Source organism: Seriola dumerili, unplaced genomic scaffold, assembly GCF_002260705.1.
Source record: "Seriola dumerili isolate Sdu_G_001 unplaced genomic scaffold, Sdu_1.0 BDQW01000147.1, whole genome shotgun sequence".
NCBI lineage: Eukaryota > Metazoa > Chordata > Actinopteri > Carangiformes > Carangidae > Seriola > Seriola dumerili.
Window position 1 is genome coordinate 3,115,869 of NW_019174402.1, and position 135,808 is coordinate 3,251,676.

Consider the following 135,808-nt stretch of genomic DNA (forward strand, 5'->3'; position numbering starts at 1 on the left):
CTTACTATACTATGACATTTTTTGACATTTTTATACCTTACTATACTATGACGTTTTTTGATATTTTTTGCCTTACTATACTGTGACATTTTTTGACATTTTTTTCCTTATTATACTGTGACTTTTTTTACCATAGTATATACTATGACGTTTTTTGAAATTTTTCTGCCTTACTATACTATGACATTTTTTGACATTTTTATACCTTACTATACTATGACGTTTTTTGATATTTTTTGCCTTACTATACTGTGACATTTTTTGACATTTTTTTCCTTATTATACTGTGACTTTTTTTACCATAGTATATACTATGACGTTTTTTGAAATTTTTCTGCCTTACTATACTATGACATTTTTTGACATTTTTATACCTTACTATACTATGACGTTTTTTGATATTTTTTGCCTTACTATACTGTGACATTTTTTGACATTTTTTTCCTTATTATACTGTGACTTTTTTTACCATAGTATATACTATGACGTTTTTTGAAATTTTTCTGCCTTACTATACTATGACATTTTTTGACATTTTTATACCTTACTATACTATGACGTTTTTTGATATTTTTTGCCTTACTATACTGTGACATTTTTTGACATTTTTTTCCTTATTATACTGTGACTTTTTTTACCATAGTATATACTATGACGTTTTTTGAAATTTTTCTGCCTTACTATACTATGACATTTTTTGACATTTTTGCACCTTACTATACTATGACATTTTTTGAAAATTTTTTGCCTCACTATACTATGACATTTTTTGACATTTTTGTACCTTACCATACTATGACATTTTTTTGACATTTTTATACCTTACTATACTATGACGTTTTTTGAATTTTTTTTGCCTTCCTATACTATGACATTTTTTTATTTTTTTCCCTTACTATACTATGACGTTTTTTGAATTTTTTTTGCCTTCCTATACTATGACATTTTTTTATTTTTTTCCCTTACTATACTATGACGTTTTTTGAATTTTTTTTGCCTTCCTATACTATGACATTTTTTTATTTTTTTCCCTTACTATACTATGACGTTTTTTGACTTTTTTATACCTTACTATACTATGACGTTTTTTGAATTTTTTTTGCCTCACTAGACTATGACGTTTTTTGAGATTTTTTGCCTTACTATACTATGACATTTTTTGAATTTTTTTTGCCTTAGTATACTATGACATTTTTTGACATTTTTATACCTCACTATATTATGACATTTTTTGAAATTTTTTTACCTTACTATACTATGACATTTTTTGACATTTTTATACCTTACTATACTATGACATTTTCGAAATTTTTTTGCTTTACTATACTATGACATTTTTTTACCATAGTATATACTATGATGTTTTTTGACATTTTTATACCTTACTATACTATGACATTTTTGAAATTTTTTTGCTTTAGTATACTATGACATTTTTTTACCATAGTATATACTATGACGTTTTTTGACATTTTTTTGCCTTACTCTACTATGACATTTTTCGACATTTTTTTGCCTTACTGTACTATGACGTTTTTTAAAAATTTTTTGCTTCACCATACTATGACATATTTTTGACATTTTTATACCTTGCTATACTATGACGTTTTTTTACATTTTTTGTCTTACTATACTATGACGTTTTTTGAAATTTTTTTGCCTTACTAGACTAAGATGTTTTTTGAAATTTTTTTGCCTTACTATACTATGACATTTTTTGACATTTTTATACCTTACTATACTATGACATCTTTTGACATTTTTTTGTCTTACTATACTATGACGTTTTTTGAAAATTTTTTGCCTTATTATACTATGACATTTTTTGACATTTTTATATCTTACTATACTATGACGTTTTTTTGACATTTTTTGCCTTACTATACTATGACGTCATCAATTTTCTGTGTGTTAAAAATTTTCAGTTGACTTAAGCTTCAGTTTCACCGCTGTTCATATCCATCCTGCATGTACACACTTTCTGTGTCTTTTATCAGCAAGTCGGTTAAATGGCACTTGAATGTCAGCATCACTGAATTTATTTCCTTTCCTAGTAGTACCACACTTTAGATAGAACGCCTATTTTGACCTTATGGTGACTCACCAAGTTAATTTCTGAAGAGGATATGAATGTCTGTGCTAAATTTCATGATAATCCACCAATACCTGTTGAAATATTTCACTCAAAACCACAAATGAGAGACTTGTGGTGTTAGAGGAAAAGTCAGAGGTGAACAAAGCCATTAGGCCATGATCTGGGAATCATGATTGTCTAGAAATGTTTGCGCCAGTCCATGAAGTAGATGTTGTGATAATTTAGAGGTTCAGAGTGAAAACTTTGAGCTGTAGGTCGTGGTAGAGAAAAATCATGGAATCACCAAAGTTGTTATGATTCATCCTATGGAGACCAAGGAAGCTGCTCACATGGCTAACAATCCTTGACGATTGGGGAAAAGACTGTGTCGGTGAAATAGTTTGCACTCATAAAAAATCCTAAATTAAAACAGTTTCCTCTGCTACTGCTTCAACTTCCACATGCACTGACATATAACTTCAAAGTCAGCGGTATATGTAACATCATATATGAAGAAACCCAAATGCCTACTGAGGCTTAAAGCATAAAATTAAAGCACATTGCCTTTGTAGCGTGAGTCAACAGCCCAACAAAGCAGCAAGTCTCCCTATTTCATTATTTGTCGAGCTATGTGAGGTGCACCTGTTTCAAAGAAGATTCAAACTCGACTGGACAGTGCAAGCAGCGTCTGTGCATTCCAGTTCAATAAGGAAAGCTGGGCACCATAGCGAGTTCTGATCATGGGAGCAGACCTCTCATGTAGACATGTGAGAAACATCACAAGGCAGACTGCTTCGTTCTCAGGGAAGGGCCTTTTGCCTGTCAGCGGGGTCTGAATTGTGGGGGTGGTTGGAATCGAAACACACCAGCCACATGTACACACTGTGCTACCCCTTCCATATGGGAGTATTTACGTCGTCTTTGTTGTCCAAAGATCAAAGCAGCGGAGATCCATTTCAGTTGATTTTATGACACGATTTCGCAAATTTACAGGGGGGGACTTTAAATGCCCTGTAAAACCTGTTCCACAGCATGCAAGACCACCCCATTAAGTCTGATGTCCCACATGGATATAAAGGAAATCTGACTTAGACCTGGTATTGCTGCAGTGTGAAGGATCTGTGTGTTTTTGAATGTTGGTGAGAGTGAAAAACCCACAAGAAATCCATCCCATAAATTAATCTGAAATCTGCATTTAAAAAAAAAAAGAAAGGCTGCACAGGAAGCAAAACAAAAGCAGAACACCATAAATTTATTGTGGAAAAAAAAGCAACATTGGGAAAAAAGGTCTATTCTGGCACATTGTTCATTTTTTTTATATTACAAAAAGGAGAAAAAGGCTACAAATCTTGATAATTTATACAAATACAACAACTTTCAAAAATAAATCTTTAATTTAGTAAACGCTCTGTGAACAAGTTTCTGCAATAACCCACCACTTGAGATCCCTGAGCAGAGACACAGAGTGAATCGCTTTTTCTTTTCTTTTTTTAACATCTTCACTCAAGCAATAACAATTATCAGTGTTTGTTCATAAACACTTTATATACACAGGAGAAATAAGCACATAGGGTTTGTGAGACGTGGGGAGTGAATGTGACCTGTGATTATTTTACTCAACATATCACTAGTGACCATCACAGTCAAAAACAGAACAGTGGTGACACTATTACGACTGCAACAAGTGACTTATATACTCAATCTTTTATCCTCCATCGCACCTGTTACTGTGTATTTACCTATAATGGGCCACATATCTGCTAACTTCCTTCATTTTACATGTAATAAAAACACAGTGCCAGCTGGTTCTGTTGCTAAGGTAACACAAAGCAATAACTTACAATGTAATAAACTGAGGACACAGATAATTCAGGAGTTTTGCGGCCAGTAACAAACAAAATGATCACAAATACTGCACATACTTTTACTTCTGGGAAGGTGCCATTTACTGTATGCTGACGACAACAAACAAACAAACAAACAGATGTTAATTACACAGAATATATACAAAATGAGACCTTATGACTGCCAACAGAGGTTTGACAATATGGGAAAATACTTCATGTAATGAAGCCAAACTTGCTCCGTAATCTGAGCTTCCATTTTAAAGTCTGGCTACTTTTTTTGCTGCATGGTTTTCTGTATAATATACACAATGTAGGTATATATTAGGATTCATTTATACAAACACAATGAAATTAGTTTTATTCCGACACAAACATAGGCGTTAAAACATTTCCTTCAGACGTGCTATGTCCCCACATTGCTCTGTGATGAGAAGGTGTGCATCAGCATAGCTCTTGTATTTGGTTAGAAGAACTCCTTCATCTGTTCCAGCTCCACACACAAACGCTCCGTTTGCAAAAGCGGCAGGTGTGTGGGCAGACGACGTACCCAGAACTACCGTACCTGCCACTTTGTCGTCTGTGACTTCCATGGGAAGACAGCTTAATAACAATTCCATTTTTAGCTTCTTAATGTTGTCAACAAACAAGTTACTACGCCGACTTTTAACAGGGAAATACAAGAAGCAGTAGTGGGAGAAATGCCACCTGCATGCTACTGTACACTGCTAAAAGAACACTCACACCTTTTATTATAAGGCATAACAATGTGAAAGTCCCACTTCCTTTTTCCAGCCAAATCATGCTGCATTTGGCGAAATCCAGCCTGTGTGGAGCTTTCAGAGGCTATTGTTGTCCTGTAATGACTGACAAATTCAATTCCCTTTTTCAAGTTTTTACAAAATGTCAGGGCATCTGCTCCAAATGGTTTACAATAATGCTGTTAATTTTCATACCTTCATAACGAAGCGTGTGTAATCTCATGAGCAAAACAAACCCACTGAGGAAAATACACAGACTTGAGATCTTACTGATATAAACTTGATTTACATTAATTTGGAGATTTTGGATGGTGTCCATTTCTTCATATAATCTTATTTTCTTCATTATCAAGATGCAACATCTAATAAAACCAAGGACTTCAGTAAATGGTGATGGAAAATACCCTCAGTGCAGTGCTCTTGAGATCCTTCTCTCTCCATTATATTTTATCTTGCACAGCTCGGGGATAAATTTCACCCTTATGAACTACAATTGCGTATTTGAGAAACTTAATTCATCACAAATGTTGGAGGATGTACCTGGTCTCACCTCAAGTTCAAGTGCTGTAGTTATAAAAGTAAAAAAAAAAAAAAAGAAAAGAAAAAGAAAAAAAAAAAAAAAAGAAAAGAAAAAGAAAAAAAAAAAAAAAAGAAAAGAAAAAGAAAAAAAAAAAAAAAAGAAAAAGAAAAGAAAAAAAAAATGGTTCCTGTGAGAGCACTAATTTTGAGGAAAGTTCTAAAGAGTCCAAATACTGTGCAGCACCAGCCAAACTGTGAGCAATGCTTCTGAGGAAAGCTGCTGGCCTGAGGTGTATGCAGAGCTCAGGAGTCATTAGGAGGGCTGTGCGGCACAGTCATGGCCTCTCAGAGCAAACATCCTCCCTGAGTCTCTTCCATCCCTCCTGGAAGAGAAGAGTGAATAAGCAACGCGTGGGCCGTCCTTTCCTCCAGGTCTGGCGTACAGATGGCAGGTACTGTAGGCGGGCAGGAGGAGCTCAGGGGCTCGTGGTCCTCAGGCCCTGTTTCTCCATGATGTTCCACAGCTTACGCAAGTTGGACTGGGTGATGGTGTCATCAGGTTTCAGTTGAAGTGCTCGGAGGTAATTGGCTTCAGCTTCTTGCAGCTTCCCGTTGAGGTGGAGAATGGCCCCCAGGTTCATCAACGCTGCAGGATACTGAAACCAGAAGAGAGATTTTAGTCATTTTTGGGGTGAGATCAGTTTCATGCTGAATGCGCCTCAGGCGAGCTTCAAGTTTTGTTCCAAAGTTGCACTGTCTGTTCTCTTCAATAATAGCAATGCAGGGTTCTACACTGTTATTGAGAATTAGGTATACAACAGTGGGCATTAACAAAGCTTCCTGAGAAATAGAAAGAGTGACCTGATACACACACAACAACAGTAATTTACTCACCGCAAACGCTCTGTTTAAACTGAAGAAATTATTCATTGAAAAATTCAAATCAGGGGCCATGAATGGATGAGATGAATAATGCAAATCAAGTCTTTCGATTCACACTTAGGGGGGTATGAATAATTCAACAGAAACGGAATTTGACCAGAAATGTTTTATATCAATGAATCACATGCAATAAATTGTTGTCTGGACATTGAACAGATTAAAACACTTTTGAATGCAAATCTTTTCACAAAAACATGGAAAAACGTCAGAGTGGATGAATAAATTAAGTAGATAAATAGAAACAGTTATACTGTCCTTTGAAATATAAAAAAAGTGTAGTAATAGCACATTTGGTGATCATATGAGGCTATACAGCACGCTACTGGTTCCTGTCTGTCAGATCACCCAGGCTGCGGCGAAGTGTTTGGAGCTTGGTAACCACGCTGCTTTGCGTGTCCCTGTGTCTTGTCTGTGGCCACACATGTCGGAGTGAGCAACCACCACTTTTAAGTGGATCTAGCTGAATATACTGTATATTCCTGCTGGTACCAAGGGGTAAAATCATCAGCAGCAGCAGCAGCAGCGGGTGGGTGAGTCATGAGGAGTAAGTGTCTGGTGTGCAATCACGGTAAGGGAGGGTCCACATCTGATCTCTATTTTAGTATGAAGTGTGGAAAAGATGTCTAATCCTGTCAAGAAGCTACTGTTTTACTGCTTCAGACTATTGTAATTTCTGTAATCGTTAATTCCTTGGAAACAAGGAATGCTCAAATAAAACAGTGTTAGTAAAAATGGCCAATCATGTGCTTACGCTGCAGTGGCTGCGACTTTTTCCTATAATTATCGCCTCATACATCATTGTCACATGGAATGGCACACGATTGTGGCATCTACTGATGTGCTCTACCCCGAGGCTCAGTTTCATTCTCACGGCCTATTAAGTAATCAAGAGTAATTCTCAGAGCAACACGCTTTGCATGAGAGAAAAAGTGTTTTTCTATAAATGTTATGAGAAATCTGTGGAATGTCATGTGAAAATGCGTGGAAATGTGAACCATTCACATCAACAGCAATTCTGCAAAAAATGTAAGAGCATACTAAAAACATGAAAATCTTATGAAAAGCTCTTTGTGTAAAAGTTTGATCCAATTCAGTTAATGGATTTATATTTACAATAAGTAAACACCTAACAAACTCTATTTGAACCAAAACACTTGTTTTTATTAAAGTGAGTCCGAAGTTTATACTCAAGGCATAGTCATCCATGCACCTTCTCGTCCAGACTGTAGTTTGCGTGAAACTTTGCTGGACTGTTCGACCCTTGTCTCACTCTCAACTCTCAAAACATCTCTCTGTTTTTCCAGTGTCAAGCTTGGATGAATGATGCTCCATGCATGAGAATTTCAATGGGAACACAGACTCTGGGATAATCCTATTGTCCCTTAGAGAGGAGCCACTTCTTACCTTAACACATATAAAACATGCTGCAGAGGCTTTGGCCAAAGTAAAGGCGACTGGCATGACCAACACTACTCCTGTTGCTCCATGGCTCCAAATGCTTTGCTTTAAATTACTAGATACCACTCGCTTAATATTGTACAATTACATTTATCCCCTAGAAAAACATTTTCCCTCAGTGTTTCAGTTATTAGTCACAGGAGTTCTTGACTTTAATGGTCGGGGTAATTTTGAGGCTGTTTGTGCTATAAATTACCCTCAGTTTGACCTCGCCATTTGAGGGTCAAACCACAAAATAACGCTGGGGGATCAATTTGCAAGTTAGGGATTTTAACTAGTCCAGAAAATACCAGCCAAAATATAACTGTTTATACATATGGACATAGTTGAAAGTGACACATAAATACTGTGTCTGCAATGTGGAAGTGACAAGTGGTGTAGGTGTATATTGGAAAATTAGTCTTTAAGCCATTTTGTGGAGTTGTTGAGGATTCAATGTTAAGTGAAGTGCAATCATCCCTTAGCCTCAGTGTATTTCTAAGAGGTCAGTCAGTTCATTAGGTAACATGGCTCAGAATCAATGCAGACTTTGGAGACATTCAAGTGAGAGAATGACAATGGTCGAATAATTCCCCGCTTGGCTCCTTGAGCTTCCTGGCGTCTGTTGATTTGGTTGCTGGCAAATGTACACAGGAATGTTTCAGCGACAATTTATGCTTCTTGTATCATTTCTCTTTAGCCTGTGGTGATGCAGTGATCTCACAGGGTACGACAATGGTTTTAAAGTTTTCCCTTTAGAAATGACACAGGTCGTAGGAGAAGCCAGAGTCAAAAACAAAGGCCAGTTTGTCCAGTTGCTGGAGAAACAAATCAAACAGGAAAATTGCAGAAGGAGCTGACCTAAACAGGCCGACGCTAACATGCTTCTATTGCAAGCTTTCTGCGATCTTCCAGGATAGATAGTGATGAGTGGCGTAACATATGAAGCGCTGAGCAAAGAGTCCTGGGTAAAAAATCAAGTGACTCCTGGTTTTCCTCTCAGTGCGGCCACAACGGAGGTTCAAAAGACCTCTCTCTCCACCCATGCAGAACTTATCAATTCCCAAGTTTAGTTTCCTTCCTCCCGTCTCCCCTGTAGGCTCCCACCTTTCCTCACCCGAGCCTTTATCCCCCTACTTTATAAAGCTAGGACTTTTGTGATTTATTCCCCTTCTCCTGCATTCTTCCTTGCCCTTGCAACACTTGCAACACTCCGCAAAATGTTCTTTTGTCAAAAGCCTTCATTTTTTCCTCATTTCCTGCTGCTCTGTAACCATTCTGCCTCCCTACCCTTCCCAAAACTGGCATGTATGCTTGCAGAAGCATGGCCAGATGTGGAGCATATTAGCCTGGGCCGTAAAGCAACATATGCTATTAAGACTGCCAGAGTTGAATGTGAAGCTAGGTTGGGGAATGACCTGACCATAATGACTCCAGAATGGCATTTAAGTAAAGAATATCTACATAGAATGGGAAACTCTCAAAAGGACAGATGTCATAGGGTGCAGAGAGCAACCAAAGCAAACCAAGCATCCGATATGATTTAGCTTGTCTAGATAGAGGGGATTGTAGGACTAAAGGACTAAATCCCTTGAATGGAGGGAATTGTCCTCTCTCACTCGGAGCAAGCAGACATGTGTGCTTAATATAAACCACCAGTGCTTTTGGAGAGTGAGGAGTCAAGCCGCAGTAAAGCATGAAATGACAAATGAAGATGGACAGGGTACATGGCTTAAGTCAAGTCGCATCGCAAAGAACAAAGGATAATGGTAAAGAAGATGGATGAAGATGCTAAATTACAATTGTGCCTCAGCTGTAAGCAATACAAACGCCAAAAGGCATCCAGGCAAAAGTAACCAAGTAGGGGTATAAAAAAAAAACTGCCTCTGTGTTTGGATGTGGACATCAAATGCGTGTTTGTACAATTACAGATGCCAAGAAACGGTCATGTGAAAATTACACGGATCTGGCCTTGGAAACAGAGCTGTGGGAAACAAAAACATTTACAGCATGTATTTCATAGAAGTACATATCTATCGGGGGGCAGCACAATATGGTTGAAAATGTCTCTGCACAGTAAGAACCAGACAGCAGAAGAGAGCAGCACCTTGTTAGCTTGTTAGCTTGTTTTTGAGGGCTATTGTAACTTCCTATTTTTCCATTAGCTTAGCTTTGTTTGTTATTTCAAAAAATTCACACTATTCCTTTAAGATTCCCAAATCTTTCTTTATCTCCAAACTTCTATAGATAGAGAAACAAGTGAGTAGCGATCGGATGTTCTCTCAGCATGAAAAAAGAGTGTGTACCACTAATGAAATAGAACTAATGGGAACATTCCCACAGTTCACCTAAAACTCTGTGGTCCTCTTACATTATTTATGTATGGGTTTGAACTGGAGCAATGAGAAAAATGATTTTACTTACCTTCCATCTGGGTTTAATCAGAATTTAAAAATACACAGAGCTCTGGCAAAAGCTGAACACTGCATCAACACTGAGAACAACAAAGGCGATAGGAGCTCAGTTTCATGGTTTCTGTGGAAATTTTAAATTTTATCCTTTTGTTATACTCGAGTTTTGTCTTTTTGTTTGTATATATCATACCAGGGTTTGTGTGCTCGCAGAACCAAACTGTATTGTCTGTATAATGTCGTCCAGATATATTTTGATCATTAATCCTGAACTGATTTCTTCTAATCAAGACACAGGAACAAACAAGGTGACCACATGCCAAACATATTTTGCTCCCTCTGCGGCCCTCACTCCAACAACTCGACCCCCTCCTGTCACAGCTCTCAAAGGCTCGACTCCATTCATTTTCAAGATGTCAAAGTCCTCTGACCGAGTGTTATTATCATTATTCTTTTCAATTTGCTTACCCGGGCCTCTCCTTTGAAGTTGATGATGGATTCTGCACAAACAAACCTCTGAGCTTAGTCGAAAGCTTGCCCTTATTTATCTGAGATCCACTGACAATGAAGGCCGTTGTGAGAAGGCAGAGCAGGCAGTAATAATATTGGAAAAGCCGTCCAGACTGTGATTGCACAGTGCCCATCAGGGTAAACAGTAATGTCGGTGATTAGCTAGCTGCGGTTGTACTCACATTGGGTCTCAGGCTTGCTGCTTGTCCGTAGTACTTCTCGGCTGCCTCATTTAGGCTGGCTTGTCTGCAAAAGGGAAAACAGAGAGAGGCAATCATTATTCATCTTTATTGCTCCTGGCTTAGGATGAGGCCTTGAACCCTGCGTGTTTACTAGCGCTCAGGGGTCACTGAGAAAATAGCGGGAGGGAACAGCATGAGGGATGAGGAAGGCTGATCCAGTCGCCTGTAGGTTTCTCGTTCGATAGCATCTCTCACTCGATAACATCTGTGCTGAGCGGTGCACTGCAAGCACTTTCTGTTCTAATTGAGGCCTGGGGTTGGGACATTTGGCTTATTGGGGACATGAAGAAAACTCATCAACAAACCGAGGCTGACCTGAGATATTCACCCTACACTAGTACAGAGCTGATGGGGTAAACTGTGGGTTGACATACTGGACTGAATACTGCAACTCTGGAGATGTGAAAACAGTATGGAAGGACAAAACCATTTAATCATACTATTATAACAAGCAGGAGAGCAGAAGGGATGGCACAGATGCACCAAAACATGCCGTATATGCCACACTGCGACACATAGGATTTTTTGAGCAGATGGCCTGTCGGCATGACTCCCTGGTACCAGGAATACTTTATTCCTGAGGACATAAAACCTGCAGTCAAGACAGGAATGTCCTATATTACGCTTCTTATCTTACCTCATAATCCACTACTGTTATACACAAAACTGTGGCTCCTATGTCACAAGGCCTCTCCTGCTATTAATATCTCAGAAATCACCTTTATGGTCCACAGCTGCATGCTTGTCACTGATGGTAACGATTGTCTCATTGAAAACAAACTTTGACGAAGTCAAGGTCAGAGTCAGTGACGGCCGGCCGTGGAGCCCCTTAAGTTGTAATGATCAAAGGAAGCGAGGCCTTTGGAACCAGTTTCATTTTGGCTGTCGCAGTTTGTTAAGGGATCATCATCCATATGGTCTCAGATAAAAGGCAGAGCTTTCATTTTAGGATTACCAGGTCAGACGACTAAGTACACACACAATATAAATGTTTGGTTTGAAAGACACTGTCTAATGTGTTCTAAATGCTTGATTCCTCACTGTTCCATGAGTAGAGAATTTATGTTTTTTAGTTAGCTGCAACATAATAAAACCCACCTACATAACTAAGAAACATAATATTGATCCCATCCTACATGTTATCCATCAGCATACGTCAAATATACAGACAAACATGCCACTGCTGTTTATTTCTTTTAGCACAAATGAATTTTTCCAGCTCTGTTAAAAAGAAACATTTCACATTCCAGCAGCGATCCAGAAAATGACTCGAGTTGCCGAATTTGTCCTGAGATTATAAATGTGGGTTTCATGTCCAACCACAACCATATGTTTGTTTGCCAGCATAATATTTAGAAAGTACGATCCTCTGAGAAAAAAATTGCACCAATCTAATTCTATAATATCATTATCACATTTATAAACACATTATCAGAGGAGAACTGGAGAGCTGCCACGCCACGACCAAAGCAGCAGCACAGCCTCCTCGGCTTGTCTGACTGTGGGTTGTGAGAGCGCAGAAGACAATGGAGGCCAAGTATGCAAACCGCTGCCTGGGTTTAAACCCGAGGAAGAGTCAGTGTGAGACTACAAGAGCGCAGGAATGAAGGGAAAGAGAGTGATGGGAAAACGGAAGAGGAATGAATGAAAAAAAAAGAAGAAAATCCCCCGGAGGGAAAAATTCTTGACCATATTTCAAATCAGCAACTCAACCACTGATCTTTTTTACCCTGACATCTTGTTGTCTAGAGATGCTTTATTAACCCCAGATATGCACAAATCACAACAGCTGACAGTGCTGCTTATAAGCGTGACGCCGCTGGATGCTAATGACTGAATGAACAAATTGCATTTTCAACATCAGCCAGATATTTGTGCTTAAACTGCAGCCGTCCCATCTGTCTTGAGGACAGAATCAAATTTTTTTAGAGTAAGATCCTCGGTGTTCGAATGCAACACTGAACACAGACCTCTTCCCTGAGGGCAATACTGTATGCTCAGAAAGCCTAATGTAACTTACTACCATTCATTCTTTTTTATTACCATCATAAGGTTATTGAGTCAAACCAATTTATACACTTTTTGAGAACGGGGAAAGTCAAATATGCACAAATTGGCAAACCTAACATCATGTCATGCTAATGTGCAAAGTAATCTTTCAGATATGGTGTACCATATTATCATATAAGACATGTGGTTTGTGTGGGAAACTATGAGGTCAACTGTGGGTGCATATACTGCCTGTGTGTGTCCTTTTGAGTTTCAGATTGTATGTGACTATATGATGTCACAGTGTAATTTTCACATGAAATGAGGAAAACGAACACATCACCACAGGCCTTACCATGCCTTTCCTGTTCTATATTCCCACTATAAACCAGAGCTAGGTTAAAAAAAAAACATCAAAACTGTTCAAAAAAGGAGGCAGAAGGAAATTCTTAGTTTGGAAGTAAAATGATCAAAAACCAAAGGGCTCAGGAGAGCAATAAAACACATTTGCACATCTGAGAGCTTCTGCCCCTCCTTTTAATCTCTTCCCTTCCCCTGTGTAGTTTCACTTGTGTCCCCACCAACCGAGGGCCTTTCCATGTCTGCGTCCAAGACAAACAACATAAAGGACATGAGCTGTGGAGGAGTGGGGGACCCCATTCCAAGCAAGTGGAGGAAAAGTTCAGCCCTCAACACCGCTTGAAGCCCTCTTTAGCTGCCAGGGGTCTGCACCCTGGAAGAGGCTCTCAATACTGAAAGCTGCTGGAGATGAAGATCCTGCATGATCGGACTGGTGGGGGGAAGAGCTATGCATAAAGCAGCTGGGTAAGAATCTCACATAGAGCTGCGCAGCAAAGCTGTACTTTGGGGAACAGCACGGCCAGCTTTATCAAACCGGTGATTCAAGATAAGTATTTCCCTTCAGAGGGCTGCAGCAATTCTAACCCAAAAGCCCCGAGCTAGCCACGATGAGTTTAAACAAGGAAATCTCTATACTGGCTAATATAATTTTGTAGGTTTATTCAGTCAGCGGTGGAGTGTGCTGTATGTTGGCACATGGCTGTATTTACACATTTCCATTCGTGGCTTGTGTTCAGAAACACAACAGCTTGTGGGCTGCTAAAGCTTCACTGCTCAGGCTCATCAGCTGAACCCTGCGCTGATTTGGAAGCCGTCTTTCAAGTAGGAGCCAGCGACAGCAGAGGAATAGTGAGATGGAGTGGGAGAGAGGTGTGGAGAGAGACACAGAGAGGGAGAGAGAGAGAGAGAGCATATGAAGATACATAGCTGCACAGCACGCTAAGACAAACCAGCAGCTCTCAGGCTGGCACTGCAGCGAGAGAAGAGGATTACAAAGTACAGCCAAGTAAATCACACTGGCTGAGGAGAAGTGTAAGCCCCTGGATAAACCGTGCAGACAGTAGACCTCCCTCTCATACACAACCTCCTCTCTACTCAGCCTTGCAAGACTGTGGCCAACACATCTCATCTACACAGAATAAAGTACATACAGTGCATTTGTGGCTATGGAAATCATCAAACATAAAAAGAAAAAAAAAGAAAAAGAGAATTCCAATCAAATAGTCACCTGAGCATGTGGGCTGCGCTGAAGACCACATCAAACTCCCCGCTGTCGAGGCGTGCAGCTTTCTCTGCCATCTCCGCCGCTTCCAGGAGCCGCGACTCTTCCAACAAAAACTGACCTGGCACGGCAGGAGAGAACAGCAGCACGGTTAAAACGCTGAGGGATCCCCACAGAGGCACTGAGGGATACTCAGCCTCGAAGTGTTGCCTTTGGCCCAGGTGGACGGACAGCCTGGTCTGCCCCTGAAATAATATGCTGAAACACTAGATATGAGTGCAGCATACCATCACTCTTTGGCCTTCACTCAGACCCATTTGTTCCGATTAGTCGACCTTGATTGATCTATTTCTTTGAGATGAAAAAGTTTCCCTGCAGGAGCTTTGTGTTTTATTACGGGTGTTCCTGCTTTTGCCATGAAAGTTCGTGGGCCCACATAATGAGATGGGATTATGGAAGCCTGACAAGGCCATGAACTGGGGGTGGACCCCTTGCAAAGGGCCAGGTTTAGAGAGGAATGAATACCCTGTTGACTTTGGTCAGCCCCACTACTGTACCAGGATGCTAACCCACCGAGTGAACCTAAGCATATTTTCCTTAATAACTGTGGATGAAACTGAAGCTGTTAGACCTGAGGTGAGAGACGGACTGAAAATGAGACTTCAGACCATGATTGAGTGCAAAGTAGCTCCGGGTTACACACACCTCTGCAGCTATGGAGGGTTTATGATATCAAAGCAAATCAAAGCAATAAAGGAAAGACAGTTCCTGCATCAATAAATGCCCGAGCCCAAGAGTGCCCTGCTATATTTAAACGTAAATTTCTCAAAGGTGATGTGTGTGTGTAAGCTCTGTGATATTGTGAGTCCTGTTCATCATGCGGCACTATGAATTTTAGGGGAATATTGGAGGGTCTAGCTTTGAACACAGACCTTAGCCCAGGGTTTCTGCAGGGTCACAAAATCAAATGTAAGAAACTAAATTAAATCTGAGATTTTTTAAGGCCTTTTTAATACCACGCAGAATGCAATTTAATACCTGTTTCACAATCACAGTATGAAAGCATGATAGAAAACCAATAGGTTAACCCGATATAGCCCAGAATTATTTATTATTATATTAATTTTTTTTCTGAACTTTCTCTTCTTCTGTGCAGCAACACTCTGTCTTTGTGCAGATCAGCATGGTTCATCTGATCATTAACTCATTCCTTAACCTTTAAAAAGGTGACAACTTAGACAAAACAGTATAAAACCATTAACCACGGTGTATTGATTGCTTTAAATGCCACATGTGAGCTGGTGCAGGGAGAGCGACACGTCAGTTCATCATAAAATGCAGTTTCAGACTGAGGTTTTAAAAGCATTTAAAGGAAGGAAGTTATTAACTTGTCAGCCTTTTTCAAACTCACTCTTACTAAGACATGTCATTTAATCGAAGAGTTACCACTGCAACTTCAAGTCGTGCGTGAGTCCTAGAAATCTTGTAAGACAAGAATGGATGCTGAAATTGTCACGTTCTGTTTTTCCATCAAATCAAAGAGAACAATCTGAGGAAATCATCCTCTCTTCTTGTGATCCCCCACTAACCACGTACAGACCCACACCACGGCTGATCAGAGGGAGAGACGGCAAAAGGGTCAGCCAACACTGTTGTCCAAACGACCTGGCGAGGTGTGGAAGTTCCTGCCTTTGTGCGCACACGTCTGTGTTGAATTGCCAAATTAAATACTTGCGGCCTTAAGAATGAAGTCAGGATATGTCAAATTGAAAGTTAAACAAGAAAATAAAAATCGACACTTACCGTAATGCATGTAACAGTTGCCTTTTGTGGGATCGAGCTGGATGGCCTTGAGGAAGTACCTCTCCGCTTCTGTTTTCTGCCCCTGAGAGAGACGGATTAAATACGGTGTCATTATTGTTTCAACTGCTTCTTAGAACAACTCATTATAAAAACACCACATTCAGCTCAATGGCCAAAATACCTTTGTGTATACCTAATGTCCGTCTCCAAACCACAGACCTACTTTAACAATAAATCTTAATAAATAGACACGAAACACATGGACCACGAGTGTTTTTCTTTCAAGCTCATGTGTCGTCCTGTCAAAGTACACACTGTCATCCTTGGCACAGTGGAACAGTCAGGGCAAAGGCTTATTCATTACGCACTTTTATCTGTGCAAATAACACTTCCAGAGCATAACCGCAGATTGCCAGTGTGTGTGGCCTGACCGCCGTGAAACAAGGCAGAGAACGGTGGATAGAAATGGAGCGGGAGGGTTGGAAAGGCGAGGAGAGGAAAGAGGCAGACAGGCTCATGTGTCTATAGGGATCTTTAGCTTTGCATAAGCACACAGAGTTACATAGCACGCACACACACACACACACACACACACACACAGGCATACTGAGGTTGTGTGCACGGTGTTGTTCCGATGAAAGAATCCACACTGGGAGGGTGTGCATAGCATGATGAGGAAAAGCATCACTGAACCCCTGTGGACCTCAAAAGCTCCCTCAGGTCCTTGAGACAGTGACACGCAACCAATCACAGCTCAAACACAGCAGAGCAGCTGGCCAGTAGAGGCGCCATCTGGGACTTTGACACATTCCTACTCTCAGTTGGGCACCAGATGCCATCTGATCAACAATTAACAATGTGCACTCATCTATAAAAGCTGATGTTTTAGCATTAACAATGCAGCCCATTAAGTGTGAGTTTCACTCTAAAAGATAATGCCTTTGCATAAATAATGCATATTATTAAACTGCAGTTGCAGCAAGCCTATCAAGGCTACAGCACCAGAAAAGATGAAGGGGGATTAAAGAAAGATTGGACAAGTCAGTTAAAATAATGTACTTGTACTCAGTGTCAAATACAGCAAATTACTTCAGTTTACTCAAATAGAAGAACAGGTTCAAATCCAATCAGTGCAGTCTAGTATTAATGACTGTTTACTTAGTCGAGTGTACACATTTTGAGTGAGCTGCAGATTCAATAAATACATAATTTTCTAATGTAAATACATGAGCGGGGTTTCCCCTTGATGCTGTGGAAAAATCAAACCTGCGCTGAGTATATGTTTAATATAACCAATGGCGTCCAAGTAGCGATCCCAGTTCCAGTCTGAGAAGCATCATCTCTGTGTATTTATATACTCTAATTCACAGATGGAGGAATGCATATGTTTTAGGGCCAGCTGGTTTTATGTTAGCAGAGGCTTACGTCTGTTTGTTAAACCTCAGAGTGAAGCTTTCACACTCTGAAATGAGTTCCAGTTGTGACTGGATAGGAGATTTGGATTATGACAAGTATATTAATGGAGACCATGCTCAGAGTGAGTTATATGGGAAGGAGTTAGAATCCAAAAAAGTAACCAGTTGCTCATTTCTCATAACTCGTCTTAAAAGAAATGTTATTACAGTTCTTATACAGTTCCCTAGACAGGCAATTTGTTACACTACTGGTTATATTACTTTGCTGTTACACCCCCTTAAACTGGCAACTGCATCCTCTTTCATCTTCAAACTTTTTGGATTATAACTCATTTGGCTCACCTGTGTGCCTCTATGAATAATCCTGAAACTCAACCAGCACTCGTGTTCAATTCTCTTGTTATACTGTTTTCTCTGTGATGTCAAACTCATGGCAATGCTTCCAACTCGAAAGGAGTGAACTCCTCATCACTGCTCAGAACAGAGAGAGAGAGAAATGATCATGTTTTCTTTTATTCTACTTTTCTTTTTTTTAAAGCTAAAGTTCTGCTGCCCAAACTCAGTCAGGATCTGAGCTCGTTCTCTCTCTGACTGTACCCACCTTCTGCATACATATGTGTCGCATGTTGCGACAAGATATGTATTGCCCTGTGGGGAGAGGGGGAAAAAGGCCAGAGTATAGCCAATGTGCTGCACATGCCTGGCAAGGGAACAGTCAATATTGGTTCCGTGACACAAGATGGGTCTTAAATTTGGCAGTACCCATCGGGTTCAGTCGGGCTGAGTCTTAAAGACGGGGATAAAGACTGAATTCAGGTCTCAGTTTAGGGCCTGTGCAGAACTCTAGTGTATCTAAACATGACTTTAAAAGAGTTTACAACCACGCCAACAGCTCTGTGAGGCTGCACTGTGAGCTAAAAGCTAAACCCCAGCATGCTCATAGAAGGTAAATGTTTACCGTGTTCACAATCTCAGTTTTAACATTTGCTTATCAGCCCTAAACACAAAGCAGAGCTGAGGCTGATGTGTTGCAAGATATTTCGCTCAAGTATTGGAAAAAAAAACTTGAGGATGGCACTAGATGAAAAGACGGAGGATCAACAACATCTATTACAATAATCTTGAGAACACAATGTATTCCACCTTAAACTATCCTTTTACTCTCTATGAACTATATCCACTTCTCATTCTAGTCAGCTGATTACGTGGACACAATATCCTCCCTTTTGTCACACACACGCTGAGATTTTCGGTGCGTGCCCCACACCTCACATCTCCCGACCACATCAGATAAACTGTAGATTCAGCCCCGGCTCTGTGGGTGCCTATGCGATTATGGATGAAGCCTGCATCCTATTAGCTGAGGAAATGACAACTGGATGACTGAATCCAATATTGCGAGCATCGCAGCGGCCGTGTCCAGCTCTGACCTGCGGTGAGTGCAGAGAGCGCCCGGAACACATTCTGCCCCCCCCCCCCTCAGTGTCAGCGGAGGTGTGGAGGGGTCAGCACAGCAGGGAGGGTGATACTGATCTGTGTGATTAACTCTACCTTCCTCTCCTATTTTGTCCTCCCTTCATCCCACAAATCACAGCAACTCTTTTGCTCCCTTTCTCTCTCTCTCTGCACCTCAGCTCCACCGTCATCCTCTCACCCTTCTCTGACCCTGCTGCCGAGCCTTATCTCGAAGCCCCTCCATCTCTCCCGCAGGGATCTGAACCTTGAAACCCCCCGACAGTATCTGAAGCGTCTTCATCACTTACAGTTGTGCCACAGGGAGTTTGGAGGTAGGGGATGATAGAGGCGGGGGGCTGGTGAGCGGGTCAACTTCCTGCTCTGGTTTTGATCATGCTTAAACGCCGGTGTCATCAGGCACACGGGCCATAGCCACAACAGAGGAGCATGCATTAAATGGTACCCTGACTCTGATTCATGGGTAAAAATTTTCTCAAACATTTTAAAATAAATGTCTGTGCTTCTCAATTGTTGTTTTCAAGGCTAAAGAATCTCTAAGCCTGTCCAAACAACTGCTCTGATGGAATTATTTGCACTCACAGGATCAGAGGGGCTCAAAACACCAATACCATCCATCATGGTCAGAGATCTACAGAGAATTATCCCTGCAGGTTTGAACTCTACTTTCCTCCCGAATCAATAACACTTTCTTAAATAAAATGAGTTTCTCTTCACGGCCAACTGAATTCTTACCCGCGTCCACTTCACCAAGTCTTAACTCTCCTCTAGAGAACTGTGTTGTTCTCCTAAACTGTTCTCACTGACAGCTCCTGGCTTCGCATACTTTCTGATGTCTGATGGCTTTTGTTCAGAGAGGAATTCGTGTCAGTTTAACAAGCGACTTTTGTCTGTAGTGTCAGCTGAACTACAATTTAAAATGACCATCAGTTTGAGTGCAGATTGGAAAATCAATCTAGTGTTGTGCAAGAGGTCAATTTAATTTAGACACACAATGATCCACTTCACTGATATATAGGATTATATTCGTATAATACTGCCAGCGACCAGTTAGTTAGCTTAGCTAGCCACCTCAGTTTTTGGATTAAACGCATCAGACATGATTAGTGAGATGCTGATGCTAAGTGTATTTTTTCATGTGCTAAGCTAAGCTAACGCTTGTGGTAGCTTCATATTTACCATACAAATACCATGTAAATAAGTAGTATCATACTTCTCATCTAATTCTTGGCAAATATTTCCCAAAATGTCAAACTATTTCTTTAAGGGTAAATTCTTTGATTCAAAATGTGTTTCAACATCGTTATAACATGTTGGAAAAATAAGGTTCTTTCCAGTAAATTTAGGTAAATGATGTGCCAGTAAAATTCCTCCACACAACTCAGTTGTGATACACGCAAGTTCATAAATTTGGAAAGAGTATAAATGAAAAGAACTTGAAAAAAACCCTGTTTCCATAAGGGAAATGAAAAGGGACAGAGCCAGGAAGAGCCTTGCCTTCCAGATACCACTGCTCCTGGATTTTGAACACATTTACGTCCTTTCATTAGGGCCCAGACTGTGGGAGAGAGGGGTGTCAGCTGAAGAGGAGGCCTCCACCCTTCTTTTGACCTTCTGTGCTACTCTTCCTCTACTTTGTTTATTTCTTTTCTGACAGTCCTTTTCAGCTCCGCTCCCCTCGGCCAGCTCGATTCCAAACACGCCTATCGAGCTGCGATCTGTAACGGATGACTGTATGACCTGAACACATGACCATCTCCTCGTAAACTTGGGGACTCTGCTTCTGTCCCATCAACACAGATGGCCTTTTCTTTGGTTGCAGGGACACAGGTCAGCTGTGTGACCCTGAACGGATATTATCTCTGCAGACCTAAAATCCAGGGCAGATGCAGATTTATTTCTCTACAGTGTTTAGAGATTTAAATTTTCTATTTTTTAGGGCAATGTTACAATTTACTGGCGCAGCTTTTTGAGCTACTTTTTAAGGCGTAGGAAGAACTTACATGGAGCAAAATAAAAAAGGTTGGCGGACATGACAAGATTTTTAATCAGGAAGTGCTACTCCCTGACAGAGATGATCATCTTGAGAAATACAATGTGACCACCCTCTTCTCTCATGCTCACTCTCTTCCAATCTTTTCCCTCGCTCTCTTTCACCCACGCACTATTGATTAACTGTCGAGACTTCAGGAGAACATTACGACCGTCAGTAAAGAGCTGAGGAGAACTGGGGAAAAGCCCGGGGAGATGAAAGAGAGCGCAATAAAAAGAAAGTGAAAAGAAAGAAGAGAACACAGGTAGAGAATGAGAGGTGGGTCAGGGAAGCAAAAAGGCAGACATGTCCACGTCAGTGGGGCAGGCGTCAGACCTCAGTTTGAATGGAGCGTGATACTGGTCATACCAGACCAATAGAGGCCGTAGCAGCAAAAGCCCTCAGTGTATTGAATTAAGTAAGTGTGTGTTTTCTCTTATCTAACTGTTATTTCTTTTGTCAAAAGTAAAATAGTCTCAAGGGAGGATGACACACACAGACACAAAAAAAAAAAAAAGTTTTACCGTCATGGCCAGGAGTTTGCCATAGGTGAGGTGTGCGGGGATGTGGTCCGGCTTGGCTCGCAGGGACTCTCGGTACCAGTGTTCAGCTTCAGGCAGCTTGCTCAGTCTCATGTAGGCCTCTCCTGTGAGAGGCAAAGCGAGGGTCGAGTCAGGGGTCAAGCTGTCAGAGGTTAAGACATCACACATCTTCCCATTGCTCTGCTGAGGATTTGCATGACAGAGCAGTATTGAGGCCAGACCTCATCCCAGTGGGTTGGAACACAAAGCTCATGTTGTTTATCAACTAGTCCTTTTTTTTTTTTTTTTTACATATAGGGTGATACATGGCACTGAACTAAGAGGAAGCAATTGTTTAGCTTTGTTTAAATATAAAACATTCACACTTGATTTGTAGACTACTTTCAGTGTCTTTCACAAAAGCAAACCTTTGAATATCATTCAATAATGAACATGTTTGATTTCTTAAATTCGAAAATAATTCAACTCAAGTTCTTAGAATAGAAATAAGATCAGTTTAGTGGATGTTTTAAAGAAGTGAGTCTATAACACACACTCCCTCACACTCTCTGGTCTGTCAGACATCATCTGATACCTCCCCCCACTGCAGAACCTGACCCTCTGCCTGCTAACACCTGAAATAACAATGACCTCTCTTTCATAGCCGTCCAACAACACTTGTATTATTGCAAGAATTTGACAACATCGGCTGGTAATTGGACACAACACAGTTAAACTCAACATTATAACATATTTAGGGGCAGAAAGTGAATGTAGCACAGGTGTTGAAAATTTCACTCGAACGTGGTTACATGTTTACATTTCAATCTACACCGAGTCTCACGAGCAGCCGAACGAGTGGACACGTTGTTTAGACTAGAGCGGACTGAAACTTTAATCCCTTGGGGATTGAGACTAATCACTTCCTTGATAAGAAACTGTGATAAGCAACAGGTGACACACACCTCATTACAACTGCTGGACCTTCTTAATCCAGACAAACCTTCTCCAATGAGCGATAACGATAATGAAAGCTCTTGACACATACTGCTGGCATGTAAAAGACATCATATTTAAGATGTAACTTCCTTTCATTGTGAGAAAATACAGCTCGAGGCTTAAGACTCCCAACACCCCAGATGTAATGTAATACATGAGAACATATTTTCAAGATGATGTCCATCAGTGCAGCTTCATGTTTTAGATTCAAGAGCTGGAAATCCATGATACTGCGGTCACACATGCAAAAATGTCCTTGTCAACAGCTAACATCACATAGAGCGTAATAATGGATTAGTGGATTTCACAAATGTCGCAAATCTCAATATTGTCAAGTCGTATATTCCCATGGCTGGCTTGTCACTTTCTTCATTTCAAACTGACATTTTGACAAGTGCAATAACTGAAAGCACTCGATTGTATTTCCAAATTGGGTTTCAGTTTAATGAATCGTCAATGTGATAGATATGGTTATAGGAAATTTACAATGAACCCCAACTATTTCAAAATGCATACACAGGTCTTCATTTGTTGACGGGGTTTGAAATACTTGTCTCGCCTCCATGGCAGCAGACTTCTGTATGAGATTAGCACAAACATCAACGTGCAATTAGAAGTGACATTGAATCCGAGGAGCTGAAAACCAGCTCCTCCGGAGTGGAACATTCCTCGGCCCACCAGAGAGTGCTGGAGCGAGACCAGTAGGGTGCAGATTACCACCCAGGTCTGCCTCTGATGAAAGCCTCTGCTCCTTGGCGTCTGACAAACGGCATGAGAGCAGCACAGTGAGTGAGACTGGAAGGAAACAGATACAAGCAGGTGTGCCAAATGTGCAAATCAGTTGAGCGAGGAAACAACGCTAAGCTGGAGAAATCACAGCTCGCTGGCTCAGTGCCTCCGTTACAGACGCAGCGCTGCTCCTTAACGGTGACTGGAACTTTCATCAACATTTTGACATAATCTCAGCAGCTCTGTCAAATTGCATTTTGCCAACACATGAGCGAACCTGTGGCACTACCAAATCTGGATTACAGACGTCCCAGGTTGGAAGTGTGTGTGTGTTTAAGTAGCTGCATGTGTATGACAGAGAGAAAGCAGGAGGGAGGGGGGGGAAAAAAGTTAAAAAAAAGCAAAGAGAGAGCAGCTATAATGAGCCTGCAGCAGCTGTTCTACAGCTGTAATCCAACAAAGCAAATTAACTCTGTGTAAAATGATATTGTAAAGCTGTTTAGCTGTTAAACACTGTTTAACAGCATGAACTCAAACATGGATTTCACTGATATAAACTGATGCAAATGGCTTCATCTGACACTGATTTTGCACATTTTTTTGACAATCTACTTTCTTCAAGTAGTCCTTAAGAATTCTAACAGCATAATTTAGCCCTGTCTTAACCTAAACTGTAGGCTACACAAAGCCCACAATGATCTTGACCGACATATTTATTAACCGAGATCGTACTGTAAGCCGCAGGTTTAGGATTCACAGCTCACAATCTGAACACAGATTTAACATCTTCTGATTTCTCACAGCACTAGTGGTATGGGTTAGAGTTAGGGATAATGTTTGACCTCCTCATAGAAAACTACAATCACAAGCAACAATCATTCTGATGTTTTTCTTTTTTTTGTTTGTTTTTTTTACAAACTTAACTCGTAAGAGTAATGTAACCTGTGTTTTCAGGGCAAATTCCAAAAATGTCTGAGATATCCTTGTTCCACAGTGGAGGTTAGTGACCCCTGGTTATCTCACATTCAGAGCTGCGTGAGTGCTGCGGCTGTAAACAGTCCTCGTAAGTGAAATTCGTACTTCCTAATGCGTATTGGAAGTTAGGTTGCTGATGCTGCCTGTCCAGAAGAAACAGAGAGGTTCTTTGTTTGAAGGTGCTCAGAACAGCAAACTGAATGATGTATAATAGACAAGTTCTCCAAAAACAGTCCAAAAATAACCCTTTACCCTCAGTTCCATCTGCTGTTACTTCCGCACTAAAAAACAACAGCTTTTATGTTTGTGGTCCTGAAACAAAAGCAGCTCTTACCCATCATGTTGTAGAGGCTCTGTGGTGCAAATTGTCTTGGCATTTTCTGTATTGCTTCTTTAAACACAGAGAGGGCCTCCTGTGAATGAGACAAATAAAAAAAAAGAAAAAAGAAGAAGAAGGTGGGGGATTGTTTGCATTAGAGAGTGGAGTAGACCCCCGCCAGAGAAACTGGCGCTGGGGTAACCAGTCATTCCTCCCCAGCAGCCGGGGCCCTGCCACTGTGAATACACAGCGTGGAATTGGGGGTCGCCGGCAGGCTGGTTCATACAGAGCCCGGCTGACAGGGTCTATCCTCAGTGTCACGGCTGTTAAGACGACCAGAGCGGTGTCACATACAGACTCATACAGAATCTAATATGTATAGTGTGTTAGGTCCAGCGATTCTCCTCAGAGTCCCTCAGAGTTTAAATGGTGGAAGGAGGTGGAACTACTTTATTGCTGAAGCAAATGTTGCGGTTAGAGGTCAGAGGAAGTGGGACTGTTCTCTTTCTCCAGCATGCCAACTATTTATAAAGGCCTTTATTGAATCTGCAGTTCTACTGCTTCATTCCTGATTGAATCAGCAGCATCGGTGCTTGTGTACAGTATAAATGTGCAGCATTGGAAAACCAGTTACTTTAGCCAGCACTGTAGGTCTTTAAGGGCATGAAAGAGAGTGAATTTGTTAGAAACAGCCTGAGGATTATCTGCACACGACACTGCGTCCCCTATGACAGAGGCAATTTTGGAACATGTCCATATAAAAGCGAGCATTTTCTCTGTGTCCCCCAAAGGCTCCTTGGACAAATGCCTGCATTTTATCTCAGTTCACTGTGGTTTTACATTTTCCAGCATGCACTGTATTCGAAGGAGTCTGCTTTGAACTCCTACAGCAGTAATGGTGGTGGTGTTTCTTAGATGTTACACAGATTATGTTTTTGCTGCACATTTGAGCTAAAATAAATTTGTGCAATCAAGCTACTTTATATTTCATATTTCTAAGAGCCAACATATACGTTATGCAGATTCATTTTACATGTAGAATGTGTACATTATATTCTGTGTTATGGATAGCTATGGGTAAGGCAGTTAAATGCTATAGCATCTTGGCTTTCTTATCACGTTTACCAGCTTAATTAAAATAAAAACACCAGTTATTACAACTATTCAACAAGGAGGAAATGAACATTGATCGATACACGTGAGATACACGTTTTCTGATCAACATTACCATGCAACTCTGTGAATCTAAGACTGCTAATGCTAATGCCCAGCATGCTAGCATGTTTTGCAGCATACAGGTGCAGTTTGGGTCTTTACCTCCTGATGTCCCTGCTCATGGAGCAGCTTGCCCAGGTTGTACAAGCAGCTGGTGACTGAGCTCTTGTGGGCGTGGGGGTCCTTCAGGTTCTCATCGGGGATATCGGCACAGGTCAGGAAGGTGCGCTTGGCTTCATCGTGGCGACCCTGATTCATCAGGATGATGCCTGTGTTCAAGTAGGCCGCTGTTTGGGGAAAACAACACAATGCACAGAGAGAAAAGCGTTAGTTTGGGCAGAACACTGACGTTGATTTAACTAAGATTTAATGTTTTTAATGTTCATGTATATGGGTTTTTTTTTAAAAAGCACGATTAGTTCTGTCAGGAGAACGATGTTGCTCCTTGGATTCCTCAAATGTAAGTGTGTGTGCGTGTGTGTGTGTATGTGTGCATGTGTGTGTGTGTGTGTGACTAATTTCCCTAGTTGGTCAGCTCCTTGACATACGTAAGTGTCTCTCCCTGACCTGAAGCCACAGAAATCAACAGCGCTGAAAAGGTGAGTAATGACCATCTCTATATGAAATAGATCTTCAGGCTCGAACAATGACCCGCTGTTAATCCTTTTCACACTTTATTGTTCTGTATGTTTGACCTTTGCATCCACCCTGTGGGACACTTTGGATGCTTGTTAAACTTTTTTTTCTTGAGCAGTCAACGACAACATCTAATGATCGATAAGCAGCTGCAGTGTAATTAGTCTCTGTGGACCTGCGTTTCCAGACAACTCCCTATCAAGCCTGGGCTGTTGGAATAAATTAACTTGATACAGGAGATCACTCTGGAAGGCTCTTCTATGGAGCGCTGACATATAATCAAGTTAAAAGGCGTGGCTGAGAATCAAACAGCCTATTTTTTTTCCTCCTACAAAGAAATTTACCTTCCTCTTCTTCTGTCCTTGCAATTCGTTATCTCAAAAGCTTCCTCACACCTCACAGTCTTATCTGTCTTACATGGTGTTGCTTTCAATGGTCAATATCTAGACTTTTTTTCATTGCACTGAAAGTGGAGCAGATAACAAAAACCACGGGCAGAGAAAAGCTATTTTTTTTTTTTTCCAATTTCATCAGCCTTCTAAAGTGATTTTCTGTGTGCACAAAATGTGACAGGAATCAATAGCACTTTATCAAAGAGCAGGGCTGCTCTACATATTAAATATAAATGCTACAGTTTGCACAAGTTAGCTCCCAACTAGGCAGTGAGTAATGGTGTAACCTTGAAAAAAAAAAAGAAAACCAGCTTCACTGTCACATTCTCATTCTGTCTTCAACTTGTCTGCTGCTTGGGGTAATTAATTAACCTTGTTATCGGCGCCAACAGATTGGATAATTGCATGCTGAATGGAAATTTTTTTGTCTAACCACGATCTTGATTAGGTCTATAATTAATCCAGAGGCAAAAAAAAAAAAAAAAAGGAAGAGACGTTTAAGGCTCTCTGTTTATCTGTCACTGACTAATGCCTGGAACAATAGGGAGCTAATTTGTTCCATGATCAGGTGAAATTGTGAGCGATTCTCTCTAAACAGGGAGTCAACCTGCTGAAGATGACAATGTATGGAAGATTTTATTCCAGGAAAAGCAGAAAAGTTGGGGTGAAGGAGAGGAAAGCAAAGAAGAGGTAAAAGACACAACAAGAAAGTGAGAGACACTAGTAAATGTAAGGAAGCAGGGGTAGCAGGTAGAAGAAGAAGAAATGAGTGTCACGGTCTGAATTCATAGTAAATGACATAATGCAGTTACTTGATCTGTTGACACGTCTTGGCTTTGAAAGCCAGTCTGGCAGCTGTGTTGAATGTTTAATTTAGCCGTATACCCACTGCCCTTTGCCACCTATTCCTCTCCCTTCACATAACCACAGCCTGTGTTCACTGTTGCCTGGACACAGCACAGCCACAACCACAAGAGCTGGAGATTGTCAATAAAAAAGAAGAGCTGTACTTACAAGCCAGAGTTGGCCGGCTCCCAATGGCCAGCTTATAGTAGTGGAGCGCCTCTGAGAACTTGTTGCTCTCCTGCAGCAGCAAACCGCTGGAACAGACGAAATAAAGAAAGAAACGACAGCTTGAAAAACTCAAATGTTTAAAGTTTAGAAGCCTCTGTTAGGCTTAGACAAGTAGACAAGAACACAAGCAGCTGATAAAACTTTGAGGGGGGGGGGGTAGTAGATCTGAGCAAACCACAGACATTTGAGCACACTGTGAGTATTGGCTGTGGATGTTTTGCATTTTCCCCTCCGGCTAAAACAGCATCATTAATAACCCTGTCAGACAGACAGCACTCCGGGGAATACAAGACACTTCCTCTGAGGGAACAGCTCTGATCAATGAACACACGCAAGGAAATGGAGAGCTCGTCCATTTGTTCACACACACACACACACACACACACACACACACACACACACACACACTCTTGTGAAACAGCTGGGAGTGGAGACGCACTCAAAAGAAAGACATGTATACAAGCACAAAAGATCTCTAAGCCTTGCAGGCACATTTTCACATCTACAGGAGAGAACTGGAGCATTCAGCATAAGAAAACAGAAATGACATCATAAGATTCTGATAAAAGGTAAACTCACAGGTTATACAGCATGTCAGCCATGTTGCTGCGGTAGTACAGAGCATTTCTGTACGCCTGTTCAGCCTCTTCCATCTTGCCCTGGCTCTTCAGCACATTTCCAAGGTTGCCCCATGCTGAGGGCGAAGAAAAACAGTTAATCAAACGGAATAAAAAAAAAAGAAAATGTGCGACAGCCTTCTTGAATAGCAACTTTTTTTTCCGAATCTTAAAAGGCTGACAAGAAGAAGGAGAGAAATTTCTGTGGCAAGTAATAATTTTCTTTTGTTATTCACAGCCTCACGCTGACATGGGATCAGAGTTTTTAACCTCTCAAGAGGATGTTGTTCTGCTGCCGCTGGTATACCCAGACATATGAGTAAAGCGAGATGACACACTGGGGGAGCTTTGTGCCAAAACCACCAGCCTGTGAGTGTGTGTATGAAAAGAAGACCACCACAGTGCTATTGCACAGCTAATGGCTTTACTGTTGAATGGCACAATGCAGTATCTGACAGGTATGCCTAAAGAGGCATTTGTGCATTGTTATAGCGTCATGCATTATAACACTAGTGTAAACCCTCAGATACTGCTCCCCCCCCTTGCATCTCCACTAGTCATATAGAAAAGGAAGATAAAAATCCTGGCTCACGCTGCTTTTGTTGACATGTGTTATTGTGAGTGCTACACTCTGCAGTGTGGCTTTAAGCAATGTATTTACTTAATTGTTCAAAAATCCTAACATCTATGAAATCCCAGAAGAATATTCAGTATAAATAAAAGCAGACGGAAAACAAAAAAAACAAAACAAAAAAAAAAACAAACTCAAGCTTCCTTCATTCTACTCATAACACCCAGTGCTGCACAGATGACTTCATGAAGTTGTTTCGTGTATCCCCAAATTTCACAGTTCAAAAGATCCAGTGGGTGTGTCTGCGTCTGTGAGGCCGACTTCCATTCAATTCTCATATTAGCCATAATGAATGTGAGTCGGGGACATTGCTGCTGCTCTGTTCGGCTGATGGCCTGCCAAAACAAACAGCTGTCATGCCTCAGCTCCGCTACAGAATCTGAAAGGGAAATTAGCTAACACAACATGTCCTGCTGTTGCCTTTGCGAGTCCCTGCCCTGCTTCCCTGCTCAGCCTGCTCTGAGAACTTTGCTGTGGATAGGAATCTGTGTCTGATGACCTTGGATGTGAAAGCTATTGAATATTTTATCCGCTGTTGGAAGTGCCAATCAGAGACGGGTGACGGGTGCCCTTCCAAGTGAGACAGGGCATGTGGTGTCATGAAACACATTGCATGCAGAGTATAAGAAGATGTGTGAAAAAGGAGACAAAACTTTGCTGTGGTGTTTTTTTTTTTTAGAAGGAATTCGGCCTTGAGTGGTAAAGGTCACACCGGTGTCACTGCCTCTACGACTTGTGAGCACTCATGTATCCTGTGGTAGGGCTGAGTGATGAAGAGGAGACACTTTGCAGCAGATTTACTTTCAATTATTCAGGGCGGCAGAAGAAGAAAGACAGTACACATATCAAATTCAAAACCTTAAAGCTTGCTCATGCTATTCAGACAACCACGTATGATGGGGGGGGGTTGAATTGGGAATGCGCATAAAAGAGTGTTTGAGCTCATGTTGGAGCAGTTGCACCTTTGCGCATGCTAAGTTGAATGACGGCATGCAATCCGAGTCGGGCCTTACCTTTAGCAGGGTTGACATAAATCCCTGACTTGTAGAGCATCTCCTCATTCTGCCAGTCCCGGTTCCTCAAAACAGTTTTGACGCCAAAGAGAAGAACCATGGCAGCGCTGCAGTACACCAAGATCGTCCTGAAGGACCGGCGTCGCAGTCGGACGTACAGGGACCTCATCCCCACTGCGACCAGCAGGCAGAAGCCCATGCTGGGGATGTACAGTACTCTCTCCGCTATCACAAACCCTACATAGAAAAACAGGTTTGTGGCAGGAAGGAAGGGGATAGCCAACAGGCCTAAAGAGAACACCACAACATTTTCAGTGGTGGGCAGTGGAGTCCTGCTCTCATAGTGCTTTTTGGTACCGTTTTGTGCACTATTAATGTGAGCACCTGTGTGGGAATTGTTCATATGTTCGTGATTGTTATATTGGTAACTGTGTCCGTTACTGTTTCCATTTCTGCCATTGGTGTAATGTTGCGCTTTTCCGTTCGTGTCCTTGCCCTTGGCTGCGTGGTGCGTCCACAGGCCGAACCAAGCCAGCAACAGCAGCCCAAGGTAGAAGAGTACTGTATGAAAGTTCCTCCAATCAGCCAGGCTCCTGATCAAAGGCAGGGCGTCCATTGACCAGTCGAAGCTGAGCGTGTCCGGGCAGAGGAGGAGCCAAAAGTTGACGGCGGGCAGGTAGAAAAAGGTTAGCGTCCTGGTGAGGAGCGAGGGGGAGTCGGCTGCCGGGTTGTCGGAGTTGGAGAAGTTGGGCGGTTTGTTGCCCATCCAGTAGAAACGGCAGGCTAACAGGACGGCTCCCCAGGCTGCCAGCAAAAACACATTGAGCAGCAGGTGGACGTTCTTTCTCTGAAAGACAAAGCAAACACAGAAACAGGACTGAAACCCTCAATCCACTGGAAAGGAAAATACACTGCACTTACGAGAGCATCAAGCCAAACCTCGTTTTCTGGGTGGTTGTAATATTTATGACTCTTATGCCTTTACATTTACTTTGACCCAGACTATGAACTGGAAGTCGAACAAAGGAATGTCTGATCTCACATCACTATGTGGCCATGACAGTACAGCTGCATAATGCCATCTGGAGCAGAAAGAGTGCTCAAGGACAATTTAGAAAGGGTTCACTAAGTAGAGTCGCTTTGATGCGATTCGTCAAAAACTTTTGTTTTAGCTGCTTTGATGTTTTTGGAAACCTGTGAAGTAAGAACAGTCCAGTGCCCTCTATTTCTGTTCTGTTATTGACTCTTTTCAACTTTTCAAGCCAAGTAAGAAGAAAATATGGCAGACTAACATCTTTCATGGCCTCTATAGATGTATCAAAACAAACGCAACTACATGAACCCCATTCATCATATTACTGACTTGATATTAAACACTTTCTCGAATGCTGTGTGGAAATGCCTATGAAATATTTATAGTGTGTTTGGTTGTTTAATACTTTGCTGGCAGAGCACAGAAAAGTGACTGGACATATTTCCCCACAAGCATGTTCCACTTTTAAGACCAACTGACCTTTCATTGTTTTTGTTGTTGGAAAATCCAACTTAGAAAAATTAGCTTTTTTTTTTTTTTTTCTAAAAACAGCAGCTAAAGCATTCACAGCAGTGTCCACTCATATCCTGCAATGTTAACTTGCATTGTGCTGCAAAAATACATCAAAAATGAGAAATAATTCAGTACCACAGAAGGCACAAAAATATAGATTACAAAAATATGAGGTATGCAGCAGTGGTTTGTTTCATTAGTCTCCGTAGTCTGAATCTAAATCCTGAGGGCATCATGGTCCTGGATGTTTTCTCAGATCTAAACCTTTTCATTATTTAAACTTAAACCCAAGGCAACATGGGGGAGAACTTCTCATTACCCTTATACCAGTGGATGTGACATTTCTCCATCTCCACATGCCAAAGGGCACAAACATGTCTCATCTGTGATCATAAACTTCATACCACCACTGCTTTAAGGGTGTACTATTGATTTCCTCGCCCCATCCACTGTCATTTACAGATTGTATCTGTGCAGAGATGCTTCAGTAACCTCTGGGCACATCACACCACAAGGGAAAAGCTCTGTTGTCTGCTAATGATCACTGCTAATGCAATGTTGCAGCCAAACACTTAGGCAACAGGAAATTAGGCTGAAACCACAGGAGACAACATCATGACAACACCATGAAAATGACCTGCAAACAACTAATTCTGATACTAGTGTGGTACAATACACAGAGGGTTTACATGACAACAGACCTGACAATATAATGCAGTTCGATACAACAACTCTGCCACAAACCCAATTCCTGCCAAACTTTGTTTCTGACCGAGTCTGATTGTTTTTGAGTCTATGGTACTCCTCACAAGTCTGAATATTACAGAAGAGTATTATTTGAAGAAGTAGTCACCCTCATTACAAGATGTATACTTCTTACACTTCCTAGGTGCTCAGGGGAGCACCAAGTGCCCTTGCGCTGAAGTACCAGGCTGCGGAGCTGAATATTGGTATACAACATTCATAGCAGTAAAAAATAAATGAGTAAATAAATAAAAACTGGTAAAAGGTCAGCTCTGTCAAAACCTTCAGGGGAGACCTGACAACAACCCGCAGTGCTTCAGTTTCTTCGTAAAGATATACCACAGCTGAAGAAGTTGTTCCGTCGCTTGGCAACAAAAGGTCATCGTTTCAATTCACATCACTGTTTCTCATTAATTTGAGCCACTGCCAAAGCTGTTACTGTCAGCTCCCATGGAAATCCAGAGGAAAACAGACAGGATGGAGTAGATCACAAACAAAGACATTTTTATGTAGAATATAAGACAGATGTTATTAAACAGCACTTAAATAAGAATATGAGGCGTAGGTATTGAGCAGGGACGTCATGGATGAACCACTTTATCCAGTCAGCCATAATGAATCTAATTTGACTGGAAACCCACTGTGACAACAGAGTCCATCATAAAAACAAAAGCCACAGCTAGGCAACTGAACACAAAACAATGGAGTCCGTGTCAAACAATCCCAGTTATCGCAATGTTGTGAAAAGTAAAAACGGAAATAAAAGTACTAACATCTGTCAGTATGTACAGACACAACTGATAACATAGTACAAACATACACAAACAGATTCCAAATATGAGACCAAAGCAGGTTTTTGTCATGTGGAAATTCAATTTAAGTGACTGAAACTTTGCCAGTTTAAGTGAAAGACCAGAACAGAAAGCACTTGGGTCATAAAGCTAAAAATTATGTTTAAATGGTCCTGTAAAAAGAGAGGAAAAAAAGGAATAAACAAACTCCACGTCCTGCGGAACAGAGGTTAATACAGTGCCTATGTATCATTTTAATTAGCCCTCAGTGACACATGGGAATGCAGCATCTGTTATTGCTGATTGTGGGATTACCCACTGATGTGTGGTTGTAACAAAAATAAACACATCCATACGGACTAGATGAGATAGATCCTTTCATACAGGTTAAAAGAATAGTTCAATATTCTAGGATATATGATTGTGTGCATTCTTACCAAGAGATTGACATCACTCCACACCCTCATTTTGACAACCGACCATACCATCAGATCAGCCCGTTCATATGTTAGTACTAAAATAATAATGAAATAATTGAAACCATTCTGACAAACTCTATTCTGGCAAAGTCTCACAATTACAAGTTTCTCACAAACTGCTACAACTGTTTGGGCATGCCTGGAGAAAACGTACATAGAAAAACTTACATAGAAAAAGTAGGCAGTTGCAGTAAAAGCGTGGAATTCAAATTCACCAGGCTCCTACAGCCCAACTTTAAAATCTGTCATCTGAACTGCATATGAACTCTCGGGATAGATAGCTGACTATCATCCTCTTCAAATCTCACACACCAGGTTTCAATGTGCGATTTAATTCCATCCCTAAAAATCACTGGAGGAGAAAACACAGGTCCTGCAGCCACTTTTCAATCTATGCAGGTGAGCAGGAACTCTACAAAGACATGAAGTGGTCTGAAGTGGTCTGTGAGGCCCAGGGGGCTGTTCTTCACACAGACTTTGCCAGAGAGGCTTGCTGAGCGGTGTTAATACATTTCAATCACTGCTTCAGGGAATCCAGCTTGGATTTACGAGGCTCTTCTGCAGGCTCTCAAGACGACTCTCTGGTCCAAGCAAGGGCTTACGAGACACCACCTCAGCGCTAACTCTGAGCGCTCTGCAGGACGGACTGAAAGAAAAACTCTATTTTTAGAAACAAGGGGTTGACTAAAAACTGGGTGTTATGTGTACAGGGCGGGGTGCCAGGTTCCCGACCAGACAACACTCTGATCTCCTTTGAGGTAGTTGTTGTTGTTTACGGCTGATTTTTGCAGCGCCTTTGCTGTAGGGCAACGAGGCACAAGTGTTTAGAAGTGCTGCTGCTGCTGCTGCTGATGACAACCTGGCACCGCTCCCACACACACTCATTCATACCTGGCACTGTGACAGACAGATATGTCATCCTCACTCTTCCCAGACACTGCACCTACTCAGACAACACCACCTTAACTACAACCATATGTCAGTGCTGAGGACTGAGGCCGTGTTTCATTTACATTCCTGTGCTGCATTTGTACATTGAGATTTCCCTTATTTTCTATGCAGAATAAAGTCTTTGGGCAGCGTTGAGAGCATAAATACAATCCACTGCAATGCACTTGAGCACACATTTGTAACCCCACTGCTCCTTGCTCTTGGCCTACTTTGCCAACTGCTCCGACTTTCTAAGGAAAATAAATGTGAAGGCAAAAAAATATATAGGCAGGGAGCAAACAGGAAATGCTCTGAGGAGATGTTCTGGAGGACACATTACCAGGGGACAACATGAACCCCATGTCTATTATGTCTTGGATAAACAAACATGTGCATCCTCCTTAATATGCCTGCGGTTAAAATGTCTACCATTCAAAAGCATAAGTTCAATTACCAGCCAGGCAACGGCTCCCCGGGTGCTACAGCTCCATTATGCAGGAAAACCAAGGCATTCCAGCTTTGTGTCTTTTGTCTATAATCCAGTTTAGTTTGAAATAAGTGGTTTAGCACAACCCCGTAGGAGGGATGAGGGCAGTGTTTTTTTTTTCTTCCCTTTTGTGTTTCAGGCGCAATCAGTTCAGAACTGAAACAATTTAGCCTTTATAAGGCAGGCGTGTGAATAAAATATCCTTGGAGATGAAATGCAAAACAGGCCAATTACGGAATTCCTATTTGTGCCTGTGCCTGCCTTTTTTTTCCCTCTACACTTTGATTAGGTTGAATTGACTGGGAAGATAACTCAATCTAAAAAGTTTTTTTTTTTTTTTTTTTTAACATCCGCTAGAGTGTTGTGAAAGAAGTCTTGTAGCAAAATAAAGTGGAAAGAGCTCAGAGAGAAATTTAATTAATTAGTTTGGAGAATAGTACGCTATTCTCTGGGTACACCCAGGCTTTTTTGCATAATTGGCTGATGCACACCATACCTTTTTTTCGAGAGCATTTTAAGAACAATCAATCACATGACACATCTAACTAGCCCATCAAACCGCAGCGCCGTGACGGGCTCACAGCGAGCACCTCCGAGAAAATCCAGTGAAAGGAGAAGTGGCATGTCTGACCTATACCCTCCTCGTCATCATTACTGAGATCAATTGTCTGCAGAGGGCCTTTCATCATGATCCTGCTTCACATTGATAGACTTGTAATGGAAGTGAAAATGAGCTCGGGGTAGCAATCAGAGAGTGCAACCACCTTCAAAGCCTTCACACACACACACAAAGCTCAAATTTGGGAAGAACACCAGATCCCCTTAAAAAGTCTGCATAAATCTTTCTAAAGGTTTGATGGATGGATATACACTCGACTTGTGTGCTTGCTCCTTGACTGCTGGATCAACTAATCAAGCTTGTGGCTGATGAGCCGCAAATTCACCATCTATCTTTTCTCCGTCTTATCTGCAGCAGCTGTTGTGATCCCCTCCTCTGAACCTTTGAATGTAGAAACCTGATTGTTAGCAGGAAGGACAAGATAAGAACCCAAATACTCACTTCCTAACAACGTGTTATGGATTACCGACAGCTGGCTCATGTTTTTGAACTGCATGTCCGACAATTTGCTCACACACGAAAAGTGTATACGCTGCTGCATTTTGTTTTGGCTGATTTCATTGTCATTTATTCAATAATAACCAAAATTAATTTGGGATTGTTTTTACTGACTGGTAAATCTATTTATTTGCTTTTTTTGCAGAGAGTTCGATGAATACGAAACTATAGCCAGCTGCCAGTTAGCTTAGCTTAGCACAAAGATTGGAAACAGCTAAAATGGCTCTGTCTGAAAGTAACAAAATTAGCTTTCCAGCACCTCTAACACTCAAAAATGAACATGTCATATTTTGTTTGTTTAATGTGAAGCATTAAGTATGAAAATCAAAGTGTAAACAGGACATGCATCATATTTAAGTTTCATTTGTTGTACAGATTAAATAAACCAGACATAAATGAGCTTATATGTTGATAGGTGGATTTTGTTTCCCTGGACAAAGCCAAGCTAGCTGTTTCCAGTCCCAAGAAGATCCAAAGCGCCGCTTCACAATGTTTGACACTTCCTGGCAAATCAACTCATGAATCATGTGACATCCTCAATTTTTTATTGTAGCTAAGATGAACTACATGGATTCTGTCACCACTTCAGGATAGATAACCCTCTGTAAATGGCAGTGTGTAGCTTCAGTTTACCTAAAGTCAAGTGGACCACTGCTGGACTGCAGGCCACATGGTGCCAAAGGTCATGGAGTCAAACCCCACAGCGGACCTCCCTCGCACTGCTCATAATCAAAGCTTTTAACCCGTGTGAACCCCCGTCACAAAACCCACACAGTCAGCTGGTCTGGCTGGTGGATGCATAGAGCGGCAAAGACGGAAGAGCAAGTGAGGGGATCTGCCTCAGAAAGTTCAAAGGCCGAGAAATGGGCCATTGATCAGAAGGAATTTGTTTGAGATAAAAAAAAAGACTATTGACTGTTAAAGATTAAAGAGAATTAAGTTTCCAGCAATGAGGGCGGGTGAGCTCATGAAGGATGTAGGAGAAAATGGGAAAGAGACGGAGAAGGCCAACACACAACATTAAGTGGAACCTACGTGGATGAAAGGTACTGACAAGTTAAATTTCTGTGCTGAACGTGAAAAGAACAACATTTTCTCTTTTAAGTATCACTGCCTATCTCCAAAGACCTAATGTGAAAAAAAAAGAGAGCTGGAATTAAAATGTACGTGGTGAGAGCAAATAAATCTCAGCAAGAAAATTTCCGACCAAGACGTCTTAAAACACGCCAGCTCATGCTCTCTTGGTCAGCCTTTATTAACCATAATCATTGAACCAACATGGGATCCATTTCTCTTGAAACCGTCTCTCAACATTCCAGCTCGTCTCACTCCGTCTCACTTCAACTCAACCTCCTTAAACACACTTATTTTAAATGTCCCAATCATGCTGCAAAATGTCTTCTCAGCATGCTGAAGCCAGGTGACCCCGGGTTAGGGGTCAGCAAGGATCTACCTCTCTGAAAGTGCCAAAATTAGGGTGGATTTATTTTCTCATCAGTAGCAATCAGACATCTATAGATAAATAATGGCATAGCCGAGACACATCTCATTCTGTCTACCGGAGGGCACCTCTGGAGGGGATGAAATCCGATCTTCTGGATGGGTGAAAATGGAGAAGTGTGTTATAGGTAAACGGGAGGAGGGTGAAGGAGGGCCTGATGAAAGGAACATAAACAGCTAATCAATGGAAAATCTCCACGTTGCCAAGTTTTCAGTAGTTACCGAAACCTGAGTTGATAAAATGTATGGAAAAGCAACAGCCGTTCTCACTATATTTTCCAAAAGTGATGACAGTTTATGCACCAGCTCAACCTGCTGACTCAAAGTGGTGAGAACACACAAAAAAAAAGCTTATTCCATTTTTGCTTTTCTGCTGTTTTTCCAAAAAATGTTTTTGCTTGGTCGCGCAGCCACAACGAGGTCACACATCACAGTTCATTAACTGAAAGTCCTCGAAAAAATGAAACGACTCTAAATTCATCTTCATTAGTATTCAGTGCAAACTGAAGTCATATTCTGAAAAGGCAAAAAGGGTCAGGCAGACCAAACAATAAGAACATAATGACAATGGAAAACCAAAGTCGACTCAAACCCTTAACATTTCAGAAGAGATATTTATTGAGTGAAACCACAGTCATGGTTTGAAAAATAAACGGACTGTTCCTGATTTCTGGTCTTTAGTTTCCCATATTTATTTGTACTGTGAGGGCCAACTAGACTGGGTGACCACTACTGCAAATTTGCTGTGACAAGATGCTGATTCAAGCTCTAAGAAAGGGGGGTGGGGGGTAAAATTTGGGTTGGAGGTAAGTGCTCACGCTCCATCCTGCTCATGGTCTCTGAAGGATTTCAAAGATAAATGGAAAATAATACACAGAGAGAGAAGAAATAAAATTTTACTGTTTCTGAGGCAAGTTGCCAGTTGTATCCAAACTAGATTAGTCCTGTCCATGCATGGATTCCCAGTCATTACAATGCATTTGGGAGATCAGAGTCTTTGTATTGCAGGGTTTAGAGTGGCAGTAAGCTCCTACAGAACATCGCATGAATGAGACGCACAAAGCCAGAGCTGGGGTCCAAAGTTAAGCAGATCTGCTGTCAGACCGATGTCAGTTTCTGGATGTAGAAAATTGCTCCGATTGCATTTTTTCCCTCCCTGAACCACTTTTTGAAATAGCTCTCCGGTGTGTGTCACGTTACGGTTGACCACCACATCTCAGTGACAGCATGCCATTTGTTGCTGTTTATACTGGCTAGTAACAAGCACGAGAGACGCTAAGCAAATGCACAGTAAAAAGATGACTTGCGGTGTGGGATGATGACGAACAGCAGAAGCGAGAGTCAACCATAAACCAGTCTAGGTCAAAATTCAGTCCGAGCTGAATCATCAAATGGTAATGTTCCACTTTTTTCATTTACCAATGGATTTGAGGGCGGTTGAGTGTGTGTGTGTGTGTGTGTGTGTGCGCCAAATGAAAAACAAAAACAATAAAAGCTTGTTTCTTCACAGAGAAATAAATCTCAAGTGTGAGAGTGTGTATTTGTGAGAAACATGATTACAGCCACAAGGTGGTACTTAAAGCGGATATAATTGTATGAAATAGTTATGTGACAATATGATGGTACTGATGAACCTACAGAAAAATAAAAACCAAATCTGAAGCTCCTCTCAGCTTTTACAGAGTGGGCTTTTACTGATTCTTTCACTGCCTGGTCTGAAACATTATTGTTCTCAAAGAATCGCTTTTTGGATATAGCAGTTGAAAAAATTTCTCTTTTTTTCTTTTTTTTTTGTGAAAAGCTTTGCGACATACAACAGAGAGAAATTCTGCAACCAGCTTTGTGAACATAGTGGAGTGAGCCGGATATTTCCCTCAGGACTTGGTAGAGACCAAAAACAGAGCTAAAAAGAGTGAATATTATGAAGTTGCTTCTGCTGCCCCCAAGTGGTCAAAAACACAAGTTATTGCAGGTTCATGCACAGCAGCGTGTTAAGCGAAATGACATTAACAATACTGACATCACATCAGCTGTAATATTTGCCATGATGCTTGCTTAGTGCGGTCAGAATAAATTAAGACACTTTATATAAGAGATTACACGCATACAGACAGCGCTGCTCGTTTTCCACAGACCAGTTAAAAATGTGGGGCATTCGAAGAATCTCCACCTGACAGAATTAACTCAGAACACCAAAAGGGCACTGCTTCATTTGTAAAGAAATCGAGCCATAGATCAGACTCATAAAATCATTACAGAATCATAAAAGTCACTTAAAGACCATGGAATTACTTTAATTTGTAGCTTTCAGTATAGACAGTAAATTAAAGATGGCAACAGAGGGAGAAAGAGGAAGGAGTAGAGAAAAGAAATTACAGAAAAAAAAAAAAAGAAAAGACAGAAAAAGAGAGAAAGAAACACCCTGAAAGATCAAGCAGAAAGCTGAGAAACCTTTAATGCTGTGGGAGTACGCAGAGCTTGCCAGACATATTTCTGTAGGTCTCTGAGCGTCCACTTGTCTCTGAACTCGCACAAGGGCATGATAACTCAATTCTACAGCGGTATGCTCCGAGATTACCAATGAATCCGGGGATTGTGAGAAGAATTCCCAGATGTGCTGGCACAGAAACCAGGCACCTGTATGTCTCCTGCTGTTCTAACACCCAGTCCTTCTTTGGCAGGATGTTGAGATGCAACACATGAACATTTTTACATGTAATCAATTAGATTCACTGAGTAGTTGAATTTGTATGAATGCGAAACCAACGGGTTGGTGCTGACAAAACCAAGCTTTGATCATGCAAAATGAAGGGATCCATGTGAGTCTCAATATTACTGGCATCTACTTCTACAGATCCTATTGTGGAAAAGGATTCTTTCCACAATTTGCATGTTTACAACCGGTGGATTGTCCCGTGTGGCTTCGCTTTACTGCAGCTATAATCATTCCAATGTGTCACAGTGGAGAAATTAGAATTGGGTGTGGGCCCGAGTCCATTTAATCCACACGGTCGGCTGAATGTTTAAGGACAAAAACTGCAACTCAGCAGCTAAACAAGAAAGAATGGAAAACAATTAGAGAGTACTGTAAGAGCAGAGATGACGGGAATACAGCAGCACTCAAGTCTTTCATGGCTGCATTAGCATGCCCAACAATCTGCATTCAGAACTGTCTGGCTGCATATGAATCCCTTTGTTTCACTGCTCACTGAGATTAGAATAATCTGAGAGGGTAACAGCAGACCTAAAGTGACACTTTGGGTAATACTGAGAAATTATAGAAGAAGAAGAGATGTGAATTAAGTGAGTCTAGTTCAGATTCCAACCATGGACGGATCTCTTCATGGATTTATTCTTCAAAATTCACAATGTCCTCTTTGTGTTTTTCTCAGAGCAGAGACACATTCTTGATCATACATTTATTTCCCAATTTAGTTGATAAAGTAGCTGTTCAAAAAGCACACACAGTAACACGAGCCTCGTTTCCCAAATGTACTTCTGCTCTATCGTCTCAGGATAACATTTATCTTCTGTATCCATACACATCTGCAGGGTCTGCACTGAGATCAAGTCAAAATCCTCATGTCACAACTGTTTCTCTTATCAGTAGAACACGTCACTTGAAACATAATGGGCCGACAAGGTCAGCCATGTGCATCACACCTGCAGTAAATACTGTGGCAACTGCAGTGGATCACTCCTGGAACTAAAAATCCATATTGAACACATCCTGGCTACAGTTTGTCTGAGTTCAGACTCAGAATTTAAAAAGAAAAGCAACTAAATTTAATTATTATCTCATATAACGCGGCCCAGTTTGAATTCTAATCTTATTCTAATACTTGTAGTTCATGTAGAGAGAGTGGAACATGAAAATTGTTGTTGCTAATAATAGTACAGTTATTAAATCACCACAGTGTATAAGAATTATAACATTAGACAACTAGAAGGGCACTCAGGGAACTTCCACCAAGGCAAACAAACATACACCAGACTTCAGAGAAAAAATTCTAATTTATATAGTAAATGATCTGGATCAGTCCCAAAGTTTTATGGCTTCTTCCAGGGCTCATACTCATACCTCCAACAAATTGGTTCAGTACTTTTTGCATAATCCTGCTGAAAAACAGACACAGGTGAAAAACCAGGGTGGCACAGTAGGGGAGAGAGTGCATTTAAAGAAAGAACGCTGATAGATAGATAGATAGATAGATAGATAGATAGATAGATAGATAGATAGATAGATAGATAACGTATCTATCTATCTATCTATCTATCTATCTATCTTTTATTAATACAGAAATAAAAGAGTCATGTGTTACATTGACATGTGTTCAGAGAGGAACCCCCCACATGCTTGAAAGGCTTTAACACCATCTTGGCATTTTTGTCTATCTGTAGTCCTTGTATCCTGAAATAGAGCACCCAGTGGCTGATGGTTCATGGGCAGCGACAGGCCGTCTGACAGAAGCACTTCATACAGACTCACCTCCTGAAAATATCTACAGCAGACTCTCATTTTCTTTGTCTCTATGTCCCTTGGCTGCCCCATCCATTAATGTCTCCCCCTTCCTCTGCAACACATTTTTGCTCCATCTCTTTCTACACGTCCTGTTTCTCTTCGGTTCTCTCCCTCTGCGCTGGGAGCACCCACGGTGATCATCGGGCCTCTGCTGGGAAAATGCAGTGGTCCTTTGTAGGAACATGCACAGGGGGAATTTCAACTGGGACTCAGAGCAGCACTCCAGCAAATCACCAACCTATTCAGGTAATAGACAGGACCATTTTGCCTTCAGGATGCATTTTGTGAACACAGTCATTTTACATATTGCATATTACGCAACATGACGAGATGGTGCAGCAGAGAGACTCTGCAGATAGCACTTAATTTGTTTCCCTTTCCTGTGTTTGTGTAAAGTGGCGGTCTGCCCATTCTGCATCTGAATGATTTCATTTCTCTTATCCAACTTAACAGTTTTGGCAGCAGTTTATACAGTTTACATGGGTATCTGGTTGCTTGTTTTGATTAGGATTCCTAAAAGCCGTATTTACTGTAGTAAGTACACAAACAACTAACTAAAAAAAATCCCCAAGAGCACTCTAGAGCATTCAAAGCCCTATGACAGGCTTTGAACCGTTCCAGTTTTAATATTACAAATTTTGTTGAGCTGTACACAACAATAACTCAAAAAACTTCTACAAGAAAGTGATTTATTCAGAATTACACAATATGTCCATACAAGACCTGACAACAGGCTTTTTTTTATACTGATATATAGTCGCTGGAAGTCTCCGGTAATGCAGTTCTGGTTGGCTGATTTTACATGCCAGTTTATTTGCTGAGACCATAAAAAGGAACCATAAATAGGAGCTATGGTCAGCAACTGAAACAAAGGCCCAAACTATATTTCACTTGTGTTGAAGTTGTAAATTAGAGTTAGCAAAACTTTAAATTTGAAATATCAATTGACCTCAGAATGAGTTAGAAGAAAGAGGCCAATTTGGTCCAGAACTGTCTGAAGAAAGAAGAGGTTGTGAAAAAATACACTGAATGCACGTCTCAGTTAATTAAAATGAAGGGGATTTCATTACTGTGTCTGTTATTTGTTGTAATACTTGTGGGTGAATCAATCATCCCTTGTGAAAGCTTAATGACTTTGGGAAAAACAGACAAACCAGCAAATCTACACGCGTCTCTATTAAGACAACTCGATGCATGTGTAAGAGCGATACAACAGGACACTGGTGCTATGGGACATTCCTTTGCAGAACCGAGGTCTTACATAACATGCCACTATCGATTCTCAGACACGCTGGCTATAAAAAGAAGGGGCGTGCAGTCGTTCTCGGCAAGAAACAAAGCGAGGAACAATCTGAAAAATTTCAAGCCTCGTGCTGTATTTGGCATCTGTTTTTTATGCCAACATGAGGCTGTGTTTTAGGGATTTTTTTTTTTTCATTCTTTCTCTGCGTTTCCATCTTCTCACAGTGGACAAAGTCAGGGTCACAGTGCGGGCTGTCGCTGGCACTGTGCCTGTCAGGTTCGCTTAAGCCTGATGAACGGTATAGGCTGAAGCAAACCCAGCTCAAGTCACTTTCCATCACTGTGGCTGCACTTGCCTCATTTTACCCCAAAGCTACGACATTCAGGGGTCGAGAGACCTGTTCAATCATCTGTGTGTGGAATGTCTTCTCTATTACACTGCTGCCTTTGTTTGTTCAGAATAAAAATAGGACTGATAGATGAAGAAACAGCGCCCTTTGTATCCAGTTTCAAACCATATTGTTAAGACTTTTGGGAAATATATTTGTTTTCTTGCTAAGAAATAGATGAGAAGCCAGCAAATGGTTAGCTTAGCTTAGTAGCTAACTGGAAACAGCCTGGCTCTGTTCAGTGGTAGAAAAGATCTGGCTCCCAACACCTTTAAAGTAGCTTCGTATGTCAAGTTTGTTCATCTGTAAAGTAGCCAAAGAATACACGTTCTAATTTTATGAAGGGTTATGTGTTTTCTTGGAGTCTAATTGAGACAAGACTCCAAGCTAACTGTTTCCTGTTTATCCATTTATATCCCAAAATGTTGAACTCTTGCTTTAAGTTGTACAACCTAAGAATTGATCTACGTTTGTCTATAACTGTTTCCATCATGCACGCCTCTGACTGCCCATCTCCCTATCCAGACCAGAAGTGGTGGTGTGTATCCCCATGTGAGAGGCAGGTGTGTGAGGGCAGGGGGCACTAGCTGAGCCCACCAGGCCCAATCCATCACACAGTGACAGGAGCCATTAGAGCATGGAGGAGCATCTGTGGAGCCCCAGGTAAGAATGTATGTGGCTGGCTGTGTTTCCTTTTTACCTCATCTAATGCACAGCAAGGCTATGTATGGATGTCATGTTTTGTACGCAGGGTCTATAGCTCATATACACACCTCAGCATGTAAACATGCACTGCACACGTACATATGTTTGGAGAGACCTCCCATTTCACACCTGCCCTCCCCGCTCTGCTCCATCTCTGACATCCGTGAGGTCAGACCTCGCCGGCCTCTCCAGCCTCTCCAGCTCCATGACACCTTAGCTCCCAGCCCAGGTAAACTCTGACGAATTACACACACCTTAAGCAGTGACCTTGCACTAATAGCCAAAGTGTGAACAGAAAATGGTAGGTGTGAAAAGATGAAGTGTGTAAGCTTGACATTCACTAAGGGCCAGCTGGGTCTTGTCCCAGATTTGGAAATCATTTTCCAGTGGTTGAGTCGTTGGAACAAAAGCAATCGCAGAGAAATATCTCAAGTTTCTCCGAACATGTATGTGATCCCTGGTATGTTCAGGAGGTACTGATGGATGCACAGCATTGACATGACATCACCAAGATAATTTCTTTTTATCCAGTTTACACTTTCAACAGCATCATATTTCTGTATTGTGTTTTCAAAGGGTTGTTCTCTTAAGGGTCATGTCAGGAGTGTCAGCCCCTCAGGGACTTTGGCTTGTACTGTATGTCCATATCAATAATCAGTATTGTTTCCCCAGTGTGAAAAGAACTCACTCACACTTTCTCTTTCTGGTTAAAAATGTGGACAAGGAGTGTAACATTATGAGGGCAGTCCTATCTACATTCAAACAATGGACCCTAATGGTGAAACAAAGCCGCACATTGAAAGAAAATATGTAAAATCGTAGTGAAGATGTTTACAGAGAATTATACGGCCAACCAGTTCTTGTTTTTCCCAGAGCTGGAGCTGGCTTATAGGCCAATTTCACTGTCTACAATTCTCCAAGCATTTATTTTATTGGTCAACTAACAAAGAAGGAACTCCTCAGGATAGACATTTTATTGCATTATGCTATGGAACAAACACTGTGAGATCACTTTAAAAAGCATTCTTTCCTCAACTTCATTAAGCTTTCTAATTGTGTTTCAGTATCTCTTATTGAAAATGAGCCTATTAACTAATGCTGTGCAGGAAAAAGCATGTAAAAAAAAAAAAAAAAAAGCACGATTTTTCCACATAAACTGTGGTTACACCACACACACTCTCTGCTGCCAACTATGTTACATTTGAATGCAATAAACTCATTGCCTGGGAGTTGCTCAATACATAAGAACACATGACCATAAATGCTTTAATCAGGCTCAAAGGCAACTGCTGAATATCAGCACTGTAAAGGTCGGCTTGAGTAAACAAGTTAATGACGGGTTTTTTTTCTCACTTTTCAAGACAGTACATGTCTTGGAAAGAACTAATTAAAAACACATTGTAAACTGTAAACTTACACTGGCACCGGTTATCAACTGTGTAAGAAACCCACCAGGGGTTCAACACTTAACATACAGACTAAAGACTGGAGGGAGGAAAAGGAACGGGTGTGATGCTTGTTGAAAGGTGTATACGAGGACATGGGTCATAAAAATTAAATTGCAACTCACTGTAGGTTTATTCTGTAAGGAAGAGGTGTTTTTTTTCTATGAATTTATTCATAAAAATATCTTATAAAAGTCCTGACTCAGGTTTATTTAAAGAGCACTGTTTTCCTTAGAAAGGTCACTCAAGCATCCAAAGGTTGCACCAGATCTCTTAATAAAAGCTTTCAGCAGAGTTTGGATGCCAGAGGATGCCAAGAGCTTTGACTCCAGCGTCACCGTTAACCCAGTATGTGCTTATTCAATTACTGTCTGGGCACTATTGTTTCCCTCTCTCCACCTTCAGCCAGCACTGCTCGCATGAACACAAAGAGAGACAGTACCATACTTAGATCAGTGTTTATGCTGAATGTGCTGCATAATGTGGCAAATGTTTAATATTCAAAAGAGAATATGAAGTTGGCGTGTGTTTGTCTAATCCCTTTTAAAGATTCAGTGTTGCCCAGGGATGATTAAATGTGATGAATGGAAGAAGTGGGTCCATGTAAGCTCTGACACTACACAGACAAAAGCCTGCAAGAAGAGACACATGTGCAGTACACAAACGAATTATAGTCTATTCAATCTGACAGTATGTCCTGACCTAATTTAAATATGGCGTGCTTTAATGTAAAATGTCTCTTTTTTTCCACAATTGTTTTTTTTTTTTTTTTGCTAAAACCCTTAAAGAAATGATGCTGTTAGAGCTTTTTTATTCTACTGTTCCCAGATCTGTTATGCAAATGTAAAGTCATGCAACATATAAGCAATAAATCAAGATAATATCCATGCATTACCTCTTCCCTCTGATTTGTATGCAGAGAGTCTGCAGTTAAAGTCTTGATGAAATGAATTATGAACCTACATGGAATTACAGTGAAGCTCTCAGTCTGTAACCTTCAAACCGCACACAGAAGCCGTAACAACACAATGGGAGATTTGCAGCTGATATAAAACTCTAATGTAATTGACTGTGGGCCACAATCAGATAAGCAGGCCCATTTCACCATTTCCAACGTTAAATGTCAAATGACTTCAGCTGAGAGGAGAGCTCGGTGATAAAACGTAGCGCAGGCCCATTGTGGCCTGTCAGTCATGCAACAAGCCGGCCTCTTTAGTCCAAATGAAGCATGGGTTTTATGTTCTCAAACGAGGAACGAGCTGAGACACGGTGACAGTTCCTTTTTCATGCTTTTATGCCTGGATTCCCTCTTATCACAGAAAATGAATGTAACAATGCCGCTTTCCCATTCGTACACTTCGGTTAGGGGGAGTTAGCAGCCAACTTTTCAGCACCTGATAGATCTCAAGCCTGAACCTGAGGGTGAGGGTTGGGGTGTATTTATTTTCACTGTGATCATTTTCAGCTCTGTACAGAATTTAATGTTCACACAGGCGGTTGAAAGCTCAACTTGCCCTGAGGAATAACTCCCGTTGCTTATCATCAGTCAAAGTGACTGCCTCCCTCCACAGAGACAGAGAGAGATGAATGTACACACTGCATTAGTGGACTGTTTGCCATGACGGGAACAAATCGGGTCACAATACTCATACACACGAATCTGAGATCGCAGAGAACCATTACATTGCGAGCAGACAGGAAGGAAACCTCCAAAGTTAACGTGATTGAGGTGATGATGACAGCTCTCTGTCTGTGCTTCCTTTTATGTTGTCAGTGTGGCAGACAATTGTCAGCTGAAAGCTGCATGTTAGGCAAATCAAGCCATGTATCGCAGCTTCAGAGAGAATTTTAAGTGCAAAACAGGTTCAATCAGTTACAAAAAGTTTGGGTGTTGCCAGAGCCTCAACCAAAACAAGTAAAAGAGAATATGCTTCTTTCTTCTTTTTTTTAAAAGAAGAACTGTAAAGTTTTATTAGTTTATAGAACCCTGAACCCTGAATGGTTAAGCATCACCAAACCTAGTCGGCTGTCTTTCCCTCTGTCCTGCTAGCTGCTGCTTTAGATCATCAAACACTACAGTGTGAAATGTACCAATGGTTCAGACATAGACATATGGAGAGGCAGTGTATTGACCAAATTCAACTAACATTCAACTTCTGGAAATTCCTTAAAGAAACATCTTAAGACTTATCTGCTTTCATGTAGTTTCTTGTTGCTTCATTTGCCTCTACTGTTTCATTGGGGTTTAAATTGTTTGCAAATTTCAAGTGTTTACAATCTTTTAAAGATGTTTTATGTCATTTTAATCTGCATCTTCTGCATGAAAGGTGCCATTCAACTAAAGTTAAGACTAAAACTTAAAACTGCATCGTAACCATCATCAACATCAGAGAGACAGTGTGGAAACCAGCTACTCTGGAAGTGCTGTGAGGAGACACTTGCCAAGTTCATTAACCACAATGGCAAGACATGAAAGAAATCCATAGGGCCTGCTCCATGCCAGAATTATTAATTATCTGCCAGTCCATGTTTTTTTCTTTTCTTCCAAAGACAATTGGATCAGCAGGGTTTGTGGATTTTCAATCAAAAAAGTTGAAAATCTGTCAGATCTGACGCATCATCTCCTTCAGCTCTTTTGGCCCTGTTTCCTCTCCAGTCCAGCCGTGCCTGACAAGCCATTAGAGGGCCTGTCTGCCTGCAGCGGTGGATGGGCCGCACTCCAGAGGACACAGGGAGGCTGATAAGGCTTAAATCATGAGAGGACAGTGTGGAGGAGACAGCAGCAGAGGCCCTTTGTCTTTATTACCACCCGAGGATGAGCACTTAAAGGGAGGGATTAGATCTGCACATCAGTTTCTCTTTGTTTCTGTCTCTCTTAGTATTTGCTGACACCTACCCTTCCTTACCACATAACATTTTCTCATAGTGTTGTTTTCGTGCTGGGGGAGTGCCGGATAGCCAGGCTGCTGATTGGCTGCTCTGGAGCTCTTTTGTCACGTTTGTGCACACGTCCTGTTGCATTTGTTATGATGTGTAGGGAGTCACGCATGTCACATTGCCTGGACAGCAAACAGTAAATACTTCTGACAGGAGCTGTTGGGGAAAAGGGCTACTTAATGGCTGGACGCTTCAAAAGCGACAAGATAATATAAAATGGCCATCACTTTTTGTTATCTCAGCTATTTCTTTTGAAAGATGTTTTTCATTTTCTTCTCCTTGTGTCCCCGTGTGAAATGTGAATATACAAGTAAACATGGCGCACACAGACACACACACACACACACACACATCACACACATACAAACATGTATACAGTGCACAAAAAGAGGAGGAGGAAAACACATGCTCATGATGATTTGTTCCAATGCTAATGTGTGACATGTGGCTAACAGCACACTTTTCATGACTATGCTCTATAAAGATGCTGATAAACACCAATGGCTCCATGAGCAATTAGCTACATTCTCATTTGGTTTCACTGAGTAAACCCATCTTTAGTTTGGATGTTTGTTACAAACTCCTGTCAGAGAGAAGAAAATAATGTATAGTATGTCGATTTTGAAGGCACAGATTTGGAATTGAATTGCATGATACGAAATGATGTAACAGAGCAGACTGTAACCTTGTTACCACTTTAGTCCTGAGGCTGAAAAGGTTAAGCTCATAAGGATTATAAATAAAAGCCTTACTGATGTTTTATTGCCATAATGATACTCATCATCCTCGTGGAGGATTATTTCAGAATACCCATCAATTGGTGAATTACATGGGTAAGGCTATAATACATCATTACTGAATGTGCCTCATGCACAGACTCAGAGAGAAATATTCTGTTTGATTTCCTTTCCCACATGTGCGCTTCCTTGCGTTTAATGGAAAACACAACAATCTGACCTGAATGACACAGCTGTTCATACACTTCCAAATGTTTTTCAAATCATATTGTGATGAAAAGCAAACAAAACACACAAACTGTAGACATACATGCGCACAGATATATATATATATACACTGTATATATCAACTTTCCTATGTTGTTTGCCAGATTCGCGGATCGGCTGCAGGAAACCAGATACATGTGAAAAAGCAGCTCCACGGGCCGAGAACAAACTTGCTTACCTTGTAGAGCAGCGTGATGACCTGTCGCAATTTGAGCTTGTGGAAAACGCAGACGTCATACAGCGCGGATATAGCCAGGACGGTCACTCCGAGCTCCTTCCACAGCATGCTGCAGGCGGCGCAGCCCAGGCTGCCCAGGAACCAGGCCACGAGCCGCCAGGGCCCGGCGTGGCCCCGCAGCGTACAGTGACGTATGTAACACAGCAGGGACAGCAAGAAGAACAGGGCGGCGCCTTCATCGGCCCGGCCCACGATGCCCGCCACCGCCTCGGTGTGGATGGGGTGAGAGGCAAAGAGGAGGCCGGCCAACAGGCTCCACAGGCCTCCTCCCAGCAGCAGGCGAGCCAGCGAGGTAAACAGGCCTGTCACAGCTCCGTGGAAGGCCACATTAACCATGTGGTAACCCCAGGGGTCCAGCCCACCCACAGCGTGGTTGAGGCGGAAGGAGAGGGTGCAGAGGGGCCGGTAAGACTTATGACTGCCACTGTGCGTGAGTAAGGTGCCCCAGAAGTCATCGTAGAAGATATTTGTCCAGGGGGTCTCTGGAAGCAGGTCCTGATTGGTCTTGATTGCACGGCTGTAAAGAGAAAGGAAAAGGTTAGCGTACTGTAGCTGGATGGACCAGATTAATAATTGATGCAGCACTGAACGCTGTCTGTCAATTCAATTAATGTCACTGCTTCACTGTCTGACCACTTCACCGCTCTGCCACATTCAATAAAACAGCTACGTCTGAAAACAGTGTTTATTCTACTGGCAACACGCTGCAGCTTCTCTGATGAGGATGAACAGCTATTCTCTACCCAAGCAGACTAAGCAGAAAATATAGGCTGCTGTGAAATGTAACTTTACATTTGCTTACAGTTTTTTCCCCCCAGAGAGTCTGGTCACGTGGCATTCACAAACAGAAAAACAGAGTGCCAGCTTCAAGGTCTGGGCAGCTTTGCCACCGCAGCCACAGCTCTTACAGCTGTGGACTAGCAGATTAAGCAAGAGCACCACACCCTCAACCACAAACAAATACAGGCACGCAGCAGGGGAACGCCATGTTGGCAAAATGCAGCTTCGAGAGAAGGCGACCTGGGGTGACAATCGACATGCCAGCTCTGAGTTTGTCTGCCGCATGCAGAGGACTGGGGAGCAGCAGCAGCAGCATTGATGCAAAACTGAGAGATGTGTCCGTGTTTAAGGACGTTTCTAAACACCATATGTGTAGTTTCTGCCCCTCTTAGCAGACATGGCTACTGAGTATGAGGCCAGTTTGACTTCCCTTCTGTTAGGGACGAACCTGCGTGACCTAACCTAATGCTGCTACATCAGCCACAAGCTGTGTGCGTCAGTGGGTGGCGGGGATGGCCAGCAGGGGTCAAGGAAGAGGAAAAGAAAAAGGCACGTTTCTCCCTACAGGAGTCCTTCAGTGTTAGATGTTTTTCCCCCCCCCTATCTTTTCTGCCGTGCGATGAGGTGTCTGACACAGTGACAGGACTCCGCTGCTTTCACCGGGAGACGGTGGTGCTGATGATGATTTGAAGGCGACAGAATGAGACCCCCGCAGAGAGAAGGTGGTTGGCATTAGCAGAGCAGAGGTGTTGTAATTAAACGCGTGATCGATGGGACACGACACGTGATAACAAGCCAAGAGCACCGGGTTGTAATGTGTCCTCAACGGCAGTCGCAATCAACACACTCAATTAGTTCAAAGAGAGCTGGGTGGAGAAAATATGTGGAGTCTTTTTTTTTTCTTTTCTTTTTATCTATGAATTAAAGTAAACATTAAAGTGAGAAAAACGAATGAAGTGAAAAAGCTGTTGACTCACGAGTAATGAACTGCTTCCTCAGCCGTTCTGAGGCTCTTAAGCATAACACTTTACTTTGGCAAAAGCCTGCTGAACAACTGCCACCTCTCAATACCAGAAAGCTCATGGGGGAGCACGGTGTGGTGCAGCAGGGATGGCGGCATTCATCAAATCTTAAAAAAATAAAAAAAATCAACTGGCTCTCGAATAGAAATAGCCGCTCATATGATGGATCTAAGGGAAATAAATAGCACCTGGCCTCAGGATGTTGGAAGGGGCATAGAAATAATCAGCTGGGATATAATAGAAATGCCTTGGATGTCAGCGAACAGATGATTGGGTTTTCTCTACCTTCTCTAGTCAGACTGACGGAGGCTCCAGCCCTCCGACCGGCAGGCTTAAGAGCTGGTAGCCCAAGTCTCCACTTCATGACTCAGATATGCCAGTTTATTTTCTCTGGCCCATTTGTCAAGTGAGATCTTCATTCCACCGCAAGATGCTCACATAAGAGGCATTATGGTTCAATTACATCTCAAAGCCGCTTTGGAGACAAGTGCGCTCTTTTTCCATTGCACACTGCGGAGGAGCCAGCGAGGCCAGATATGTTATATATTGCTGCAAAACCACACCACATTTTTTTTTCTGGTAGAAAAAGCACAGACGAAAGCCAGTGCCAGTCAGTCAAAAAGCCCCACTGCGTTTATGGCCCTGGCTTCCTGAGTCGCCGCGCATGAGGTTCACCTCTCAGATTGTCTCCTTCTTATATGTCACGGAGGCCGAACAGAGCGCCGAACGCGCTGCGGTTGGGAGGCGGAGAACCGAGGACCGCGGAGAAAGAAGGCGGTGTAACCTCTGAACCCACTCACAGCAGATGAAAGGGATACACCCACAGCTGATTTAACACGTTTGCATTATACTCCAACTAGTCATGGTGAGTCTTCCCAATCTATGGCACGTCATTAATCCGCTGAACTTCTCCTTCATCATCATCATCATCATCATCACCACCATCCTCTACCAGCTCAGGGGCCAGCTGGAGAGAAAGATTGAGTTTCTGCGGCCGGCCGGGCCCATTTCTCAGTGGAGCTGGCGGCCGGGAGGACCTCTCCGTGCACTGCAAACCTTTTCCAGCCGGGAGCACATTCCTGCCCCCACCCGATCGCCAGCCTTTACGCAGACTCCCAGAGGAACAAGGGGATCATGTGGCCGCTAACAAGAGAAGGCCCTGAAAACTTTTCTACCTCCCATAACTGCTCCTCAATCATCTACTTCTTGCTGCCACCCTGAATTCCTCCACAGCTTCTCTGGATCTCAGTCATGCGCCTCGATCCGTCACAATCTGTTTGCCTGTCACAATATGGACTGAAACAGGGAGTGAAGTCAGAAACATAATTTTCTTGTGTGTGTGTGTGTGTGTGCGTGTGTGTGTGTGTGTGTGTGTGTGTGTGTGTGTGTGTGGGAGCAAAGTTCTTTGATTATTCAAATAAAGGCTGGTGTATTTGTGTAGATACATTATGTAGGGTTTTTGTGCATTCTGTACACATTATACTGTACACAGTGCCACTAATTTGAATGACTATGGTGAACCCAGAGACCCCAGAAAAGTTAACATTTCCTCAACTCTGAAATGAATTCACCAAAACAAAGATGTGTGATCCTGCTGAGGAGAGAAAACAAAGGCAGCATAGTGTCTGTTGTTGATGTCAAAGGCCTGACTGACTCTTCTCGCAGCTTCTTTTATTCTAGCACCACATCAGAGAGCAAACACAGGACCCTGATAATGGCCCACTTCTTCTACCATGCAGCGACTGTTCCCAGCTTGTCACAAAGCTGTCACATGTGTAAGATATTCTTTATTTGTGATCAAATTTTTACTTTTTCTTTTGGACCAAAATGGAAACGAGTCTTGTTTATATTCTTCTTCTTATTTGAATAAATGAACCACTGAGGAAGGACAATGGCTTTACACAGAGCTGTAGACCATGTAATTATAAAGAGTAAAATCAATTTCCAACATGGGCGTAGCTTGAACTCATCTTTTTTTCTTTTTTTTTGCTGAGTTCAAAAGCATTACCATGAAAAATGCTCCTGCTATCTCCTTATCTCCTTAGCTGAGAAATAATCATGTGAGAGCTAACCTCTTTACCCCTGGAACAGTTTCACTTATAATGTGAATGCACGAGCAGGATGATGGAAAAATAGCCAAGTCCAATGGCTGGAGGAGCCCATGTAAAAAGGCTCTCTTAAAATTGAAGATTGATTGGCTTTTTCGGTGGAGAGTCTGGGGAGGCTGGATATTAGGGATGAGATTGAAAACCAAGGACATGTCATCACGATTCGTCCTTTACAAGTGCTCAATGAATTTCAGATGGAGCTGTGAGTGAAATGGAGCTGTATGACCAAACACAAAAACCTTTTCTAAAATCCTCCAAAGTCTGAAGGAAAATGACATAAAACCATCCTCACCAAAGAATGCTGGGCATCTGTCCGCAAATAAATCACACAAGAGAAAAGCACAAGGCTCATTTTAAAGTAAGAGGCACTTTACATTGCTGAGAATATGGGAGCAAACTGACGGGCGTTCAAGAAGCAAACAGGAAGTATGTCAACAGCCACTTTGACAAAATGATGAAGGTTGGGGAAAAGGTTTAGTTATGATTATAATAAAAAAAAAAAGGTCAACTAAAATTTTAAATTTCACAAGTATCAACTTTGTGTGCCCTTTTGTCCTGGTAGGTGAAGCTGTAGAAATGAACCACAACAACACTGTATACGACTAGACCAATTAACAATATTCACACTGATTCCACAGTGGGTGAGAAAAGTGCAGACTAACCAGCACACGGTCTGGATCCTGAAACACTGAGGAGAAAGTCAGGCCTTTAAAATACAAAGCATATAAAGATTTCCATTTGTGACAGCATGTGAAAAGAAAATCAAATCTGGTGGGAGTCTGGGGAAAGTGATCGAAGGTCTGCCAACTATATGTCATCACCCGGCTTCAATATCTGAAAGAAGCACAGTGGTATTTTTAGACTGCCCACAGAGACACCGGGGTAGCCCGCTCAGTGTTTCCGGCATGCTCTTTTGTCTAATGTTTCTTCCCATGGGCATGCTAGCAGGTCATTAATGGCATACCTCCACTGCACTTATGGCACCTAATATAGAAAAAAAATGGTCTTTTCCTTCTGCTTAAAATATATTTTCAACTTTTTAAAAAGTTTTCTTTACTAGAATGCCAGATAGTAACAAAAATAAGTCTAAATATGTCTTAACGGCATAATTTTAATAGGCTATTTAAGAAAATATTATTCTTTCTGCTCTTACTTCTTTTCATGACATGAAAAATAAACAATGTCCTATTTTGTGTCTTTAGGGTACTGTGATTAATGTATTCAGCCAACTCTGAAAAAACTCATTTGTATACAACAATTATAGATGCGAAAGGTGATGGGGAATGAAAAACACGAAGGTGAAGGAGCATACTATGTAAAAATAAATAAATAAATAAATGTATAATTTGCTGTACTGTTACAAATAGCTCCTTAAAGCGTGGAGATATGGATCAGAGCTGCCAGCCATTGGCAATGCATGCCAAACAAGATAAAACATAATCAAGCATTAACATTTTTTGACTCGGTCAGCCAGGGAAGAAAAAAAAACCCCACCTGGGTCCCATTCAACATGGAGAAAGAAAGGTTCCAGATTTATTTTGGCTTACATTCAGAGCTCTCTATCTCTGTATCTTCAGGCTAAAATGTAATTAATAACACCACTATCAAAGTGTCACTAAATATTTTTGATATTTTAGCTGTAACTACGGGGCAGTGTACAGTACATGAAAGAGGAGGACAAAAAGAAAAAGTGGTTGTGGGTTATAGCTCACTGTAGCAAACACACCACTGAGTCCGCCGTAAAATCCCTATTGTCAAGAATGAATGGCTGCTTTCTTTCTTTTGACATATGCGATTTGTAAGCCCGTAGTAAAAGCTCTTAATAAAAGAAAACAGCCTCAGGGAGCACTGAAGAGAACGCCGAATGCTTTCACCGCAAGGCAGAATTTTTACCATGGCACTTTTTTTTTGTTATTTTGGCAGTTATTTTGATCTGGCCCATGTTCTACAAATATGAATAACAACTATAATACTCATGTTCATCATATTTCCCATCAAAATAAGCAATTCTACATAAAGTTGCAGCATTAAAAAAAAAAAGCTGAATTTCAATTTTAATCTATTTAAGGTATTTTTTTTTTTTTTAACCTTTTTTAACCTTTTATAAATTTACCATTCGATCTATCTATTATCACTGGCTGTGGACACCTGATGCCTCTCTCTATCAGGGTAATCAATGAAAGGCAGGAGAGTCAGGATGGATGAGATAGTGGCAGGAGTTAATGGCGATAAAGGTCAGAGATACGGTAATTAGGGCTGAATCTAGCCTGAATGTCCCCTGTACTCTTAAAGAAGAATTCTTCCCTTCTTTATTCTTCCACTCGATATTACATTGTGTCATTAAGTGTTGTGTTTACCTCTTTGGTGTGCCTCTGCTGCCTGCTTCATCTAAATTTGCCTGCCTTCCCTCAGGTCATTTCTTTCTGTATGTGATATTGATGGGCGGTGAGTCTAACCAGACACATTTTCCCTTTGAATCTGAGCCACTGGCACCAACACCTGACATTTAATGTTGATATTTTGGATGGATTTTTTTTTCCTCTGCTATGGAAATATCTTGTTGCGACATCACATTTCTTCAAGATGCAATTTATCCATTTGATCAAGAAAAAATACACATGGATGTACAAATACTGGATCTAATACCTCAAGCTTTGATCAAAGTGCGTATGTTTCAGTAAAATACATATATTGGGGATGTGCAAGCATTTAAAAAAAGCACAAAGGGAGCTCTCACTAAAGGCTTGTTAAAAGGGATCAAAGCGTTTTACAGAGTGCAACATGCAACACTGTGTCTAATTCACCCGGCAGCACTCCCTAACTAAGTGGAATAGGTCTTCCCCTCAGGGAGGGTATTTGCATTGCTCAACTGGCACAATCATACACACTCACTCCATTTCATGGCACAGTAGACAAGCAAACACTGGGACACTGAGACGCTGAGTCTGAAGCAGGGCAAGCTCGTCCAGCTCTGCAGAGTGTTTTAGCTCGGTGAATACCCGCGCCTGCTGCCTAGCATACCTGATCAGCCCTTTGTCCTAAACGGGACGGGCACAGTATGTGCATGGCCTGAATACTGATCACCAGAGCTAACCAGCCAGTCAGGATGCCACACAAACCAACCAACCAACCAACCAACCAAGCAACCAACCAACCAGTGAGCCATACTTCTATCCAGCCAACCAGGCTGACAGAGAAGGAATCCTGGCAGCTCAGCATTGAATCCCATAGTGTGAAGTTGCCAGGGGGCATTTATGAGACTTGCTCAATCTTCTAATGTCCAGCAGAGGCCTTAGGGCCACCGCCCGCCCTGTTTAATAAAGCTGTCTGGAAGTCTATCTCTATTACTTTACTCATGATGATGTCAGTTTTGCAACACTTAAATACTATTTTTTTAGCTAAATATCCAGAGCTTAAATTATTTTAACAACTTCAGTTCATACAGTCAGAGACATCATAATTCATTAATGTAAAATACTGTCCAATTGCATTTAACAGTGGCTGAGAATGTTGTTGCTGCTCTTCAGTGTTAAACCAGAAACTGAAAGAGACAAAAGCATCCTCGACCACTGCACATCACAGCTTTCTAAACAAATCACGTTAATGTCAAAGTCACATTTTCAGTCCAAGTGTAAAGTTGTGTGATGTTTATAGTGAGTTCCAGGTGTAAAAGCCAATTACAGAAGCTGCTCGTGCAGAGAGCAGAGAGGGTGATATAGTACACTCTGATTATTGTATCCAATAAATCTGTCAGCATGTGCAGGGCTGTGGCCAGACAGCATAGAGCTGCTGGGTCACCCCTGTATGCCTCTCTCTCTCTCTCTCTCTCTCTCTCTCACACATCCCTCTCTTTTTCAGGCACTAACTCCTGTTTTCTTCTGGCTAAATAGAAACTGTTGCTTTGTATCTGTCACTACCACTGTCTTCAACTGGCTGCCTCGCTGGTGAAGCATACTGGGCAGTCAGAAGTAAGAACTTTCCACAGCTGGAGTTCAGATGGTTTTCATAAGAGTTGGTTTACTGCTTGAGGGTGAAATTCAAACGGAACCCCTACACTTCCACATAGTGACGCACAAGCACCTGTCTGTTAAAAAAAAAAAAAAAAGTGAAAGGAGAGAAGGGGGGAAACAAGCTATGCTAAAAGCCATGCTAGCAGTTCTGTGAGGCTGTATTGGGTAAAATGGTACTTTGAGCTAAAGGCTGATATTAGCATGCTAACATGCTCGCAGTAACCATTCTAACATGCTAAAGTTTAACAATGTTCACCACATTAATTCAGCACATTAGCATGCTAATATTTGCCTATTAGCTTTAAACACAAAACACAGCTGAGACCGGTGGAAATTTTGGCACTAGATGAAGAGTCAGAGATCTCCAAAGTTATTACAAGCCATCCTGAGGGTGCATGAATGTCAGTACCAAATTTCATGGCAATCCATCCGATTAATTTCATTCATTTCACTGAAAAACACAAATGTGCACCTCATGGTAGCACTACAGAAAAAGTTACAGGATAACCAAATTTCTTAAGGTTCATCCTCTGGAAACACTTGAATGTCTGTGCTAAATGTCATGCCAAAAGTTGTTGAGATATTTTGACATGGACCAGTAGACTAGTAGACATGCAACCGACAGACCAATATTGCTAAACCCACAGCCTCACTGCTAGCTAATAAAAAAAGTTACATAGCTGAGGGAAAATGCTTTTCAAGAATTTAAAAGGGAAGAAGCTAAAAATGAACACAAGAAAACATCAGCACAGGTCTTTAACACTGACTGTAAACATGACCATTTTTAGCAGTTATAAATGCATTCTTGCTATTGAACTTAGGATCTGCAAATTAGATTTCATGGGCAAATAACCAATTGATAAGGCTATATTACTACCACGTGACACAATATTTGCTTTTCTAATGAACTTGACATATGTTGAATACATTTTGTTGAATTTTCATAAAATAGTCACATAACGGTCACCAAATTGAAAAATTCAATTTCTCAGTGTCTTCTTAGGCTTCTGGAAGATTAAAACCAAACAGGTTTTATTAAATAAACGTCACAGCCTAACGAGAGTCAAGAAAAAGGCCTTTGTTCTCAAACTAGTTCTTCCTCCATGTTTCCCCCCAGCCTGACCCATGTCTAATGCTGCGGTAGTCACCCAGACTCAGCTTGGATGGGGCCACTCCACAGCACTCCTCCTCACAACAGGAGGGCTTTTGTCACGCTCTGACCTTTTTGGCCATGTGGTAATAAATTAGTTAGTTTTGTTCCTCCTCTCGTGTTTAGAGTGCTTCTCTTTCACATGGAGAGGGAGACCAATGCAGGGGAGGCTGCTCTTCCACGGCTTGCGTGCAAGACCCATCCGGCCTGGCCCACCACTGGGCCGTTTAATCGCTCTGGTTTGGGCTTGGAGGACGATGACCCATGGAGGGGTTCAGTGGGACCTGCACCAGACAGATGGGACCAGCAGTGTAGGATGGAAAAATCCTGTACGAGCCAGAGCTCAGAATAGAGCTCCTGTCCAGCATTTTGCCATCCTTCTTCTCAAACCTTTTTGCATGGAGGGGGCTTTACAGAGCACATCAGCCCTGAAGGATGAGCCTGAATCATGGCACATCACCGCAGAGGCCCTCCGCTCACTGATGTTTATTGCATGGGGGCTTAAGTGCAGGAAGAGCTTTTGAGAATGCCAGTGGAGCAGAAAGGAGAAGACATCTTTAGTGCCCTGACCATCTTATATGTTCAGCATTTGAAACAGCTGTGTCATGTCCCAGTTCTCCTCACTGCTACAAGGCTCTTGTGCTTAAATGTGAAGTAGCTGTCTGAGCGCAAGAGGATTCGGGGAGCTCACCCTCCTGCAGGCATCGTGATTAGTGGCTATTTTCTAGAAGCTCTGAGCAATCAATCACACACAAACAAATATGAGAGAGACTCAACCAGCTGAAGGCCCCAACAGTGTAAGAGAAGGCATGCAAGCTGGAGATTAAAGAAAGAGAAAGAGAGCAACTGATTACTTTTCTCTTCGCTCAGATCATAGCGTTATTAGCTCTATATAAACCTCTTAAGCTGACGTTTTGTAGTTTCCCCCTGCTCACCACAAGACAGCAACCAGAAGAAAGCATGAAAGCTTATTTGGTAAATTGGGACACACACACACACACACACATACAAACACACTCACATACACACACAAAGAATCATTACATTAATGAATGGCAACGTTCAAGGATGCAGCTCTGAGTCATCTCATTAGATACTATCACAACAGGCCAGTGTTCTCACACTGCTCTGAGCCCAGCCTTTTTTTAAACTCTCCCATTTGGGCTCCAGTTCCAGGCCCTAATTGAAGGCACATGTAGCAGACTCACACAGAGATGGAGAGCCCCCTTCGACAGCCACGTGTATGTGTGGAGGCTGTCAGTGTTAACGTGGAGGGACGGGGGTTCGGTGTTCCTTCACTACCGAGCACAGGTCTTAAAATAACAGACCGGACTGCTGCAGCTCTGATAGCGCTGATATCACCGCCTCATTGACTTTTGCTTGTTCTCAGACAGCCAAGGCCAGTGTGAGCTGCTACACAGGGAGGAAATCAGGTTAAGGCGCGATGGTAATCTGTTATTTATTTCAATGTAAATCGTAAACGGGAAAAATAGGCTTAAGGGGGTTGATGCTTATTTGCTATACTCCGAACGGAGAGAAACAGATGAATAGAAAAGAGGAGAACCAGTGAGGAGAGCAGAGCCGTGCATCAGGTCCATCTCCATGGCCTGAAGCCTCGCATCAATGCAAAGGGAAACCTAAATCTCTTCAGCGTCGCCTGCCTTTGCGTGAGACTGCACCTAGTAAACCTAAAAACATGTCAGAGAGGAACCCACATAGCCTCTTACGTGTTTTTAAACGCTTTGTCTTCCACATGGTGTCAATTTGCATTTTTGCAAAGGAGCTCATTTACGCATTTAAAAGTTTACAGCAACCAAATCACACAAACCCCAACCGCCTCCGTAACCAGCGCCCGTGCCTTTTTTTCTCTTTTTTTTTTTTTTTTTTTTTTTTTTACAGACTTTGGATTTCCTCATTTAGTTTTTCCACTTAGAAAGTGTAGAATCTCTCAAATACATAAATCAAAAGTAGTTGCATTGCATTTCAGCGAGACGAGTGTAATCAGATATCACTTATTGATTTTCCTTTTCCTGATATTACAAGACCAACCTGACACGTGTAATTCAGTGTATATACTGTATATCTAACAACAAAGCCTTGGTGCCTTGAAATGGCCAAAAATTGAAAAAAAAAAATCCTCTCCATTAACAGTGATGTTTCCTCCTGTGTCTTCATGTCTCCTCTGTATTGTGTTGTCACTCCTGTCTGTGCACCACAAAAGACATTCCCCCAGCTAATCTCCTTTCTCCGAGTCAATAACATTCACAGGCAATTTTCTTCAGTTCCCATTGTCGGGCTAAATTGAATTCTAAACTAAGATACGGCATATACAGCAACAGTCAGCACTATTGGATTTCCTAAAACCATTCATTCAACACAGGCAGTGGTCGGCTTTCATACTTTGCCACATTCTGCAACTATATATATATATATATACACACACACAACACAAGAAATGAAACTAAATGAATAAGAAAAAAAAAAAGCCAGATGAGTCAGATGTTGATGCGGCTGTGAATTACCGTGGAATGAAGTGAACAGGATCAATTGGACAAAGTGAGTAGTAATCAATGTGTTTTTGCTAAGTCTCCCCCTCTGAGAGCAGGTATAACACAACAACAATCTATAGTGTCTCAGTCTTGAGGGCAGGTCTGATGGTTAAACAGACAACTGCTTGTTTTCTTGTTCATACCTTGCTCCACGGGGAGAGATGCTCCATTTCAATAATAATGCCCTGAGAGGCTTTTGTTGAAATTGGAAAAACAGCCCTTGGTGTTGATGAAATACTGAGCCTACGTGAAGTCTGTGTTGCACGAAGCAAAATATATATTTTCTAAATCCTACCACAAATGTGGAAGTAAGGGCAGTGCACTGGCCTCGGAGGTTTTGGAGCTCGTATTTTTTTGATGAGGGGATATAAAAGTTTGGCATGACTGAGATTGGATGTTACAGAGAGTTAGTGGCAATAAATTGATGCTGAGTAAAGCGGGTTGGAAATTTTACACGGATCAGATTGATATTATGAAAAAAAAAAAAAAAAAACTCTAGCCCAGTTCTGTAGATGGAAGTTTTTCAACCCAACGGAAGTTACTTGAACTTAGTGGAAAAACTGTGCCAAATACTACAGGCAGCATGGTGACCTGAATGACTGAAACAAGAAACAAAAAAACAAAAAAAAAAAACAGGGTTTGGTTTTTTTTTTTCTTCCCCATGCTTTTGCTAAGGCTACCCAAGAGGTAGCTGTTTCCCTTTGATGTTTCCACATACTGTATTCCTGGTTAGCGGCACAACAACAAAGGGCCATGTGGTGCAGAGGACCACAGCACCAGCAACTGCATGTAATGCTTCACTCTCGCAGGTCTGTGCGGTGCAGCACCAACAAATCAATGCCATTCGTATGGTGAACCGGAGAAAACTGGTGAATGATTTTATGGGGTACATAAAATGACATCCTTTCTAGAGTTTAAAACGGATACGGTGAAATTCAAGCCAAAGACGGATGGAGATTTCATTAAATTGACATCATTACCATCCTATATGCCTCATGTTAATAAAGTGTCAGGGTGGTACCATCGCTACAGGCCGTGACAGAAGTTTTCTAAATTAGCGAGGCCTCCGATATAATGAAAGAAAGAAGAAAGAAACCTCCCTGATGTGTGTCAAACATCAAAAAGCTCCACTCTACAGATAAAAAGAAAAAAAAAGGAAACTTAATAAGCCTCAGAATATAAAGATTTATGGTTGCAAAGTCAGACATGTTAGTGGACATGGAGACAGAGGGACATATATTAAGTTTTTAATGTAGTATCCAGACTTGTGACGCCTGTTTTTTTGGCTCTTTAATTCAGTCAAGTATGATAAATATGTCCACAGGTCTGCTAGAAACAAAGGCCTTTCTAGGATTCATGTGGTCTATGATGGGGGTTATTCAGCCGCTCGGGACTGCTGGGAATGAGGTGTGCTCTCTACCGTTGAGTTGTCTGCAATGCAAGCATGCATGAGGTTTTAATTCGCCAGCGATGCTTGCATTTAATTTAGAGCGAAAATGTTTGAAACTGCACCACGTAACAACAACAATCCCTCACTCAGGAAAAATGTTAATGAAACTCCTTGAGGCAAGAATCTCGTTTAAAGTATGAAAAGATTTATTTTTATTACTGGTATCCCAATGAATTTGTCCACATCATCAGCTGAGCTCAATAAACGCAGCAAAACCTCCAGAGCAACATAAAATCAAAAACCCCTTTTCTCCCTTCTTTACTTAGGCACATTCACACTGATAGAAAGACTTGCATTCATTGCATTTCTGGAATACTTGTTGGTGGCATATTGTAGGTGGAGTGAACAAAGACGAGGGAGTGGACGCTGAGGCACCGGGCCCCCAGATAGGAGGGACAAAGGGGCCCGGTGGAGCCCGGGCTAAGTGAAAGGGCCCTGACAAAAGGCTGAGAAGAAGAGTGGTTTCTGGGTCGGGTTGGAGGGATAGAGGAGGCAGAGCCGGGGCCTGTGCCCACGCACCGAGGCCCCGGGTCTTGGTGAGCCGCTGGAGCACGACCATGTGTGGTCCATTATCACACCCAGCGAGCAGCGAGCACCACGCCTCCCTCAATGGGAAGACGGATGCCCCCTTGCTGATTGCCCCAAAACCTGGTAAGAAAGGCTCAAAGAACAAAGGCACCCGCCCCGTTGGGAGAGGGCCATTGGAAAGGTCGCAGGAGCATGCCTGTATGGGTTTGCTCCTCTTCTGAGGAGGACAATAGAGCTGACAGGTGCTGGGGGAAGACAGACAAGAGGGCCGAGGCAGAGAGAGGAGACGGATGGGTTTGAGTGTGGAGGTGGATGACGAGCGTAAAGAAAGGGGTGACACTCCTCAGAAGCCAACGGCTTCCTGAGGGGAGCACAACAAGTATTTATGTCCTACATTTTGAGTTGGCCTGTTTATTGTTGGAGCAAACAATAGAACCCTGCAGAGTAAACATGGCGATGTCGAATTGCTAAACAGTTAAAAGACAGAAATGTTTGTCGTTTGTGTTTTCTAACGATGACTGCTTCACAACCACCCTCGAAGTCATTTAACAAACATGTCAATATTTCCAGTGTCATGCGCTCGAGCAGAAGCACTTGTCAAAACATGAGCATAAAGCAATGACTCATCCTTCCGTTTATTCATTTATCTTCATCCGATCTGACTGCGACTACCGCAGCCTTCGGGAGCAGGAAACAGATGGAGCTGTGTCCTTCATCAGATCAAAAAAACCAGAGAGGCAGTTCAGGCCCTTCAGTGCCTCGTCTGCAGCCTCTGTCTGCGTCAGCTGCTCCCTGCGCTGTTTCCAGGTCAGCCGCCAAAAGGGGGCAGGGAACAGGCAGTGACTCTTCTAAGGAAACCTTTCCTTAAGAAATTGGGGTCACCAGAGCTGAGCAGCTGACCTTCCAAGCGCTCAGGATCACAGATCAGGGCAGAACGGAAAGAGGAACGGGAGGACACTTACGTCATTCCCTGTCCCCTTCCGTCCAGTCATCAGTGAGCAGGTCTCTTACACAAGAGGCTTTAGAGCTGCATTATCCGCCGCTAACAGCGGATAAGAAGGGGGTTCAGAGAGCAGCGGGCTGGTGTTGCTGCTCATCAGACACTACAATCCCTGTCCTGGATGTCCAGCGGGTCATATCACACAACTGTCACTGCATATCCATCAGCGCTGAACATGTATAGCACATGAACACGCACCCTTCAAACAGCGCTCAGCAGCTTGTTACGGTCTGTGACGGATGCCTGGGAGTGGCCTGGATGTGCTCGAGAAGCTTAACAGTACCCCTGTTACCATGCAACAGGCTGTGTTTGAAATCAGCTCGGATAAGGTTAAATAAACGGGAACACTGAGAACGCTTTTGGCTCTCAGACAGAGTGTTGTGTCCTGGTGTTGTAAAATATGACAGTTAATGTTATGCAGCGATAAAAGCTGCATTTTTTTTTTTTTTTTTTTTTTTTTAAATCCAGGCTTCTCTCTTGGTAGCATTTAAGTGATAACATGAACGAGTCAGTCTCACCGTGTGTTCACACTGCGAGAAACAAAATCAACAAGTCACCAGAGGGCCATTCATTTCTTATAGAGAGCAGCGAGAACAGAGGAACTCAAGCTTGTGAAAGAGACCTGCAGGCTGACACCACGTCTGAGCCTTTCATGGACATCAGCCATTCACCACCAACAGCCTGCAGGTTCTCCTGGGTCCAGTGTAATATTCAGAACAAATAACTTTACCTGGCAAGTGGGAAATGAATAAAGATTACTTTCACTTTTATTTGAAAAACCTTTTTGGTTTATTTTCAGCTATTTTCTATTACTGCTACATAATTAGTGTTTTAAAGTAAATTCGTATTAATGCTGAACTGATAAAAAAAATCTTTTTGCCAAGATCTGTATCAGTGTATATGCCCGTTGTGACAAGTGACAAGAAATTGCAGTACGTAAATGACAAAATTAGATTTGAGCTAATTTGGAAATAGTGTTTTATCCATCAAAGAGTAAAACCTTTTGGTATGTGTGACAATTCTCTAAAAACCAAATCTAAGGGATACATAGCAAAATTATTGTTTCAGATTTTTCTAAACTCAAACATTGGGATCAGCCTCAAAAATAGCGTATTTATGAAACCATACTAAAATAATAAAAAAATATCATAAAAATAACGTATTAAAAAAAAAATCTTTCTGGAAATTGAGTTTGAAAAGGTTTACGTACTTTGCAATTGCAGAGGCTCTTTTGGTCTGTAGCCTCAGTGTTGCTAGGCTAGTGAGTTTCTTGAAGTCTGTTGTGTCTTGCAGACAGAGCCAGCCCTAACCCTCAACAGTCAGTTCAGTTTGTGAAAGTGATTAGCTGGAAAAAATTACTTCCTGACAAATGAACACAAGTCACCGTATTTACTGCAGAAATGGACTGCGGTCCAGATCTGTTAAGCAGCCAGGAATTACTGGTTTTACAAAATGTCATGATGAGCGATCAAAAAGAGAAAAAAAAGTCTGCTGGAGAAAAACATTCTGACCATTTCCCAGAGCTGGAGAGTGTGTATGTGAGAGATAAACAGAATGAAGAGCTTCACAGAGGATCCTCCACATGGGGATTTAGGTTCTGTTTTAATGGAAGGATATTTCATGTTTCACTTTCACAAAGGGTTTTTACTGTCAAAAAAAAAAAATCAGGAATGTCTTATAATCAGACCTGTCTTATAACGGGGGCCAGTATAATAACATAGTATGTCCCTGCATCCATGCTGCTGGGCCCTCCCGCTCCACCCTCAGAAAGAGAACAACCCATCTGGCTCCCACTGTGAACACATTGTGAAAAACAGAGGTGGTGAGAGCTGATGAGAACATCATTAGAACATCTGGAAAGGAAACAGCACTATGACAGTTTAGTGGCTTTTTCTGTAAAATCATGTGGTCGATTAGTTAAACGCCCCTGCTGCGTAAGGTTGATTTTTTCTCGAACCAGCCACACACAGAAACAATATTTGGTTAACAAACGCGAGGCCGTAAACAGGCATTGTGCAACATCGCTATGGGTGTGACCACCCAGGTCCAGCATCTGGGATCTAGTCTGAAAATAAGTCAAAGACTATCCAGCTCAAAAACGACCCTAATTTTCTTCCTGTTGTGCACAATCACAGCTCTTCCCTTTTAGATAAATATCACCCAACAATAAAATATCACACAATCTCTCATCATCAGGTCAAATGTGCAGGAAAAACAGTCATTTTACAACACATGAAAACAACATGTAGACTAATTTTCAAACGTCTGGGGATATCTGAGGAGGAACAATAAGTCGAGCACTGCCAAGAAGCTTTTTACTGTATCTGTTTTCAGCCGCTCCAGCGTGCAAGCCTTCACTGCAGAAAATCCCTCAGCTTATTTCTCTCTGGACTGTTTGAATTAGCCTGGGATACGCCGTATCGCACCATCAAGACAGGAACATTTAAACAAGCGAGGCAGAGCCAGCTATGGCGAAACGCTCTATACCCGATCTGTCTGGCCAAAGACAAGGTGATAAGTTCATCCCTGCTCAGTCCCCTCCACTCACCATCACTCCACTCCCACCTCAGCGGCAGATAAAGCCACGACATCCACATATAAACTGAAAGAAGGGATCAAAGATGTTTGAGATGAGCGAGCCAGAAATACCACTCTGAGGTGAAAGTTGTGCACCGTGCATTTATCCAAGTAACAAACTGTCATTTCTGGTATGTGCTACTGAATATAACTGGCTGGGAAGCCCTCCACAAAAGGTATATTTTTCATATTGCAACACCTCCAGCTATATTTCATACACAACCCTCAAGGCATATGCAGAATATTAATAAATCAAGACAAAGCCCATCCAGAGTGCTGCTTTTGGATGTTTCCTTACACACAGGGGAGTAATTTGTTATTGCAGGTGGCCCCTTACAAGCCCAGTGTTCCTTCTCAAGTATCCCAAATAAAGAAAACAAAGGCTCTCAGATTGGAACTGCAGCGTTTTCTTTCTTCGCTCTGCACGTAAAGTACAAAATACAGAAAGTGCAGCTTTGGATGATGAAATGAACAAATAAAAACAATACCTGAAACGCTTTTTGCTCTCGCAGATTAACACTGATGCCAGGGCTTGTGTGGCAAACAATTTGCATAAGTAAATTCACAGAAGTAGATTAGTCTACTTCTCCCATAATCCCTTTGTTGCCTAGAGGAAAGGATTTGTGGGTCAAGCCTGAGGGGGGTGGGGGGGTGGGGGGATTGAGTGTTCACTCTGTGTCCACCTACAGCAGCAGGGAGAGAGAAGCTACGATGCTTTCGACCAGACGGGCAGAGGACGCCCCCGTGCCTTCCTCCCGCGCCCCCTCCCCCACCAACGCACATCCAGACACACACACACACATACACATACACACGCATATATCCTCCCTCAGACAGACCAGGAACAAACCATAATGGCACAATGACCTACAAACCACAACCCCACGGGAATTATTCACAAGCATTCAAATCAGATTCCATTAAAAGTCAGCTGCAGAAATGCAGGAGAGTGAGAGGGTGTGGGTGGGTGGCTGGGGGTGGGGGGAGCACATACCCCACCCCACCCCATCCCGAGGCCTTGCATTCTAACACACCATCATTTAATGAGCTCACTCCAAAACAAAAGACATGTGGTGGTCATGCTGAACACTCCTGCTTTGTTTCCAACATACTGTATGTTGGTCAACCAGCAGAGGGATTAAATGCAGCTGTGAAAAGAAATAAATAAAAAGGAGAGGAAGAGACTGTGAGGTTGTAGGCAGCACAAATTAGCATTAGCAGAAGAAGAAAAACTGAAATTAGCAAACATGGCAGAAGGCATTTTATTCTAGTCTAGAAACAGAGCGAGCAAACAAACCACACTTGTTGTCGGCCTTACAATAACATTCGTCCTGTTTAATTTCCAAAGCTCATATCATCCTTTTTCTCTGCCCGAGTTATTAGCATAAACTGAGATATTATCATGATAAAGATATGAGAAGGATTTAAGTAATTAACCTGACTAAACCCGATTAAAACTTAGTGTAATTAAATGTAATTTGAGATAAGGACCTTGCTGTAAAAAGAAAATGCAGTTCCATATAACGCGGTAGACTGAAGATGAGAGTTATTCATCATTAACCAGAGCGGCAGCTACATGTGGGAGTATAAGCCAAAAACCTCTTTTCATGTTTCTCGTCTCTTTTCAAGATTTCTAACTTTGAATGGAAAATAGCTGTTGCCCCTGTGTTACAACACAAAAACCCTTTCCTCATTTTATGTGTGTGTCTTGTTGGATCTTTTTTTACTTTGTGGAGCTCATTGTTCATTCTGGCCAGGAAACTCTGGAAAAGTGGTTTTGATCTCTACAGATCATCCCGGTCAGATAGTTGGGTGCAGTGTGAAGTTGGGTAAAGTTCAGGCACGACATAATGAACAAGATTAAGACTCTACAGTCATGCTAGCAGCTCCATTTGGGCTGTGCTTAGGCGCAGGAATGTGCATTGACATCCGCATGCTAACATGTGCGCAACCTATGCTAACATGCTAATGCTTAGCAGGTAGCCTACAATGTTTACCATGTTAAACATCTTAGTAACCTTGGGTGGTAATGCATTTTACAAAAATAGTTTTTACTATTACAACAGTACAGCGAGGCAACAGCAAGGGTCTAGACAGAGCACATTATGTGGCGACACAGTAAACATGTTTTTTCTGGAAGTGTGTAATTTGGTATTTGAAGTAACAAAAAATGTGCATAGAAATAGTAAAAATGAAACTACATTGACTTAGACGTTGAAGTTAAAGCACACACGTCTTAATGTCATAGAACACAAAATATGTAATGACCCAGTGTTGTGTACGATCACGTAATCTGGAAGCAATCAACACTTTTACAGCTCTTTTCCTCCCAGCTGTGTAAACTGTGCCCCTGGTTTATAAGTTCTTCATGAAACAACGTGGCCTGTTCACAGAAGAATTCAGAAATCTCAACAAGCTCAAATCAGTCCGTAAACTGAGACTACCTTCCAGGTTTTGGGAAACTGTTTGATCATTTACAGTACAAACCACAGAGCCTCTTAGGCTGCCAATCACTGATCCAAGAAATATTGTGTTTATGATTCAATTTCCTCACTGCATGGGGAAAAAAGTAGTGCTACTGGTATTTAAAAAAAAAAAAATAATAAAAAAAGTCTCCCACAGCAAACGGCAAATGAGCAACTTACACACAAACACCTTAATTCCTCTTGTTCTCAGCGCCCTGATGGACCACCTGTTAGACACGATGCTCATTAGGCTGGAGGCTGGGAGGCCGCCAGGGGGCTGTTCTATCAAATAGTCAGACTCATCCTGGAGGAATCCGGCTGTAAAACACACTCTCGCTGGGAAATCACTCAGACGAGCTCATAAAAAGCACACACACAAACGTTTATTCACACAAGCTCACACACACATACACACACACACACACACACACACACACGCACACACGCACACACGCACACACGCACACACACACACACACACAGGACCAGCGTGTCCCAAACAAACACACACATTTGTCACGTTTTTCAAACATCAAACTGCTTTCCGTTGTACGCGGAGGCAATCACTATCGCCGCTCCTGAAGGATTCAAAGGCCCATTATCCAGCGGGCTGGGATTTGATTTTCTGTTCGGGTGGCTCCAGCGTGACAAGTTGCTGGTGGAAATACATTATCTCACCAGGGAGTAAGAAATAACTTCCTTCAGCGCACAATAGATGATGTCTTGTAAACATTTTGCAATCCCATGCTTCCCATTGATGGAGTTCATGTTGTCAGCGTTTACTGGTTTCTAGCACTGTAGTAATTGTAAGACTGTGTGTCTTCCCTGAGCTTGTATCTATCCAACATGCCTGTGCGTGATTACAAGAGACAGGCAGTTTCCTAAAATATAAAATTCTTCACTGAAGGTAAAGCAGTGCTTATTTTCACTTTCCCATACAATCTAACCTCATGTACTGAAGCCACAGTTTGGCATAGCAGCATAAAAAAAAATCAGTCCCTTTGTCTCCTTTGATTACCCATAATTCCTCTCACTAGAGCGAGCAGATGATGTTAATCTCACCTCAGATATTTATAAGTATTAAACGTGCACATGCTGTTTCTTTGCTTTGGCTTTTTCTCTGCTGGGCCCTTTGCTATTCATGTGACTCTTCTCGGGAAGCAGCATCTCCTCCACCAAACTGTGGAGGATGTTGAGTCTCCCACAAACTATTTCGAGTCCCCTGGATCAGGTTACACTGTTTTACATGAACATGGGAAGTTTTTCCAGGGGTAATGAGACTGTGCCAGCCCAGAAAAGTGCAAAGCGCACTCAGAGGGCCCCAGGGGCAGACAAAACAGCATTAAGTATTAAGGCTGCTTAAATGGAAAGAAATTCACTGTGTCAACCCAATTTCCTCCTGAAGGAACGAGGTAGCCATAATCTCAAAAAATAACAGGTTGACACAAGGTGTGCGTTCATCTTGCTACCAGTGGCGTGGTAATGACCCAAACAGTGAGGTGCAGAGAAATCATGTCGGACCTGGTTTGTGATCCTCTGCCTCACAGGGGCAGATTAGTAATCATGAAATATTTAAGACCGCTGTGGGAATGAATAAACTTCCATCCCTATTCACATGATGTAGTGGCTTATGATATGATATAATGTACAAGACAAGCAGTTTACAGCTGAAATCATAAGCGATCATCAACGGTTTTGATGATCGATTAATTTTCATTTATGAGGCAAAAATGACATAAATTAAATTCTTTTTCCAGATTCTCAGATGCTGTAAATGGAATAACGTTTGTTATATATGAAATTTTCTGTCGAGGCGATTAATCGTTTTTTTTTTTTTAAATAAAAAAGAATAAAGTGATTGATTAAGAAAAGAATGATTTATTGCAGCCATAAGCACTAAGGCGCATTGGTAATTTGAAGTAAAAAAAAATTGAAATTTAGATCAGACGATGGCCTTAGATGAAAAGTCAGAGAATCACTGTTCATCCTGAGGGGAAAAATGAAGTAATGTCTGTACCAAATTTCATGGCAAATCATTCAGTATTTGTAGACGTTTCACTTAAAAACACAAATGTGATCCTCATGATGGTGCCAGAGGAAAAATCAGGGGATCATCAAAGTCAGTAGGATTCATCCTCTAGGGACCAGGAATGGCTGTAAGAGATTTCACGGCAATCCATCCAATAGTTGTTGAGAAATTTCAGTGATGTAAGCCCACATTAAAACTTAAAATGTGTGATCATATAAAATGAAAATGAAAATCCAGCTGGTAAACACAGCAGTCACAATGCGTTGGTAATGTGAGATGAATTCATCGGGACCAACACCTGCTTGTGTCTCTACACATTATTTGTTGCACAGTTACACCAAACTCAGGTGCTCTGCAAATCCACGATCGGGCCAGTCGACCTCACGAAGCTGAGAAGCCGAAAAAGATACATAGACAGTCTGTCATCTCTAGAGTATCGTCAGAGCAAATCAGCCCCGGTGAGCTCTTAATCCACTGATGTACTTAATTACGAGCAAACTGCAAGCTTGATGACAAAGGAGGGACGCAGCGGAGGGCAGAACGTGTTCGAGCTAAAGAGACAGAGAGGGATCATGTACAACTCAGCTGCATGCAGATGTGAACAAAGCAGTGGGGTTTTAATTACATGAACCTGCTAGCATGTCAGATCCATGATAAGAGAGTTCAGCAGAGGACGAGGGAAGAGGAAAGATTTAATGGTGTGTTTGACCCATAATAAGTCAGTGAATTAAGAGAGGGAGGAACGATTCATTTCAGCCTACTACCTAGTGAGCCATTTACAATCCAGAATTATGGTTTGGCTGAACATTTTGGCAACAAAGCCTATTACATACCCTAGACCATCTCTCTCTTAGATCTTGACTTACGGCCCAGGTGCAGAGCAATACATTTGGCCACTTTTTTTTTTTTTAACCACGCTAGTGACATTGCTTTGTGGATGGCAATGCTGGCTGGTTAGTCCAGACTGAAATATCTATATATCTATGTAATGGACTTTTCTTCTAGTGGCACCAAATGTCAACATTTGTGTTTGAGAGTGAAATATCTCGAGAAGTCTTGCATGTATCGCTGTGAAATTTGCTACAGATATTCAAGGTCCCAAGAGGATACATTGTAATGACTTGGGCTATCCTCTGACTTTTCCATTAGCGCCATCATCAGGTCACATCTTCAGTGTGTCCAATATTTTGGTTCGTAAGCACCTGCAAACAATCATGACTTTCCCATCCGCTGCAGCTGTACTTTGCGTTTTGTGCTAGTTAGCAAATGTTAGCATGCTAATACACTAAACACTGTCAACATGGTAAACATATAAACATTTATTCCTGCTTAACATCAGCATGTTAGCATTGTCATTGTGAGCACGGCAGCATGCTAGCATTAGCATTTGGCTCAAAATACTGTTTCACATGGCTGCTAGCACGGCTACAGGCTCTTACTCTTGTTGCTTGATAAATTACTTTACGTTTATTTGGTTCTCAAAATTGCTTTGATGACAAATCATCTTGCAACAATGAGAAAAGCCCCTGCCACAGAGGTCATACAACTGAGCTTATTTTGGTCTCTTATGATCAATGTTCTCTTATGGTCTCTGAAGTTTAGTTCTAGCTCCGCCTGCTATCGTTGCCCAAAAGTAGCAGTGAGTGTCAGTTAACCTCTGCAGAATAATGAAATCACTTGCAGCGATGGAGATCCTGCTCTCTGCCCATGCCTGTTATTCCGGTGCAACAGAGTGAATTCTTCGAGCTGGGGCAGATTTTAAAAATTCAAGTCACGCAAACTGGGTTAAAACACTACACAGTGCGCACATCTAGTTCAGCTCAGTAGCCGGGGGTTCAGGCCAGACTCTTGCATTTGTGGCAAATAAATACACACTTTAGCACTTTGGAGTGTCAACTGGCAGCTGGGGCGGTGCGGGCAGAGGAGCCAGCGGGAAAAGACCGGTCAGCTGTCACTGAGGACATGAATGGTATTGGTATCGGTAATGGTATTCATGATGCGATGTCCTGTCATTCTTGTATTATGACAGTTAAACTGTGTTTTACGGTGAAAGATGGCATGAAGAGGACTAAACACACACATCAGGGGTGTGAAAGCAGGTATCATCTGCTATGCTGCCCTCCTCAGCTCTTCTATCATCCTCAGAGAGATCTTTGAGTGCTGTGAGTGAGGGACCTTCAATGAGAGGCCTTCCCCAACACCTGATGTGTGCTCGCAGCTTTTTTATGAGGTGAAAAAAGAGCTTTATTCCCTTCGACCCCTTCCGCTGCCTTTCCTGAAGCCAAGGAATTTTCTCTAAACCCTGAAGAAAAACACTTGTATATGGATTTTTATGACTTGAAAAGTGTACCTGCAATTGACCTCTCCCCTCTATTGGCTGAGAAAAGCTGAGTTGGAAGGCGGTGTTGCCTAATACTGCGCTGCATGCAGGATTGTATACTGTGCATGTGAACAGATGAATGAAACACTTCAGCTAGTTTCATGGTCTGAGCCACAACCCAGGACAAAAAACACCGGGCTCACGCCATCTCTGACCTTAGTGTCCTTCTTGTATTATTCATGTTATGCCAACAAATTATTCAGGCCTTGCCCCGAGCAAATGTCAGTATTTGGTGGAATTAATGGATATAACTTTCCCCGCACATCAGGTATTGTACGCTGCAGTTAAGCCTACATCTCAAAGATATGAGATCATCTGTTTCCAATAGAGCAGAAATGTGGTTATTAATGACTTCTAATGTGGTATTTCACAACACAGCACAAGTGTGTGATGTCTCCACTCCTTTGTAGCGGGACTCCGTGTCATGGTGTATTAACAGCCTTTGTTTGGGATTCACATTGCATTTTATGCCCTTGATATCACTTACAACGATGGGCAGTTAAAAAGAAATATTCTCTGCCTGTTGTATGGAAAACCACATGGTCAAACATATGGCCAGTAAAAACAAATGGCCTGTGTCACTGAGATGTTTTTTCTAATAACATCACAAGTGTAGTATATGGCAAAATGCTTGGTTGATGGCAAAGGCCTGAATGAAAACAAAGAGCTGCAGCACCATTTCCACACCCTCATCATGTAGTATTGATCTTCCTGCAGGTCACAGAACCCCCCCCCCCCCCCCATCCCTCCCTCTGCTCGACTACGCCTCAGGACTGTACTTGTCATCTCATTTCACCAAGCCAGTGGGGGGTGGAGGGTGGGGGCTTTAACAAATCAATTACCTGCCTCTTGCTGGTTAGCGGTATTAGAAGCCACCACTGGCCCTTGATTTTGAGGCACCACACTATGTTGCAGTCGGCCAATGCAGCTCTGCTCGAACTCGTTCCAACCCAAGAAGATCCAAAACCAAAGCTGAGTATTTTTCACCGACTGACACTAAAACCTGTCGAACTATCCCACGGAGCAACATCAATTCTACGAATAAAGCTGGCAGCGTTATACTTTGCCGTTCGTATTGTCAAAAAAACCTCATGAAAATATCAAATCCATCAGTAAACTGATCCAGTTAACAAGTGTCACTGTGGCCAAAGCCTGACAGCTTATTCCACCGTGCCACAGAACGCAGTTGTTTTCCAAAAACTATTAAGAAGACATTGATGAGCCACACAGTTGGACTCTGTGACATGTTCCATCATTGCCATGAGTGTGGGGAACTGTAGTTTATTTTATTTTCCCACATACATAGTCCTGCTGCCATAAATATTCACCAGGACAGTGAACGTATATCAATCCTCGACTGAAAGTAGTCCTCAGTGAGTGTAACATCCACTCCTGTTTGCTAAAAACTACAGTTCCCAGCTGTTGCTGAGCCTTTTAGAAAAAACACAACTACATATTTGTGATCCGTTTTTCAAGATTGATGTGTTCAGTAATGGCATGTGACAGTTTAGGATTAAAAAACATCATAAAGATCATGTTTGTGACCACGGAAGATCATAAAAAAATAAGTAAGATGAATTTGGAGGCTGAGTATGCAATATGAAGAAATAAGTGGACAATTTAACTTCCAGATTTTACATGACATTGTAGATATTTTGGATGTGTTTATAGCTAAAGCTGGACGGAAAAGAAACTGGATAATTACCATGCACTAGTCAATGTCAGTTATACTTGCAGCTCATCGTAATCAAGAGAGCATTCAGGGAAAATTACCAGGCACCTTCCGTTTATTCTGAGCCAGGCGCAATTACTCCACAGTTATCCACAAGAAAGCAGATGATTTAGCTATACCAAAAAAAAACAAACAAAAAAAACAAAGGTAAACACTGCTGAACACTGGGTTTCTTATTCAACTCGTAAATCTTACAATTATCTGACTGGGCCTACTGTATACAGGAGAAGCTGGTTCCGAATAAACAACCTTAAATCCTGCTCAAATAAACACAGCCCCAGCAGCCATAAACACATCACCAACTCAGCTAATAACCCAAACCAGCTCTGCTGAAAATAAGGCAAACACAGTGCGTGCTGTCCAGCCTTGTATTCGCATGTGAGGAGATAATGTTCTGATGAACTAATGCTGGACTTACTTACTTACGTACTTACTATACTTAGAAGGAATTCAGCTATTTTGTCTGAAAAAAAAAAATAGACAGTAGATTCTTTGTGTATTAACTTCATTAACCTGCTTCCTTTTCATATTTTTCTGCTTTAAAATCATGCAACTCACACACTGTGTTCCAGCGGTGACCTCCAAAATATTTGCTAATGAGAACATTACAAAACACTTGCATTTGCATCCCATGAAAAAATAAAAAGTGGAAAAAGAGGAGAGCAGGGAGCTCAACTTATCAAATGTTTATGAAGTCTCGTCGCAATAAGCTAAGGCGAGTTTTCCAGTAAAACTAATCCTGGCTACTGCACAAAGCTGGCAGGGAAATAGGCCCATAGATCAGCCAAAGGTTTCACCACACACAGCTAAACTTGCATCATAGCTGCATTATTGGATTGACAAGGTGAAAGCTCTCAGCTGCTCCACATTTTACATTACAGGCTCTTGTCATATTGCACTCAGTGTTGTGATGGATGGTGTTTACTTGGTGTGCCGAGACTGACGGCTCCAGATTCACAATGATACACTGTGCATCGTGATGTATTTATGCAGAGAGCAGTTGTCCCTTAATTCGCATAGCGACATCGTTTGTGATGAACAACTCAACAACCGCACTACATTATCCGCAAGACGTGAAAATGGTCGGAGCTGAACATCCGCGGGTTTATGAATATGCAAGTGACCTTCGTTTCAGGGTTCAGAGCTGTCAGAGAGTATAACTGCACTGAGGTGAAAACACTGTGCATGCACGTTCAGGAGAGCTGGGTTTTGTCTTTGTGTCCAGCTGTAGCCAGAATTACATGTTAATTCTTTGATCACTTTTTCCAATAAGATCAAGATGTTGGACCAATTTTCAATCAAGATCAAATGCACCTTGTTCTTCCTTTTAACCTTTAAGAAATTAGTTTAGAAATCACGATCTATATATGGCAAATACTAAAAAAAAAAAAAAAAATCCCACGCAAGAAACGTATGAATCTAAATTAAGAGAAGTTCAACAGCCTCTCGACTGGGGACTAAAAGGTTTAAACTCCTAATCTGGTTTAGACTGTGGGCGTCCATGCTGCAGCAGCTGACTCACCCTTGGGAGTCCACTGACAGTTACACTGAAAGCCTCCTAAGTCGAACAAATCTGCAAATAATTAAAGCTTTGGGGAGAATCGTCTGTTTCATTAAAATGAATACAACCCAAAATCTATTTCGAGGATGCAACTGTTTAGATGAGAAAAACATGCAGTGAATGGTCCATCTGCTTTCTAGTTTTAAAAAAGAAAAAACCGAACGTAAGAGGAGGCACCTCTGCCAATATTATTGTTACAGTATTATCTGAAGGGTTCAGATGAAAGAACCTGCAAAAAACCACACGTAAAAATCTGTTTTTGATTATTGCGAACAACACTGGGACTATGAGGCGCACGTACAACAAATGCAGAGCAGAGCAGTCAGTGGATCTGTGGCACTTCTTCAGCTCTGCTCAGGTTTTTGCTCCCCACAGTGTCCCATTCACCTTCTTTCATTCCCAGGCCAAGGATTCCCCTGATCCCCACAATGATTAAATAGATTTGAATGGAGATGAACTGGTTATGTTGAAACTGGGAAAAAAAAAAAGATCACTGATGGCTTCCAAGAATAAATAAGTAATATTTCAAAGGCCTATTTTCTCTATCAATCACATAGTGGACATGATGGGAGACAGCCGAGGTGGTTTCCTGAAGAAAACCAGACGTCTTCTTAATAAATACCATGAGATCATTCATAATGATGATTGTGTGATTATGGCACAGCTTCGGATGTGTCCTTTCCAACAGCATACTCACTCAGACGGTGTACTGTAAAACTATTAGGCCTTGGCAACACGCAGTATGACTGTCCGAATGACTAAAACTTGAGCCGTGCATAGAGGAAGTACTCTACAACACATTCATTCAAATTTGTACTTCAAATATTGATTTTTGAAAAACTGCTGTTAAGAAGGTTGTGGAAACCGAGAACAGCTTCATCACAGCTCTCAGATGGGGGAATTGTAACTGCGCACGGTGAAAGCCAAGTTTGCAATTTAGTGTAAAACACTAAGTGCCCATGAAAACAACAGCCAATTACACTGGGAAAAACAAATGTGCGACCATAGCCAAACTAAGAATGAGGGATAATTGTGTGTGTTAAATAAATAAATACAATAAAGATGAGTAAACTAACATTGGAGGCAACTGTAAATTCTCCTCAAAGAAGCTCTACAGAGAAAACAGGATCGTTTTACTTTACTGAGAAATGCCTCATGTCAAACAGTTCACAGTTTTCTTTTATACTTGTAGGAAACAAATGGATAGTATTTTTATTAAGTTTTTTTTTTATTAAATAATGGTAAATTCCTAACATTCAAACAGTGCCCTAAAGATGTTTCTAATACTGTAACTTTTAGATCCCGATTGATTTATTGGCCTATCATTGATATATCGGTATTGGCGCATTTATTCGCTGACATGCGCTGATATGAATACTTTTATTAAGAAGCAATAATGCAGTGGAAATGCTCGGGTAAAGTCAAGTTATATAGGCAGCATTTTATGTATATTTAATCCTTTGTTTTCATTCAAGTAGTAAATATATATATATACACATATATTTATAATATGTATACATATTTGTTCTTATGTTTTTTATTTATACTTATATATTTTTGTAGTTATTTTATTTAATTCCCAGTGAAATTTAGCATTCCACTGCACTGATGTCATTTTGATCAATAAAGTTTATTGTTAAACTGTAAAATTTCCTGCTTTCATTACATATCTTTTTCATAAGTGTTTAAACATATATGGAATTTTTTGAACTCCCCAATATCGGTATCGGCCCCAAAAATCCAACTTCGGTCGGGCTCTAGTTACTTCTAACAGGTCTTTCTATGAAAGTCCAGTGAACACTGTTTCCGCCCTTTAAAATGTTTAGTTTATGACTTTCTGTCTGTGAGAGAAGTCATTTGTCTGCAGTCCAGAGCACCTTGAAAACAGGTAGGCTCTATAAACCACTTCTTTCAGTCCTCCACAGAAGTCTAATTTTGTGATTCCCAAAGACCCCTAATTTGCTGATGTCAAGTCGTTACCGCAAATTAAAAGCTCATTGAGCAGACAAACATGCCAGCGTGGGTCCTGCCAACTCATCTGTTCACTGTGACAGCCGGTATCCATCATTCACCCACATGATTTACAGCCAGACGTCTCCTGCAGTAGAGTGTGAGATACACCATAATCTCCTACATAAATCTGATCTTTACTTGTTGGCCACATGCAATAGATCACATACAAAACAAAAAAAAAAAAGAAAAGAAAAGTTGGTGTGGTTTTACTTCCTTATGCTAGTATATCTTGATGCTAAATCCAGCCATAAAATATAAAACTTTTAAGCCATTTTGGAACAGTAAACACACCCACAGAGAATACACTTTACATACAAATGTATGCTGCTGTGGCCCTGCAGGCAGTAGACATCTAAGCCATTCATTTTCCAATATGGATTTGCACTTCATTGAATGAATGAATGGGCTCTGCAACAGTTGCAGGAAGAAATAAATGAAATCCTTATTCACCTAATAAGGGCCAGCCATCTGTGTGCTCACTGGGAAACTATGGGGGATTATTCCTCCACTAAAAAAAATCAATAACCTCTCAATGAGCTGCCGGTGGTAGAAGTTAGCCGCTGAGAATGAGAGCTGCAGGATGTGCAGTTTAGGAGGTGACATAATCTTAGCGCCAATCGAGGACTGTTCTCTGCGGGGCCGCGTCTCGAGGGAGCGGACGAGACCACGTGGCAGGTTCCCCCGAGGCCTGCCTGCTTTACTTCAGCTGTCATGGCAGAGAATCATCAGCTCCATCAATCAAGTGGAGTGATGGACGCACTGCATTAGCAAATGTTTCAGAGGAGTACTAAATGAGCAGCGGAGGCAGGGAGAGAGCCGCACCAGTCATTTAATCTAGTGTTTAGTGCTGATAATGTATTTTTCTTTACACAAGTGAAGGAAATCTGCCAGCGGGTTTAAGATAATTTCACTTCTTCCCGAGACAGAATCCGACTCCCCTCAAGAAGTTCCATGATATAAATGTCCTTCTCCTCATAGTCTCATTCGTCTTCTTCCAAGATAACAGAGCTGGTTTCCAGAAAATAAAACATTAAGCCTGACCATGAGGCTAAAAGACTCACTCTGGTCAACATGTTTTTGGCAGGAAAAGGGAAAAGGTTTGAGGTTTCTGAGTGGCAGTTTGTTTGAACAGTCATGTGTCTGAAGGTTAGGGTCTTCACCGGGGACCCCAGCAGTCACTCACGCAAAATGAAAACAAAGCTCTCAAGCCAGCGAGCGCCGGGGATGGATTTCCCTTCAACTGCTCCCTAATTAAAACAGCCGCTGATGTTTCTACCATGTGGTGGTGGGAAATGTGTCTACTGTACAGGCTGGACACATTTTGAGGAACTACTTGGGGGATCCGGTGTGGTTTTGGGCCCTCTTAACATCTCATCAGGTAAATGTTGTAAGGCCCTTAACAGCTGGAGTTCACAGTCGGGACAACACATGCTGTACTGAAACAGATAGCCTCGAGGCCTTCACAGATCTGCCCTTCATCTAATGCCATAACGCTCTACCAGTCATTCTTTCTTCTGTTCTCGTTTGCATACCCTCAATCGCTCTCAGATTAGAAATTTATTTTCTTGAGAGCGCATTTAAGAAACCTCATTATTCTGTCAGAGCAGCCGACAGCGTCTCTCCCCAGATCCTTGAAAACCTCAGGCGCTGGTAAAGGAGAAACAGTTGCGCACACTTTCTCCCAACCTAAACTTCCTTCTCGGATCAAAAATAAACTCGGGCCAATTGTGTGTATCCATCTTCGGGCCGAAGAGGAAGACCTCACTTGGCAGAGGAGCCGGAGGGGAAAGTCACACATGCGAAAGGTCAGAGATGAGGAGGAACACCGTGGCCACAGATACTGAGGGTCAGCGCCCAGCCAAAATAAACTGCTGAAATCAAGCCTGTAAACCATCATGATTCCATCAATCTGTCACCGGTGTGATTTTATTCATGATGACACAGAGAAAGAGGGAGAGAGAGAGACAGAGAGCGAATGAGAGAGTTGGCTCTGTCTGTGAAATACAATACAACACAAGCTGTTCTCCATCTGGAGAGATGTCAGACTCGTCTGCCTCACCGAGCTATGACAAGTTACATTAGAAGCAGTCAATTTACACTACATTTGACTGGATCTGGTAATGCCTCCTACACGTATCCAAACATGAAAAAAATACATGGCTCAAAACATTCATTAATTAAAAACAAAATCATTTATTTTAAACCCACTAAAAATCCTGCAGGTGTAGCGGTAGAGCGCTATGGTTTTTTTTTTTTATAGGAACGGCAAAAAAAAAAAAAAAAACTGCAGGAAAAAGCCAGTACCAACAGTAGGAACCTAACATACCTATATATCAGGTTTCATTCTTTCATAACCCACACAACCATTTAGTGAAAAGCCCCCTAAGGCTGAGATTACAGCTCTGGATTGGATTCAACTCCTGCCCTCTCTCAGTGTTGCTATTTGATGAAAGACTTGGCAACGGTCACATCCAAGTGCGGTGGGTATTTTTTTTTCTAAACTTACTTAAATGAAACTATATGAGGACCTGAGCCAGACCGGTCGTCTGGTTGTAAATAACCTGTGGTGTCCCAGAGGGTGGCATACTGCAGGCTGTTGTGCTTTGCACGCATTTTGCAGAGTACTAAAACCACGCGCTGGGTTCCCAGGGCTCGACAGTATCAATTAGGGCAGCTTGTGAAAAGATGTTCTTCCTCCGTCGCTGTGGTCTGGTCAGAGGTAGGAAGTGAGGGAAGAGAGAGGGAGGAGGCGACTCCTACAGCTGGGACTGTCCAGGGTCCACAAGAATTCAGGCTTCAACTTGCTCGGTCAGCCTGTTTGCAGGTCCACAAATATATATATATATATAAATACACACACAAATAATACGATGATGTTCCCTCTCTGCAGCGACTTCAGAGGACACACAGCATCAGAGTAATGGCCACAAGGGGCACATGACCGGTTGTGTCCCTAGTGTCACAGGCCTAAGGGGAGCAATAGGTTCCCCACGGCGGCTAAACTGGCCAAACCACAAGCCCTTCTGTGCTGCATCTGACTCACCTCCCACATGAAGGAAACACCACATACTCTAATCACATCTGAAAACCGCTTCAACCACAATAATAACACAAGTCAGAGTAATTCCAACACTTAAAGGCATGAACCTGAATCTGACAAGAGAGGGGGAAAGAGTCCTCAACAATAATCTGGTAAAATCATTTAAACATTTTTTGCTTGATAACCTGTTTTCTCCAGTGACCTGCTGTGTTTTTTCATTCACCCCAAGCATCAAGAGTTAAAGCAGATTTAGATTTATCTGGGCTGGATGCTTTGCCCTGTGCTAAATAAAGTGACTGTATTCCTCGGTGGAGAAGCTGAATGCTGCCGTTGAACAGATTTAAATCAATTTCTTCGAGTAAAAAACAATAACGTGTCAGCAGCAATAACACGCACGACAGCACTACAGTGAAAATGAAAGACAAACAGACACCTCCTCACACTTTGAAAGGCAATGCATGAATGATAAACACACTACAGCAGCACACCACCACGCTTCACAATATGAATTTTATTCTGGAAAACTCCTCAACGCGCTTTGTCCGTTCTCAAAAACAACAAACCCTCCAGAGTAAGAGCACCGACAAGTAGACTTGGGTTATGAAAAAATATATTAAACCATTCTTGATTTCGCCTTTTCATTAGTGCAATATGGCTTATAATCAACAAGACCATAATTGCTCCAATTACAAATGACTAAAATATGGCAACCAAACGCAGGTGGCTGGCTTCCAACCTGGCAACCGGCTCTAAAATACGCCAGGCCGCATTTCCCCCCAAGCGTCACTGACTGACGCATCATCTTTCCAGCTATATACATCCATGCCACCCAAAACTAACAAGTTGAACTGGCTTATTCACGACACAATGATGCTTCTGTTTGCTCACTAACCGTGAATCCTCTGCCCTCCTTCCTCTGCCTTCACCACCACCACAACCAGAATGAGTTCACCCAATTGGTTCTGACAGGTTTGGTCGGCAAAACTGCAGCAATTTTCTGCTCCGTTCAAAAACACTGAGGTCTTGCTTCTTTGTCCTTCATAAACAACAGGCCAGCACAACCGGGGCTTAATTCTCCCTGTGTTCGACGACAAATGGCCTCCTTCATTGGGCCCAGGGAGAACAGAGGGACCACACAGCCCCTTCCTTCTTACAATGGACAAAGGCACTGCCCCCGAACCAGCCAACTTGTGTCATAACCTTATCGAGACGAGCCAGTGCTCCTCGTCAGAGAATAAGGCCACCGAGATGGGGAGGCCCAGTGAAGAGGGGTAAAGCCTTCTCCTCTTCCTTACTGAAAAGGGCAAACTATAGCATCCCTGTTGGATATGGGGGACAGGGGAGTTTTTGTTTCTAAGGGCTTGGGGTTCTCTGCTTACACGTCGTGCCCCCTCTCATCCACAGTCCTGTTAATCCCATTAATATGAAGAGGGCCAAGAGCCTGAGAGTGGCCACGGCTTAAGAGCCATCAGCCAGCATTAGCCCTCGAAATCCAAACCCTTGTCTAGACCCATTAACAACTTAGCCCCGTAGAGTCAAATCATTTGAGACCCATGTCTAATGATGGGAGCGTAACCTATAGCGAGCCTTTACCGATCATTACACCCGCTCAGGACATTGTTTTCCAGAGAACACAGAGCTGACCCGCCACATGCATCATGTTAATTGATTATAAATCCAGCTAATATTATTTTGTTGGTAAATCAGCACATTTGATGCATCATTTTGACAAATGGCCTTTCTCACTTTATTGAGTAGATGTGTTGAACATGCCACACAACACTGACCATGTGAAGGATTTACTTGTTTGATGATTCAGTCTGGTGTTAGACATTATTCCCATTTAAGGCGATTATTATCCTTGTGTTTGTGTTTGTGTGTGTGTGTGTGTGTGTGTGTGTGTGTGTGTGTGTGTGTGTGTGTGTGTGTGTGTGTGTGTCAGCAGCATACTGTATGTGTGTGTGCTGCCATTACCACATGATGTATTAGGAGAGATAATCTGTTGGCTTTTAATTAAATAGCCCGGCAAGGAGCACTGAGAATACCCAAAGTGGACTAAGGTTAACGTCTTGTGCAGTGCAGCGAAGACAATCTCTAATGCCTCAATCCACCGCCAGGAAGCCAAACCCGACATCTACATATGGCCCATTTCTCATCCCACTGCATACCAGTCGGGTGATTACAAAGCATCAGAGCCTGATTAATGCAGCTTTGAAGCAGCTTGCTCTGGCCTGGCTCGAGCACAGCGAGGGCTTTCAAGAAACAGTGGGCATGGTGACTGCTCATGAGCAGCTTTCAATCCCACAGCAAGAACACCGGTCTGCCGCTGCAGCATATCACAAATGACAATCAGCTGAAGCGGGGCAATCAAGCGGAGTGACTCAGCTCCCTACACCCTGCCACGCAGATTCAGTTTCAGCCAATGGCAGGTTGCGGTATGCTCCAGCAATCAAAGGTAGACTGGGAGGCTGACGTCTCCTCAACCACTGTGTGATCAACCCCTCATCAAGATATCACAGGTATTTAAGACTCATGCACGGATCGTGTTTCTCAAGAGTCCAGACGCCGAGTGGACCTGGAGGTTATGGGTGTCCGGTGGCGTCACAAGAGCATGTTTCTTATGGAAAATGTCATTCATGATTACTGTGACTAAGTGATAAATTTAGCACCACAACATGCTACTGTACACGCACAAATCAGCTTTGGGCACAGTGCATACAGTGTACAGTATACTGCAACCTTTCTATAATGAATGATAGAGTTGTGAATAGTGAACTTAGTAGTTGGCTTAAAAGCTTGGGAAATGAAACGTCAATTTGTTATTATAGCCCGATTGACACATAATTTAGCATTTACCAGTTAAAAAGAAAGACAAAGAGTCTACAGGTAGTGGCTCTGTACAACACTGCCATGCTATAAAGCTTATAAACTTAAGCGTAGAGTTGTTCCAATACCAATACCAATAGTATCAGAAATGCCTCCCATAATGCCTAAAATACTGGATCTGGTAACAGCAAGTACAGGAGTTTATCCACTGATTCAGGACCAAGTAATTTATCAATAAACTTTATAATTTCACACCTGAATAAAACAAGTTTTCCCAGAAATCACCACTCTAGAACAGCAGCCTACACAGGCGTGCCGTGAGCAAAAACTTGGCAATACTGTTGCACTGGAAAGTCCCACCAGTAAAAAGGCAACGTCCACAGTATGCTAGGCTTTAATTTGTTTTTTTTTTGTTTAATATGACTGACAGTCAAATGAGATAATAAAAGAAAGATTCTGTGGCAGTCATGTATTTGTTCATGCACATATCACATCCATGCAGGGATAGTGGGACACTGCTGTGAAATGTATTTTTTAGCGCAGCGGTATCGGATCAGTACTTGATATCAGTTCAAGTTCAGGGATTGGAATCAGTATCAGGAAGGAAAAAAAATCGTTCTCTATTCTCATCTCTACGACTGTGAAGCAGTGTGCCTTGATTTTTGGAGGGAATTCATATCCTTTCGTGTGAACAGAGTGAGATGCATCAAGAGCTCCTGCTTTGTATTTCAGTACCGTCATATCCTAGCGGAGAGTCTTCCCTCGTCTTTTTGTTGTATTTTTAAACATATCTTTAGCATCTCTGCACCCTTCTTATTACTTATCCACCGACATATACTGATACTCATATCTGTGAAAATATTGACACGGCTGATTTACAGAAAGTCATAGTAAGTATTGCAAGTAGACAAGAAATAAGTAACATTTCCACAGTTTCTCATGGAAAAGAAGAAAGAAAAAAAAAACGTCTTTGAATTGCAGAAGTAGGTTTGACAGTCACTGAGAAATCTGGTGACCCAGAATGGGAGGGAAGGGAAAAGGAAGTTAAGCAACAGGAATGCAGTGTTCTGCTGCGACGTGTGTGTTTCCACGCTTTTTACATGTTAAGCTAAAACACACCAATAAAACACTTTCTCAAGTTTAATCTCTATTGCACATTTTCCAAATATGCAGGTATTTCAGATCTTTCCTTTCTGCCCTCACCACAGGGAATGCAGTCCAAAGGCCAATGTTTTCAAATGGAGTTTAGGAGGTGAAACTCAATAACCAAGATACAGGAGAATGAAGTCTTATTCTGGGTCTGATGACAGAGAGGGAGAAAAAGGAGCATCATATCTAGTCAGCTGTTTCCTATTGACCTAAATATGAACTCCCACCATCCAAGACTCCAATGCTCCAAGTAATTCTGTAGGGTTTTGTGGGTAAATGAAGCAACTCACAAACATATCAGAACCCCTCATTAATGGTATTTTTAGAAACAAATGCATTTCTGCCAGACTAGCTTATCTGCAATTGTGGCAAGAGTGAAAATAACTATTTTTTCCCTCATCATCTATCTGTTGGAAAATGAGAGCTTAGGAAAATGGAGATCCAATCTATCTGTGGTTAAAACTGAGCTGATCTTTCCGGGCTGGTGTAGCTCAAAAAAGATGGTCGCAGTGGCAGCATATTCTAACAGGGGGAATCATCCAGTTCTGTGAAATGACTACATGGCGGGAGATTGTTTCTGTGATACTTAGGCATCTTGAGAGACAAACGAGAACAGAAATTGGAATGAAACTTGCTAAGAACTTTTTTTTTTTTTTTTAATAGTTTTTTGACACACAACCAGCTACTGTGTCTGCAGTGTGAAATGTCTCAAGTTGTGTAGAATCTGCAATTGTTACCCACAATGCACAAACACTGTCTTTTCCTCATCTGAGATTATTTATCAAGTGTGGAACCAACAATATCGGGCAAGATGCCTCCTCATATCTCCCTCCTCTCCTGCCAACAGTCTGTACTCCCTGGTGGGTCGAGGGAATGAATGCAAAGCTTCCTAGTTCCCCCTCTAGACAACAGAGTCCATGCACATTGAAAACAGCCACTACCACACTGCTCAACAGTACAATTTCAGTATCATTTCTTTGTATTTTTAATTTGACATAGGATTTGAAGCTGCAATAACAGATTCCATTGGCCGCTCAGGGGCAGCAGAAATTAGCTGAGAAAACAATCCTTACGACCTTTCAGGCTGTTATAGCTAACATGTTAGCAAACAGTTGCCTACTTACACATCCAGCATATATGGAGCTTTTATTTGCAGTTGTGCATTTTGATCAACTGACAAATGTAAATCAAATATTCACTCCACCTTTAGCTATGTTTTGCTTTCCACCAAATCTTGGAGAAAAAAATAGTCAATTCCTGCAATATGCTCCACCATCTTTACTACAGCGAGTTGCTAACTTTGTTTTGTTATCTTTGTTTTCACTGAAAACAATTTGAGACACACTATGAGACTGGTGAGAGTCAATCAAAACAGAAACCTGTGGGCCCGGCAACCAAAACAAAGAACTGAAAGATGCCATAAAGCTCTGTGGCTGTATATGCTTTAGTCTTGAGGCCATCTTCACTGACACTATTACGCACTGACTGTGTCATCAGAAACTTTGATGTCTCCATCCTGGCAATTACGAGCAAACATCAACATCCTCCATTTGAATCCACTTCAAACCTTCCCCCCTTCAAACTGCAGAAGGGAGAAAAACCCAAAACTGCTTACCAAACGGGACCATCTGGAGGCAGTCATTGGCTGATGGGAGCTGGAGGCCTAAACGGCTTTGGGGGGTAGTAGAAGGGAAAGCAGACAGTGAAACAGAGAGAGACAGAGAGACAGAGGAGCAGCTACGTCTACGAAACCATGTCGTGAGTCCCCTCACTGCAGGCAGGATGGTAATTACAGGGCGCAGACAGAGAAACCCTGACTTGGGAAAAAAAAAGCGGAGATGCTCAGACTGCTGGGTTGCCGCCCTTGGGCCCTCAACATAACCGCAACGTTAACCAGCCCATCTTATAGTATAGGCCATGAGAGTAGGGTTCCAGATCAGTGCACTGACACACAGAGCCAAGGAAGAGGCAGTTTGCGGGTCCACGTCGGTCCATCACAGACTGGTTTCCACCTGACAGGGACCACACAGAGCCTTCAAATTGGTAACAAAAGCTCTGTGAAGCCTACAATTAAACTTGCCGAGGTTTCTTTTTTTTTTTTGTTTGTTTTTTTTTTTTTTGGGGGGGGGGGGGTGCACGGTGCAGATGACTTTAAGTGTCACCTAGGGATTTTTATGGTATAACAGTCTACTTTTCGTCTGGTTGTCTGTGAAGTTACATGCTCACAACACACAATCAGAGGCAAAGAAACTTCTATGTTGCATGATGACAAACGAATAAAACAAAGCAAAAGTGAGAAAAATTAAAAAAAAAATACACCAAACACCAAAAGAATATATAAATAAATAAAAACTCACCACCTCTTTTTTTTTTTTTTCTTTTTACATAACCCGGTTGGTATGATCATTAAACGACATGAGTCACCCGCCCTGTGTGGCTTCTTTGCCGTCATCGAGCCAGAGCTCACATCAAACCGCATCAGAGTGAAGAGTTTTTGAGTTCTGCCCCCGATCCCGACTTCTTCCCTAATAAAGCTTTGAGGGCAAGGAGCAGTGCAGGGACTCGCCTTTTACCAAGTGTCTGAGCGTTATAAATCATCACCCATGCCCAGCGAGGCCGCGTCCTTCACACATCCTCATACAGTCAAGCTCTATACAGCATCACACTGAGGGCAGAGAAATGAGGTGGGTTGCAGTTCATCACATCCATCAGCACCACTGACAGGGAGATGATAATCCATAGAACCAGTGTGCACGGGTTGAGATGAAATATACCTTCAGAGGAGACTAATGTTTTCAACTGATGAATGGGGTGGGGGGGGTGGGGTGCTGCTGCTAGGTTCACCTTAGATGACCTGTTGCACAAAGGCTTCCTTAATTCAGGAAAACTTGACGCAGTGTGAGATAACTTTTTTGCCACCAGCGGTCGAGCTAACAATGCAGTGAGGCGTTCACCAGGTTTTGGCGGTTTTTCTCTGCGAGGTTGCTAACGTTGCAGGCTTTCAGCAAGTCGCAGAATATTGCACCAGTATTTCTCCAGTGACATTTATCTGGGCTCTCCCATTCCTTCACTCAGCTCGAACTGTAGATTATAGCAGCAGAGATATGAACTACATGACGTATGATTCCCATTTTCCAGCGCAGGTGTCAAAGCTGTGTATGTGCTAATGATGAGTGTGTCCAGGGGGAGGGAGAGGAAACACTCCCTGGGGTGATTTGGCACCGCGGAGCAGGCCACTCTTCCAGGCTGTCGTTTTTATCGAGGGAGGGGCTGTGACTGACTGCAGGGTCAGAAAATTGCCTTGCAGGGGGTTATTATTATTATTATTACTTTTTTATGTCTTGAGGATAAGATTTCTTGTAAAGATGTGTTAACTGTTTTTTCCTTGAACCACGACCTCCCAATGGCCTTGGTTTCTATCTATAGAACACGTAAAGTTTGCTCAAATTAATATGTAACCACTGAACACACCTTTGACAAGAATGTGACCAAGAACAGAAAGTACCCTCCACAGTTATGTTTTTTTTTTTTTTCCTTGTACACTCCCTTTCCCAATGACAAGAATACATATAAGAAGAAAGCAACAAAACCATTAAATATTCCAGTGCTGTACCGAGTCGAACAGCCGATCGATTGCAAATCCTCAGGTGTCTTTTATGCCGGCTCTGTAGCCCTGAGGCACTCACCCAAGCACACACCACAGACTTGGATCTGAACTTTTAATCACTAGATGAGCAAAGTCGATGCACTGGTTTCACAGCCAGAAGCAAAAGGGGGGAAGCACAATCTGTCTTCTCAGAGAGAGAGGAATCAATGCTGCACTGTGACAAAATATCCATTTTTAATTCTTCTGCAGCCATTCGTCATAAACATTCGATGAAAGACATGGTTTCTCTTAACTTTTTAAAAGCACGCTAAATGAAACATCAACTGTGCGTGTTTATTTTTTCGAGCATGTGGTCCAACATTCTGTAATACATTATCTGAATGATCCATAAATTAGCATCAGATTCTCAGTTAAAATAAATCCAGTCCACAGGCCGCAGGGTGTCGGGCGAGGCAGTTTGATTTGTCACTCACACATTCAGTGTTTTCCATTATGACAGCTTCTTTCCAAGTCACACTGGCTCTTTTTCTACACAGGAACAGCATAAGCCAGTTAGATAGGTCTGTGTGTCCAGGGCTGTTTTACTTAGCAGAATGATATATCTCTGTCGCACCACCCAGCCCACACCCCACACCCTTCCTCTATCTCCCTCCCTCCACCGGTGGAGCCCGAGGGGACAGGAGACGGCTGCTAATTGCAAGTCTGAACCAAACACATGGTGTTAAAAACAGATAACGCCGGCTGACAGAAAGCCTGTGATGAAAAACATGTCGGAGACAGAACACGTCAGAGAAAATCTTTTTTTTTTTTTTTTTTAAATCCCTGGCTGTCATTCATCCATTTCGTAAGAAGCCTGCAATAACTTGGACTCAAAAGTCATGTGGTAATAAATAACATTATGTTAACATCTCTTCACAGAATCATCAAGAGCTTGGCTCTCTGTCTTACATTAAAACTTGGAGACTCCAGGCTCTCCAGCAGCCACACAGCAGCTGACTGTGCAACAATCTCAGCAACAGCAGCAGCAGCAGCAGCAGCAGCAGCAACAGCCTCTCACCTCTCCACAGCCCTGCCACTCCCTGACAGGTTTATGGACACAGAACACCATCTTTCCTGCACAGGGCTGCCTGAATCGCCTGACCTGAGTGCAAGGTGTAAATGCATAGCGGCTCTACCACAAGAAAAGTATCAAGACTTTGAGGAAAAAGGCCTGAGGGAATGTGCTAAGCAGGGAGTGCTCTATACACAGAGCAGTAAGCGCAGTTGTAAAGGAAATACAGCACTAATTGATTCGGCGCGTGCTAATGTACTGTTTGCTCACTAAGCGGTATCCTCTGGGTGTGTTTTAATAGTCGCACCACACCTGTCATAAATACACAAACTGCTAGAACTACATTGAAGATTATAAACTTACATCTTTAGCTCACAGTCAAATAAACTGTATTAGCTGTAAAAAAAGAATAAAAAAAATATAGGAAGATGATGGAAGGAAAATGATGATGCCTCTGACCTACATGGAGGCATGGATGGTGCATAAATGAGCCTGAGGCACTGACAACCATTCAGCCATTCAAATATCAAAAGGCCAACTATGAGTAATGCATTACCCTGCATTACAGCGGCTGAACCCTTGCACAGATAGGTTCCAGTGGAGGACGGCGACTTGCAGCCTATTTTAAAGTAAATTAATAATATGGAATACTTTGCTGAAACTTTCAGCAGGCTACACAGTTGGATGTGTTTGGCAAAGGGACGCTGGGGGCTGTGGAGTGAGGAGACATGCTATATGTCTTCTTCTCCAGAGATCAATTATTTCCTCAGAACAAGTCAGGACTCAGAGAAAGTCCAGCCTCTGGAGACTGCAACACTTTGCACTGAGGCATCCGAGCACACTACTACTGAATCACTCTTCCTCCTATGGAAAACTACAGTGATATAACAAGAGGAAGGCTGCAGGGATTTATTCTTAGAACCACTGGAAATGTGAAAACACTGTATGATGAACACTAGTAAAAGCACACAAGTGTCTGCAGGAGAAAGTAATATTAATATCACTGGATAGCTTTTCAAAGCATCATACTCTATTGATTTATCGATACTTGCCTTAAGGCAGGCTGCTTGTTGTGTTAATGAAAAAAATTCAGCTCACATGAGTTAAATGCCAGTGTTGCTGGTGCAATGAAATAGTGAAATACAATGAATGAAGCCTGTCATTAGTCCTACGCTGTCGTCCAGATCTGATACATTACAGGTGAGTAGATACAGCAGAGGCAGTGACGTTAGTAACACGGGGCTGGATGTCATTCATTCACCCAAGTACCTGTCATCGTAGCAGAAATCGGCGCCCAGAGTGTTGACATACAGGACCAGAGCCACGGCGCCGCACAGCAATTCTGCAAACATTTCTCTGTCTCGCACACACGCGGGGAAAATGATAACAGTACTAATAATGATAAACTAAACTGAAAAAAAAAATAAAATAAAAAGAGAGAGAGAGAGAGATGCAAAGCGAGGCTGCGAATCCCGATCTCTACTCCCTCTCAGTCCCCGTCTTTGTCAGGATGTCTCTGTGAAAACAAGTCCGCTTCCCCCTCCATCATCCTCGCTGAAGTGCACAAAGTGGATAATCCATCGGTCGCTTTCTTCCTAACCCATGTTTGGGTGTGAGGCTGGAGAGCTGTGTAGCCTGCTGGGAGTTGGGCTCTGAAAATGAAACACGAGCAGCGTTTAGTGAATCTGTGACAGCATCGCCCACCGCACGCCTTCCCGACACTAGAGGAGGATCAGTGCTCCGATGCTCAGCGGACGCTCGCTGCTGGAGAAACGTCGTGATTGAGACCGCGGTCAAGGCGGCAATAATGCATACGCAACGTCCGGTTAGACTTTCAAAATAAAGCTTGCTGTGAAACGTCATAGAAATTAGGCCCATAAAAAAAATAATAAGGAATGGTTTCTTCTCATTTCATATTAAACATTAAAAGTCTAATTTTTAAGGTTAAAAGTTTTGCATCATTTTGTAATTTCTTGACTGAACATAAATTTACAATTTACGCCTAAATAAATCACGTTACAGCCCGTTTTAAAATAGCAAACCATAAACATCTGCATGTTGATATTAGACATTTTTGTTATTCTGTAAACAGCTACTCTCCCTTAAAATAGACAATGTAAGTTTAATTTTTAAAATGAATATATCCAGCCAATATTAAGACAAACTTTATTCATTTTCCTAGAAATCGACTCTTACTTTTTTAAGAGTTGTTGGGCCTTATTATGAAAAAAACCTGCTACACTTCCGCTCCTACTCTTGGTGTCTTTGGGTACTTGATGAAGTTGTGATCCAAACGCATGTGGTTAGAATATCTTGAGCGCATGCGCACTATCCCTCCTGTGGAGAGGGGGGGGGGGGGGGGGGGGGGGGGGGGGGGGGGTAAATCACACTACATAAGGTTCACCTACTACCACTAACTGTAGTCCATAATATGGAGGTGGTCCTCAGACTGACGTTCAGGTAGGCTCCATGAATTCCCCGAGCATGAATATTTTATTTCATTTCACTATTGCTTCATTGCCTAAGGACTTAGCACCACAATGAATGGGATATTATTGTAATCAGTGGTGTCGTATCCCTCATCCAACACCTACAGTATAGAATAAATTATGGTTTAGGCTAATGTGTATCTCCTGTTCCTTAATTAGGAATGCAAATAATTAAAGAACCTCAAGGCTACATCAAATATTGTAGCGTTGCTATAAAATTATTCATTGTGTTCTGAAATATTTTGGTAAAACTTTTATTGATATACTTGTCTGGGTTCAATACACTAAACATAAATGATCACAGCTGCAGAAAACAGCTGCCAAATAAGAAACTTCATGTGTCTGTGCTTTGACTTCTGCTCATTGTAAAAAAATAAAAAATAATTAAAAAAAAAAGGCAAAAAATTCACAGTTGTTTATTCAAAATTATTTTATAGTCTGCTTTTAGTAGAAATCATAGATTTGTGAGTTGACTTCTGTCAGTGCAGTGAATGTTCTGTCAGAGTATAGACCGCTTTGATGCAAGAGACTAGCTGTCTGATTAAATCATAAAAGGAAAATATTTTCCTTTGGTTGACATGAAGAAAAGGTGACATGTTCATCACACTGGCCCCTGAGAGGCTCACAGTGTCATTCCAGTAATTGCTTTCTATTGATTTAAAATGCAGTGCACAGCGAGCTGCACAGTCACCAGTAGAGGGCTCACAGTGCATGATGTCTGTGGGGAGATCACACCAGTCCCTATTTCAGTCTCTATTGTGCAATTAATTGCATTGTCCATAAATGCAATATTTTTCCAGTAATTATCCAGTGATTATCTCATTGTTCCAAAATGACTACTTTAAAACAGTGATAGAGTAAAAAAACAAAAAAAAGAAAGTGTTCTTTTTCATGATGAATAACATCAGTGTCTGATTATTATTAGACTTTCCTAGATTGGATCTTGTATCATCAATTTCAGGATGAACAACATGTTTTAATTTCCAAAAATAATATACAGCATTTTATAATCAAACTCTTCCACCAGTTAAAATGTTCTTGGACTCTCTTCCAATAGAGGATATTGCACAATATCAAGACGTAAGAGACCGACAGCAAAGAGAGGGGGAGAAAAAAAGAATAATTGTAAAAGTGGTCGACAGACAAAGCAAGTAGCCTGGCCCACTGCATATTGATTCAGGGTTGTTTCAATAGACAGACCCCATCTGTCGGGCCAGACTTCAATGTAGCCTTTCACAGGACAGCAGCAGGACACTATGATGTAACACATCTCAGGAATTAATTAGACTGATCAGAGCAACTGGCACAAGGTTTTTGCTTCTAGTCTACAGTTCACAAGCACTGATGAAATATCAAAACATGAAGGAGCCAGTGCTGTTTTCCCTCTGGGTTAAATGCATGTGCTACAAGTGATAATGTGATAATTAGACAAACATTTGATCAAATGATTCTCTTCTTGTTGGTTATCATACAGCTTTTCCAACATTTTATTCAGCAAAGGACTGATCAATGAAAAAAAAAAAAAATTATATATACTATGTATATATATATATATATATATATACCTGTATATATATATACACTGTATACATGAATTTTAATCAAAAATTAACATAATCAGTAATGGAAATAATTGGTGGATGCCAAACAATACTTTACAGATTAAAAAACATGTGGTGAGTAAAAGTAATGGATGAAGTATTCAGATCCTTTACTCCATACCACAATGTAAAAGTGATAAAGTAGAAGTAGTCCATTGGAAATGTCACTGTCACTTAAGTAAAAGTACATATTAGAAACATGCATTTAAAACATCTAAAGTAAAAGTACTCAATGCATGAAATGGCCCCTGTAATATCATTATATATTACATAATTGAATTATTCTTACAATGCATTTATGCAGCAGCATTTTACTGCTGTAGTTAGTTGGGGTGGAGCTAATTTTTAACTATTTTATAAAGAGTTGTAACTAAAGATTATTTAGATCATTGATGCATCTGCTTATTGCTTGTCCAATTTAGTTTACTGTAATTTAAGACAAGTAAAATCAACACATCCTTACATTTTAAGAAAAGTATTATTCACTAATCAAAATAGTGCAGTATAAGTATATTTCAGCTAATTTTTATAGGGTCCAGTTGTTTAATACATAATAATGCATCATATTCTATAAGTTTATCACATGTTCTGTATGTTAAGTAACAAGTAACTGTATTGGTCAGACAAATGTACTGGAGTTAATGTACAACATTTCTCTTTAAGCTGTACAGGAGTTGAGTGTCATGAAACTGAAAATACAAGTACCTCACATCTGTACTTAAGTACAGTAATTGAGTAAATGTACTTAGTTACATTCCATGTCAGTAAAATATGATGCACAGCTGGAGATGAAGCCAGTCAACAGTATATAAACTTTACTGACATTAACTCCAGCTCGACCGACTAAAGCACTGAAATTCTGCTTACTGTGCACGTTGATGCATTTGCAATAATAATCCAATAATGCAATAAATGTAATAATACAACATTAACAGAGACCAGTCTGCGGCAGTCTGGATCCTTGCACGAACTTAGCATAAAGTCACAGTTCAATACAACTTGACTTCTGTTGTGTGTTATAGAAACAACCAATCTGATGGAGTCATAGATTAAGGGAATCAAATTCAGTCAGATTTACAGAGTAATATCTAATTGAATTGTTAACTGTACATTATGATGATAAGTTCTCAGTTTCACATATGTAAAGTGTCCAACCAAAGTGAAAACATGTGGGGGCTTCTGCCTGATGTGTGCGACAGAGGAAGACCTCCCTGAATGTCTTTGGATCCTGGATGGTTTGAAGGAATTACAGGGACACTGCTCTGGCTGTTGGATAATTACAGGTTCAGACCCACGTCTGAGGGCCAAATCACTTCTGCATGGAAAAAAACCCAAGGAGAAACGTGAGTGTGGTAAAACAGAAAGTGATGCTTAACGCAGGCTCTCTTAAGTATGTCTTTGCACGAAGCCAAGAGGCTTAATCTGATCTGTGGGTGTTTGGGAGGGACTGACGTTAAGTATCAAACACGAAAACTTATATCAGGCAGCATGTAATGAATGATAACTTGAATGACACAGAGAAAATGCATGCAGGTGGTGTACTGTGATGAGCCAAAGTAAAAACAGAAGTTCCCACTTTTTATCCTGTAATATTATTCTTAACTCTTCCCTCTACTGTCCTCCTCATGCTCGTGCAGTCTGAGCTCTGCTACTCAACCTGTGCTCCAATAGCGACTCCAGCAAGCAGGAAAAAACATGAGATGAATCGGTGTGAGATATCAAATCTGAATATTCATCTTGAAGCTGCTTACTCAGCGGTAAACTACCGTCAGTAAATTACTTTTCACTTCAGAGTTGACGGTGCAGTCGGAGTGAATGAGAATGCTGACGGGCAGAGCGAGAGGAGGCGGGAGAAGTTATGTGTCCGTCAAACAAGGCGCAGTGGCATTTCCATTAATATAATTTGTCCTTCTCTTTTTCATGAGGGACTTAGCTGTGTGGCAGATCCATTAACTGTGACGGAGACGGAGGAGCGGGAAGTTTGATGGACGAGATTGTATGGAGCAGTGAGACAATCTAAGAAAAAGGTCTTGGGAGAGTCTGGCTGCCAAGGCTGTGTGATGTTAGGAAGATTACACTGAACCTGGGCCTCCTAAATATATATAAGGAGATAACTACTTGCCTGCACTCACACATACATCCTCCCTCCACCACATCTCAGTGTGCGATGGTGCGTGGAGGACAACATTTCCAATTTAAAAAGCAATTAAATTCTGAGCAGAAGAGAGAAGTGAGAGGAGAATCCAGTGTATTGTAAAAGCTTTGCTATTATCTTTAGCATAAGCTTGCCCAAATCAGTGGTACATAACCCAAGGTTCTTTGGCTCTTAAAAAAAAAAAAAGAGTTGTGATACTTTTTTTCTCAAGTAACCACCATCTTAGGAGTCCATCAGCACACTCTGCGTCTTGCTTTGAACCCTAGTGCCCCCTGCAGCGTCTGCCACGCTGCTGTCTTCCTCTCTCAAGTCTAAGCAGAGCGGGAAAGTCTTGATCTTCGGCGAGGAAGGGAATGCAGTTTCTTCTTCTCTTTTAAGTCCTAAGTTCTGAGGCAGATTCTTGTTATTTGCCAGGTGAAATTAAAGCAAGCTGGGGTTGGGTAAGCCATGGATGATGATACCTTTGATTTGCACCTTAGTAAGGATGAGTTCAGCATGTATTTGCACTGTTAACCATTCACGTTCACTGCGAAGCTCAAAAAAAAAAAAAAAAGCAGAAGAAATGGTTAAGGTTTAATAAGACAGCAAGAAGGAGGAAGGTGATTATTTATGGCTCACACACAGAGAGAGAGAACAATAAAAACTGTCTACAAGGACAGAAAGCCAGCAAATTATCCACAAAAATGAACTGTTTCCATGGTGCATTTCAACACTTTGTGTGAAACCTGTTATATTAAATGTCCACTTTAATATTTGTTATCATTAGCAATGGAGTGTTCAGTAACTTCCAATTCTTTTTGATGGTGCACCAAATTCTCCACAGGATGAAAATGCCAGCACAGCAGCAGCTTGCTATAAATAAAAACAATAGATCCTACAGTAAAGTTAAGCTGGGGCTCAGCGTAGCCAAGAGCTCCCATCTGTTTATGCTGTACAGACATAGGCATTGTCAGAGGAATGCTGTGGCTTTCTCTGAATGCCATTTTTTCCCTGTTAACTCAGCCCAAGGAAAGGGGATAACTGCAAGTGATCAGATCTCTGTGGTGGCGGTGGTGGCGGTGGCACATGCACCCTCTGCCAGCGCCGTACGTGTCCTGCCAGCCACACGCCGCCTGTGTCCTTTTTCGGCACGGTCACGGGGACAGGGGCGCTCACACTCATCTGCATAATGAAAATACCCGCAGCGGGGTCTCTTCCGCGCACGAATCAACGTCTCCACCCCAGAGACAATAGCTGAAACTTCTGTTGTACCTGACCTTCAGTAACCCTCCCGACTGGCGACTGGCAGGTTCCCACTGTACACCAGAGCTGTGTGGATTCATGCTGGATCCTTGTTTAGCCTTTAAAAGCTGCAGAAATGACATTTTATGGACCAAGGACATTTCGCTGACTGCCTTTCCACACAGCAAAAAAAAAATGACCTTCTCCTGCAGTTGGCTTTGTTTTTGCTTGAGAATATCCCTCAGATATTCAGCAGCCAGACATGATGATATTCTTGGAAGTGGATTTGGAGACTAACTCCACTCTAACAAAGAGTCAATAAAACTGTGCCCTGCTCTATAAATAAGTTAAATAAAACAGAGTGATTTTCAAAACATAAGTGAGAAAGAAATATTTAAAGTCATACACATAAATTCAAGTATCATTATCTGTAAATGTACAAACTGCAATCTGTATTACATGTAGCAACAACCTGTACAATAAACCCCCTGTAAATGATCATTTTAATGAGACCCAACAGGCTGCTTAAACTTACTGTAGCCAGCGCATCTCTCACCTAAACCCCACAAATACATTCAGTGAGAGGATGTTTACAACCATTTTAATGAACACACAGCTCCCTCAGCCCGTCCTCGCAACCTGAGCTGTAGGTGAGTATGTCTGTGTGTGTGTGTGTGTGTGTGTGTATGTTAGAGAGTGTTAAGGTTAAAATACTGTACAGCATGTGTGCCAGAAAGACCGTTTGTGTGTGTGTATGTGTGTGTGTGTGTGTGTCTGGACGCTTCGCAGACGCACGAGAAGCCAGTATGTCTGTTTACAAGGGGCGTGTGTTTATACATCAATCCCAGTCGCTTTTTTTGATGTGTAACATCTGAGTGCCTCTGATGAGAAGCGCAGCTGATCTGGGTTAATGTGTTCAGCAGAAGACTGAAGAGGAGAGCCCAGTTGAGGGATCCTTAAAACGTCAGCTCAGGTCTCCTCTGCCCCCAGCCCTCGACTCCTCTGGTATAAGTGCACACCAGAGGAGGGCTAAGTATGTATAAAAGTCTTGTTGATGTTAAGGAGTTGTGTATTTTTTGATGTCATGTCTTGAGACAGAGTCAGACAGAATTATACGGTCACTGGTCTACTGGCTGTGCTGCAGTTTGGCAGATGTTTGAAAGAGCAGCAGACTCTGCAGAGGACATAGACAACTAGAGGAAGGAAATAAGGAAACATGTTCATGAATACACCTCCCTGACCTGTCACTTAGAAAAAAAAAAAATACCACCAAGACACAATGCATACAGCTTTCCAGTTTTTCCAACAGGCATTTTTGACTTGTAGGAAAGTAGGAAAAGCACAGGCGTTAGTAAGGCATGACAGTGTGACAGTGAGCCAGGCTATACCAGGAATTACATGAAGTCAATAATAATGTACCAATAACAATTATAAAGGTTTAAGTTGTCCTGCCTGAAGAGGTGCAACAGGAGAGTGAGGCAGCTGTCAATCAAGCGCAGTCCCTACACGCCCACAAAGTCCTGAGACGAGGCCCAAGAAACAAAATAAGTGAAAACACCTGTGCTGGAGTACCACAGGTAATGTGTGTAATGTTAAAGGGGTTGCTCATAAACAGAAAGAACCGCAGAGAATTATCACCTGACTCTGCAGTTCCTCTCAGCTCTACAGAGTTTTATAGCATCTCTGAGCTCATTGTTTTGGTTTTCTGGCATTCAGCTTCACTGTTTTTATGCACTCTTGCTGTTCTCGGCTCATCGTTTTTGGGCCACAGCTGGCAGCTATTTGCATCGAAGAGTCTCCAAAAACCCACTGTGCACTACTTGCTCGGCACCGATCGGCAGACAGAAACATTTAGCGACTAGTTGGTGAACATAGTGGAGCTCTTAGCAGCTAAAGAGACAGATATTTTCATTAGTGGAGACCAAAACAAGAGCTAAAATGAGAATGAATGCTAGAACTGATCACCCAGATGCCCAGAAACATGACTCCATAGGAATGCTAAAGTTGCTCAAGTTTGGTGTGTAGCATATGAAAATAAACACACATAACTGTCTGTTAATGAATTTGCCATAGCAACTGAAAACTCAGGCCATCCAACTGTGCGACAAAGAGGTTTTGGGAGGCTGTGGCTTCCCAAAACGTGCATGAAAATATTAAACTGAAGTTTTTTGAAAAAGATTTGTTTGTTTACTCCACTGCCACGTTATCAACAAGAGCAAACTAAATACTTGGCAGGGGCAGATGCACAGACATAATGGAGTAATATCAATAAAGTAAGCAAAGATTTTAAAGGAGCTATTTGTAAGTATTGCTATTGGTACATAGCCAGCGTTAGCATTAACAGCTGTTTACCAGTCTAGAAGAAATGTGAGTTCAGCGGCAAACTTCATTCCTTTGCTCACCAAGAGCTGTCTCCAGTGTCAATGTTAACTATTGTCTCTTTCACATCTTTTCTTCTACTAAAATTAGCATGCTAACCAGCTAGCCCCGGCGCGTCTCGTCACTTTCCAATACATGGCGCTGCTCAGAGGGCATATAATATCCTCTTGTCTTTAAAACACAATGATGACCAAAGCTCTTGTCAAACAATCATCATAATCATCATCATCATCACCCGCTTCAAGCAAGAAACCACGTTCGGTGGCAAAGAAAATTTATAATAGCCCCTTTAATCAAACACTGCTTTATACTGTATGAATAGTTATTCTATCAGTTCATTTCTCTAACATTTCACATACATTGATAAATCTGCACCCTCTGGTTGGAGAAGTGCTGCAGTGCCATCATGCACAACCATCCACTGTGTTCACCTCCACCTCCATGAAATCACACGTAATTGACACCAGGCTGCTACAGAATAACCACACTCACACCTCTGCATACATCAAGAAAAGGCAGCTATAATTTGGTATTGTGTCTCTTCATGTGCAAATCATCGGATTGCTAGATCTTATTATTCCTCCGCCTCATCCTCTTTTCCAACTTTCTTAGCAATTTCTTTTTTTTTTCTTTTTTTTTCTAGCATTTCATGTTTTATTCTTGAAATGAGTTGTGGTGCAAATGCTGCCTGAATGATGATGGGGCATTTTACAACATGAGATAGAATAGACTGAAAAGGCGTTGGATTGATGCCGGCATAAACAAACTACTTTAACAAACTATTTTTTCAACATTTATTTCTGTTGTCATTCTACTATCTAACTGTTGAACAGTGTGATCACATCGTGCTGCTCTGTGCCTTCCAAACATTATTTCTTGAACAGGTACCTCTTGGTTTGTTGAGCTGTTTCACACTGATGAAACCAGTGATGTGACTGGCACAGTGTATATTTTTCCACTTCAATCTGCATTGGCTTGGAGGGACTGTGGGACAGACTGGGACCAATACATAGACCCTTGCCTAATCTTTGCGTAAAGAACAGTAAGATCCTGTTAAATTTTTAAACTAGCTGAAGAGTAGCCATAGATGCAATCGGAGAGACCGTATCATGAAAGAGTTTGTTCGCAGAAACTCTGAGAGGGAAAATCAGTTAACTGAACTGAATGAATTACGGGAGGACATTCCTGGCAAAAGAGCTTTTATTGTCTGTTGGATGCCAATTATCAGTCAGATCAATTTTATCAAGATGTTCTTCTAAATGCCATTAGCAGAGAGAACCAGCTTAGACTGCAGGCTTTGCACATAAAATCAAAATCAAATGTGAAGCGCTCAAGAGTGGTCTCATGGTGTGCCTTGCATCAGCAATAACCCCTGCACTCCTACGCTGTAAACACGCTGTTTGATTTATAGTGGAGTGAACACAGTGGAGAGTGACTACTCACTGAATGCTAATGTGCCAAAGCTAAACCTTGCATACAAATGTCTTCCCCCCCTCTCTCCCCTTTGCCAACACACTTCTCGCACTATTTCTCCTTCCATCCTCCTCTGTCTCAATTTCTCTTTTGCGCCCACTCTCCTGTTCCTCCTGTCGCTCCAACTTAACTCGCCCGCTCTCCCTTGGGAGACAACGCACAGTTGACAAATTGTTGGGCCACGCTCACGCTTTCTACGCAGTGGAATAGTTTCGGTGGTGAAGAGAGACAACACGCATGCTAGGAAAGGCAAGTGGCTCCAACGTTTTCCTTTGTTCTTCCTGCTTCTTTCTTTCCCTCTCAAACTCCAGCAGTGATCAGAGCCAGATATTCACATGGTGCTTTAGTTTTTAAAGTGGAGCCACACACCAGGATTGATACGGAGGGGACATGCAGTAACCTCTGTTTAGGGCTAGCAGAGCTGCACTTAAACTGTAATTTGTCCATATAATGTGGTTTAGGGGATTATGTGCTATTATACATCAGAGAAAACCAACATTGTTTACACTAGTAATAATATCATTACATGTATTAAAGAACAGAGATGAGTGTCACTGGAGACAAATAAGTGGGATTAAGCACATCTATAAAATAAAATCAAAAGTTTTCCAACTAAATTCTTAATAAGTTTCATGTGTCATGTCTAATTCTGGGATCTACTGCAATGGTTCTGTCCCTTCTGTGCTGGCATGAATGTAGATTATCTGCTGTAACGCACACACTACTAAAGGGTGTGTTCAAACATAACAGACTTTAATATAATTTCTATTTCTTGCACAGAGATCAAAGGACAGGCAGTGACAGTTTCAAATAAATGGAAGTGACATAAAAATATACACGTGCTCCTCTAGAGCTAGCTGCTCTTATTATGGAGCAGATCTCAGCCTCAGCAGAGCTGTGCTGGGCTGCTACTCTACACCACACTGTATGTGAACAACAGGAGAATGAGGTAAGATGGGACCTCTGCAACTTGAGAGAGTTAAACTCAAAGATCAGGTTCTAAGGATCAGTCTTGACATAACCTGATGCATATAACCAGGCCCCTTTGCGTTCATTTAAGAAGACGTCTTTGGTGTAAAACAATCAGATCAAGTCTGAGTCCCCGGTGTATTTTCTTAAACAAGCTGAGAATAACAGCACATGGGCTCTCGCTGCAGTTGTGTTTGCCAGCTCACGCAATCCGAGGCGAAGAGATGACAGATACTAAACAAAGGCTGAGCACTCAAAATACCACAATGCCACAAGCAGCCTTCTACATATTTTCCGTCAAATGTAATGAAATTGGATTTAAATGTTGCATATACACAAGAGCGTCTGCCAGGCCCAATGTACATAGGCCCATGACTGTGAAACGATTTAATGTGATAGGCATGTTTAAAAAAATGAATGAATGTATTTTGTTTTGTTGTTTGTTTTTTTTCCTCCCCCAGAGAAGAATGTTTTTTAACTGCTATTTTGGCATTCTAACTGAATGTTACAGCAGACTATTTTCCACCATCATAATTTCTAGTTTTCAGTGAAAAAGAACGGGGTGTAGCTGACATTGTTTGCCACTGATTGGCCTGATTATTTTCAACTGCCCAAAGCTCGCAAGCGATCCATCTTAAACCCGCTGTTTAAAAATGAAAATCTGATTCATAAGTGCCCCTACGGCAGATATTAAACTACTGTGGTGTACGTCCAGCATACTGATGTGATAAGCACAGTAATCCATTATTGTTAATCAGGGCTGAATCAGTGACGTGCACTAAAAGAGAGAACATAGTTAAAAGTCTACAGCAAATACACAGACTACTTCATTGTCAAAGCCTGGGAGATCATAAGAGGAGAAAAATGGTTCCAACTCTCATATGAAATTACAGAGAGCGCTCTGACACTGCAGCTCAGCAGCCTCATATCACAAATAACGACCGTTAGTGAAATTCCTCCACACGCATAATGATCTCTTTTGTCCTTTTGCTGCTCTTCGGGCACCGTGACTTTTCAAACTGTTTATATCGTCAACTAGGATTACTGCAATTTTCACCACGCTCCCCTGTGATATAGGATCCAGTGTCACTGAGCCTCTAATGGGCCCTTTAATCTGCACATCTTTTCACCGGCGCAGCCAGGCGCAGCAGACATAGGTGGGGACAGATGTGGAGGATGTTGAGGAAAATATTTTGACTGGCGATAAACAGTGGCTTGATAATGTTTGCACGTTTTTCCGCAACAGTTCAATTTTGAAGGCGATTGTGTTGTGCAGGTCTCTGTGTTTGTTTGAGCTTATTTCTGTCGTCGACATCTGGAAGTGATTCAATGAGACATTTCTGCTTTCTTGTGTACTGAGGTCACCTGGTTAGGCATCTTTAGTTCCTTTTTTTTTCCAATTTGACGTTTTAATTTTTGTGTGCAATTTATACATACACACACCACCCTACAACTTTGTTGTAAATGTTGTATTCTGTTACGTTAATGTGTACCCAGATGACATTTACAATCATGTGACATTTACGTGAATCAACCGCTGAGGTTACCATGGGGACTTTCCCACAGGGAATTTCCCTGCTACTCAGAAGGGCCCACTTCACCCTTTCAAATTGTACAGTACATCCAGTAAGTTCAGGTCTTTCTGCTTGTACATCTACAACCTTAGTGACACAAGGCTACTGTGTTCATAGGAGTCAGAAAAGAAGAGATCCCACACGCAGTCTGTATCCCTCAGCAAGAACAACTTACAACAGATCCTCATCAGGTAGAAATGACGTTAGTTGATCAATAAAGCATTACTCTAGTTCCAAGCTCCAGGCAGTGTGCAGCACATCCCCCGTCTCATCTGTCCTCCGCTGCTTTATCAAAGCACTTGCTCCTCAACACATTCACTTCAGAGAGAAGAAGAGCATCGTTTACAACTGGATTCCCACGTTGCTCTTTAGATCTGGCAGCAACACACACAGCTGTAACAATATAGTAAACGAATAGATTTAAAGATCAGAGGAAAAAGGGGACAGTTGACTTTAACACAGAATTTAAGTTATAGGGATCCATTTTTATTGCCTGTCCTGTGATGATGATTGTGTCTCACTAAACACTCACAGATGCACAGTAAATGACTCACGGAGCATTAACGACCTGTTGCTGTAAACACACTGCATCATTTTTCAGCACATCCATCCCAATATATTTGCCGCTATTTTAAAGGCACGCTCCGATTTTATACACAAAGTGCAGTTTGTCCAAGTACTACCAAGCCTGCCTGTAAAAATAGTTGTATCATGTCTTCTGTGGGCCTAATGGGAGCTTTCAAAAGTTTGAGAAATTAATTTTAAAATTCTCCGCCTCGCTGCTCTGATTTTGAACACTTTAAAAAAATCTGTCTCTTGTGAGTCCCCAGCTTTTTAGAAGTGCATTATTAGATCACTGGGGTATCGCATTAAAGTAAATGTGTTGTCTGAACCAAAAGATTTGGCAACCAGCCACATTCCAGCAGTAGAGAGCCAGAGGCTGTGATGATTTGGGTCAAAAGCAAAGGTCATAATTTTCATAAATGCAAACTAAACCAATTAACCAGTGTCCATGAAGCAGACATGCCTGATTACACTGAACAATACCCAGACACAATTATTTGTTCTCATTTAGTATGAGCTGTCCTTCATAAAGAGAACAAATGTCTCTCCATTCGAAACTGGCAAGATCCAGTTTGCTCTAAAGGTCTGAGTGTCACTAATTCATCCCGATGAACACTAATGGCAGGCTTTCCAGACTTTTCCAGACTAGGTTAATGATGATGATGATGATGATGATGATGATGATGATAAGTGGGTGGATCAGCCTTGAATTTTTCATTGATAGTTATGCAACAACTCATCTAAGCAATTTTCTGTCCTTGCTGCAATCATTTCTTGCAGGTTACACAAGGTTCAAGTTAACAAATTGTTTTCATTAGGGTAAGAAGAGTAAAACATATATTGCAAAACAATGAATACTTTGTTTAACCTATACCCAAATATATAAGGTTTAACAGTTTGGGCCTTTCACTACAAAAAAAAAAAAAAGGAAAAAATGAAGAATTGGAGAGATAACATACATGATATACAGTACATTACCATTCCTTTGATTATATAAGTGAATTGTGCAGATGTTTGTGTGAAAGAAAGTATCCAAAGCACCAAATCATAACATACATTATCTCAAGGCATTTTTACAAGGTCAAGACCTGACAATATGATAGAGAAACCCAACAGTTCCCGCTGTGACCAAGCACAGGAAAAGAAAAACCTGTAAGAGGATGAAACCTCCGACCGAACCGGACTGAGGGCGGACGGCCGCCTGCCTCGAGCGGTTGAGTTGAGATGAGAGAAACGGGGGAGAAAGGAGAAGGTGGTGTAAGCAATACAATGCATATTAACAGCGTGATATGTTGCAATTATACTATGACTCATATTGATATTTAATTGAGGAGAAGGTGAAGATGTGCTGTTGCAAAGTTCTCACTTGGTGGACTAGAAGTATTGTTGTCCAGTTGCAATAAACACTGAAGAGTCCAGAGCTCTGGAAGTTGGAGACGCAGGAAACACAACTTCAATTGTCCATATACTTTTGGACTTTTGGCCATGTAGTGTAACCGTCCATTGGGAGGGCTACATGTACAGCAGGTGTGTTTTTACCACAGCCCCCGCTCACTGTTAGAAGCGGTTGTTTTCCTGGCCTTGCCACTCACAGTCTCGTGAGTGTGTGAGCCTCATGCCGTAAACACGGGTCATCTTCCTTCGCTTCATGCAATAACACCAAGAGACTCAAGCACTAAGAAATCATGCTAGCTGTTTTCTCCATTTTTACTGGCAAGAAGAGCGGGAATGAACTTTTGTATGGTGAAATGCTATTTTAGAAATCATTGGTAGCTCAGAAATAAGTACACTAGGCCCTGCCTTAGGCTGTGTCAGTGCTTTGCATGCCTAAAATTAACTAACCCAACCGCATTTATTTTGGACTATAACTTGCTGCTTTGAAATCATGAATGAAGGTGAAAGCCCTGCCATGTAATAATGTGACACGGAAACTTTTTATGCCTTTGGAGCAGGTAACTAATGTGTTTAAGATGTTGAAGAAGACCTCTGGCAGCCAACGGGACTCATTTTCCACTCTATTTGTGCAACACGTTCTCCACTTTCCACTTCCAATAAAGAGTTTTTTTTTTTTTTGGTTCCAGCAAAAGTTGTCAAGGTCATATCTTCCCATACTCCAATACATTTTCTTTTACTCCTGTATCTGAAGGTGCTGATGGGGTTTGTTTACTGCCGCCAGACACACAAGGACAGTGTTGCCATTGTATATGTGCATGTGTTGCAGATCAGAGAGGGAGGGAGAGCGCACACCATTACAAACAACAGGATGTGACAATGCAATGCCTCGAGTGGCCCTCTCTCTCTCTCTCTGTCTCTCTCTCTCTCTCTCGGCTTTAAACCAACATGCAAACATCTTGAAGTGCTTAATCTCATCAAGGCTTCTTTTTTTTTTTCTCTCTCTCTCTCTTCATGCAGCTGCTCTTCTTTAGAAGTGGCAGGCAGGCTGAACACACTCCACCCATATGCAGCATCCCAGAAAGTGTGGACTCAGGCCTGTGAGAAACCAATTAGCCCCTGGCTAAATCCTTTGACGATAAGGAGCACTGGTTTATCCACAGGCCAGGAGCAGAGATATTCTGGAAGCTAGAAAAATAGCATCTCCTGCAGGACAGCATGGGTAGGGAGAAGGAAAATGAGACTAAATACAGGTGTACTATTTGGCGGGGGGGGGGGGGGGACTGCAGAGAAGAAGTTCTCCACAGTGACACAGTAAAATTCACGCCCAAAAACTACAGTGCTGCTATAGAATATGAAGGATTTATTTCTCAACGGAATCATAATCAATGCCAGAAGTGTTTCTTTTCCAGCTGCCGGTGTCCCAGAGAAGAGCAAATCAAAAGGAGTCCCAGGCAAAGCAAACCTGTTATATGGAGACAGACTCGTCGCAGTGTGGAAGCTGCAGCACTGAGGTCACAGCTCTCTCTCCCATCCCACACGTTCACATTACAAAGCCACTGTTCATCTATAAATCTCCACCATCCAACCATCTGGAGCCCATCTTCACACTCCCACTTCACACACTCAAATCCCTCTTACAGGCATTGACCTCACTCACTCGCACATGTCCCGTGTACAAAAGCATGATATCACTCCGGCTCGTCTCATTGTACAAACACAGGCTCATCTGTTTCGCTCACATTGAATTTCTGCATTTGCAAAACACAATGCACAGGCACTACAGAGAGGAGGCGTCATTCGGTAAACAGTGAGATGACTTAGGAGTGGAAAGCTCAGCATCGCGTTTCTCTGTTTTAAAGAGGAGTTTCGACTCAGTAAGCTCAGCTCAGCGTTGGCTATTAGGTTTAAGTAACTCATAGCTTTGTGTGTGTGTCAGGCAGGTATTAGTTTACCTCGGTTTCAAAGTCTCCCGCTAGCGAGCTACATTTCACTTTGACAATTCGCAGTTCAATGTTTCATATTTTCAAAAACGCAAACAGGTGCAGGTCCTGGCGGCGCACCAAAACACAACACATGCAGGAATGTTAGACGGTTGCTCAAAATAAAGCCTCTGAACTGTCACATAAATAAAACAACCATCCAAGGCATCGGGGCTTTAGCGAAAGCAGAGCTGTGTTCTCAGATGAACATCAGAAGGTGCCCAGACTGAAACAAATGAACATGGAGATGCCGGAGCTGGCACTGAAAAAGCTGATTCATGATGTTTCTTTTTTTTTTTGTTGTTGTTGCAGAGCTCACTGATGGACATAACATTCAGTATTCACTTTCTCCTGGCCTTTTTCACATATCTAAGATTGGAGTCCAAAGTTAAGTCAAGCTAATTTATTTGTTATTAAAAACAACACACGCTAACCAAACTGTTTTCATAGAGATTAAATAAATGGAGTGAAAATTATAAAGGAAACAAAAACAGGGGTTTTTGGTTTCACTGAAAGCAGTTTTCACGGTTTCCATAGTTTCAAGTTATGCAATGACAGCATGTTGATGTTTTGCATTTAAAAAAAAAAAAAAAAAAAGCACACGATGGCTCATTTGACAGATGTGACAGGTGCACCTTTTCTCTCTTACGTATGTACAGCAGCTATTGATTAATGAGGCCCTGACTAAACAGTGATGCAAATTGATGTAAATGAAATGCTAATAACATACACTGACAGCTCAATGATACCTCCTGAAGTGAGCTGTCCTATCTGATGTGCCTGTGAAAGGGAACCACAAGGATTCAGCAGTTCAGGTACGAGGTTGTACCTCACAGACTGAACATGCTCAGTGACATTTAAAGGACACACACAGATGAATGTCCTCTCAGCAGTAATGAAGCCTTTACCGTGGGTTCTGTAATTACTGTAAATGTTACACCGACAGATGTATCACCTCTCTATTGTGTCGGCGTTTGCGTTTGTGTGTGTGTTTATGTGTTTGGGTGGATGTGCAATCCCAGCTGGCGCCAGGCAGTTTTGGCAAAATCAAAGGCCCAGACCTCCAAACCAGTTTAGAAATCAGCTGAGTTTAACTAAATTTTCCAAACTGTCTCAATCTAGTCTGCATCAGCTGTGCAGAGTGTCAATCAAGCAACAAGCTAAGTGATGGAAAGATATATGGATTAATTTAATGTATTTGTATTTACAGAAGTAAAATACACCGAGTATAGGCAGTCAGCTGTCACCACTGACACCATTTCAAGCCTTACTACAATACCACTGTTTCATGTCAGTACATTTTCTTGTTGTATGCAGGCTATGTCTCTTGATATTATAGCTCTACAATTCATGATTTATGTAGTTTGTGATGTTTCTCTTGTCCTGTCCATCCATTCTTTATCTGTGCACTTGAATATAGTGAACATTTACAGATTAAATTTAACTGTTGAGGATTTAAACCATTTATTGTCTACTGAAGTGCTATAGCTTGAGCTGGATTTTTAGTATTGCAAGAAGCTACACAGCCTTCTTTGTAAATTCTTACACTTCTTCCAGAACGTGTAAGTGTACAGAGCATTTTCAATTGCTGTCTCTCATCAGAACCATTCAGACAGGGTGGCATTTGCGGTCTCTTGTATCTGACACAACTGCATGGAAAAAAAACAGTGAGGGGGGAAATGTACTGCTCAAATTAGACAACTGCTGGAGGCAGGATATGTGTATGTACCATTATTGTGCTCACAGGACACAACAAGTTTGCTGAACTGTGCAAAGAAGTTCCCCTCTGCCAGGCTTTATATTGCTGCTACAGACAGATACATCTACAGTAGTGATCCCTTGCATTGTAGCATCTGTCCAGAGGGAACCTGTGAAAATCAATAACTGCTCTGTTGCTGTTATTTGTGATGAACCCATTCACACAAGATTCAAACCTCAAAGGGATGAAGGCAACATATCTCTATATTTTCAATCAAAGCAAGCTATGGTTCATAGCTTTGTTAAGACCACAACGCTGAGTAAGGGGATTATTTCACATGCAAACAACACAGCAGACTGAGGAGGGATCCTGAACCAGAGGCTAGATGGGGGCCATCACCTCTCTATGGCATTGAATCAAGTCTGTAACTCACCACTCATACTCCCACACAGCAATAGTACTGTCTTTCTTAGAGAACATGAGATAATGCATGATCCTCATGGATACGCAAGAGGAGCTTCAGCTTTTCTCTCAGCAGGTTTGGACTCACTAAAGCCCCAGGTGTGAGACTTTATGAAGCAGTTATGTGACAAAACGAAATTTCTTCTGTGTAAGAAGCACTGTCTCATCTAGTGGCTTCCAAAGCAGCAAGCTTTGAACTATAATAGGTTGCGAGTGATGTCTGCTGTTCTCCTGTGATTTGGGCTGTAGTCAAGAAAAGCAATCGACTGTATTATTCATGCAGATAGTTGCACTGTATAGCTGAGGTGTCATAGCCAAGAACAATCAATATATCTCTCCAACATAAATATTTAGTCTTATTGGGTTATAAGAGGTCGAAACATCAATTGATGGATCATGATTTAACCTAAATATCACTTGTTACACACACACAAAAAAAAAAAAATACCAATGAACGTTTCAGCTGTGGAGATGGTTTGTTGCAGCCAAGCCATCTTTACTACATTACAGGAAATTCCACACAATGAAATCCATGAGACCATCAGCTGTAAAAGTGAAGGATGGTCGGATACATACTGAGAAACATTTGACCTGATGATCTCAGGTCTTGCAAAAATGCAGTCTGGTCTGAATGTACTGTACATTAATGAGAAACTATAAATGCTATATGACATGTTCACGTCGTATTGTTTAAACTGTAATTACGAGCAGCTGAGTGGGGAAAAAAAACTGTTCATGTCAGCCTCAAACTTGAAATTTGGAGTCGGAGATATTGAGAATTTCTGACACAAATGATATCTCCCACTCAGCGGAATGAATGACGGACAGAAAGGATGCAAATGCACCGCCGCTATGTTAACACTAATACAATTAATTCAGCTAATATTTTGTAGGAGCTATAGTAGCTACAGTTTATACCTGCTTTCACTTGGAATGGCTACACTCACAATGTCAATGCTAACATGCTGATCTAGCTAGCGTGTTCACATGCTAACATTTGCTAATTAGCACTAAACACAAAGTACGCCTCGGGCTGATGGAAATGTCAAGTCATCAATCATCGATCATTTCATAAATTGAAATTGAAAGACTGTACCAAAATTTCATTATAATCCATCCAGCAGAATTTGAGATATTTCACTGGATAAGTGAAAACCAGTGGTAACTGAAAGGTGAAACAAGTATAAAATCCTAACAACTTCTCATTGAGTTTTTTCACCAGTGACAAAGTTTATAAGCGACTTTGGGAATAAAGAATCGAAATGCACATGGGCAAAGATAAAGAATTAATCCTGGTGATGAATTTGTCCCATCTGCTCAACTGAAATTAATCTGATTCAAACAGGTTTGATGTTAATTAGCTAAATTAAATAACTCTAAAATGCATAAATGAAAATCAAGTAGCTGTTTCTGTCCTTGGGCTACAATACCGCAGAACTGTTGGTGCAGATAATGGAGTACTCTCTGTGGGAAACATAAACCTCATGACATAAATAATAACACATCCCAGATCCCCAGTTTCATTAGACACATTTTTGACAGCATCTACCAAACCCTGGTGGAAAAGTATGTTTTAATAATCACTTCAAGGAATCAAAGAATAACATCTGGTAGAGTACTGCTGGAGCCGCACAAGCTCCAGAACAAAACAAGCTAAATTACACAAAATCATCTGCAATATGGAGCTCGCGTGTTCCTGATTTGATTTTCTTGGATGCACAGACAATTTGTCCCCAGCTCTAATTAGAACTTATCCTCCACAACAGAGAGAAGGATTCCTTCTTTAACAACTGCGTCTGTTTATGTCATGTAAAAGACCAATATGTCAGTTTAATTAACAATTTGTAGTGTGATAGCCTCCCACAACGACTGTTTCAATAGCGTACTACTCCCACCATATTCTCTCCCTGCAAAAAAGTTTCAAGGACCTCCTATATTTCGTCCACCATTCATCCTTCTCTCGTTTGACAACTGGATTATAGTACACCCCCCCCCACACACACACACACACAGCTCTCCATATACTCCTCAACCAGGATACACCGGGTGTGGGGTTACAGGAACAACCAGAGGCCACGGTGGCTTTTCCAACACAAGCACCCCTGTCAGCAGGATCAGTGAGGACTCGCACAGCAACAGGGTGCCGTGAATCCATGGATAGTGGATCTTGGATCCCGCCTGCTGACGCTTCCTGCCTCAGACTTTCAATGACACCATGACCAACCTGTGGAACAGATTGGCTTAAAGCGACATATCACTGTTCGACAAGACGTAAATTGTCATCTGATTGAAGTGAAATGTCCTCTCAGGGACTGTGTCATCTTAAAGGAAAGCATTTTCTCAGATGAGTTGGGCAGACAACAACATTTGAGTATGAGAATGACAGTCGCACTCACTTCTGTCTCTGTTTTGTACTTTTCCTCACCTCTGACTTGAAAAAGGGCTCATTTCAGAGTGCATACGGAGGAGGTTATGCCAACGTATAAAATTGCTGTAAATTGCCATAACTTAGGCTGTGGTAAACTCATCTTCAAAGTATTTGCAGTGGAGAAGATACAAACAGGAGGATAAAGATTACCAAAAGTACCCGTTTATATGATTTATAAACAGTTATTTTTTATCCAGAGCCAAAAGATTTTTCACGTAAACCCGACATTATGTTTAAGTGCTGCTTTAGTAAACATTGTCTGTATACAGTAGATTATTTCCACATAAACGCGAACTAGTCTGCTGCACTGTTGTACTCATTCATACTTGATGATGATTGGTAAGGTTTTGAATGGCCACAAAACCTGTGCAATATCTCACAGACACTGTAGATACTGGGATGACTCTCATAATCTGCGCAGATTTCAGTGAGGAAACTTTACCTGCATAGCCTTCATCAGGACGATTCAAGGGCACAAAAAGTACATCTATGGAAAAGAATGTTTAGATTTTAAAAAAATAAAGGATCATTAGCTTTAGGGTCACTCGCAATGGATGCAGCTCATAAGACAGCTTGAATGAAGCTTTGCTAAAATGAGTTTAGCCTGTGTTTTGTTTTGAAGATGAAACCCAAAATAAGTCCGGCATACCAAATTAATACTGGGGTTGTCAGCAAGATACATTTTTGCCTCAGGTTTGTGTACATCGCAAAATGTGTGTGGAATTATACAAACAGCACAGATTACTCAAATGCATGACACACATAAACACACATGGCGAACACACACACACACACACACACACAAAGAAGGCTCTTTCTCACAGGCTTTCCATTGATCTAATTTCAGCAGGCTTTCAGGATGCAGTTGCTGGAAACTGAGCCTGCAGACACGCTGTGTTTGTGATTTCTACATGTGCTCTGCATGTGTTAGGGCATTAAACTAGTAAAACTGGTAAACATGAACATGAGATAAGAAGATGTCAAAAGATAATAATGGTGTCCATGAGAATGTCATAAAATCCCTGACACTTTTACTATTTGATCTGCTGTCTGGTTAAAATTACATACTGTGTCAAGAAGATCCATAATGCTCAAGGTGCCCTTGCAACCAGCTCCCTGCAGCAGCTCTCTGTAAATTAAAGTCTGGGCCACTTAAAACAATGTGGAGCTTTACACGCGCCAAGATTAAAACAGATTGAGTTAATTTTGTTAACAAAAACTGTGTGACAAAGACAAAATGTTGACGTAACAAAAGTGAAGTCATTAGACAATAACTGTGACTAAATCACCATACAACATGGCTGGCAAAAAAGAGGCGACTAAATGGAGTAGGCCATAGGAATAACTGTAGAAGAAATTACATTGGGTGTTTTTTCAAACAATAAGATAATCCAAATGTACTGCTTCTTAGAATGGCTGGAGTAATGGTGTCATGAGAAGAGAGGTCACACTGCCTCTGTATTTGTTGTTACCATAGTGACCTGAGTTTCTTTGTTGTTCATTTGGGTTGCAGGTCTGATAGCGCGTGCGTGTTAGTGCATGTACTCATGCATGCTCATGCATGAGTCCCTCTTGGTCTTCCCCACATTTATTAACATGCAGGGACCGCCCACAGGTGAGATGGCACAGTGCAGTACACAGCCTTCAGGTGAGAGTACCTCACAGGATTTCCTCCACTGAAGAAACCACGTTTTCTTTTGAAAGGGATTCCAACAAAGAAAGAGAAAAGAACAGAGCACAGGCGGACTGGCCATGGGAACTACCACCTCAAATTCTGGTCAGCTGGCGGACCCTTCAAAACACCCATAAAGTTTGTACCGCCTCCCTTAGTGCGGTTGGTTGCGGCAGATAAATCCAAGGCTGAATATCTTTTCCAGTCCAACTGTGGAGCCATCAGGCTCTTACCGAGATGGAGAGCTCTACTAGCTGCTTAAACGCTCCAGCTTGACTCAGAACTGGCTTTTCTTCTCAATGCGTAGGTAACTTTAAGGCTACATGGCTATGATGCTACATGTCATTTGTGACCAGTTGCAGTAGGCATAATAACGTTTGCTAACTATTGCTAGCTGGCTTTGCTGCAAAGCATATCACGGAAATGCTAACGTTGGCTGACTGGTTGTGGTTGGATTGTATTTTGTTGGCTCTCGTGTACGCAGGGTAACTTTATTCAGTTGTGTTTCTTGTTGTGTGTTTTGTGTTCAGTGAGCTTTCTAACACATTGCTGAGTGAGAAGGTGGAGGCAGGGGAGGGGTGACTGACTGAACGGGGGCCGCAGTTGTGGAAGATGAAGTGTTTGTTTTGGTCTGTGATGCTGCAGTGCTACATCTAGTGGCGGTGACGATCAGTTACAGAATCTGTAAGACACGTTAATTTTGCAGGGTTAAACGTACAATCCAGGCAAATGCACGGATAACTTAACTGTCGTACACATTTGATTGTCAGGTCTGGTTGAATTTGAATGAGCCCAGCTAAATTGAATGTATTTGCAATATCTGCAGGTTGCACAGCAAAATATGTAGAAGATTTGTTTTAACAAAAAAAAAAGTTAGAGAAGGTTGTGGTAGAAAGCCCATAGAACAAGATAGCAAAAGACATCAGTAAACACCTCACTATAGTATCAGCTTTTTGTGTTTTGAAGCATTATGGCATTTTTGACAGCTTTGTCTCAAAATATTTGATACTGCTTTTTGATACTGATACAAAAGTGAACAAAGCGCAACAACGCCACTGAGATTGAAACCAAAATCTAGGAACCTGCGTTCACTTTCAGATTGGTCGATATCTAAGTAACACCAAACTAAATCATGTAAATTGATTTCTGGGGTCTTGCTAAATTATCTGGATATCTTTGCTAAACTTGTTTTAACATCAGTCCTCCAGATAAGGAGTAGTAACACAATATACACTATCTAAAATTGCAAACTTTACACTAATGACAAATCAGTTAGGTAACAGTATTTGTTAAGTATTTCACTCTTACTGTCATTGCATGAATGCTACAAAATCTGAAAAACAAACATTACATATCCACCACATGCCCACTGTAGCTAATACTTTGTGCAGTCAGCCATATAGAAATTTCTTTAATAATAAAAATATGTTGGGAGGAGGGATGCTCAGTGTCTGACAGACAGATCAGAGCTCAGACGGTTACATCCGCAGAAAAAAAAAAAGCAATGACTCATAATCAGTAGCCCCCTCACTCATTAGCTGTATGAGCAATACATCACAAGTAGAACTGTGTATATATTTAATTGAGCTCAAATGGTGCAATTTCCTGTGTTTAAGAGAGTGTAATTTCACACTAAACATTTGCAAAGTAATAGCCTCGGGGGTTTATATTGTTTCTATGTGTTTTTCCTCTTTTACATTTTCCTATACAGCTCCTCTGTGAGAGTGGATGTGTAAACAATGGTTAGCTTTTTGCTTTAAAGCTTGGCTGAAGGCACAGAAGAACTTACACACACACACACACACACACACACACACACACACACACACACACACACACACACGTTGGACGATTCTGTGTGGAGTGTCCAGGAAAGTATCCATATGTTTTTGTGAAGAGCAGACTAAAAAAGCGAAAAGAAAAATGCTACAACACAGTATTCATTAAGAATTATTTGAAAAGCAAATACCCAGACCTCGTTTACCTCCTCACCCTGTGCGTTTGTCCGAGAGTTCAGCAGATGAGCTTCTCATGAGCCAAGTTTTACAACACACCCAGATGTTACGGCATATCAGCCACTCTCATCATTTATCTTAGTGTTTACACGTAACGGTCCTCTTATCATAAACTTTGGGCATAAGACATAAAGAAACTGTTCACATGTGATCTATTATTCTGTGTGTTTGGTTTTGAGTGTTGAGCACATGACAGATAACAGAAACTTTAAGATAACCCATACCCCCCCCCCCCCCCCCCCCCTTTCTTTTGATAATGATTCACTCCCTCCTTGTTGTTTATCAGAAAATTTAAAAGATGCATCTTCAGACTTTGTGGTCAGAGCATAATAAATCCACCATAAAAACATGAAACAAAGATGTAACTGTATTTTATGCTTTAAATAATAAGATGTGCTTTTCGTTTCTTTGATCTGACTTCACTGGTTGCATGAACCGACCAAGTATTCAGTTCATGTGAGGAGACATACATCCTCATGGATGTTGGTTTATCAGACAGTGTATTGAAAACACCTGTCAAAATGTCTAAAGTGATGGCCATATTATGTCAGAGTGACAATGACAAATCATCTGGATGTACTAAGCAAAGTTAATTTTTCTTATTCCTACATTCTGAAGAACAAAAAACACAGATTACAATTCAAACATATTAAAATTAAATTGATATGTGCTAGCAGATATTGTCACTGTTCTGTTTATTCCTTCCCTGCTAATGGATTTGTGTATATGAATTTCTAATGAACAAGCTCTGGGATTACGGGTCATTAGACGTCTGACACGTTTACAATCTGTCATAACAGAGTACATTCAGACTTAAAATGATCTCCTCAGATGGTAACGACAGCTTCGAGTGAGACAACAACTGCTTGTCATGTGTGTAGTGAGCCCGCATAAGCTTCATGGCCAAAACATTCCCGTCTCTGGGGACTCCATGAAAAGCCACATCGTCTTAGTCTTACCATCTGAAACTCATTGACTTCAAACTGACAGAGGTTTTGTTTTCAGTGACTGACATCTTAAAGGCCCCAAGACTTTTCTTTTAATGATCAACTCATGCATGATAGCTGCAACACAATATCCCAGTTTGGTTTGAAATGATTTACAATGCATTTTTAAAAATATGAGTTAATACGTCTATTTGAGCAGTTTTTAGAACTTTTCCTTTTATTCATAGCTCATACAAACCAAAGTTAAGGCCTGTAAAGATGGCTGGCATGGAAAGAAAAAAATCAATGTCACTTCTGTAATTTTGAGCTAGTGTTGCTGTAAGCATCTCTGCTAACAGAACACGAGTGTTCTTCCTGTATGATTGATGTCTGGCTTTCATATATACGTTACATCTTCAGCATGCAAACCAAAAAATATGATCATTCTTAAGCCATTTAAAGTCTGTCAAACACTGTACATGCTTTCCCATGTACCATGATATCCATGATGATGGATGTTTTCAGTCTGGCACCATCTCGGGACTTGCCTGTGAGATGAACAGACTATAATGGCAGATATTCGTACTTTTATTTATTGTGATGTCAAATCAAATTGAAAACTGGCGGTCTTAACAAGGCAGCATCCTCAGGGGGATATTGTTGTTATTGTTCTTTGAGGACAGTGCGCTACTCATCACGTCTTAGAAAAAGCTATCCAGAGGACATCCCTGTAAAACAACAGGGAGGCTGGAACAAATCACCAAACCCTAATTTGTGTACAGCAGAATCAAAGGAGAATTTCAGCAATTACGCAAGCATTCAAGAATGTCTTTCTTGTTGTTTGTGCTGTATGATATTAGTGTTACTCATCGACCTGACCCCGCTCCATCCAAACAGAAAAACAGGGATTGCATGCAGAATACAGCTGAGTCTTTTTCTTCCAGGTACAGTCCAGGAGAATTTATCGACCATGTGGTGTGCAGATTCGTTCAATAGTTCATCATACGTTGGAAAAGAAAAGATTTGATTCATGGTTTCTTGCTCAGCTTGATGGCTCTTATCTTTTTTCTGACAGCGGTCTTTGCTTTTCAAAACCAAAACAATAAAAACGGGAAACATATGGCGGGATGGAAGAAAATCAAAATGACCTGCTGTGCTCTCCGCCGTCGGCAACAAAAGAGCATTTGTTTTCGAATGCCTCCTTAATTCATTTATTTTACCAGTGTTCAGTGTATGATTGAGGTGAGTAGAATGAGGTAATCATCTGTTAAAGACAGATGGCATTAAGTCCAGTGGCCAAGTACTGATGCTGAAGTAGTAGTCATGAAGTAATTAATAGAAGAATTTGTTAAAAAGGGTAATAATTACATTTAATTACTGATTTATTTTGACCCATTGAGGAATTAGGAATAGTAGAAAAAACAACTTTTAATTTGCAAGTGCCCGAGGCCCCTGGGTCATTGGCAGTAGGCATCTGTGTACAGTACACTTGCTGTAGAAATGCCCCCACTTTCTCTAAATTCTCAATAACATATTTTAATGTATATCAGCTTTCAAAAGTCAGTGAGAGAGCACATACTGTGTTTATCTGCCAAAGCAGGAAACAAAAATCTATTTTCCAGTTCATTTAGCGTCACAATTGGTGTTGAAACATTGAATCAAAATGATGAAATGGTAGTTAAAGGTGTAGTAATAATCAAACTCACATGTTTCTTTATTTGTAATGTTTTGGGAGGTGAGCGTCATGACAAAAAAGGGCAGATGACGAAGAAATCTGCCTTTTTAAAGGAAGATATACTTGAAAACAGTGGAATTATCATATCCCATAAGGACAATAAATACAATAAACTATTAGTATTTCTTGGATCGGCTTCGCAAAGATGTACCTCAAGGGAAGGATGATTGATCGTAATCAGTGCTACGTTGTGGAAAATGTGCGTCTCAGCATGAATAAAGGTTTCAGGAAGCAGGAATAAGAAAATATCTGTTTTATATCTCAACATCCAGCCATGCTAGGTTTATTTTCCAATTGTCTGTAGGTGTTTATGGGCCCTTATGCTAACTGAAACAAAAAAGGCCATGTCAGTTAGACAATAATAATCACTTTATAAAATAATATGAAATAGACCAGAGTAGATCGTAGATGTGGACTAATGGCAACGTATAACAAGTTCACCAACTTCCCATTAAGTCAAGAGACATCTGCATATCTGGATTGACTGGGAAGGAATCATTTTGGATTCCTTGATTTTTCTTTGGCACTGCCAGATTCCAATGAAACACAAGATTCCTGCTGACCGAAGCCAAAACACACTCCTCCACCACCATCAGATTATCATTCCTAGCAGTTTATTTCCTCACAGAGTTTGCACTTCCTCTGCCAGAACCAGAGCTTGTTTAAAGCTGGTTCCAAAGTGTTCCCTGTACTAGCAACACTCAGAAATGATTAATACGCTGAGAGGGGCCAGCACAGCTCTGCCATTAACAAAACTTAAGGAGCAGAAACTGAAGTCAAGAACAAGTCATCCATCATGGATTAAAAAATGACTTCATTTTAGGTGATTACTTGGAAGGGTGTTGTGTTTATGTACTCTGTATAGCTGGACATATTTCTCCCCCGCAGACATCCATTACATCCATTTCAATTGTTTTATTTCAAGGTCAGATGCACAGTATGCTTAGAATATGTCATTTGATATTGTGGACCTGTGTGAAAGCATGAGGAAAGGAATGTAGCAGGTTTCAGAGAGTGAAACCTTAGCATGGAAAATCATGATGGACAAATTAGCAACAGGTGATTTCTGTTATACAGTTATATATCAGCTTAATTCATTTAATGTAGTCTTACATTTTCTGAACACTCTCGCCAGAGTAACAAGGACTGGCACACAGATATAAAGATCATTCATCCTGCAAACTGAAGCGATGTCAAATGAATAGGCTAAGGTTTTAAACTGGTTTGTTGGTAATAACTGATGGTGGGCAGCCACTGTTCAGAGATTACAAAATTAAGAAGCTACACTGAAGCATACGCACATTGTCTGCACATCCTTTACACTACATCCTAGAATAAACAATATAATACCTATCTATGTTTTTTTTTCTATTGGCAGCTTCATAACATCAGATTATCTTCCCATTACACTCTCTAAAGTGAGGACAAAGCAACCTCTATACTTATCCGTTGAAAAAGTCTCTGAGAGGCTCATAAATTGTAAAGTAGGTGCATTTGTTTTGGTATTACATCATGGTCTTTGGTGCTTTGTTATTGTTTTGAGAATAACTCAGTAATTGTGCACAGAACACCTCTTTGTCTAGTGCTTCCCTGTAGAACAAATGAATTCACATTCATGACTCACACCGTAACCAATTGACACTCCCGTGAGCGTCACTCTAAGAAGCGAGCAGAAATGCATGTAGAACTTGCAGCTCAGTAAATTCATGCGGACATCTACATGGCAATTTATTCAAATAATCCATAACAAGTACCAGGGTACTTCACACGCAATCTATTCATAGGAACATCTGCAACAGGATGTGGGCTCGAGAAAGGCACTATACTTAGATTTATTTCAGGGCAGACTGGAATTGCAGCTAAGTGGCTTGGGTTTCAGATACAGAGTTGTGACAGCTCCCATTTGACTTCACACTCTGACAGGCGTAAAACACATCAAACATTCAGCTTTTGTGGGGCTCAGACTTTATTGTAGAATGTTGACCAAGAACTATATCGTTCACAATGTATTCCTTTTTGTTTTGGATATAATAGACTCAGGCAGCACAGACCCCAGAGGCTGAAAGGTCAAACCATGTAAGTGGTATGTTTTGAAAACTGCTTTTACTGAAGTAAACAAGCCACTCATGGAATCACCAAATCCCTTGCTGCAGCAGTGCTTGGATAAGACTCTTTCATGGCATGAATGTAGACATTTTTATTCCCAGAATACTTTGTCCTTCCAACCACAGGCATCTGAAGCCAACATCAACTATTCAACACCTCCACAAAAAATTCCTGATGTTGTGTGTCTCTAGCTAGATGGCCAGCTGTAAAAGATAATGATTTAAAGGATATTATACTTTACTTATACTTCTAATGCATTACATTTATCTATTTTCTATCTTTTTTTTTTTTTTTTAGTAATGAGAGGTATAAGGGATTACAATTTAAAAAGTGTAGTAATTGCATCACAGTTACCCACTAACAATATGGATGTCAGCTTGTTTGCTATCTTACCAGTAGTTGGATGGATGGTTAGTTAGGTTTCTCTTCATTCAGTGGACAGACTTTATGCAGGAAGTGTTAGCATGGTGTAGTGGCTGGAGGAGTGGGGCGTAGGTTAGCCTCCACGAAAAGATAAGAAATGCCACTCCAGTAACTCCAAAATTGCCCTAATTACACGTTGAGTGCTACCGTCAGCCACTGGTAAGCTATGCTAAATTTTATAATTGTGTGAACCCATAGGTTCACCGTGTGAACAGGACTGCTGGAGAGCTGAGTGCAGTCACCAAAGCCAACGTCCAGCTAGCTGTTGATGGTTGGCATGCTGCTTGTTTTGCCAATGTCTCGAAAAAATGTCTTGTTTTCTGTTTCTACACAACTTAGATACAGAATATGTGATGTGGAGATGACTAACAAAACCAAAGAAATTAGTAATGTTGTCAGTAAGGGGTAGTAAGAATTATTCCCATGATTGTAAAGGATGATTGTAATGCTAAGAACCACCCTTACTTAATACTTATCACTTTAGAATTAGTAATATGAGTAACTGATTACATGACTAACTTGCCCAACAGTGGAGATGACAAGTAAGAAGTTCTGGATTCCCATAACTTTAATGTAGTTTTTTGAATAATGATTCTGATCCCAATCCAAATCAGTGACCCACTTTAATCTGATTAGTAGGCTCAAAGTATACACCACCATCTGCCAACCCTAAAGCTTCGTGGTAACATTCTGAGGAGACTGGCTCAGTAAAGATTCAATGGGGACAGGAACAAGACCTCAGGCTTGCAATAGCAACAAAAAAAGCAACCAGGATTAATAGCAATGCTTTCTCATCTATAAAATACTGTACATACCAATACTGCTGCAATCATCCAGAGAACCTCTTTGACTTATGGGGTAGACTTTTACCGTTATCATCTTATGCCAAAAGTTAATAAATTCAATTGTTTTAAATGATCTTTTAGGTTCTCAGTTGGACCAAAGGAGGCTGTCCTAAATCAGGATTTGCACAAATAACAGAATGGTTCTGGTGTAAAAGAGCTCCCTGGAAAATAGACTGACTTCATAGAATGGCTTGCTGTGATGTACAGGAATGTGGAGGAATGGGACTTAAGTGATAATGTCAACAAAATTCAGCTCTAGTTATATCCATGAATTAAAATTTGGAAGAGCTTGTTTCATCAACTTTCAACCAACATTTACTATATTATAGTGTTACGTTTGTGTTAAATCACGTCTGACACACCAATTAAAGTCATCAAGCATCCAGAAAAAAGTATTCACTTCTTCCACAGAATGGTTATAATAACAACCTGCTCTACATCAGCTGCTGTGCTCGGCCTTGGGTGAGGTTATGAAACCTTTTCTTCTCTGGCCTGCCCTTCAGTGTGACCCAGCACGTGGCTGGTGCTGCTGTGGTATTTGCCTTCTGGTCTGAGCAGGCATTTACAAGATGTGCCACCCAGTGAGAAGGCAGTGCCCATTCAGCACAGTGATTATCAGTGGGAGGTCCAGTCTCTCCCTCTCTGTCTCTACCATTACACACCTAATCTGACACCATGTCTGGAGATAAATTCCTGACTACATGATAAACTGTTCAAGATTTAATAATGACATTGAGTCTGGTAGTCTTCAGATCAGGTGTGACCATAATACAAAACCTATGCACCTAATAACTCACCTGAAAACCAATCATCTACCTTTAGAAGCTGTTCTAACCCCCCTGCGGACAGCTGGAGGTCTCTGAGGCTGCTGAGCTATGTGTGCTGTGCTCTCTGGTTTACAGATTCTCACTATGTGAAAAAGATTGCATTTTGGCAGAAGTGCTGACGGAGAGCCAGGATGGAAAGTATCAGTAGGAGTCTGGCTGTGGAAAAGGAGCTGTAGCTCTAAACTGAAGCCCCCTGATCCCTTGAGGAAGATATAGTTCTCACCACACTCATATTCTACAGAGCTGCAGGGTGATATTAAACTTATTGAGCGCGCTTTGAAGCCAGTTACATTCTGGCATTTCTCACAGGAGAAAATAAATGTGGTATTTTTGTGCTACTATGACATATGAAAAAACAGTCAAGAGTGAATAAATAGAACAGAATTAAGTGAAATTCACCTTCAGAAATGTATATGATATAATATTATATTTGTAAGTGAGCAATCCAACCTAAAAATATAGGTTTCTAGTATTATCAAAAGTAGGAAAACATGCACTTCCATGTATGTGTAAGTAGCTCTGTAGTATGTGAAATGTGGGAATCAATTTAGTGAATGATCAATGAATGATCTCCCTACTCCCCACTTCATCTTCATTTAATGTTTGAAAAAACTTCTAGTAAGGAATATAAAACAGTGGAAAACATGTATAAGGTGAGCAAACTAATTTTAATGTTTGGAAACTACAGTTGGCTTCAGCCACAAGAGAAACGTACGGTTCCAGAAAGAAACAAGATCTATAATGCTATGTACACAATAGTGTTATATCCCTATAACAAACTGGAACCAGAGAGGGTAAACCATAAAATTCAAAACTTTGCACTGTTTTTCTTGTGATTTCACAGCTGAACTCAAAAACAAAATGTATACTTTAGTTTAGTATCTACTGTACAAAACATTGACTTTCAGAGTACCCTAAAGGCAAAAGAATAGTTACTCTCATTTTACAGTAAGTTAAACCTTTTCTTGTCCTCTTGAAGGCAGCAGAAACAAGCTGTGTACACAATACCGACATATTATCATCATCGTAAGAATGTGAAGCAATTTACATGTAGACCTATTAATCGCTTTTTTAGTGCCAATGTGTCAACAGATTGCAACTTAAAAAATGAGACCTTCCCTGACTTCCTCGGTTCCCTATTACAGCCAGTTGATTGATTTCTACATAAAGGACAACACACATTTTCCGGGAAAATCCAAAGAATTTGGCCTTTATGCTTTCTTTTGTATATTATTTCCCTGATAAATGACAGGTTTTTAACATTGTACCACACCACACCCTATTTTACAAAGAGGGCTGTTTGTTGACCAAATGACGTGTGCTTTTGCGCACAGATACTTCTGACATACTGCTGACTATAGTGGAACTTCACAACCATTTCAAGATGTGCAGTGCAGTCTACATGCTATATTGGCATGTGCTTTACTTCATCTTATTCACCTCTTAAAGTGTTTCTTGTAACATATTGTTTATCTTGCAATGTGATTTTGATCCTGTCACACTCAAGACCTGATCAAATTCTAGAGAGATATGCCCTTCCAAGCTGGTTTGAAAAGTATATTTACTACAGTAAAGTCAGACAATAGCGGAATGAGACTTAGGCATTACAACCTGCATGAACTAAGAAACAGAACTAGATTATTTCATCTGGCTGCCTATCAGCTTCATAAATCAGTCATGTATTTATGGTCAGGCCTATAAAGAATTTGGTGGACCTGGAATATCATTTTTACATATGCTTCACCTTGCATATTGCTCTGTATAATACTGATACACGCTGGTTTGAAAAGTTTAGGAGACCCTGGGGAGGCCGGCTATTCAAAGAGGTCAAAGGTCACACTTAGGTTGATAAAATGTAAGTGGGTGTTAAAATTGTGCAAGACACACAATTCAGTTTTATTACCAGATATACATAAATTCAGTGTAAGTGTTGTAAGAAGGTGTTTAATTGCTTTACGACTACATTGTATTCAGATTAGGTTATAAATTGTGGTGCATTGCCAGCCAATTCTGCCAAAGCATGTCTCGTTTCATTTCATCCACCTTCTGTCTGTTTTATTTTATCAGTCACCAGAATTAATGGACTACTGTAGGGGGACCTGTCAGATTTCCATTTTACAAAGGAAAACCTCTGATGTCATCTTCCTCTCTGGCTCAAAACCATCACCTTTCCATACGTAACTGGGCAATGGACCAAAGATGGGGGGAAAATAGTGGGAAACATGTTGGACATCATAGAATGAAGGTTTCACAAAAGTGAAAGTGGGCTTTACACAGTGTTAAGGCTTTACATAAATTGTCTAACACACTTTCACAACAGTAAGAGGTGCAAAACACTGAGAAGTTTGCCTTAGTTCTTTCAACGTTCACACCTACCAAAATGTTGCATAAGGTGGAAGGTGTGCATTTCACAAAAGGAAGTTACATTTTCTGCATTTAATTGTGTCAGCTAAAAGATAGGTCAGCCCTTAACTACTGCACACTTAAACAGGTTTCTACATAACAGTGTCTCCAAGAAAAAATGAAACAAGAAACAAGGTGATGCATTACAACCAGGTGCATTACCGCCACCTTCTGCTCTGTGGATCAGAGATTAAATTCTATTCCATAACCCCTTGTTTCTGTATTCCACTTCCCTTGCCATTCCTCTATTGCTTTATTTCAAATTATTGCTTTGACTTCTGCTTTACTTAATGCGATTTGCAAATCTGTGGTGTCTTTATGTAATGCTTGTTTCTCTAGCCTGTCCACCTCCTCATTTCCCCTCAGACCTACATGTCCTGGAACCCACATGAATTTAATTGACATACCTTGTAACACTTCAAACAGGATATCTTGGCCGCTAGAATTGAAGGATCTCAGGCTGCTAAGAACTGAAACAGAGTCAGAGCAGATAATGAGTGCTTGAGAAAGAACAACTGCTTATATAGTCCCTTTCTGTACTAAACAATTGGCCTGGCAGAACCAAACTTCATTCAGGGGTCTAAGTCTATCTCAATTAAAAAGACTTATTGACAAAAAGTTACTTTTATTGGTAAACATCAATAGAACAAAGAAGTCTTAAATTTTAATTTTATAAACATACTATATAATCGCTCCAAATCAGAAAAATACTTATTAACAAAGTATATTAAACTTGTGACCACCCCCACAGTCATAGTATAACCCTTGATGTCATTGATGACATCAGCAAGAGCATAAAACAGGGAAGTGTTTGGCTGCCACACCCCTTTGGTCTAATGGAGTCCATGGTGAGTGTGGAGGCTTGAAGTGCTCAGATTAAACCAGTATAGTAGAACTGTGTCTATTTAAGCAAAAAATAGTGATGGTAACTGTAACAAAACACAATGCTAACCACAACAAAGCTGTCATACTAAGTTTTTGCAGTGCTAAAGATCAAAATGGTAATCACAGTTGCTGTACACACACACGCAAAACACACACAGAAATATAGTGGCATTAGTTGCAAACCTTTGGCTATAACAATTACAAAGATAACCTAACCTCTGAATATTTAAAGGCTATGATCTAACCCTTTAGATATTATAAGGCTGGTATTAAGCTTCATTAAACAATACCAGTAACATCAGCACTGTTTGATTTTATCTTAATGCTAAGATAAAATGAAAACATGTCAGTAGCATTAGCTGCTAACTTATACAAAACAAGACTAGCATGAAGCTCAGCAGTGCAGTGTCACTAACATAAATCAAACATTATAAGGCTAGCATTAGCTGCTATCTTAAAGTTTGGACATATAATGCTAGCCTTACCTGCTTCTTTTGGACATTTCAAAGCTAGCATTAGCTAACATTTGTAGACCAGGCTAGCATAAGCTTCTGACTTTTAGACCTTACAATTACACAGACAGATTCAGCTCCCCCTAACCTCTGAATATTACATAGCTAGCTTTAGCTACTAGCTCTTGGACAAGGACTAGCATTAAGCTACATTGCACAGTGCTAGTAGCCGTGCTAGCATTAGCTGCCAAAGTTCTAAAGTTTGGACATTACAAGGCTAGCATTAGCTACTGTCTTAAAGTTAGGACATTATAAGACTAGCATTAGCTGCTATTTTTGGACATTTCAAGGTTAGCATTAGCTAACCTTTGTACATTAGGCTAGCATAAGCCTCTGACTTTTAGACCTTACAATTACAAAGATGGCTTCTGCTCCTCCTCACCTGTAAAAATTACAAGGCTAACTTTAGCTACTAGTTCTTGGAAAAGGACTAGACTGTCAGCATTAGCTGCCAAAGTTCTAAAGTTTAGACATTACAAGGGTAGCATTAGCTGCTATTTTGCTTCTAATCTTTTTCTGTTTTTCCGTCTCCTCTTTTGTATTTTCACATCAGAGACACAGAGGAGAAACATTTCAGAGAGGAAATCCTGGTGCCTATCGGTGAGTTTATAACACATAACAACATATAACAACATTAGCTAATCGACATAACTTTAGTGCGGTTTGTGACTTTGTGGCATTATATTAGGCTACATTATCAACACTTATGGGTACCAAAGTCAACACACGAAATCCGAAAATTCGAAATAGTGCTTCAGAAATATCAATTGTCATCTATAGCATACTATTTAAATGTTAATGCAACACTCTGTGTTATGCTCAGGCTGTTTATTTGCTAAAGGTGAGAGAGAGAAGTGTCCTGCCAACTCTGTTACCCCTATCCATCTACTGTACAAGAGAGGAGATAAAGTCTTCAGACCCACCACTGAGGAGTCCTGGAGGTCATTTATTGATATACAGTCTGTAAGTTTTGCTTTTATTTTTTCTACCTCAATAAGGGTGGTTGTTTGTACTGCTTGATATGCCTGATTACTTTGAAGGTAATTTAGGGCTAGAATGTTTGAAAGCAAAAACAATAAATATATGCAAAAAAAATAAATAAATGATAAAAATTCAAATGTAAATGTAAAACCAAACCTGTAAAGGAGAAAACCAAATGGTGAATGGGACAAAAATATGCAAATGAGAAATCACAACCCTAACAAAAAGCAAGCAAAAGAAAACTGTAAGTGAAAAATGAAATCTAAAGGAGTCATAACAATTGAAATCAGTTGTCCTGTTTTGATTATGTAACACTTCTTTCTTTCATGTTAAAATTTTTTCATTCTCATTTCAGTGTTCTTGTTCTCGGTTTCATTTACAGTTTAATTTTCCCTCCCTCATTTATGAGTTTTGTTGAACATTCACAGTTCTTTCTTCTTTTCTTGTTCTTTTTTGCTTTCAAACATTATGGCCCTAAATTAACTTCACAGATAACCCTCCAGAGATTACAAGAGTTCAGTAGAGCTGATTTTTATGGCAGCGCTGCCCAATACTCTTAAATGTAGGGGCATGACTGAAGTTACTGATGGCTCAATTGGTGTGGCCCTTCATGTCCTGTGTAATCATCCAAATAATGTAATGTGTTTCCTAATCACTATGCCTGTAAGATCTGATGTGTGCAAACTAGCTGTTTGGGTGTGTGTGTGTTTAAATGTTAATCACAATATCCACATTAAAGTAACATTAAAAAACTACCGAAACTACTATTTCAAAATAACTTTTACATTTAGTTTAGTTTTGCCTATCACATATTTGTATTTGGCCATATTTTGAAATATTTATACAATGTTTGCAATCAATGCAATAACCCTAACCCTTCCACAAAAACTTGTTAACTTAAGGTTGGTTGTATTGCAACACTAAGTGACTGATGTGTAATTAACAGATGGGGTCTACATGGTTGAATATATACAAAATGCAAAGACCAGCCAACCGTTCCTGCACATTTTGTGCCTTGGGGATGAAATGACAACATGCCAGCCATTCACCATTATTTCAGGTCTTTGCTGGTGGCTGTAGAAGTTTGTTTAATGATCTTTGACATCAATTACACCAATCAGTGCCTCCTCACTTGTATATTATGTATATTTGTGTTCCTGCATAATGTCATTTTGGTAGAAATTGTAAAATGTCATTAAATACACATGTAATAGTTGGTATATAATATACTGTTCTTCTTCTTCTTATCATTATTATTATTATTATTGAATATAAAAATGTCAAGCCAATGAGACAGGAAATAACCCGATATATGGGTAATATATAACCCAGCAACAGAGTTAATTTCACTCACCAGGTTGGGTCAAATGAACAACAGCATTCTGGGTAAAACCCAGCATTTCTGTCAAACCAACCCATGTTTGTTCTGCCCCATACTTACCTAGTTGCGGAGTTTAGGTTTTTTTTTAACCCAGCAGTTTTTTTGAGTGTATAGCTGATTTATATTGTTAATTAGCTATATATTGTGTTGACATGACTGCATCGCATTATTTCTGCAGATTTCTCAGCTGCACATTCATGTTCTACCACATCCCAAAGGTGTTCTGTTGGATTCAGAGCTGGTGACTGGTGATGTACATGTAAACTGGTGAGACATGTACATGTAAAGTCGCTTAACATGTACAACCCTGTAGCTGAGACCAGTTCTCTCTGCTCTGGATCTGGTCAAATGTTGTCTAGACGGGGAAAAAAACTAAGAAAAGTCCCTTTTCTGCATTTTCATTATACTGTAGGAGACAGTGAAGACTGGATAAATGATACCATGAAGTGAGACCAAGTTGACAAGTGATTTAAAAAACTATACGATCAACCCTTTTTGCATTTCTGCATTTACATTTCGAGAACTCTCAAAAATGTATTTTCTCCTGTCACACTGAGAAAATGAGAAGCTCTGTCAAACTGCTGTGTGAAATGCATATCTAAAAAGTATATGTGCTCAGCAAAAGCATAACTAATAACACCAAATCCAGCTCTCTCTCTTCTATCAGGGTGGGTGTATTCTCAAGAGTGTGAACTACAACCTTTACTTTACTAAATGACACATAGTGATGCAGTCTTATTCTAGTCCGTTCTTTGGTTGAACAGCAAAAACATCTTAGCTTAGTTCACTTTGAGACAAATTTCAGATATTAACAAAGCTATGGCATGATTGAAATAACACCTGCAATTCATTTTTTAGAGAGCAGCATTTATCTTAAAGCTCTGTAGGCCAGAAAATTGGCCTTTTTCTTCCTGTGGGTTGTAAAATAGGACTTGTGAAAGTCTGGGCCAAATAAAAGATAAAAAGATAATGTTTTCACTTGCCCAGGTTATGGAAGTGGCTGAAAGTAAAGCATGTGTTTCAAACACCACAGGGAAAATTATTCTGCAAGGCTCAAGTGTTCTTTTATGTATTTTATTGAAGGTCTAAAAGTCAGTTTGCTCCTTCGTATTATAGTTCATCAGGCTGGAATCAGCTTTGTTGGTTAAGGACATTGGTTCAGGCACAGAAAGTGAAAAGATTATGAGTTTAATAGTTAGAATAGTTCAGTATGTTGGGTAATACGCTTATTCACTTCCTTTCCAAGAGTTAGATGAGGAGATTGGTACAACTCATGTCTGTATGCTAAATATGAAGCTGGAGCTAGCAGGCTAGAGTGTGTTATTAGTCTCATCTATCTCTCTGAGAGAAGGCAAGCAAACATTTGAAAATGAGCATGATTCAACATCATATATAAGGTAACGTTAGTATTTATTTACTGATTCACTCTACCAGTGTAATACCATCAGGTGATAGAATCTTAAGACAAACCGCAAAGATGATAAGGGAGTCTGTCGAAGTACACAAGTGCATTGAGATAATGGAAAAGTCAGTGTGAACATGTGAAGAAACCCATGAAACAATGGGAAACACATTTTTCTCGTATTCTCCTGGGGTGAGGCCAGTAGCAAGTGGTACTTACATGCAATCATGTCTAATGGCATAAATCCTGTTGCAAGAGTGAATGGAAATCCCTGATGCAAATGTACAGTAACAACACTGGTCACCATAAGAGCTTCACTAATCATTTGGGGGTTATATGTTTATCATAATGGAATCCACAGAGGCTGAATGGGGTGGATCGATGACGCCACTATGGCAGCTTTGGCAGCTTTCCACTATGTCACACATCAGGCTAAATATTCTGGCCCTCAGTGCATCAGCAGCCAACCTGTAAATGGAGCGTGTAATAGCTTGTCTTGCACAATAAGACTTTGTGTGATAAGAAGCAATAGCAGCAGCATGCTTGCTTTGCATGCACACTACAGTGCTTCCAACTTGGCCCCAGTCAGGGGCCAGGTTGCCACATGAGTGCGCGCCCAACCATCACCACATCCTTGGAAAAATAAGTCACATTGGTCAGATCTTTCATCAATGTAATGTAAAAATACTGAGAAATAGCAGACTTCAGAGGGAGAACATGAAGGATGGAGGTGTTTTGTGACAGAAGTAAGGCAATTGTGGTATTTTGCTGCAACAGCAATTTAACTATAGCTCCCAGACACTCTCACACCCAATTTACAGTGTGAAGCACCTGCATTTCTCTCCAAAAATAATCCCCTTTTTCACACAAGATACCAAGAATGAACGGCACATTGGAAATCCTCTTCTCTTGCAGAAATGTGCAGATAATAGAATGGAAGAACTTAGATGATCCATTCATAAAAACATCTTTACTACTCAGCAGCGATAAATTAACCATGACATACTCGATCTCCATATCCAGAGGTCATTAGTGTGAGTGCTTTGGCTGCAAATTAAGTCCACAGGTGATGAGCTGTATTCTTTCACCACATTAACCTACTTTAGAGTGCCATCTAGAGGTTGTAGTAAGAAAGTGAAACCCCAGGGGAGTTGTCAGTTGTGAGTGATACATTATAAAACCCATCATTTCTGGTGCACATACACAAATAATATTATATGCAACATTTTTTTGTTTTTGAAAACAACTTGAACTTGAAAACAACTAGGTTAAAGTTATCTTGAGGCTGCCACAGAACAATAGCCAGTGAACCTTATGCAAAGGGGCTGAAGTAAATGAAGTCTGAGTGCCATTGGGGATCCTCGAGGTGAAAATAAGAGCAAACACTGTATCATAGATGTCAGAAATGGTCTAAATTTGGAGGCCTTCTAGGTGATGATAACTCTTCAAAGTAGGTCTGCCCTACATGTGAGTTTTCAATTGTTTACCCAGAATGAGGAGATGCAATGACAAAAGATCAAGAGCTCCTCATAAACTTTTACAGTCTTTCTGCTGCGGCACAAATATGTGAATGAGTTCCTCAGTTTTCCCTGGCACAAAAACCTTCAATCGTTACGAGACCGAAAGCACAAAAGGGCATGACTGTAGACGAGCAAAACCCGAAACCGTAGCCACAAAGATACACAATGATACAGTAAAGGCCATGGCTTTGAATGGAAGAATTGTCCACATGCATAGCCACATCCCGAGCCACTGGCATATCTCTGATCATACCCACATAGCGTGATCCCAGAGGCACTGGAAGACCACTAAAGCAGTGGCACAGATGACTCCAAGCCCCCAACCACACACCCCCCCCATACCCTGAGATGCAGAGCAGAATGAAGCTCTCCAAGTGTGATGTCAGTCCTTCCGAGACCTTAAACCAGAGCAGTGTGGTGACACTGGCTGCACACACTCTCTTCTCTTTCTCGCCACTCTGCTCTGGTTCTTCTCTCCACTGGTGGAAATGGCTCCCAGAGGTCCAGTAGTAGTGGATCTTTACTCGCCTGCAGAGCCTGGCTGTAGTTTTCTGTCTCCCCTCTGAGCTTCATGGATGATAGTGTTCAAAGAACTGTAACAACCTGAGGAAATCAATATAGATTTTTAAAGCAGATAATACTCAATTTTTAATAGTAGATTTTTGCATTTTATACAGAGAATTAAAATACAGACTTTAAAACCAAATAAAATCTATCACACTTCCTTGCTGTTGTCTGCTCCCACTCATGCACAAAACGAGTGCTGTTCAAATGTTCATTACTCAGTGTGCTCCAGTGTAAACACATCTGGCTCTGAAATCTCAGCTGGAGCATTGCCTTGCATGCATGTGTTTGCTGCAAATCAGCCTTTCAAAAACAACTTGAAGAGGAGACAGTTGAAGCTCAAGGGCCCTCATCACCACCACACATGAGGAACATCCATGTAGTTTCAGTCTGTGAAGTGGGAAAGTGTGACAGTCGTGGCAGGGGAGAGTGTTTTTACACCTGCTGGGCTGCTGTGCAATGGAGCAGGCACATTTTTATGGCACAGTACAAGACTGTTCCCCCTGTAAATTAGACCCACTTGTTATAAAACAGAGTCCAAGCTCATCTGAACCATTTATTAGACTATATCTGGCCAGATGGAGAGCGTAAAATCTGCTACAGTATGTTGAAAGGTCAATGAGTACAATAATAACTTCTATAAAGCAGCTGATTAAACATAGGTTTCCTGTTTTATGATGGAAAACTAGTATTGAAACACTTTTCATTTAGTTTCAATGAATCCTTAGGAGGTCCTATACTGCCCTCATCTGAGGCTCATTGGTATTACAACTGCACAACAAGTAATTGTCAACAGTTTGTGTCTAAATGTCTTCAAGTATTTGAGCCTTTTCCTTACTGATTAGTGTTTGTAGTTTTGATAAACTGGTAACAGTTAATACAGAGAAACTCAAACCGAAAATTGTTTTAACTCCTTATTCTTGATGACTGATGGGACTCTCATGTGTGCTTCAGTGCTAAACAGCATTTGAATAGAAAGTATACACAGTAATATTATTGTTATCAATGCATGCAGTTCAAAACACACCACTTATTGCAAAGCACTTCATGCCTTTGAAGTGGAGATCTGGTGCTGCTACACACGTTTGCAAAAATGAATCTGTCCATGGGGTAGAACCTACAGGCTTCTACAATATTACATGATATGAAGACAAAAATGTGAGGCAAACATTTACAGTTGGCATAGATCTTTAGATTCATGATGAATAAATTAGGTCAGCATTTCTGAAAACTCTAATCGTCACTTCCCTCTTCTAGATAATTTGTAACTGGATTAGATTATTTAGAAAAGTAGTAATAGCGTAGTAAAATTGTTACCTCCTGTGGTTAATTGATGGTTAAATGAAAACTGAAAACATCCTTTTTTAGGAGGTATGATTCTGTACTGAGGCGGCACGGTGGTGCGGTGGTTAGCGCTGTCGCCTCACAGCAAGAAGGTTCCGGGTTCGAGTCCCGGCTCGGACGCGGGGTCTTTCTGTGTGGAGTTTGCATGTTCTCCCTGTGCTTGTGTTGGTTCTCTCCGGGTACTCCGGCTTCCTCCCACAGTCCAAAGACATGCAAATGGGGACTAGGCTGATTGGTTACTCCAAATTGACCATAGGTATGAATGTGAGAGTGAATGGTTGTTTGTCTCTGACTGACTCTGACTGGCGACCTGTCCAGGGTGTACCCCGCCTCTCGCCCGAAAGGATGCTGGGATAGGCTCCAGCCCCCCCGCGACCCTACTAGAGGATAAGCGGTAGAAAATGGATGGATGGATTCTGTACTGTACAGGAAACCTTACTTGAATTGAAAGCCTTTGAGTGTCACTGTACTTATCTTCCATGCATTATAAAGTTGGTTTAATAAAAAAGCCTAGTAGAGTGCAATTGGATTCTCTTAGCACTTCCATCGTCTTTTCCTAAGACCTTGTGAATTTTCCTTCACATTTTTCCAAAAGTTGTTTAGAAAGGACTGTTTTTCGGG

General features: G+C 41.2%; 1 protein-coding gene across 1 annotated transcript; it reads right to left on the reverse strand.

Annotated features, from left to right (window-relative positions):
- Positions 1-5,342: 5,342 nt before the first annotated feature.
- Positions 5,343-92,915, reverse strand: LOC111225256 (transmembrane and TPR repeat-containing protein 2-like). The gene is made up of 12 exons (XM_022750015.1): positions 92,528-92,915; positions 50,172-50,748; positions 30,156-31,002; positions 28,474-28,588; positions 27,835-27,920; positions 25,895-26,079; positions 24,593-24,671; positions 21,559-21,680; positions 16,115-16,196; positions 14,318-14,432; positions 10,681-10,744; positions 5,343-5,854 (listed from the first exon to the last, which is right to left on the reverse strand). Exons 1-12 carry the CDS (start codon positions 92,608-92,610, stop codon positions 5,675-5,677), a joined length of 2,535 nt encoding a protein of 844 aa, XP_022605736.1. The 5' UTR covers positions 92,611-92,915; the 3' UTR covers positions 5,343-5,674.
- Between the last annotated feature and the right edge of the window lie 42,893 nt (positions 92,916-135,808).

Bases quoted from the DNA above. Each gene is read 5' to 3' on its own strand.
- LOC111225256 (XM_022750015.1), bottom strand. From the start codon at position 92,610: ATGTTTGCAGAATTGCTGTGCGGCGCCGTGGCTCTGGTCCTGTATGTC. The intron at 24,672-25,894 runs GTAAAGACCCAA...TCTCATTCACAG, and splicing joins ATGAGCAGGGACATCAGGAG to GAGGCCCTCTCTGTGTTTAA. The intron at 5,855-10,680 runs GTGAGTACAACC...TTCTGGTTTCAG, and splicing joins CAGCAAGCCTGAGACCCAAT to TATCCTGCAGCGTTGATGAA.